General features: G+C 40.1%; 4 protein-coding genes across 6 annotated transcripts; all 4 read left to right on the top strand.

The window, feature by feature from the left end:
* Positions 1 to 1340: 1340 nt before the first annotated feature.
* LOC137274120 (protein jagged-1-like) lies at positions 1341 to 73727 on the top strand. 3 transcript variants are annotated; one of them, XM_067807128.1, is made up of 12 exons: positions 1525 to 1773; positions 22848 to 22901; positions 28463 to 28756; positions 45601 to 45661; positions 46529 to 46783; positions 47043 to 47103; positions 47278 to 47408; positions 48442 to 48605; positions 71832 to 71913; positions 72420 to 72569; positions 72955 to 73089; positions 73410 to 73727. In XM_067807128.1, exons 2-12 carry the CDS (start codon positions 22848 to 22850, stop codon positions 73559 to 73561), a joined length of 1539 nt encoding a protein of 512 aa, XP_067663229.1. In that variant the 5' UTR covers positions 1525 to 1773; the 3' UTR covers positions 73562 to 73727. The 3 variants fall into 3 exon arrangements, with proteins under 3 accessions (XP_067663227.1, XP_067663229.1, XP_067663228.1); XM_067807126.1 differs by lacking the exons at positions 71832 to 71913; positions 72420 to 72569; positions 72955 to 73089; positions 73410 to 73727 and adding exons at positions 49135 to 49348; positions 49624 to 52720 and having other exon boundaries at positions 1341 to 1773; XM_067807127.1 differs by lacking the exons at positions 1525 to 1773; positions 71832 to 71913; positions 72420 to 72569; positions 72955 to 73089; positions 73410 to 73727 and adding exons at positions 49135 to 49348; positions 49624 to 52720 and having other exon boundaries at positions 22627 to 22901.
* A 7509-nt stretch (positions 73728 to 81236) lies between these two features.
* LOC137271944 (uncharacterized) lies at positions 81237 to 82555 on the top strand. The gene is made up of 4 exons (XM_067804326.1): positions 81237 to 81312; positions 81490 to 81639; positions 82025 to 82164; positions 82409 to 82555. The coding sequence occupies exons 1-4, from the start codon at positions 81237 to 81239 to the stop codon at positions 82553 to 82555; spliced, it is 513 nt and encodes a 170-aa protein (XP_067660427.1).
* Positions 82556 to 88121: 5566 nt separating this feature from the next.
* Positions 88122 to 92904, top strand: LOC137272781 (uncharacterized). Its single transcript, XM_067805173.1, has 5 exons — positions 88122 to 88169; positions 89571 to 89676; positions 90402 to 90551; positions 91793 to 91936; positions 92795 to 92904. The coding sequence occupies exons 2-5, from the start codon at positions 89577 to 89579 to the stop codon at positions 92902 to 92904; spliced, it is 504 nt and encodes a 167-aa protein (XP_067661274.1). The 5' UTR covers positions 88122 to 88169; positions 89571 to 89576.
* A 24533-nt stretch (positions 92905 to 117437) lies between these two features.
* Positions 117438 to 134634, top strand: LOC137274116 (protocadherin-9-like). Its single transcript, XM_067807114.1, has 5 exons — positions 117438 to 117599; positions 130171 to 132942; positions 133239 to 133352; positions 133652 to 133762; positions 134019 to 134634. Exons 2-5 carry the CDS (start codon positions 130216 to 130218, stop codon positions 134028 to 134030), a joined length of 2964 nt encoding a protein of 987 aa, XP_067663215.1. The 5' UTR covers positions 117438 to 117599; positions 130171 to 130215; the 3' UTR covers positions 134031 to 134634.
* The last annotated feature ends 9545 nt before the right edge of the window (positions 134635 to 144179 follow it).

Below are 144179 nucleotides of genomic sequence, written 5' to 3' on the forward strand. Positions count from 1 at the left end.
TTGGTTAAATTAATTTAGTTATTACTGTTTAAACCTTAAATAGAGCATAAACTAACACAGATTGATATATACCTAGGTAATACCTGTATGTTAAGCCCTTTGGTGAACGGCGCCATTTTTTAACATTTTTGTTCTTGTTATTGGAGAGTACGTTCAAGTAAACAGGTAAATGGTATGTAGGTTCTTTGCAGTTTTGTATTTTTTCTTACTGGGCTCCAGCCATGCTCATGCACATGCCTGCTCGAGTTGGTTGATGAAACTTTTCAACACTCGTCTCTAAACAAAGCCACCAAATAATCACCGCTTGTTAACATGTGATTTAGGTTTCCCTGTGGTGATGAATTACCATATCACCATGGACATTGAACTACGGGGCATTAAAACCGGCCAGATGCTAGAAAAACGCGTGCATGGGTATTTCGTGATACGTGTTATCAACATGAGGATTTGAAGGGGGCTGATAATTGACTTTTAACTACTGGTTTCTTGACAAGTGTTTGGCTAAAGCCAACTGGTCAAACACCAACTGACCACAGTCCACTCCCACACTAGCCGGGGGTAAATCCGAGGTTATAATGATCGTAAATGTGGTTCTGAATAGACGTCTTCAACCCCTTCTTTTCCACCCTCGTTAAGTGAATAGTCCAAGATGGCCATCGTCAAACCGCCCCTTCAGATTTGAATAGTAATAATTATTGTTACGGCGCGTGCCCGGTCATGTGATCTGCACCGGTCAGTCGGATTCAGATAACAGAGTGGTCAGTTATAATACTGGCCTTTGAATGCATTGTGAGGCTGTTCGGTTGCACGGTGTCTTTAAAACTGTGTTTGATATTGAAATAATTAATGGATTTCACCTTTGTCACGCGCGGACAGGTGGTATCACGTGACCTTGCTCCTGGGGTGAGGCAGGTGGGCGGGAGGGGTGGCACAGTCTCGCTTATCCCAGTCCGTATGGGTAACGTGTATTCGTAAAGGGAAGCGGTTCAGAAGCGGGGATGAAAGCCTCTGCGCTTGCTTACGCGAGAACTATCATCTGTTTGTTTATGAAATCCCTGGGGTCGGGCTGTTGACACTGTCCCCTCAGGGCGGATGCTAAGCAAAATTCCCGGCTGGAGATTCTTCAAGAAAAACTTCCATTTAACTACCTGAAAGCATTTTCTGGTATTGACCGCTTACACACCAATTTTCCTAATCACAAGACGATCATTGTTTTAAAATTATTTCAAGTATCGCCTCGAAACTCCTGTCAAGAGAGAAAATAATCAACGTGAGCGTCGGGAGTATTTGCTGATCAGCGCGCCAAACAGTTGCAAGCAGCTCAGAGACCCGTCGTGTTTGACAATCAGCTCGGAAGCGCTCGGGCGAGGACGGAAAAAGACGGACAGTCTCAGCCTTCCAAACGAAAGAGTTCTCTTTGACAAGCGCTCCGTGGATAGCCACTGCTTGTCGGCAGGAATTGGAGGCGGGCCAACAAATCGAAACGTAATTTTTATTACGAAAACAGAGCTCGGCTTTAGTTTGAGAACCACTGGTTGACGGGCAGTTGGGAAAGACACAGTTCGTTGCGTCAGACTTCAGGAGGGAAATTCTTACTCGCCGTGTTGGAATGGAAATTCTCAAAGTTGGTTTGAGTTTAATGATGTAAGTTCAAAGCGGCTTGTTAAAGGACACAGAAGGAATTTGTGGAAATCTGAAGTTAGACGCGGTGTGTACTGTGATTGTTGTGGAGCTTGAGTACATCATCTGTTACTGTGGAGAGCAGTCATCACTGTAAGTAGATATATATTTATTTACCGAAGTACAGTTATACATTCATGCATTATATCTGATATTTTATAAACAGTGAGATGAACGCTGTGACACCACTTTGATGCTAAAGTATCTTTTTGTTTCCCCCATGAATCGGTTACTATAGGAAGGATCCTTTGCCGACTTGTCATTTAATAATATTTTGTGAGTGACTGTATTTATCAGCTGAACTGATAATCCAATGTCTGCTTTGAAATGCTAGCTTCTTTAATGAGAGTGTTGTGGAACTTTAGAGTTTAAAAGACGTTTACACTGGGTCTATGTATTTTATTTTCTGTGTGATCATATAAATGTTTTTAATACCATGAGAGAAAAGGATCTTTAAGCAGTATTCAGTGTCTTTGATGATAGTAAACAGTCAGTTGGGAGATATGGTATAAAGTGAGTGTAATGGATATGAATGAGGCTATAAAATGTCTTTTTATCGAGTCACATGTAAATATTTCTTTCCTGTAAACCCAAGAAAATACACCGCCATGATTCTGTATTTGAGACGACGTTAGAATTAGGTCATATAGATTTTAAACTTTAAGGAAATTTTCAAGTTCATTATCAATGGAAAATCGTTGAAAATATTTTAAAGGGAATGCTGCCTACAAGTGTTTATTACATTCTGTCTTGGGGAAAAGTCAATACCTAAATAGCGGGATTTGTCTCTGAGAATAAGTGAAATCTCTCCCCACCTGCACGAGCAGCACGATCAATCCTGTCACGTGACACTTTGACATGCGCTTACGGTAAAAACGTGATAAGCCGATCTCGTCCAGGAAGGTTTACGTTTTGGTTGACAAGCGATTATTAAGAACTGCTGAATTCAACAAGAGGAAAACGCGTTCAACTAAATTGAAACTGAGTGAAATTGAAACTGACAAAAAAAACCACACAACGATATTTCGGTCGACCTAGAACGTCATGATGACGTCATGATGACGTTTCATGATGACGTTAATGTGATATTTTTGTCTCTATTTAATGTTGCCTATGTTTCTTTACTTTGCACTATCGATGTGGCGTTGTTGTGCATACTTCTCTTGTGGTACCAACTCCCTTCCTAAAAAAAGAGATTAACAAAAAAATGAATGCATTAATCGTCGCAAAAAATCTTCTTACCGACTCCCTCATTTGGTATAGGCACGGTTCCTTATACTCGTGAAGAGCTGACCAACGGGATCGGGTGGTCAGACTTGTTAACTTGGTTGAACCAAGTCATCATATCCCTGTTGCCCATATCGATGCTCGTGCTATAGATCACTGGATTGTCTGGTACAGACTCGACTATTACAGATCACCACCACATCGCTGAAATATTGGCTAGTGCATCGTTAAGCAACAACAGCAACAACAAAACCAAAAAGCCCCGTGAAGCCCATTTTCTGGTGTCGACCGCCGTGATATTGCTGGAATATTGCTAAAAGCGGCGTAAAACTAAACTCACTCACTCACACCAAAAAGCCCCAAACCCCCAAACCTTATCAATATTACTGAACGTATGTTTTTCTGAACTAGTTAAGATCGGTGACCTCTTTTGTGTTTGCTGTTAAACGGCGCACTCAGCAGTGTTCTAGTTATATCTGTATATAATCAGGCTGGATCAGACAATCCAATGATTGACATCATGAGCACATCGACCTACTAGGATACGATGACATGCATCAATCATTTCAAGGAGCCTAATCGACAAGTATGGGTTCCTAATCGGATCTTCTCAGGTCAGTCATATTTTTGAAACAATGATCTTATTCATTGATACACCTTCTTTTGCTCATGTATAAATACATTAGAATCTCATAGAGATAGGAAATGAATGTTCCTGCTTGTTTGAATTACGAGGATATTCCAACATGAAAGGGTCCAGATTACTTTGAGTAAACGCATTTTAAACTATCAAAATCAAATAAAAATCAGTCGTTGAAGAGGAAGAAAAGAACCCTGAAAAGACTTCGCTCGTAAAGAATAATTTCATGGAAGGTCCCTTGGTAATATTATTGAAGCATATTCCAAACATTCACAGAAGAAGTGTCATGTTTCAAAGTGAGGTTAACGTTCGTCAACGAAGGCCAGGGTTGACAGCGTATGATGAAAGAACTTCAATTTTGTTAAAACGATAAGAAATGAAGTTGGTTCTCTTATCCGTCGCCAATGTGACGTCACGCAGGTTTTTGGCGGTGAAAATTATTAAGTTGCCCAAATCTAAGATGCAGGTTCACGACTATAGATACAAACTCCACGAGTGTTTTCGTAAGATCGTAATTGTAATTCGGTACAGATAACGAACTGAGATATTATTAATGGTTGTGTATAATGGTTTCCTCAACCTAATACTTCACTCATATTTGCTTGAATATGGAATTTAGCGACAAATTTATGACGCGGTCAAAATGGAGAACTTCGTCACGACTGATATGTAGTTAATTATGAATCAGACAAACCAGTGATTGATGCAGTGAACATCGTCAACGGTGAAAAATAGCGATACTCCTGTACATCTGCTTTGTGAGTATTGTAGGTGACATTCATATAACCAAACTGTGCAACTATGTATGTTCATTAGTATATAAGGTGTTGTGTATACTTGTGCAGTTCGCATAGTTCATGGATTCAGCTAGTGCCAATCGTTTCAATGTTTGTGATCTATTGGGCGATTTCACATAATTTCATCTTTTTTAACTCGATATCCCCAATTCACGTGTGTTTGTGGGGAGGCGGGGTATGGGGTGTGTGGATGAATGTAAGCACGTATGCAATAAAAGCACTGTCACTTTTTTGAAGATCTCACTCACGCACTCACTCACTGATTCAGTCAGGGATAGGCAGGCTTTTGGCTGCCATAACCTCGCCGTAAATGATGAAGGTCAACGGCTGTCAGTTTTCATTTAATTCCAGCATTTGAAACATGTGCTGTCGTTCCGTATCTTTTGAAATGAATGCATTTTTGATGCACCCGAGAAGAACCAGTGACGTTACAAATCAACGCCATCTAGCATGTCATTACATCCCGTTTGAAGTAACCGATTACCCCTATCGTCAAGATCTACCACACCAGATACGTTTTATCAGAACTCAGCTTTGATTTTAAGAACAATTACATTTGGCAACACCATTTTGTTCTTTTAACCATATGTACATTGTATTTTTTCCTTTCTTTGACGTTTGTCTGTGATGGGGTTTGGGAGAATTCTACCTACTCAGTACCCTCTTCACGTTAAGTGTATGTCAGAATATCCTCACATGTGGTTTATAGGATACTTCAAGACAGAAAATAATGATTGTTGAGTCGGCAGTTTTTCAAGAGTCGGACATAACAAGACAAGAATAGCGCGGTCGATATATATATGAATGAAAAACATACACTTACGGAGGTATCATTCTGGTGAAAGTTAGGCAAAAGGTTGAGACTGGATCGAGAAACTGCTTCAGCATGTTGGCAATATTTCTCGGCAACAGAGCCAGTATATGCATTGTATCCTGTTTAATCCGGTTCCCGTTTACACTGCTCAAGTAAACATGCGCTTGTTACTAGTCCTCGGCTTGTAATCCATGCTTCAGAGACGACTTACGGGATAGAGTGGTTAGCCTCGCTGATTTGGTTCACACATATCGTCGTATCCAAATAACGCTCATGAGGTCAGTCATTGGGTTTGAAGTCCAGACTCGAATATTACAACCCGGCAAGTAGCTGCAATATAGCTCAGTGGCATTAACACAATGTAGAAACAAATTAGAATATAGGAAGCCTCTAGTCCCTTACAAACACACCCGCGATAAATCTCAGCTATACCCTGGCTGCATCTACTATTCGACTCGATAATTTTATTACCTCCCTTGGCTGACTTTATATCCAATCAGGTGTCTACGCAGGGAGGTTGAACGCACCAATCACAACTCACGATTTTCAAATCATCTAACTGATTAAACTTGGCACCACAAGTCATGCAGAGGAACTCTGAATGAGGTGGAAGGAGGTTTGGATATATTTTTAAAAGTTTCAGATCTGGTTCAGACTTGATTGTTTACAGACCACGGCGACATACCCGTAATATTGCTTAGTGCGGCGTAAAACAACAAACCATCCATGTAGTCAGTGTACGTTGAAGGAGACACAGCACGTATACCTAAGTCCATGTGACTTTGTTGAATATTGGTTTACGTAGCTGTATGCAACATAACGTCTACAGTAGGAACGGTTATATGCACTTTCTTCTGGAAGAGTCAAACCAGTGGTTAATAGGGTGAGCAACGATTCGTCGATTAGTCCATATGACCCACCAGTTACTCACTTGTTACCCGGTTCTCATTTTCGTCACGTGTGGGCGAGCTGACTGTTGGCTGTTCGTCAGCTGTTAGTTGTGCTAGAAAACACCACGGGCGTGGGTTCGAATCCCAATTCGACCCCTTTCGCCATCAACATAGCCGTGGTCTTGTGTCCCACCAAAACATTGCGCGCCTTGGGGCCTCTCATCTTAGGTCAATCTATGACTCCTGGAATTTACTGCGTTAAACAAAATTCACTCGCTCCATTTCGCTCAAATGCACTTCACCGGAAGTCCAAGGTAGGCACTGATTCACTAGCTTCAAATTCACAGTATTCACAACTTCAGTTGAGTCTTCCCTTTTAAAACGCAACGACTGGAGACCGGAAATGAGTGCTAAAACAGTTGACAGTGACTACCGAAGGTAGTAAACAAAGATAACGTGAAGACAGATTTTCGACATAATCCGACACCACCCAACTCCATACGGAATATTGTGGTAAGTGTTACATTTATTACAGACAGTCCTTTTCCTGGGCCCGTTTTGCTCATACCGATGATAGCGCCCATCTGACGTGTGCGGTGAAGGACGTTGGAGAATGCGTTGCTCCATGGAAGGTCGTTGACATTAGCGCCTCGCACACTACGCCAAACTACTACCGCTGGTTTATCTATTGTGTGTCAAACGGATATCTTTCAAACACTTGTGGGTGCACGTCGGAACTGATGTGACGTTACGTTGAACCATTCATCTCTGACGTCACTCTCTGTCTGACGTCACATCAGTTCCTACGTGCGACCGTTTCGTGGACGATCATCTGGACTATCGGTCAACTGATGACGTTCGTGAAGCCTGTAGGTTGTGGAATGGTGGACACCAAACTCTGGAAACTTGATGTAGACAAATTACCACATCCATTTTTTACGGGTCTCAAGGCGCATTGTTTTGTCTGTTTAAAAATCTTAATTCGGTTTCGTGATATTGCAACATCTCCAAATATCTGTTTGGTTAATGCATACCTACTGTTCAAGTCTATTATCATTTCAACGGATATTTGTATCTCTGACAGTAACATATATCAAACTGTTAACATTTGTGTACCTCATGTGCTATGTTTTCTTTTTTTTATCAAATACACTTGACAGTAACACAACAGAAGTAATTGACAACGACAAGACCATTACAGACCCAGTCGACAGAAATAGCAGCATGTATATTTCAGCCAATCGATACGAACAGCAACCCTTAGCAGCGGTCAGGACTGATTGTTTTTAGAGATGCTCGTATCTCAGAATTCAATTTAAAGCTTTTAAATGAAATCCGTGAGCTGCGGGCGATGAAAGGGTGTAATTATCAAGGTAGGATGTACATTCGCGGATCCGTGGCAGTGATAGGAAGCGCTGGCTAATAGCTAATGACTGTACTAATAGACTGTAATCAGTTCGCTCGGATAACTGCGTCTGTGTAGAGGCAATTAACTCGGCGTTGAACTGCTACTGGTCGCTCTCGATATGAGAAAAGATTAAAAGAAATTTGGATGGCTAGATGACACTGTTTACGATTTGAGGGTGATAACTTGGTTGTGTGGCATAGCTCATGCAGACGCTGTTGTCGTCATTTCTCGCCGGTATTGATTTCATGGGGCTGATAGTACTTGCATAATCATAGTGTCCCTTTTGATGATGTTTTATGATGACCCGTGAGTGAGTGAGTGCTAATTATGCTTTTATCCCCAGACCACCTCGCTGTTTAGCGAACGACTCAGAGGTTGCCATGTTTCGAAGCGAACTCAGTTTCTTGCTTGCCGCAACCTAGTGCTCAGACTGTTCGCTCGTTACACCGAAGACCTGGGTTCGATTCCCCACACTAGTACAATGTGTGAAACCCATTTTCAGGTGTCCCCTTCGTGATATTTCCGGAATATTGCTAAAAACGGCGTAAAACCTTTCTCAATCTTGTGGTGGTCATGAACTATATCACACTGACTTGATGACTTAACCCCAAGCTCAGTGGTTAAATGTTCCGTTGATGAAGCGTTAGGTCTGTGGCAGAGATCAACTCTTTGTCCTTGATTTATGTGAATTACAAGACTTGATTCAGTCGATGTGATTTATACAGGGGTGATTCGTATGTAAATGCGAGTATCTGGTCGCCGTTGCATAAAAGGAGCGTGTTTTCTTTTGAAGTATGAAACGGAATATTAAAAAGGAAAAATCGTGCTTGTTCATTTGGAATAGATCGTTCAAAAGATAAGCGGGGGTTTACATGTGTAGGATAATATTTAACAAAAAGGTTTCGACTCTTTGTAGGCTTTTATGTGGCAAATGAGCCGAAATCGTAGACTGTTTGCGCAAACATCAATTGAATTTGAATGGACGAAAAACATCACCAAACTAAGTGATCAAAATGATTTATTGATCAACATGGATGAAATGGTGTTTAGGATGCTAAGTGCAGAAAGCACTACGTACACAAATGAGATTCTTTGATACAGCAAACTAAGGCTATAAATAACTCAAAGAGACCATTAATTTTAGTCCGTTATAATCATAGTTCTTTATAACCATTTTGACTAAAATATTCAGTAGGTAGTCGGAAGAAGAAAATTACCAAGTTCTTTACATCCGTCACTTCGTTAAAAGGGCCATCGTTACAAACGTAGAATACTGCACCAGTATGTGTAGACTTAGTAAGTAATAGAATGTGTATTTATGAGACATTCTTACGTGTCTTGTTTACGCCATTGAATTTACCATTATCCCGAGGCAGGGACGATAAGATAGCCTAGTGGCTAAAGTATCCCCTCTTCCTGGTTCTACTCACGGATACATTATGAGAATCCCATTTTGAGGTGTTCCCGCGACATTGCTGGAGTATTGCTAAAAGCGGCATAAAACTAAACTCACTCGTTTCGAAAAACATCCAAGTAAATGTAGGATGTTTGTTCGGTGTGAAACAGCGGCACTGGGTTGTGCAACTCCCCAGCAAACAGCAGTGTTGACTCATATTGATACTCCTAAAACAGGATTAGCATTCGGAGATGAAGGGAGATGTCTTGCAGATGATCTTTCCTTGCCCATGACTATGAGGAAGTTTAATGCTCTAAAGCAGTATGTGCAGTACGAGAGCAACCAGCAGTGCGTTATTACATGGAAACGTAAAGTTAAGAACTACTGGAACATGTTAAGCATAACTACTACTACTACTACTACTACTACTACTACTACTACTACTACTACTACTACTACTACTACTACTACTACTACTACTACTACTACTACTACTACTACTACTACTACTACTACTACCGATCACGACGATGACGACTACTTCAACTTCGACTATTGCTGCTGCTATTACAACTATCATTACAACTACTTCTACGACAACCACTACTGCCCTGCTAATGTTACTACCAGTACAGCTACTACTACGACAACTACGGTGAAGACAACTTCTAATACAAGTACTAATACGACGACGGGTGCTACTACTACTACTACTGATACAACATCTCAACTACATCTACAACTACTACTTCTACTAAAAGTACTAGTGCTATTACGTCTTCTCCTTGTACTACTACCACTACTACTACAACGACGACGACTCCTTCTACCACTTCTACGACGACGACTACTGCTAATGCTACTGCTGCTACTACTACTACAACTACTACAACCACAACTACTACTACTACTACTACGACTACGACAACCACAACAACAACTACTACTGTTGCTGCTGCTTCTACTACTACTACTACGACGACTACTGCTAATGCTACTGCTGCTACTACTACTACAACTACTACAACCACAACTACTACTACTACGACTACGACAACCACAACAACAACTACTACTGTTGCTGCTGCTTCTACTACTACTACGACTGCTACTTATACTTCTCCTCCCACTGCTGTTCCTATTACCACCACACTACAAGTGCAATAACTTCAAACACGACGTAACTATGAATACGTTTATACCAGAGGTCGAAATATCTGCTTGCCCGACCGCCCGGGACGGATTGTGTTTAACACGGATTGCCAGATTCTCAAAATCATCTACCCAACGGTCGGGTTAAAATGTAGACATGTACATGAAAATATTTTATGGGCAGGTACGTTTTGGTCAGGACCGGCAAGTGTTACATTTAACCATCCCAGAGCTTTTTTTCTTGAGTTTCATACCCTGTTAAACGTTTATGCTTGTATTCACCTTGAAGAAAATAGAGCATACGAGAATCCTTTAACCTGTCCAAGGAATTTCAAACCGGTAACCGCCTACACCACAGCAGTCAGCCCACAAACCCGACACTGCCTACTGTATTTGTGTTTAACATCAAAAGCAACATTAATGTCCCGTAACAAATAAATGTTCACATTACATCAAATTACATAATTACACAGTGGGGTTCAATTAACAGTAGACTAATGCGCGCTGTTGATACCACTTCTAAACGAATTCCCGCCATCTGCTCTCAGCTGAATTATTACCCCTATCAGATCCGCCACTACTAAAATAGTAATTGACACAAGATGTTAGATCTTTGTTTTATAGCGTGTAAGTAAAGTCTTTTATTACCCTGGGATACGTATCTTCATATCAATCTAAACATCTTCTCCAAGAGAAGACTTTTACAGACTATCGTGAATGTATGAATATTGACTATGACGTCATTGCTCTTCCAAACACATACATTTGCTTCAGCGTTAGGGGAATGAAAGATGAGCATAGCTTATTTCAAATTTAGATCGGATGTAAGCACATTTTTTTATATATATACAATCATTGTTATGAAGGAAGGGAAGGCTGTTACATTTAGTTGTCTCATAATCTCGTAACAAACAACTCTCGCACAAAACGGTGACGCTTATGCGTAGCCAACAGTTAACTTAAAGGGTCATACTACACATTTCTTGATTATGTGGTGATGTCGGAAATGAGCTTGAGAAATAAACTCTCCACGAGGACAGCTCGGAGTGCTGATTTCGGCCCGTTAGTCACGCCAGGATCTGCTTAGTTGTGGGTTCGAATCCATGGAACTGACCAGTGACCTGTCATTTCGTACCCATGTCTACATCCAGTGTAACTCTGGGGCTACCAAACGTAGGCCTAAACACTTCCATATTTAGTCAACTTCTGCAAACATGACGCTTATAATGAACTGATGCATATAACAAACTCTTTTTGGGCACCGCCCACTTGTGAACAATATTTGAAACGAACAGCAATTATAAAGAACTAATTTGTTTATTTCAGTTCGTTAGCTGACTTTACCTGACCTACTGATAACATATTTCACAGCTGAATCTACTACTATCCTTCGGGAATGCAGGGATAGAACAGGTCATTGGAAACCTTAGACAAACGCCTACTCTCTGAATATATATGGTTTTAATAGAAACAAATAATCCCATTTTACCGAAAAGAAGCCCCAGTGAGATGAGTGAATCTGCGGAAATCTAGACTTGCCTCACTTACAGCTATAGCAGGAGGGCTAGGCTGTAAGCAAATATTGTAGTTCAGAGACTGTGAGACCCATCTTCAGAAACCCATGCTTGCTGCCAGGGTCAACCAGCTGGATCGGATGGTCAGTCTTCGACACTTAATACATGTATTTACAGAATTAATGGATTACGTGGGTTATCAGTATATTCAGTTTAGGAATTTATACATGAGATCGTGAAATGATCATTAAAACGAAGCAATCTTGAATATTGCTTACTATCATACATGGGCAGCCTGAGGTATCAACATATCCCACGACTATTCTCCACTGTTTACACCCCGCTGTCATTTAGCCTGATTTCACTGAGTGCCACGACAAAAAACAAACAAGTCACATCTATGGCACAGCAGAATCTACATTCGAGAATTAAATTTTCGGAAATGGAATCCAGATATCATGTTTCCAAACGGAAATCCAATGTTTGAATCCAAAATGACATTCAGCGAAACCATCTGTGATAATATGAGGGACTGTTATCATATTTACTACTGTCTGTGTGAGGAGATCTTTTGACTTGTTCATGAACTATTAAAACCTTCAAAACAGTGGTTTATGCTTCAGAATACACCCCATATCTTTCAAGCGTCACTGTCGATCTCTTAAATATCGTATTCTTCAATGCACATAAATTTTTGCACGTGCGGCATGTATAGTATTTCATTGGCTGGTGAAGACAGCCAATCTTCGTGCTCGTTATTCTGAAACCTGAGCAGGTTTCGGTGAAACTGGATATATGTAAGCATGGTGGTTATCGTCGGCATTTGTGATTGGTTATATTCCATGTGGACCTTAAACATCAGTCTGTATGTTCATATCGATGGTATTGTCTGGAATCGGTCTCCACGTTGGATTTCCACGCGTTTCGTTTGAACTGAACACAAACGGTAAGTGTTAAACTTTGAATTTATTTACAGATTTAATTCCACGCCTACAAGAGCCAGTCCTATATATTAAGTACAATTTCCAGTGTTGGTAGTCACATGTCGGCTACATACTTATACATATGACTGACAGGAGTCCAGTTTTGAATTCTGCAAACTGGTTCTGTTGAAATAGTGCGCAGTCTCCGAAGACAGAGAGAACCGTGGACAGAAATCTTCTCTATGAACGATTACCCATCGGAGACAATGAAAGAGACATTAACTAGTTAATGTCCTATTCACGTGACCGTTAAGTGTTTTATTAAATGCCTTATCACATCTCGTACTTGTACCTCAAATAAATATAACATGATGCTGCACATTTAACCAGGTGTTCAGCTGTTCACATGACCTCCCTGTTCCAATCGGAATATACGTTGTGGCGATCGACGCTTACATTATCAACCATTAGTTGATGCTATGTCGTGTATGCGATCAAACTTCACCATTCGCATAGCCGGTTAAACGCTAATATCCATTTCCTTTATGACAACGGTGAATTAAATCTTGAACAGGGTTCAGTGTGATTTTAGTACAGAAGTGAATTCCTTTCACGGAGGTATATAACTTTCAAAGAGGAGATGATCTAACCTGTTCCATGCTGATTTTGAAAACATTTGTTCATAACCTATCCACCCAGTGACTCGTCTAATGCAAAGGGTTTGCCAAAATATACCATGCTATTTACATTGGTAGAGTGTGTGGAACTGAATGATACCTTTTCTTAAAACTGAATTCCTGGTTTCTCACAAACCAAAGAGTGTTTACCGTTATTATCAAATTTTATCCTTGTCTAATCTGGACCACACAAACCCATGACTGAACATGAGAAACGGTTCACGGTGACGCGTCGTGGGGCAAAAAAAAATAAAACATAATAAAATAAAATGCAACATAAAACTTATACCACGAACTTAAATGGCCCAGTATTTCTTTGCTCTCGTATTTTAGTTCATGACGACCGTGGCAGTGAGAGGTACCGTTCCTGGTGCAGTGTTAATGTAAAGCAGGGCGGGTGTTAGTAGTAATGAACTTTCTGATTGTCTGCCTCAGTCCTTGAACCACATTATTTTCCCCACAGCCTGGCACTCCCTTCAGTGCTAAGGCTCTAAATAAAGCAAGTCTAGATTTCCCTCGATTCAGGTTCTGAATCTCTGATCGGCCTGACCCGTGAACGTCCAGTGTAGAATAGGCATTCAGCAACCCATGCTTCCTATGCAAGGCGACAATTCTTGTCGTAAGAGGCAACTCACGGGATCGGGTGGTCAGGATTGCTGACTTGGTGGACACATGTCATCGGCTCCCGAATGCGCAGATCGATGCTCGTGCCGATGATCACTGGCTAGTCTGGTCCAGACTCGATTATTTACAGACCGCCACCATATAGCTGGAATATTGCTGAATGCGGCGTAAAACTAAACTCACTCACAATGGTCGGCCTTGGGCTCCTTTTCAATTTAAATAGGTTTGTTAGTTACTGTCAAAATTATATATTCAGACACTAAGTAAGGTCTCAATTTCTTACTACTGGCGTTGTTTTTCTCGAAACACCACCTGGAATGAAACTCAACAACTATTATAAAGGCTGATGATCAACATCGCCGTGGCCAAGTCGAAGTACGAATTTGTAAACGTCTTGATGGCTAGAGAATATACGGTCACGTGACCCGAGCCTGATAGGTGATATTGACAAAAATGTCACGCATGTGTTCCGCATCCGAACTGTTTATCATTGATCCATGAAGGTGGAAACGTGTGTAATAACGTGGCCCTGACGACGTCAGGAGATTGAGGTATTCAATGTTTTGTGACATGTCTGCGAGAAGGATAGCGCGCGGATATCACACATCACATCGCAAACTTTATTTATAGCGTTGTGTGGAGTCTTCTTGTTTTATGACGCCACTGTACATCATTAGTGCCGAGGTTCTGTGAGTGAGTGAGGATGGTTTTACACCACTCTTAGCACTTTTACAGCAATATGACGGAGAGAACACCAGAAGCTCAAACAACCAAAGACATTGACAGTTAGGGAGTGAACATTGTTTTGCATTGCTAGCAGCATTTGAGCCATTTCACATCACTTCGTCCATTGTAACCACATGGAGAATCGAACCCAAGTCTTCAGCGAGACAAGCGGCTACCCGACCGCTCCGACTGGGTACTGACCAACCAGTAATTAGCGTAGAAATCCCTCCCCCCCCCCCCCCGCCAAAAAAACAAAACAAAAACAAAACAAAAAAACCCCCAAAAAAACCAAACAAACAAAACCCAAAAAAAAAAATAAAATAAAATAAAACAAAAACAAAACTAACAAGCAAACAAAAAAAACAAAACAAAAAAAACAAAACAAGAAAGAGTCTCTTGTTAGCGATCTAAGACCCTTAACTAATTATTGAGTATTGCTATAGTCGCTATTGCATAACAAAAGGAATATCAGGAAGGGAAACACCCTCAGTGGGCTTGACCCGCCGTTACCGTCACTTACTAACGCTCTACCCACTTGACTATTTGTTATTTGTATTGTTAATTTGCATTGTATTGTTACTTTGTTGTCGGTTATAAAGCTTTAAGTTATACCACGGCAGGGAAGCAAGTCTAAGGAGATACAGATGTTGGTTTGAATATTTCCGGGTACCATTTTCATCCTAAAACATTCTTCACACGGAAAAGAAGCGTTGCAACAATGCAACTCAATGACACAAAACGCATACCGTTCGTTATAGTTGTGATCACTTTCTACACCAGTATAAGTGATATCCGAAATGAAAGGTCAAGAGTAACATCTTGGCGATTACGATTATTTTAAAATCCATGATGACAATAATACTACATAAGAAAATCTACGTAACAGCGTCGTTTGGTGTAACAGTAGTACTAATCTTTCAAAGATGTTGGACTCGACAATATTCAAGCCTCATGACTACCGTCTGAAATAATCTGGTCTGGACCACACAATCCAATGATTGACACGAGCATCGATCACCGCCGTTGGGTTACGATGTGTCAACCAAGTCAATCAGCCTGACCACCTGATCCTGTTAGTCGCCTCTACGACAAGCATGAGTTGCTAAAGACCAATTCTATCCCGGTTCTTCTCGGGTCCAACATGAATGCCTGCAGATATATTGCATCATGAACGGGAACATGTCTCCCATTTCTATTTTTTCATTAAAGTTTATGAGAAACGAACGTGTCGATTTATTAAATATAACGATGTGGAAACTGAAGTACACCACTATCGAGGAACCCGTACTCCACCAAACTTGAGATAGAGACGTTCTGGTTTCACGTGACCATTACATAATTGAATCTCTCCACTTGTACATTCATTTCGTCTAATTGATTCTCGTCTTATCTCCGAGTTTAAGAGGCACACAACACATACACTGACAAAGAGGCTCCTGTATGCCGCTACGAGATCTCGCTGCGGCACGCGACCAGACGAGATTAAGATTGACCAATCAGAGATAACGTCACGGTGACCTAATTTTTACTACTTCTGGCAAGATAGTAAGACAGGGAGTGATACTATCGGGAGATGTGTTTGTTTCAGACGCAGAGCCTCTCTGAATGAAAGGATTCTGGTGTGCAGCTGGTTGATAGATCATTGTGTACTGCTGCCAAAATATAGACAGATGAGAAATAAGTTCGGCCATCGGAGTGACCTTCAAGTGTCAAAGATATCTATCTGACAGGCATTTGCGCACTCGTCGGTTCACAACTGACGTACAGGACTGTAACTGAAGATGAAATGTATACTAACAAATATTCATCCGACATCGTTTTCACAGTTTGAAAAATTGAAAATGGGCTGGACGAGTTAGTTAGCTGAATTTGAGGAAACACCTTTTCGATTACGTGTCTTTAATTTTGTTTTTGATGTATTATGGCCGTTTCGAGTTGATTGAGGATTGACGACGTTGTTGGTAGGATGATGAAACAGTCAGTCAAGATTTGATGAGCAGGATTCGGAGGGTTTTCGACGTTGTTGTTTTGACGTTTTTAGGAAATGGACGGTGACGAATGACGACGTCCATGACAGGATATTGAGTCATCACCCTCTTCTTGGTGAGCAGGATTCGGAGCCAGCTGTGCAGAGGGTTTTCAATGAATGTTTTCGTTTGTAGTGACAGAACAGTAATGAATAACGACGGTCATGATAAAATAATGAGGTAGTCACCCCTTCCTGGTCTGAAGGATTCGGAGTCGATGTGGAGGATATTTGGTATTCACAATGCGGTCAGCTGGACACATAAAATCGTATTTTGTACGCACATTCAACTCCAAATGTTTTTATTAAATAATGCTGTACACACAACATGTTTACATTTCATTTTAAGAATATTTAAAAACGTTAAAACTTACATCTTTCTGTAGAGATTTGAATTTGGGGGTTAGCAATGAGGCCCACATGGAAATGGTATCATGCATTCAGTGGAATTTAGAAGTGGCAACCTCAATGATGTACAACACGATGGGAAAATAGACCGCCGTCATGTGGAAATAAGTATAGATGCCATACATGCAGTTGTAGTAATAGATGTGGATGTATACATGTAGTTATTTGGCTGATATACTGTGAGCTTAATGGTGTCAACGGACAGTGGGTAGCCCAGTGGTTAACGCGTTCGCTCGTCACGCCGACGGCCCGGGTTCTATTCCCCACATGGGTACAATGTGTGGATCCCATTTGTGGTGTCCTAAGCCGTGATGTTGGAAATAACTAAAACTAAACTCACTCACTAATAATGTCAGTATGCCGGTTCTACAAATCAGATTATATTTTAATTAGTTTCCCATGGATAACATCGCGTTGCCTACTTGTGTCAAATGAAAGGCAAATACCAATTTTGTTCAAAACATTAAATCAGGATAATGGCACAAGTAATGTGCGTACAATTCAATTCAGTCACCACGTGTGTTTTTCTACATAAGAATGCCATTTCGCATATTATCGTGAGTTTATTTTTCATCTCCTTTAGATAATTACACTCTCTCCACGAAAAAATATACGGATTATCCCCAATGCGCTTAACGGTTCGTGGGTCTCGCTAAAACAATCGGAGCATCCGCGCAGCATTCAACAGTCGCGGTGACCCGCGCGGCCTAGGTCACGATACACCTGCGATGTAGCGTGTGCAAGGTGCATATGCGCCACCGAGATTTACTCCTGCCTTCTTGGCATGCCGTGCACGTGCTCGGCATGTAATACATCAAAGGCGCCGCTGATGCTTGTTTGACATGTGGTATGCAAGTGTTACGCTGGTGGCAGGGCTGAATGGAGGGTATATTGCTGGCGTTGATTGAGTAGAGCTCATTGTTGAAGGAGAATCTCAAGTTTGTGCTGAGGTTGTGGTTATCGGAACCGTTCATCGTTTGTTCTCGAGGACATGTATTGCTCGAGACTACTTGTTCCGTTGGTTTTATTGTGCAAACGTAAGAATGTGAATCGTATGAATTCCATGATAGATGATACCCCTCTCGACATGGCGGCTTGCGTTCGTTCGTGCGTGCATGTTTGAGTGAGATATTGCGTGAGGGAGGTTTTTCTTAAATTTGTTTAGTTTAGGGTCATGTATATCAGGATAGCTGGCTAGCCAATGATTTTAATCATTATTCGGGTTCCAATATTAGAAGTACAGTGCTTATTTCCCACGTGTTCCTATGACGTGGAATAAAGCCTAAACGGCGTAAAATATACTCATACACCAATTCATCCTGTTAAGATTTGCCTTACCACGCTAACTTCTAATATGCCTTTGAAGAATTTCAGTATTGCAGCAGGGGACACCAAGAATGGGTTTCGCACATTGTTCCCGAATGGGAAAACGAACCCGCGTCATCGGCGTGACGAGCGAACGCTTTTAACTACTAGGCAACCCCAATGCTCCCCACCTGCAAGAGAAAATAGAATCCTGCAATGGGATTTACCAGAATGAAATAATTCAATCAGTGTTTGAAATTGTACTTCTTCTCATGGTGTGAAACCTTTTGCACACTTCAAACGTAAAGTATATTCTCTGTCAATATGGTTCCCCGCCGTGATATTGCTGAGATCTTGCAAAACTATACTCATTCATACGTCAGTGGTCGAGTGGATTCCCAAACCTTTAGCAAACATGTGTATCATATACTGTTAAATATTGAAATCATAAGCTGAAAACCCATGCAAGCGGAATTGTCCAGAAACACCATAACTATCAAAATTCACTGCGTCTGTGTTCGAACACATATGTCTCGTGAAAGAATATCGGTCTATCAATTATGTTTAACCCTGTGTCCTAACTAAGAGTGAGTGGGTTAGGTTTTACGCCGTACACAACAATGTTCCAGCTACATTGCTGCGTTCTGTACGTAATCTAGTCTGAACCAGACAATACAGTGATCAACAGCATGAGCATCGATCTACACAAATCGGTCAATCAAGTCAGCCGGCCTACCACCCAATCCTGTTAGTCGCCTCTTACGACAAGGTTGGGTTACTGAAGATCATTTGTACCCCGAATCTTCACGGGTCGTGTCCCAAACACGAAATCTTCCTTGACAGCACCACCGACGGATTTCAAAATAATTTGTGTTGCAGATGATTTTAATCCTGGAAACGTATAATAGTGCGCTGATTATCTCCAAGCATCAATATCCCCTTTAGTGGTCGAATTGACAGTACGTACATGTGGTTTATAGCATGAGTGGGTGAGTGTCCTTTCACGCAGCCTTTAGCAATATAACAATATCACGACGGGAATCGTGGGGATTAGGACCCTCATGGGCGTACGTGACGAGCGAGCACTTCAACCACTGCCCCACCCAGCCCATGATACCGTGAACATCGATTCATTTCGACCTACGGAGACTCTTGTCTGCCCCTATCATGATGCATGATATATACGTTTCTGTCATATACATGGAATAGCGTCGACTACGGCGACAAATAACATGTACTCACTGCTAACCGTGCGTGGGTAGACATTGCCAGTGGGCGTGTGCATGTTCGTTAATGCGCGTGGTCGACTATTTATCTCGCACCGTACGTGACCCTTCGTGATTTCAACCTTGTTTACGAAGCATGTATACCCCCCATCCGCGGGTGCACTTGCAATAAGCACACATAAACCAAGCATACGTTATAATCTTGATTTGTGAATTATTTTCTTTTCTTCCATTAAAATGACATTTGAATTTTCAGCTTTTTCTCGTTGCTCTAAACCCACGCGAACCCACACGTTTCATTTTTTCATTCGTTGATTCTTAAGATATACGGCAATATTTCAGCGAAATTAAAGATCAGGTTTCCGTTTAATGCATACAGCCCGCCCTTGTAAGTTTCTCAATTATATCTGTATGACTGGAGCTTTTTTGAAATAATCGGCCTTTCATCTATGACACAATTATATCACCACTTTGCGCTGTCGGCGAGTTCTGTAATCAAACCCCCATACACGCGCTGGAAAAACTAGGGAGGTGGAATGGTTTGTTGAAAAGTACTTATGATTTCTGAGAAGTGATTTCAAAGATACGATTTCTTTCAATAATCGTTGCATAGTAGCTGCGATAAAAAAAGTGTGTTAGTTGTATTTCGTTTTTGCTTGTCAAGGTTTTCAGTTACTATCGCTTGAGTTCACTCGTCCTTACCCTGTTATGTAAATAAACAGGATGTAGGAAAATTATTATTTTCTTGATGAAAACACTTCCCTTATTATTCATATCTCATGACCGCTTCCGTAGTGTTATGGGTGGAGGGTCTGCTCTGAGAGCTAACTTCAGGTTCAATTCGTCGGTTCAATGGTTCAATGGTCGCGTATGCCTAAATACGTTGAAAAATGTTGCTTGTTATTAACCTGCCTGGAGCTCTGTCTACTACGAAAAGAGGTTTGCTGTACGCGATTTATATACTAGTATTTAGTGAGTGAGTACGGTTTTACAATTTAGTGTTTAGCGATATTCAAGCAATTTCATAGCCGAGTTTTCTGCGTGACCAGCAAACGCTTTCATCACTGTGCTATCCCACCGCCCCAGGCGATGTAAATATGTCTTGGGCCATCTGTTTTTAAATAATTTTATACGCCCACTTGTGATGACATGTACAGATGTTGGTTGATTGACAAGGAATATTTAACCTTTAGGTCAACACGTGATCACACCCCTCAAAGATCTCAGTAGGGGTGCTGGGGGTTTTGACACCCGTCCTTCCCACTGAGAGTCGTAGGGTCGGGTTTCATATATACGATATGATGGGCGGAACATGGCAGAGCCTGTGTTGAAACATATGTCTAGATTTTATGTTGTGTTTTTGACATATATCATTCATATTAATGACGGGTGTCGTGCAAGGGGAACCATTAAAACGTGCACTTTCATCCATTGAAATTTAGATTTTGGACTAATTGAGAGATTTTCAAAAATACTAGGCCCTGAATCAAAACACTTACTGTGCGTGTGTGTGAACATGGGTGTAGGCTGCGCTGATCTAGCTGTGTAGAAGGGGTTTGTGGTTCTGAACATCACTGTACCCGTCCACAGTTACATCATGCACACAGCTCGACCGACAGATTTTCTTTTGGCACCTTGATGACAGCAGATGACAACTTCTGATACAGACGCTCTGATTTATGTGTCCTCAGAGTAAAGGCGTATATGTAATTGTGATGCATAGAATTAAGAAACTGCGCATTTGGAAAATAACATTTGTGGTGAAGTATATGCTACTATGCACTTGGATCATAGCATCTCCGCTATGGAATTTTCCCCTCCCTTTTCTCATCCTCCTACGAAACCCTTGGAGAATAGGTCTTCCGTAATCCAGGCTTGTAAGTGGCGACGAAAGGGTGATCAGGCTAGCTGACGTGGTTGACGCATCATCGTATTCCAGTTTCGTAGATCGGTTCTCATGCTGTTGATCACTGGGTTGTCTGGTCCAGACTTGAGTATTCACGGACAGCCGCCATATAGCTGGAATAGTGTTGAGCCCGGCCTTAAATAACAAACCAACTTGAAATCAGCCTCCTCATCGTCACTATAATAAAACTTAAAGTACATTTGTCATAGTAGTATTTGTAGCTGAAGAGTACAACTATACCGCCCAAGACCAGACTATGTTTTCATCGCCTTCTGCTATGCATCCCTATTGCAATCAGGGCACAGCCTGGATCAGTGCTCGTGCTATCAGCCTCTGGTTTGTTTGGTCCAGGTTCGATCATTTAAGGCCCATGCAATATTGCTGTATTAAGGAATGGATACATGGAAATAGTTTTACGCCACTTTTGGCAGCATTCAAACCATTTCAGGTCGGGTCGGTCTGGAAATGGGCTTCACACATTGTACCCTTGGTTGGTCGAACCTGAGTCTTAAACGTGGCAATGGAAGGTATTAAACGCTAAGCCTATAAATGCAAACAGTACTTTAAAGTAACATTTCACGTCGGTGGCTTGTGTTAGCTTGCTGCTTGCATAGGAATTGCCTCAGATTGGTAGCTCCTCGGCAGATTTTACAGCTTATTACAATATCAATATAATATTCAATATTTTTTAGAAAAAGCCACAACGAGATCAAAAGTGTATAACTTCCGTCATTTATGTTGGCTGATATTGTCAAGGGTATAATGATGTGATGGGTTGCAGATATTCATGATATTCAGTGCACAAAGATGGAATATTACATAATACCAGCCACCGTGGGAATAGAACCATTCTCTGGAACTTTCAGAACATCGGAATTACGTTTGCTTCAAGCGGAAGCGAAATGCTGATATTATATGTTATGTGCTGTTTACTGGCTTAATCAAGAGTAATTGCACTCTACTATCCAGTGAGATTTGGACGAAAGAAAATCAACAATTAGTCACGTGATTAGAGTTAGCGGGTAATCTTTTGTAACGCCAACGTCGCTAACATTGTTACGGGTTTTAACTAACTGTAATGTTTCTTAACATCCCTTTGTCTTTGAAACTTAATACAAATCATTCCCAAATCATGTTGTAATTAAATTCAATATTTTTCCCGATTTCGGTTGTTTCCCCAGTTCAGGCATTAACCTCTCGTCACGCGAATCGATTTACCATAACCGCCCCCCATAAAATGTTCTGATTGGCCTCTTCGCGGTCACGTGGTGCAAACACGAAATCCGTAGGTAATTTGCTCGTCTGTTCAACTTCGCAGACGACAATTACCTTTCAGAAAAACTGTGACTTGATTGGCTCACTGAAATCCCATAAAACGTATCATGGGTCCCAAGTCGCTTACTTACCCTTCGCCAAGTCTACAGAAACAACGATCGTCTGCTTATGAGTAGCAGACGACACTGCTTTCCTTTCACCTGTCTGATGAGTTTCTCATCTTGCCATTCCAGATGCTGGACATACCCATTGTTCTCTCGGCCCTTCTTGTGTTGTGCGCGAAACAGGTAAGGATGTTTACAATTCTCTATCTTAATTTTGACATGGTGTGGGTTTATTTATAGCGATTCATACATAACAGAGACGGAAGAACGTCACTAAGCCGATAGCGTTTGTAATTTGATTAACTGTCGGAGGAGTTTAACACGTGATATTATGTAGCGTGCATCTGCCGAGATCGTGCACTTAAGCAAGAATCGTTTGTGATGAAAGAACACGCATTTATTCACAGCCAAGCAGTTGTGCAAATAGAGAACTGGATTTGCATACATGCTAGACACATCAACCTGTGGTTGACTTTTCATGTACATGTACTAAATATGAGAGAATTTGTTGATACTTTCTATTTAAATATCTACCTGAAAAGTTGTCCGAAGAAACATTACCCAAAACAGTTTTCTCAGACAAATGTTTACAACAAAATAATATTTTAAATAAACTGTATCTAACCTAAGTCAGATTGCAAAAGTTCGTCTTAATTGCCGTCACAGTGTTGTGATGGAGATTGTGTTTTAACAAGTGTTTATGTTTGTTTTAACCATGTTGAATACCAAACGCGACATCTAAAATTCTGATGATAGAAGAATCATTTTAAATGTACATGCATTCTGTCATGATCTGCACATCAGGTCATTTGTCACCCATTATCGTTCGAATTTATCTGACACAAACCTGGCATAATAGTTTTTCAACGACCAATTTGTTAAAAAATATTATGTTTGGTTTTGTTTTGGAAACAGTTTACTCGACAAGAATCAATGGTAAATGGGCAGCCATCCAAGAGTTTAATGTATGAGGTGTATTTGCTCTTGGTATGAGCATGCCAGTTATGAAAATGGAATTGATACTTCCTTAAAATAAAACTCTTTGGCGAAGCAGAACCGGGACAATTTGGCACCATGTTTGAGAGTAATGTCAGGGCTCTTATAAAGATAGCGAGAATGAAGCAATCGTGGTGTGTTCACAGCTCGGCGACTTGAACGCTGGCCATAAACTGTAATACAGAACACTGAAGAAGTTACAGAAACATATTGCTGTGAGTTCCATGGGGAAACACTCTATGCTTTGTGATTAAGGGGCGATGTTTGGTATCAGTTCACGAAGAGACAGGATTTTGATTAATATCTACGGACCGTGTCGTCCAAACTCAAAGCACAACAAGAACCGTAACGGTCATAGTTATTTTCCCGTTATTCCACTATCATCATCATCATCATCATCATCATCATCATCATCACCGTCATCACCTGTGCGCACCCTTTTTGAAACATTTGGTTTCATGTGTGATCGTTCGTGTGTGGTAAAGTTAATCCAAAGCATCTATATGGCTATTTTGTTCCATACAAACTTACTTCTGCATCACTTGGCAACAGGAAGAATAGAGACCCAGGTCCCTTTAACACTTCACAGTGCAACACACGATCATAACGTAAAGGAAACGGTCTTTTTTCCTGTACAATAATGTGGTAGCATTCACTGGAACGAACTATCCTCCTCCCCGCCCCCTCCCCTCTCTATTTCCCACCCCCAGCACACATGTGGTCACAATGCACCTCATCATCCGCTATCAGTCGGTTGCTGCTACGCGTGCAGCTGTTTGTTACCATAGTTTTAAATTATTTCATTTGACCTTCACGTGCCATGCTCGCATCAATGGTAACAGCATCACTGTTTCCTGTCATAACTAATGAATGTTTAACCGGTGTTGTGTTCTACTACCCAACAGGTTGCCTGGCAGGTTGTTGTCGTGATCTGTCAGTGAGACCAGTTTACTAACATCACGTCAACGATTTAACGTACATTCGAGTTGGAAACATCACGTTTATCGTACACGTTCTTGGAATTTTCAGACTTGTTCCGAAAGCTAACAAGCTAACAAGCTGATAATTTGAACTTATTAATTCGAACCGACTGTCTCTAATTTATTTTTTCGTAAATTCAATAATAGTACACAATTTAACAGCATATGTGTTAGACAATACCGGTGTGTTATATCATATCACCGGTAGATAGTATCAAGACTGTTTATACATTTCCTGATTACAAAATCACGAGGACTGTTTTAGATTACATGCCAGTACGAAATGCACAGTCTCTCCCGAGAAGCTTTGGGTAACGTTTTATGCAATGTATCTTTCAGTCTTCACTCTGAAAGATGGACAGCTTGAAGGCTCTGAATCACGTACTACTTGTCAACATACTACAACAACCAACCAATCCAAACATCGTTGTATTTCCGGAATTAGGGTGTTCCCTAACAGTGTTTAACTCTTCGCGTAAACTAACGCTTAGTGTCTAGCATAATATTTAGTTTTAAAATATATAAATTTCACACAAAAAGATTTTACACCCAAAGTAGAGCAGCGCCTTTCTCAGATGGTAGATTTCGCACCCGAATCAAAAACACAACGTGGTTCGGGAAGGCTTGGGTTAGGGGTAAGGGCGGGAAGGGTGTGACTCGGAGACTGAGAACAATTACTTTATGTTCGATGATAATGCGTTACATTCCTGTTGTCATTTTCACTGGATGTTGTGTAAAACTGATTACGTTATAGACTGTGTGTTTAAACGGAGGGTTTGATGAAAGTTATAGCACAAGTCGTTCAACAGTGATGGATTTGATAGCTTAGTGGGTAATGTTGGCAGGTCAGTTTTGGGAATCAGGTTCGAATCTACATATTGTTACCTAACTGAAGCCAGTGTGTGACTTCATCGTTCCATATTACTTTATCTATCTGAGGGATGCATACAACTCACCTCCTCCTCTCTATGCGGGCGATATAAGCTTAAACATCAGCCGTTTGGGCCACACACGGCCTAAGTAGTCTCTAGACAACCATTTCTTCTCAACCCCATACAGATAACCCGACCTCCCTTAGAGCCTACACCCCCACCACACCACCACTGCTGTGTGGTTTAATCACATTATGATCAATTTACAAATTAGCATGTTTGCGTGGGACGTTGAGTAAATATATGTCTGGCGGGGGTTAATGCGATACGTAAGACAACACAAGATCACGCAAGAAGTGAAAGGACAGGAATTTATCACCTGTCGGGTTTTATCAGAGGTGTTAAAAGCCCTCTTGAAATGTCAGCTTGACGCTTACCATGTGTGAACTGTTCAGTCAAAATTAATGCGAACTGTATTCAGTTACAATTATATTGATGTTCTCAAGGTCAGTTGTTCAGCATGCATAGTTACATACAAGAAGCTGTTTGGGGCGAAAGTGAAATCCTGTTGAAACAGTCGAATGTTCAATTCCTTGGTTTCTTTTCAGATTCCATTGTCAGCCAAATTATAATTCCTGCTTTTGGTTGTTTTGTCTGTCGATCCTGGACCTGATAAAAAATGAACGATATCATATACAGCAAATCACGATTTCACATTACAATGGCTTGAAAGGTTCTCACGGTATGATTGTCTTTTCCACCTCACTCTGGCTGCAGCGCAAAAGACCCAAACTGAAGCAATTAGTCTAGATTTCGAATTATCTCTCAGCTAACTGGGTCTCAGTTTAAACTGAGTTAGCTGTTACATATATTCAGAGATGAATTGGTAGTTTGAGGCATACAATGTCAGAGACACTAATCAGGATTCTACGTGGATCTATAAACATATTACTATATATTTGTTATTCTGTATTGTAGAGTGACGGACATGTTTACACTGAAATAAATTACTGACCAATGTCACTTGAAATATCGAAGTTCTCTCCATAGAAAGATACAAACAGATCACAAACACTAAACAACATATTTTAACAGAACGGCTCAAATCTGTATTGCAATGTCCAACTTGATGTACTTCCGTCCAGTAACAAAGTTCAAGACAACCTAGCAGCCTGACACTTTGTTGTCGGCCGAACCGCATGAGTGATCAAAGAGGTGAATCAAACATTCTGTATCAGCCCCCTTACAATCTCGTTTTGTTTACGTAACCTCCCCGCGACACGGTGATCTCTCCCCAAACTACATCGTTTACACGCGTTTGTCGCGTGCTCAAATGAAAATCCTGTCGAGGGAAAATATTTCTTCCGAAACGTGAAACCACATGTAACGTCGGAATGTGCGGCACACGATGGCGGACTTGCAGCCTGCTGAAATGTCAAATGTAAATTTCATGTGAATTTAATTGACTCACAAATATTGAAAATACGCATTTTGTCAGGTTTGTTTGTTCTTTGGAATATTTCGGAAAATATCGCGCATATCTTTAAACAATGGCGTTGTGTGGCATCACCGGAAGTGCCGAAGAGGAAGCGACGACATTAACACACCTGTTGTTGTCTCCTAAACTTTAAAATTGATTGATATAAGAATTTTGCTGAAATGATTTCATTTTGTAACCCATAAAAGTTCAAGGCGATAGCTTGCTCTCACATCACATTCAATGAAATAATGTTAGAGAGATGACCTAACACGAATATTCAATGTATTTTATTACGTGAAATGGAGGACGCGTTATAACGCCAGTCTTTTGCTGTAGGATCTGATAGAAATATGTCTCAGAAATGAAGTCGTCGTATTCAAAATCATATATCTACAATAAGTAGCACAGATGATATTGGAAAAAGACCCAATGCAATTCTGTAGGTGTGTCGACCAAGGCTTGCTGAATCATTCGAGATTTTAATTTATATCCGATAGAGTTTGTAAGCTGATTGTGCCTTCCATTAAGTAATGGGAATACAGAAATAGAGAAACCTACACAACGCGGGACAAAAGCAAAGCATTCACTTTCATACAACGCAATGTTTAATAAAGAGAAGACTCTTGTCTTACTATCTGTTAGATGTTTTCTTCTCGGTTAATAAACACTATCGGGATTGGAAGAAGGGGGGAAATCATAGACTGAAAAAATGCTATCCGATTGCTTGGTCGATTGAACCTTTCGACTTCTATTATCCTTGGCCATGAAATGCGGAGACGGCGTTTTGTACAACAATGACCCCGATTCACGTACGTGGAGATGGCTCCATGTACAATATAAAGGACCCGCTTCACGAACACTACGGCTATGTATGTCGAGACGGCATCATGCGCAAAAACAGATAATAATGCTGAGACCTAGTTGCAAATCTCTTTAACGATATCGATTCCTATGATATGGGTACTAAATCGAATCTGTGTCATGATGTCTGGGAATATACAGACGTAAAATATGCTTTTGTCAACTAGGTCAACGTCGACTTACTCAAAGGTCAACATTTCTTCCCGACGGACCTTCCAGGCAATCCCGAATTTAAGAGTCGCTCTTGTGATGTGAGCTTTTGAAACTAACTCCTAGTGTACACGCGTTATTAGGAGACCATTACCAACTCGCATGAGACAAGCAAGGCAGGTTTCGACTGTTGCTATAATGGACTATATATTAAAACCTGGCATCCAGGAGTATACAGACATAAATCACACTTCTCATACACTTAACTTTCGTATCTGAAAGAAGCCATTCAGATAACAGTATTAGGTTTTCATACGCAATATATTGTTTGCTTTATCTAAATTCCACTCAGCCAGATGAACACCCTTACTGTTTTCCGACTGTCATTCTATATTTTCTTTCCAGACAACAGCAACTGGTGTATTCGAGGTGAAGATCAGAGCTCTTTACAACGACCGAGGTCAGACAGCCGACGGAAACTGCTGCTCTGGCACTCGGACAACTTCGTCATGTTCCGAGGAGTGTCGGATATTCGTGTCTGTGTGCTTGTTGCACTTCCAGAACCCCATCCCCCCGTCCCCTGCCTGCACGTACGGGAGTGAGGTTACTCCGGTGATAGGGGGTAACACTATCGGGGTGGGGAACGAGCTGGACGATGGACCGTACATCATCAGAGTGCCGCTGTCGTTTCTGTGGCCGGTTAGTATAGCCTAGTTATTTCAACTCATTACTACCGCTATCCTTTTATGACGCCTGATTTAAGACTGGTTATTTCTACACTTTTCTACTTGTCATAATTTGTTGACGTAATAGTATAGACTGGTTGTATCATCACTTTATGCCAAACGGGCATGAATCTTTCATTTCAATTTTCAGCCACCCATGAAAACCCGGGATAGAATTGGTCTTCATGCTTGACGTGAAAGTGACCACGGTATTGGGTGGTCAGACTCTCTGATTTGGTTGACACATGCCATCGTATCCCTGTTGCGTAGATCGATGCTCGTGTTGTTGATCACTGGGTTGTGTTTTCCACACTTATTTACAGACCGCTCCCATATACCTGGAATATTTCTGTTTGCTGCGTAAATATATACTCACTCACTGGAAGGTTTGGACACTGTTATTCAATAAAACTTGTGAGTGCAGACTGGGAATTACATCATTCTTTTGATGTTTTTTCTCTATATACCCGATGAGTTACACGTCCAGGTACGATATACTGTGATCCGTCTTTCATATGTCGGACAATGGACGAATCGGGGCCTCTTGTGGCGTTCTGCCAAAACAGTTCTCTATACATCGTTAATTGTACATTGGAAGCGCGGGACCAGTCTGGATACGATACTCGCAGAGAGATAGTCGAGTTGAAAACGACTCCTGTGAGAAATATACCAAATAAATAAAACCAAACGTAAATTTTCAATGTACACACGGAGCGAAGTTTCCAAGCACTCTGTATCGCTACATAATGCACGTCCTATCAGAACAATAATGAAACAGATACTACGTGAATTGACTACTCCCTTGTAAAATGTCACGTGTCATTCAAGGGAGATAAACGTGAAACACTAGATCCCAGAGGGCGCTTTGACGTGATGGAACTGGATAACAAACGTGGTATTGTTTAATATGTTGCTAAACTGTTTACACTGCGAGATATAATGATTATCACATGCATCGACAATCTCATGCATGGCTTCTTAGTATCAAGTACATTTGAAATATTTCTTAGGAAAATATTATTAAAGAAAGCGCCATTACTAACAAGGGTATGTCGGAAATAGATCAGAATAAGTGAGTCATTTTCAAAATAAAAACAACAACATAAAATTGTCTTTGAAAAGATATTGAATCTAAATATTATATTTCGGATTGATGTGTTTTCTGTATTTGTCCACTGGGTATAGATGACGTCATACAGATAAGAACTAATAAATACTAATTATTTAGAATGGTTTTCTGCAATCAGTAAATATGAAATGATATTTAATGCTGTCATGGGAATTATTTTGAATATTTTAGCTTCAACAGTAAGTGCTTTTTAAACATATTGCCATTCCCGCTGGACTGTATTTTCTGGTTACGTAATTTTGAGTTTTTTCTTTCCTCAAATTTGCACAGCCATTTTAGACGCACCGGTGAGTCTGTCGTATCTTAACTGATATGAATAATATTTCCTGCAATATTGGCTCCAATGTGACTAGTCTCAGAACTAGTTAGAAACCTCAAACGTTGAGACTTAGTGAAACTGGTTATTTCATTTTTACATGTTACGTGCACAGTTGAAAAGTTTACCTACTCACTGTTAAAGCGTTCGCTCGTTACGCCGAAGATCCGGGTTCTGTTCCCCTCATGAGTACAATGTGTGAAGCCCATTTTGGTATCCCCCGCCATAATGTTGCTGGAATATGGCTAATATTGGCGTAAAACCATACTCAGTCGTTTTGACAATGAAGTCATGATCGTATGTGTATTTGGGGTATATTCAAGCCACAGGTGGTTATCCTTGCAGTTATTTGATGCCACCGAATAACAATATAGTCACATTGTGGACAGTCGATATGTGACTGAGCCGGACAAACAAACCAAAAAATATGAGACAGGAGCTATGCACAGTTATTGTTAGTCGCGTTGCACGCTTTAATAGGCCAAAGCCCAGTTCGCTCTGTTCAAGCAGGGACATGTGGTAGGGTAGCCTAGTGGTTAAAGCGTTCGCTCGATCCGCCAAAGACCAGGATTACATTGACTACGTGGGTACAATGTGTGAAACCCATTTCTGGTATCCCCACTGTGTATGCTGGAAGACTGCTTAAAGGGGCGTACGACTAGACTCACACAAGCAGGGAAAGTAAGCGACTTTTGGGACCATGGGCTTCTTGCAGAATACATCAGGACATCGTTTGCTAGAAAACTTACTTCGGTTCATGATTCGTTAGACTGCCGTATTTGTCAAGGACTGTACAACAACCTGTTAGTACTTTGTACATATAACAACTCCTCTGGAGACAAGGTTTCGACGAGGGATTAATACAATGGATCAGAATTTAGTTTTGCTACCCTATATGTGTGCAAGGTGGGGAGATCTTCTTGTAGTTCCCTATTGTGATTCTGTTTCAACACAGCTAAAAGCGACGTTAAATCTAATAAAAAGACTACCGCATAAAATATTGAAGTATCTATTAAGACAACCCACGTTTCAAGAAGAATTGTACTTTCGAGATTATGCATTGACCTTTCGACTCCATCAGGAAAGCATTTTCCGTGACGTCATGGATGTGAATAACGTAAAAACCGACGGCTTCAATGACATTTTCAACGAATTGCCTAAAAACACTCCACGGATATTTAGGCACGTGTAATATGATCAAGTTTGACCTTCAGGTTAGATGATGTTTTCATCTGAGTACGTAGTCTTCAGCGGAACTGCGGAATCATAGATCCACTATTGGAGGTTTGTAGGCTTGGCCGTCTAATTACAATAACGTGTATTATATCACGCCAGACAACGCACGCCGCGCAAGCTGTTAGACCGCCACATAGCAGGCGTCACGATAACGCCGGGGAACGTTTGGAACCTGTGTACCAGACGGGTCAGACAATACACGACATTGTAAATACATTTAAGACAACCGAAACAGATCAGGCTAAGAATATACGGCTATTTACTGAATACTTTCTTAATGATTGAGTAAAAAACGACAAGTTTTCATTCAGTTGATTCAGCGGTGGCCGCTTCTCCGTCGCCAGTGCTATGACGGGTTAATGCCAGAGTGAACCCCAGCCTCTCCGCTGATGGCGTCGTACCATCAAAGTGTCATCAACGGCAGTGCACGGTAACTGGCAGACAAATAACGGTACCACTCAGGGAGGTACAGTGGAGGGTACTGTGTTGGAACACCTCTCAGTTGTCATGGGGAGGAAGGAAGTTTCTTAACTTCTTTTACGTCTTGACTTTGACACAAAGCGGACTGTTGAGTTGCATGATATATGGTTTGGTTTGTGATCGGTCTGTAAGTAATCGAGCGAGGACCAGACGGTCCAGTGATCAATCGATCTACGTAACTGGGATACAATGTTATGTGAGCGAATCTGACCACCTCGTCCGTTAGTCGCCTCTAACGACAAGCACGGATTATTGAAGACCAATTCTAACCCGGATCTTCAGGAGTGGCTGAACTATGACATAAAAGATTCACGTCAAACTTCACAGGTAGATACATGGGGGCGCATTACAACAGTGATACTATAGTAGCCCCCTGGCATTTATATTAGAAGCGTTCCTGGAGGTAACGCGTGTTTTAGTATGGTTATATTGATGAGGTTGAGGATGCTAATGCTGACGATATCTCCGGCTACCACGACACCAGCAGCAGCACCACCGGCGCCATTATCAGAACCACAGAGGAACTAAAGGCTAGATTTAGTGGTTCTATTCCCAAGCCATTCTCAACACGTCCATCGTCGTTGAAAGATGGTACTTGTTATTGCCCTTCCTGGTAATATAGGAATAAGGACTAGCAGGCTCAGTGTCAGTGTATTAATGTGTCTGACTTGGAGTATCCGTGGCATAGTAACCATCTCATCAGCTTATCGCTACAAAATCGGTATCTAGACTATCAGATTGCAAATTATATTATCGCCTTTGAGGCAGCCCTGTGGTTAAAGAGTTTGTTAGTAACGCCGAAGGCCCGGGTTTGGATCTCCACATTGATACAATGTATATAACTCACGTCTGGTGTTCCCTGTCGTGATATTTGCTAGAAAATGGCATAAAATCATTGTAACTTTTTCGTAGTTGACACCAACGAATTCCTTGTTTCATTCCGTAGAAGAAGGAGTTCCTGGAGCTCTGGCAGAATTCATTTTCCGCATTGTGAACTCGAAGATCCACGTAATCAATATAATCATTGTAGGGGTTACTATTTTAATCATTTCGACCATTTTCGTACAAATTTAGGAAACTTATCGTAATAGATTTTACATCAACGCGTAACTTGGTTGGGAATTAGGCTTATATGCTTACAAAATTTATTTCACACCAGCTCCCACATTTCCGATTATAACGAAATATGACGAGTTCGACCGACCGCATATCAGGACGCTTAATGTATTCCGATCACATCAAACATTTCTGTGATCCACGTGAAATCTCTATCAATCCCAGTGGCTAAGTCACCCACCGAGAAGGAACATGCGACATATTACGACGAACGTCACTTGATTTTTCTCTTTAACGCGACAAAACATTTTCTTTAAACCTTCCGGAAAAAGATTACGAGATAACCATATTTGTTCAGGTGTACTACTGAAATTAAATTTCATTTGGATTTGAAACAAATTCATTTTACAGGCCTTGAATTCGTGATAGTCCGCTCAGTTTATTTGTACACCTGCAGTTTCTAGATCTTACAACGGTGTCCATACATTCAAAGACATGTGGTTAAGAATTCACTAATCCCAGCGAATCACAGAAATCGGTTAGAGTTCGGGACGTTTTTTTAAGCAAGTCCTTGTTAAAAAGTGAAATTTGCAATGTCCCAGATCCATCTCTTGGAGCTAATATGTGAAAGAAGCTGAATACTGGGACCCCTTGTGTAAATATTTGAATATGATACGAACATCTTCTCGCGTGTCTCTGGATGCACTCGGGATACACACGCACGGAACGTTGAAGTCTTATATGCTGCACGTAGATGCAAATCTTATTTACCTATCCGTCCGCGCTTAACTTAATACCCCAACCCAAATTATCTCTTCTATCAATTACACGTCTCATTGAGCCTATCAACGTCGGGCTGGGCCAGAAGCAGCCACAAGGACGAAGAAGTGGGTCGGAATTAACGAGACAGGTCAGTTTGAATATTTTCTAAGGCGCACGTGGTGAGTGTCAGTTTTGGAAATGTCGACAGTGTCATCAGTCTCATATCAAAACGGCGGTCATTTTAAAATACACGTCATCATGACGTCATCTTATGTTCATTTTGTATTGAAAGATAGCTTGCTGGATCAAGATTGTTAACGACGGGGTCGAGTTAGGTAACCTAACATCACAGATACCCTTCATGTTGCCTTTGCCTAAAGATTGCCCTTATCCATTGCGATAGCGTAACATATACGTCAACGCACGTGTTAAAATACGAGATCTCGCGAGAATGCAAGTGTCTGATGTGCTGTGTACTGTGTGAGGAGTCATGTTTCGTCTTTGTGAGGGATCCAAGTTTATCATTGGTTATCCGGTCTTTGACTGCCAGGAATTTGCTACGCCGGTTTGGTTTGCATCAACACTCTAACGCCAGATCATTTTATCAATCTAAAGAAAACAATGACGAGTGATAGAATCCATTTTTCTAAACAAAATACTTGGGAAAAAGATGCCCGTGTCCCCAGGAGCAGCACACTACGTAGACTTGTACAACCTGTGAAGATCTGGGTCAGAATCGGTATTCAGCAATGCAACCCATACTTAGTGTAAGAGGCAACTAACTGGATCAGCTATAGGTGGTTAAACACACTGGCTTGGTATTTAGGTCACCGTATCCCAGTCAATCAGTTCTCAGTCACTGGTAATATGTGACTGTATTCACCAGGCAGTATGTTATTTTACTCACCAGATAATATGTCACGCGAATTATCATGTAGTAAGTCACTTAATTCACAACACAATATGTTACTGAGACATACCACGTAGCTAGCCCTGGGAATGTGTCACCTTTCTCACCAGGTAATAAACGTAAAACACAACTTTGCAGATTCTAGTACCTTTCGGTAATGCATGCGCAGTGAACAGGTTCGCGGAGCTTGAAACAGTATGCATGCCTAGCGCCTGAGGTCGTGAGCAGTAGTCTAATCTTGGTTGTGTACACAAATAAGTAAATGATCTACTCGTTACGTAAAACAACTTGTTGATTGTGGTAAGCAGTCTCTGTCACAGAGAAAGCTCAGTGTCTGGTTTATTCACACCTATATGTCTGTCTGCCTGTCTGCTAAAGACAACATGCAATACACAGCTTCAATCATCGACCACGTGCAATTTGAACTTAACACCTATCAGACTATACGACATAAAGAAAATAAGTTGATTTATGACTCGTGCACCCGAGTCCCGTCTCTGCCACATTACGTAATTAGGCATGTGTGATACACATGACATGTTTTTATGTCTGTGGGTTGCAAACAAACTACAATCATTTTTTTTCGGATGACTGGATCTGTCGGAAACTGGTGCAAACTCTTGTCAGTTTCAAGTCCTGCTTTGCTTTGACAGATTCCAGCCACGCAGTAGTTTACCATCTCTACTGAGATGATTTTTTATTGGATCGAGCGCCAATTCAGAGAACATGTTTTTTCCAAACCCAACATCTTTATATACCTTCTTCATGGATAACGACTTCTTTTAGTATATATGATTTTGTTTGACAACAGTATATGAATCCATACTGAAACGACGCATCAAGTATACAAAAAGAACTTGTTATCCATAAAGAATCTTACTTTTTGTGACTGGCTATACTTCTAAAATGCCCATCAAACAGATCATCTATCTGTACACACAATGAACCCTCAGCATATCAGCAAATGAAACAGCCAATCGGAAGCCGTCGTTACACTTGAGTGCATATCCACCCGCTATGACTGGGTTCGGTCTCCCGAGGGCTTCGTTTCGGGGGAAGTAAGCCCAAGTACAAAATATTGCACTTTTGAATCGTGATTGTACGCTTATAATTTTGTTTATTTGTTTTTTTAACAAGCAGCAATGTATATTATATGTCATGAATAAGTGATAAATGTGTTTCAATTATGTTTGATTTTTTGGTTGCATGTGACCTTTAACTCACCGGGTAATGTGTCACTAACTCACCGAGTAATATGTCATTGAACTAAAACGGCAATATGTCACGTACCTCACCTGGTATCATGTCACTTAGCACACCAGGTAATATTTCATTAAAGTAAAACGGCAATATGTCGCTTTGTACAGCGGGTAATATTTTCATTGAAGAAAAACGGCAATATGTCACTTAACTTACCAGGTAATATTTAGCGTAACCCATTAGGTAATATAGCGCTTAACTCGCCAGCTCATATATCACATAATACATCGGGTACTATTTCTCTGAACTCACCCGATAATATGTCACTTAACCTATCAGGTCAGTGTATGAAAAAAAGTCTGCCCGGCTTTCCCGCTGCGTGCTAGTTACATGGCGAGCTTACAACAACCTGTGGGCCAGTACATTTTCCATGGTTATATATTTTATCGTATCATTGACTACGAGTGATATTCCGAAAATAGTTTACACCCGCTATCTCGACGACGTATATATTTATAGGCAATGATCACAGATCAGCCTACCCTTTAATCTTACACTGAACGTGATTAGTCTAGAGAATGCTTTCAGTTGTATTTGTTAAATTTGCTGTTGCATATGTTTACTTTTCACAGGGTTACAAACAAATCTATTGTGGTCATTGCATGAAGAACATGGAGAGACCATTCTTACCAAAGATGCTGACCATTCTGACTATTCATGTGAATTCCATGATACGTCATTGCTGCAATAAAGCGCAATGTGGTTGCCATGCACACACTCGATTTCCGTTACGTAATACCATACACGTGTGCTGCACAGACGGAGGTCGTGCACTTGTGCGACCCCTTCATCAGGTGTATGTTTATTCACTGTTTATTCGAGTCAAATGTGCAATCTATATATTTACTTAACACTTTATGTTTATATTTTAGAAAAAAAACTTTTTATTTATGATTTGGAGGTTCAAGCTATTTGCACGTCGGTAATTGTGTTGTATTTTTTTGTTTCCGTGAAAAGATAAATTATGTTATTTCTTCTGAAATTGCATTGAGGAGCTTGTATAGAAAATTCACTTTTGTATATTTTCATAAGATACAAACATAACACCAGGTGTCAAAGTCACGATCCGGATCAGCTCAGGATCATTTCCATCTGTTTGTAAAACAACAGTCTTTGATATGTAATGCCAACCGTTTCATTAGCGACCCGTGAAGATCCGGGGTGGAATAGGTCTCCGGCAACCCATGCTTGCCCAAAGAGGCGACTAACGGGATCGGGTGCACAGGTTACCGGACTTCGCTGACACATGTCATCGGTTCCCAATTGTGCAGATAGATGCTCATGCTGTTGATCACGTGATTGTCTGGCCCAGACTCCTTTATGTACAGACCCATATATGTGGGATATTGCTGAGTGCTGCGTAAAACTAAACTCTCTCACTCTCATCATTAGCACTGTCTTGTACCTATTACGAGTGGTTATCGCAATTTTACAACGAAACGGAAATATTGACAAGATGTTTCAAGATTGTGATATTTGTCACTGGAGATTAGCATGACAGAATAGCGTGTTGGTGTAAACACTCACACCAAGGATCCAGGTTCGATGTCCAACATAGTCAGAGCTCAAAGCCATTCCATTCGATCATGTTGTCGCTGTCATGTTATTAGTAGGAATGACTTTTAGAGACGATCGCGAGTAACCTCGCCCTTCCGCCCACTCTTGGATACAAGATACTAGTCACGTACAACTCGTCAGCGCGCTTGTAACTGTATTCCAGTTTTATTACTTTATGTCGGCCAGAGTGAGCACTGCGTCAGCACCCAATGCTGGTCAAATGAGGCAAAACTAGAATCCAGTCGTCAGTTTGCTGGTTTAAGCGTTGAATGTCATCGTATCCTAATTGCTTAGATCAATGTTCACGATATGAATCACTGAATTGTCTGGTTTAGAGTCGATTATGTATTCCCTATCATGAAAATAAATAATAGCGTGAAAATAAATAAATAAATAAATAAATAAATAAATGTGGTTTATCACTTTGGTGTTGACAACCCTAGACCATCCAGATTCAAACTACACAATCATAAATTTCTAGTGGACCCTCTACACTGAACATAGAGCAAGAAAGCCTTCATCACATTTTGCTTCTCTGAGTTGTATGCTGATTGCAGCTGGACTCGCCTCTTCGTATGAACATGAATGTAGGTATTTCACAATTATAGGACAGAACAACAAAGATCCAACGACAATCTCTACATTTTCCGATGACGACACAGGCTGTTGTCCGTGGTAATATGGTCCGGTATACACAGACCCTGAAAGGAGTATGTCCTGTACAACCACATGAAAACAAGTCTAGATTATTGGAGTTTCAGGCTCGCGAACAAATGTCTTGTCTCCTGTTTATAATCCACCATTAAAGGCACAACGTTATTTTGGCCAATATTACATATCTACTAGGGCATATGCACTCACTTCAACTTCTTATTGGTGAAAGACTTGCTTTCCCTTATGAATTGCTTGAAATCCAAAAGTGAAACTTCAAGGCGAACAGCTTCCAAACAGAGAGTACCTGCCACATATGGACCGTAAACAATTGCGCTACACATCGAAAAGTGTCGCATGCGGTGTTGTCAGTGTTTGCCGAACTGTTTGTAATCACAAGATGTGTGAAGGATATTCGTGAAGGGCGCACCAGGGGGCATAACTCTATGGGCTTCGCTCGAAATAATGTTCTGCCGGTCGAAGCAACGTGGATTTGATTCATTTGAATTTTTAATATTGTGAATTGTCATCTGAATAGGTTTGTTATATGTACATATAGAGGAAGCATGTCATTTGATGAATTGTAAATAGATATTTAATAATATACGTAGTATAAAATACGTAATTTGAGAAAGGGGTGTTGGGTGTGGAGGGTTAATAAACTATATGGTAGCTTCCGTGAGGGTTGATCATGGTAGTTACCAGTACTGAGAGATAAGTATTATATAACTTATTTTTAGAGAAGTGTGGTGCGACATAGTGCCTTTAAGATAATGTAAACGTTCATTTCAAAGACTAGATGTTTGTCTCTTGACAAAATAACTTCAATGCTCGTGTCCATTTTATATGTCATTCATTTCAGTTTGTACTCTTTACGTGTCCTTGAATTGGATAGTATCAGACCAAGAGCGTTGTATATTTCATGTATGTTTCATATCACTGCCACTTCAGTGAGTTAAAATTTAAAGTCACTTTGGCAATATTTCAGCCACATCGTGACTAAAACAATATATAGAGTAACAATAATGAAAGATTGATTATATAATCCTGTCAACAAAGGACAGTAAAATCACTAGAATATCACAGATATATAAGTAAAACTAGAAATGAATTCTAAAATATTTAGCGATAGGGGATAACACAATATAAAAATAGGCTATAGATCGCCAACAACGGAAGGTAGATCACCACACTAGAGACCAAGGGGACTTACAGTACCTTTGCTACCTGCGTGGACCCTAGTTGGATTTACATCATCCCTTCAGCTGATGGCGATTGTAGGAAATTTTAGCCAAAATTAAAAGAACAAGAATACTACATTTAAAACACCTGGTACGTTTACACTGGCTTTGAACGATGTGGGACTTACGTACCCTCTCAGGAGGACAATAATTTTACAATACTTCAACCCCCTTCGAGGGTACAGCCACAAACAGCTCAACTTCCTAGTCTAGCTACCAAACATTAAAATACATCTATCTACAGAGCATATTGTTCAGAATTCAACTAATAAATCAATTTCCTTTAAAAATGCAATAATTAAATGAGAACTAACTGTGTTAAAAAGATCTTTAACTGTTTTAACAGTAAAATATTTCTCCCTTGTGATGGAGAATTCAACACAGTCAAGCAGTATATGCTTGACCGTAACTCTCTCATCACAAGGGATACAGAACGGAGGATCTTCACCTTTTAATAAGTATTTGTGAGTATATCTAGTATGGCCAATGCGACATCGTCGCATGATGACCTCTTCAGATCTGGACTGACAACCCAAGTAGGTGTAACCAATGTAGGGTTTTATTTCATGTAATTTATTGATACCTACTTGGGTGTCCCACCTCTTCTGCATCAGATCACGGATGTAAGTTCCAATGCTAGCTTTGTAATCCGAGTAAGGAACAAGAAGTGGTGTCACAGATTTGTTGAGTGCTGCCTTGGCAGCAAAATCGGCCATTGTGTTACCAGAAATGCCTACGTGGCTGGGTAACCAGCAGAGGACGATGTCGTATTGGCCAGTAGCAAGAACATTATATATTTCAATAATTTCTATTAAAAGTGGATGTTGACACGATAAGTTTTTAATAGCCTGAAGGCAAGAAAGAGAGTCTGAATAAATTATATACTGTTTATGTTTAGGGTGTCTTTCAATATGTTTAAGAGCCGTTAATATGGCATTTGCTTCCGCTGTGAAAATAGAGGCATTGTCCGGTATTCTAGACGATATTGTTGTAGAACCAATAACAGTGGCACAGGCCACAGCGCCACCGTCCTTGGACCCGTCTGTGAACAAGGATTTGTAATTGCCATATTTAGTTTTTAACTGATTATATCCTTGTTTGTATTGTAATTCATTTGTTTCGGATTTCTTAAACATTGTCAGGGTGAGGTCAACCTCTGGCCTAACCAATTGCCAAGGAGGAGACGAAAGAAGACGGGAAGGAGCAATATTTTGTAGCTTAATGCCAGCAGCAGAAAGGAAAGGTTTAATTCGTATTCCAAGAGGCGGAATAAGAGAAGTTTTTTTCCCATACAAATCCTCGTAGAGAGGATTAAAAACGCAGTTGTATGCAGGGTTGGATTCATTAGAAAACAGTTTTGTAACATACTGCAAAGAAAGCTTAATACGTCGATGGTTCAAAGAAGGCTCATCGGCTTCAACATAAAGACTGTCAAGGGGAGAAGTTCGAAAGGATCCAAGACAAAGTCTTAGACCGTGGTGATGAATAGAATCTAAAAGTTTCAGGTTGCTTTTGCAGGCTCCGCCATACACAACGGAGCCGTAATCAAGTTTGGATCGTATAAGAGCTCGGTATAGTTGGAGGAGGGTTTTCTGGTCTGCACCCCACTTTGTATTAGATACAACCTTTAGCAAATCGAGGGCCTTCAGGCACTTATTTTTTAAATATTTAATGTGTGGTCGAAATGTTAAATGTTCATCAAAAATTATGCCCAAGAATTTTGCTTCTTTAACAACTGTAATAGGTGTGTTATCTAGATACAGTTCGGGGTCTTTATGAGGTTTATACTTTCGGCAAAAGTGGATGCAGTTAGTTTTGGATTTTGAAAATTTAAATCCATTTTCCATACACCATTTATCAATCTTATTTAAACAAAGCTGGAGTTGTCTTTCAATTGTGTGCATGTTTTTGCCACGACAAGAAATATTAAAATCATCCACGAAAAGTGATCCATCAATTGAATCATTTAAAACCTTTGCTAAACTGTTGATTTTAATGCTAAATAAAGTTACAGACAAAATACTGCCTTGTGGGACACCCTGATCTTGAGCATAATAATCAGACAAGGTAGAACCCACGCGGACTTGAAATTGCCTGTCAGCTAAAAATTCGGATATAAATTGAGGCAGACGACCTCGCAATCCAAAGTCATGAATATCTTTTAAAATACCGTGCTTCCATGTAGTGTCATAAGCCTTTTCTAAATCGAAAAAGATTGACACTGCATGCTGTTTGGATACAATGGCATTCTTAACGAATGATTCCAATCGAACCAAATGGTCAATGGTACTTCGATTTTTGCGAAAACCACATTGAATATCTGTGATTAAGTTGTTTGATTCTAAGTACCATATCAATCTGTTATTGACCATGCGTTCCATGGTTTTGCAAACGCAGCTAGTCAGTGAAATAGGTCTATAATTAGATGGATCAGTATGATCACGTCCAGGTTTAGGTATGGGAATAACTATGGCATCACGCCAGGATGAAGGAAATTTACCTGACGTCCAAATTTCATCAAAGATATTCAACAGAGTCTCTAAACATGATCCTGGTAAGTGTTTCAGGAGTTGATAATGTATACCATCAGCTCCTGTAGCGGTATTATTAGCTTGTTCAAGAGCATTATAAAGCTCATGGATAGAAAAGAGTTCGTTATAATCTTCCCCGTTGTCCGAATGAAAATTGATGGGTTTCTTCTCCTGTTGTTCTTGGTATTTTTGAAATTTTGGAACATAATTAGACGAGGAAGAATGTTTGGCAAGCGTTTCACCCAGTTTATTTGCGATATCGGATCGATCAGTTAACAACTGATCTCCAGATTGTAGATGGTGGATGCTTGATTTGGTCCCCTTACCTTTTATTTTCTGGATCATGTTCCAAACCTTTGACATTGGCGTTCGTGAAGTTATCCTTGACACATAATTTTGCCAAGACTTGCGTTTATTTTGTTTAAAAATACGCCGGGCTTTAGCATTTAGTATCTTATATTTATTTAAGTTATGGACCATGGGATGGCGACGGAAATAATGTTCAGCCTTCTTCCGTGCTTTCCTAGCTTGTTTGCAATCAGTTGTAAACCATGGTTTACGTATGTGAGAATTTGGAGAGGACTTTGGAATACAATCTTCAGCTATTTTGAGAAGTTCAGCAGAGAAAGATTCTATAGGATCGGCAACATCTGTAAAAGCATCAGGTGTTAGTTTATTAGTACAAAGAGTTGCATACAAATTCCAGTCAGCCTTAGTGAAATTCCATCTGGACGATGGAGGAACATCAGATGGACACACAGCTGTGAGAGCAGTAGGAAAATGGTCACTTCCGCACAGGTCATCGTGAACCGACCACTCGAATTCACCCAGTAAATTGGAATCCACTATTGACAAGTCCAGACAAGAGTAACTGCCAGTTCCAGGATGAAGATAAGTGTAAGAACCATCATTAAAAATACATAAATCATTGTTTGAGAAAAACTCCTCTAAGATTTTACCGTTTGTATTGATGTTAGTACTACCCCAAAGAGGGTTATGACCATTTAAATCTCCCAGGATGACACAGGGCTTCGGTAGCTGGTCATATAATGCTTGAAGGTCAACCTGTTGGAGACAAAACGAAGGTGGAATATATAAAGAACAAAGAGTAAACACAATATTCAGGGTTACGCGTACAGCGACAGCCTGGAGAGGGGTATTAAGAGGAACAGGACTGTGAATAACACCCTGCCTCACCATAACAGAAGATCCTCCAGTAGCTTTATAACCTGGAGGGGAAAAGTGATGGTAAGAAGTATATGATCTCAAGTCAAAATTATCAGTAGCTTTAAGGAAAGTTTCCTGTAAGCAAAAGGCTGATGGTTTTAGATCTTGTATTAATAGCTGAAGATCATTAAAATTATTACGAAGTCCTCTACAATTCCATTGAAATAAAGTAGTGGAAGAAGTCATGGTGGTTCAATTGGAGATCGAGCACGTGGAGAAGGTCTTCGCTGATCTGATAGCGATGGCGTGACCTCCATGTCCAGAGGTTCAAAAGTGTTGTGAACCTCTACAGGAACAGTTAAAGGAAGAGACACTTCTATGTGCTTAAGTGCCCTAGTTTCTTTCTTTTTGAGTTGTTTCTGTTGTTTGTTCGTAAGACGTTTAGGTTTGTTTACCGATGCTGGCTGTACTTCGGGGTCTGAAAGAACTTCAGGTGCTGGCGGTGTAGTGGTGGTTAATGGTGTGGGAGACATGGCTGGAAGCATATGGTCAGCTTCAGTCTCTGTCTGAGTGGCAGCACCATTTCTGGCACCAGAAACACTGTACAAAACAGTTTGGTCATCGGAGACCCAGGTGATCGCAGTTTGACAGCCCTGATCAACCTTTGTACAAGGAGTAGAAACAGCTACTGCGTACGTTTTTGCAGACGACATGTGACTTGTAACTGGTAAAAGTTTCTTTGCTTCATTGAAGGATATATTGTTGGTGTGCTTCAATTTCAAAATTTGTGCTTGTCTTTCATATGCTGGACATGATTTGGAAAATGACATATGGTTACCATTGCAGTTCGCACATTTTATTTCATTTGCGCAGTTGACATTTTCATGTTTCCCACTACAACGGGAGCAAACTGGGGAGCTGTGACATGACTTAGCTCCATGTCCAAACTGTTGACATTTGAAACATCGAAGCGGATTGGGAATATACACTTCCACTTCAATGTTAAAATAACCAGCTTTTATTGATTTTGGTAAGGACGTGAGACAGAAAGTAAACAGGTATGTATTCGTCCCAATGATTTCATCACCTAGTTTCCTAGAGAATCTCTTGACAGAGGTGACACCTTGGGACTTCAGTTCAGAAGCAATTTCGCCTTCTGACATGTCAGCAAGACATTTTGCCCGATCACGTATGATGCCTCTGCACGAATTAAGAGTTTTATGAACGGAAACAGTAATCCCAGTATTCGCAAACTGGCGAGCTGCGAGCAAATTAACAGATTGCTGTCTCTTTGCACATTCAACTAACAGAGAACCTGTCCTGAGACGTGTTACATTTCTCACTTCACCACATATTCCAGCAATGGCTTTTGATATGACAAAGGGGTTAAGCTTCAAGGGTTGTCCATCAATTCCGTCCACAACTAAAAAGCGCGGCCAGGATTCACTACTGACTGCAGTAGAGTCATCATCAGAAGATGATAAACCATCTGTTTCAACATGTCGCCTTTTTGATTTTGATCGAGAACCAGTTAGATTGGGGGTAGCCATAATGAAGAAAGGATATTCGACAACCCTGCTCCCCACCCACCATGGAGTGTCAACAAGGACGGTGTCGAAGTGGAAACCGACTCCAAACCACCAGGGTTACAGGGTTGTTATACTCTAGCAGTACAGACACAGGTAGCTAAAATTGTCAAACAGAAGAAAAGTCAGGCTGGTTCCGCCCATGGCTATTATCTGAAGACACATAGAACCCGGAGGTCAGTATTGCCAGATTGGCCCATGAGCCACCGCCTTCTGGCATAGGACTCTAGGCATAGCAACAATTTTCAAACATGAGAGTATCACAAAAATATTTCGTGGAAAAGATACACAGATATACATAATCCACATTTGATGTTGACCATGCACAGGGCATGACATGACCAGCCGATTGGTAGAACCGGGCCAGTTCTACCTCCCGTCTAGGTGAAGTCAGGGCCAAAGTGGTGTGTTGAGCAATAGGTACACGGTTGCAGGCACCTATTGCCCTCAACCACCAGGATCCCTTCCTCCACCGACACAGGGTTGCAACCCACGGCAAACGGGTTGGTGGACCAAATATCCCCCCGGGTCCACAACGGGGGTGTCGGCGAGCTCTTGGCGTTACCCAGCACCCACCACGAGGAGGTGGCTCGCCACGGGTGCCACACTGCCACTTCAAGTGACTTTGACTGAACACAGACAACTCCACGTGCAGATATATCCGTTTCAACAGTGTTGTTCATTTTAATCTGCCAGTTTGTACCCCACTTATTACATAACCTCTCCTTTAAAACACGGAGGCTAATCCACGCTGAGATAAATTATTTCGTCAAGAGCATGTACATTTCATGCATGTTTCATGTCAGTGTGTACCACAGTTACTGCATGACCGCTCCTTTATAACGCGGAGGCAGATGCCCGTGGAGATAAATTATGTCGTCAGGAACATGTACATTTCATGCATGTTTCATGTCAATCACTGTTCACATGTTCCAGGAATCCTTCGCCGTGCTGGTTGAAGCCTGGCATGACGCCCATGGCAATGAAAGCAGAGCAGGTAGGTGTGTGTGTGCATCTAACAGCACCGTCATTACGTCAAGGAGGGAATAATTATTCCAGTAATTTGTAAAGAGCGATGCCACATCTAAGCCCTATCCGATTAAACAAATGGATTCTGCATACAAACAGACATACATGTACGCACTGGAAGCGCCACTTGAAGTTTGAAGTGCAAATGTATTTTGGGATAAAGTAGTTGAGTCATCATATTTGACATGATTTTTGTCGGTTTTATTAGGGTTTTATACAGTGAAACGTTGTTAATCCACAACCTTTCACCCGTGAAGATCCGGGCTAGCTTGTTTTCAGCAACCCATGCTTTTCGTTAGAGGCGACTTAGGGGATCGGATACTTGTAGTCAGGCTTGGTGTCTTGGATATCATCGTAACTTAGTTACGTGGATCGATGCTCATGATGTTGATCACTGTATTGTCTAATCGTTCAGTTAAAGCCAGTTAGCTGGAATATTGTGGAATGAGTACGGTTTTAGACAACAACGAAACAAATGCACCTCGGAATCACCATATTCCTGACAAGTTTATATATCGACAAGGACTTAATTCAATACCCATAATTCTTTAAATCGTCAAAAAGTATCAATCTGGACGAATTCCTAGGGAGTTAAACTTTCTTTTCTTGTGTAATCATGACGTTCTGTGCATCAGTGGGTACCCGTAAGCTCAATCACAGCTCAATTTTGTTTCTACCCTTATAGTTATACGATTTTATATAATTCGATATTTGTCAAAATGTATGCTTTTACATGCTGCATGCAGTGGCGGTTGAGGTGATATAGTCTTTACCAAAATGACGTCACCGACATGGAAACTGGCAACACAAACAATAAATAATTTATATGTTACAGATCCGAGGAATTTGGTGATACGTACAGGCAGAGCTGGGAAGATCAAACCCTCGACAGTCTGGAAGAACGAGTCTCAGATAACGATGACGGCAGACATCCGCTACAGCTACCGCGTCATCTGTGACCCACATTACTATGGCGACGGCTGTGACCGGCTCTGTCGTCCACGGGACAATACGTTCGGACATTATCACTGCGACAAGAACGGGAGCCGTATCTGCATGGACGGCTGGGTTGGCGAATTTTGCGATAAAGGTAGGCATTCATTTCTGTAAAGCCTAATATTTTTAATGGCTCTTCACATACATAACTGGATAATGAAGAACTATTGCGCCCGCATACTCATGCAGTTTGTGTATCGTTCTCTCGATATATCCCAAGATTGTCTTGTAGCTTGCATCTGTTATTGTCAAAAAATTATATACATGTGTAAAATTAGTTTCCATGCAGCGTTACGCAATACTCAGTCACTCCTCTGTGACTACTGATTAATATCTACCATGTTATCTTTCAGCGCGATGTACAGACGTTTGTTTGGAATCTCATGGCTTTTGTGACAGGCCATATGAATGCAAGTAAGTACACCAACTAATGGTTTGGACATATTGAAATCTATCATTTTTGCGATTCTGTTAACAGTGTATGTGGCTGATTTTATCAGCCATGGATTATCGCACAGTCGCTTGTAGTTGTTTTATTTGGATATCTGCTGAGAAGGAATATAAAGCAGTATTTTATTTCCCCGCCAGATGTCGGTTCGGATGGAGGGGAAGTAACTGCGACAAGTGTGTGACGTTCCGGGGATGCCTCCATGGGACTTGTCGCGAAGCGTGGCAGTGTCTGTGTGAAGATGGCTGGAGTGGGTCACTCTGTTCTATAGGTGAGTTCTGGCATGATAGAGTGAGTGAGTGAGTGCGTTTAGTTTTACGTCGCATTCAGCAATATTCCAGCTATATGGCGGCGGTCTGTAAATGATCGAGCCTGGACCAGACAATCCAGTGACCAACAGCATGATCATCGATCTGCGCAGTTGTAAACCGATGACATGTGTCAACCATGTCAGCGAGCCTGGGCCTAGATTTTCGGAGCTTTCTTAGCGCTAAGATGGTCGTAAGTTAATGGTCATGTATGGCACTTACGACAATTTTAGCGCTAAGAGAGCTTCGAAAATCAAGGCCCTGACCACCTGATCCCGTTAGTCGTCTCTTACGACAAGCATAGTCACCTTTTATGGCGCGCATGGGGTGCTACAGGCCTATTCTACCCCGGACCTTCACGGGTCTCTGGCTTGATAGGACGGATATTGACAGACATTGAATGACAGACAGATATTGATTGTGATCTGAACGATTGCAATACGCGAGTGAATGTTGCAGCAGTATTCGAGAAACATCACGGTCTGGTAAACTGTCGAATCTTTGTCATACCCGTGATTAATATCATGATCAACTTGAATGACGCAGAGAAGAGCTTGAATTGACGCTGCTATAATTAAGTTACTGTAGAATTTCAACTTCCACGACGTGGAGCACCAGCGATAGGTTTCACAGGTTGTACCCATGTAGGGCATCGAACGCGGGTGTTCGGCGTGATGAACGACTGGTTTAACCACTAGGCTACCCCACCACATTAAAATTATAGATAGGTCGGTTCGGAGGCAGAGTACCCATCTTAAAACTGCGGAGCGGTCTCAACGTTATCAGTATGTAATCCGTAGACAGGCTAGAAGAAATGTTGTACTTACTCTCACATTTCCCTTGAAGACTACGCTAAACGTCTCACCATTTCCTCGTGACGGAAGTGTGAAATAAGATACTCTCTTACTTTGGATTCTTCCCAGAAAACCTGCTAATTCGGTGTATGTATTTGAATCTGACTATATATCAAGCTATGAATGCGTGTTTTCCTTTCAGACAACAACTACTGCGCCTCCTATCAGCCCTGTCTCCATGGCGGCACGTGCAACTATGATTCTGTCAGCAACTTCACGTGTACGTGTCCTTCCGGTTATACCGGAAACCGATGTCAGTTTGAAACCTGTTTCCGTGGTTACTGCCTGAATGGCGGTGCTTGCGAGGTACGTTACACGACTTTATAGAAAAATGCATGAATGAAAGTGTTGATCATACAAACTGTGCAATATGTCGGTAGCTGATGATCCGTCAGGACTGATTAAGAAACATATCCCAATATTTTGAGTTGACTCTAATTATGCTATAAATATTTAAATGATATTCACAGATAAAACCTAAACGCTTTCAAAGCATGTAACGTTAATAAAGGAGTACCTGTGCGTCTGCGCGTGTGTTTGCGTGCGCATAAGTGGTGGATGAGAGACTGAGGTTTTGTTTTGAGACATTATCAGTTATTAAACAACACCTCCAAATATTTTTGGGGGGATCCAAACAATGTATTTTCTGACCATTAAAAACTTTTCAGAGGGGCAAAACTATTTTGGTGGAGCACAAAAAATATTTTTCGGAAAGAAATATTCGCTTTGGGTAAAAGCCTAAGAATTCAGTTCCTCTGCTCCGATAAGCATGAGGTGCCTTTACAGTTACACAAACTGGATGGTTTCACGTACATGGTAATCTTTGAATCTCAAGGAGAGCGCCGAGGGTCGGACTTGTAGATGCAGACGAGGCTTCCAAGGTAGGCGGTGTCAACACAAGGAAGTGACCTGTGGAGAACTATCCTGCCGGAACAACGGCACGTGCATGAGGGAATCACGTCACTGGCGCTGTCTCTGTCCTCCCGGTTTTACCGGCCTAAGGTGTGAAGTCGAAATAAACGAGTGCGAGTCTTCACCGTGCAGAAACGGTAAGTACCTTCATTAGTTTGGTTCCGGTTTCTTCTCGCGATTTATATTGTATGGGCAACGAAGTCTTGGGTCCTTGCCTTTCAGTGAGTGTATTTCAGTGAGTGAGTTCAGTTATACGCCGCACGCGGCAAAATTCCAACTATATAGCGCTATATTTCAGTCAACCCAGGTTAGCAAAGTATTCCATTTTACCTTGGACAACAAAACATTTCACGACACGTTATGAAACCTATGCATAGTAATAATTTGATAAATTGCAATATATTACCCACAGGCGGACTTTGTCGGGACCGAGTGAACGGCTACCACTGCGAGTGCCCGGACGGCTATGCCGGCAAGGTCTGTGACTACGTCTTCAACGCATGCCAAGGCTTCGAGTGCTTCAATGGCGGAACTTGTCGAATCTTAGGGAAATACACTCCAAAATGTTTCTGTCGGGAAGAGTTCACGGGTTACCGCTGCGAGACCCCCCTTAATCCATGCTACGGGATAACCTGCCTACATGGAGGAACTTGCAAGAAAATCAACGAGTTGACATTTGAGTGCGCATGCGCACCGGGATATACCGGAAGTCTCTGTCAGAGACGAGACACGGAGACCTTTTGTGAGAATTCACCATGTCGGAATGGCGGTACATGTAAATCCTACACGGATTCATTTCTGTGTATATGTGAACCCGGCTTTGAGGGGGAACTTTGTGAAACGTCACTAGCATCCGACGAACCCTGGGGTAACTCAATAACGGATGGAAAAACCCCAAATAATGTACAAGCTCTAGAAAATAGTGCCTCGAGACATTCAACAAGTGTTCCTATCTTACTGTCTATGGTGGTTTTGAGGACATTCTTTCTGGTTTCCAGTAGGTAGGGGAAGAAGGATATTAGGATTATAAATTGACTTGAGAAAATGTTCGTGAAGGGTGTTTTTCATTTCTGATTAACAAACATTCTTGCAAGCACATGTACAGGACAGACCAAAAGCAAGTACCCACCAGGACCCCGACTCTGATGAACGTCGACAAGAACAAAAATTACTGAAGATACATAAGAAAATACAGATTAAATATTTGTATTTATTGCATGAGGATATGAGGGTATGGAATTCATCCCAGCGTCTGTCAGTGATGTAGCATTTACATCGAAACTGACATCTGCGCTTGGTTCCAAATGACAAATATCTGTGAGAGATTATATATCAGTAATTTGAATGTTAGACCGAATTGGTAGTCTTCAAATTTCATTTGAAACCGAACGCGAAATCCAAATTGATAGTAACTAGTTTTATTGATTGTTCAATCGCATTCGAGCACGTGTATTTCATACAGGCAAAACCAATACCGATGTTTGTGTTCGATCTGATCGGGGAAACGGTATCTACAGCCTGTGTAGTGGGGCCTGCGTGTGTTATCCATGAATACATTCAGATAAGTTATGTCACCTTTCTTTTTGAAAGTTTGTATGAATTGAAAATACCATACAGTAAAATTCCAGTGACGTTTTCTAGTTTATGGTTGGTTGGTCAACACTGTTGCAGCAATACGGCGTCGGTCTGTAAATAGTCGAGTATGGACCAGATAATCCAGTGATCAACAGCATTATCATCAATCTACGTAACTGGGACACCCGACCCGTTAGTCGCCTCTTACGACATGCGCGGGTTGCTGAAGGCAATTTTAACCCGGATCTTCACGGGTGCACTAGTTAATGACGTTATGTGGCTTGATCGTTTTCTGTGACTGGCTGGTAGAATTATCAAACGCGCATTACGTTACCAATTCATTAAGTTTAAAAACAATATCCTAGTTATTATAACTTGCGTGGTTGTGAGAGAATTATTAAGTGTTGCGAATGTTTCCTTTGTAATATTTGGTGTTTTATCATGTTATTAATTTCATTTGAGAGATTCATTGTTGTCTCCCATTTCAGATGACGTCATCATTACGTCATAATACACTCATTTCATTGTTGACTATGACGTAGGCATGCGTCATAATACTTATGTAATTTGTACAGTGATTAACGTATACTCATTAGCCAGGTGTACATTTACCATGTATATACTGTTGTTTTTCACATTTAACCTTGTAGTATTTATTTGATATGGCCCTAAAGGAACATAAAATATCAATAAATTCAGATCGAAGTTTATGCGAAACGGTCAACGTGAAATATGTGACACTCAAACGTTGACTGCTATATTGAAGATTTTCGAAGCTTTCATAGTCGTTAGTGCCATACGTTAACATAAACTTACGACTATATTAGCGTTAAGGGAGCTTCGAAAATCTAGGCCCAGGAACCTACTTCATCATAGTATTTTTGAAGAATCTGGCACATGCTCTGCGAATGTGTTGTAAATATTCTTTAGTCGACCAAATACCATACTAATAGGCAGTTAACTATCATTTAAGAGGAAGAAAAACTGTAAAATTGGTTTATATATAAAATTAAGAACGATAGCTATTGTTTGATCGAACGTCGTATGTTTTGCTGTTTGCATGGAAAACCGGTTTAATTCATATGTACCAGTGACAAGAGGCATGCGCAGAACGCTTCGTGGTGGTTCTGGTATACCTCGGAGTGCTCAATTGTACCATAAACCACAAGTCAACTATGAACCACTGTGAACCGTTCCTGAAAGCGATCATAGCGGTACGACAGTCGTAAATCGACGGTAAAGTGTGGTAGTTAAGGTCATCATAGAGTTACGATCACTTTGGGGAACGAGGCCCAGGATGTTGTTCTCAGTTGACACTTATCCACTGGATAAGACTGTTGGTAGGTTCTTATGGCTAAGCATCGATTTGTGTGGGTTCAGTATATCTTTCGCATACAAAACATTTCATGAGTAAATACATCGAGTAAAGACACCTTGCTCAGTAGACTCTCGCGTGGTCTGTGAAGCAAGTCGGTACACCCTGAGGCCCCTCCGCTCACAGTGGTAAGCGCCAGTGGGCGGCACTCTTGCGCTAATGCTGGTCAGTTGTCAACTTATCCTTGTTTGCCAGTAAGAACTGGCAGTAACACCTCAGTCAATCATCCAGTCAGGTGCGAATTTCTAGGGTAATACCCCCAAAATGGTCATGTCGACTGGGACATATACTTTTTTCTAGACAGTTTAGATTAATCGCTATGAATATATTTTGCTATCTCTACCTAGATAATTTTGCAAGACCTTACATTCACAAGAAACACAATGAATGATATAAGATCGTTCCCATAACATGGGGATTGTAGTCCATTAATGTAGTGAAGATGCCGAACTGAGACATGATATGTGACGTTTTCAGTACATGAAAATATTGACTTTGTTAGTTTTGTACGTATTTGTAAATAATGATGGTATTTTCAATAAATGTTATGTATGAGTTATCACTGAGTATGTTCTTTATTCAACTGTAGTGAATATATGAATGTGTTTTTCCTTGTGATAGTGCGAACTTTAGTAGTATGACACAATAATGCAGTTTTGGACAGGTAATTCGCTGGTCAAGGTATGAACGACAATGAAGATGAAATCGGTCACAGCATGATGACCCCCAGCAGCCTGATCACCATGGAAACCATCCAGTATATATATTAGTCGTGGCTTAGTGGCAGGGGACATAAGGTAAAGGGACGTTCATTGTAATTTATATGATCTCTAAAGGGTCGGTTCAGGAGCTCAGTCTGATTTAGTAGTTATCACCCTTTCTGTTGATAATGGGTACGAATCCCAGATGTAGAGCTGTCAGGACACACTCGTATTCGTCTTTTGTGAAATGAGCTTACTTTGGGTGTAAATTAGTGCAGACACCAGGTGTCAGAAGGGTGAGCATGTCCTGTTCTATCGGGTCATCTGTTTATCGTACTATACGCCTTCCATAGGACAGCGGCCAGTACTCAAATCTTCAACTCAGTCCAGTGAACTACGTGTAATACGAACACGTTTTAACTACGTTTAATACGAACACGTTTTAAACTAACTGACGGATATAGCGAATTGCTCTTTTGGTCCAGGTCACCTGCTTCACATTCTAGTCCAAATCCTTATGATGAACTGACGGATATAACGAACTGTTCTTTTGGTCCAGGCCATTTGCTTCCAGTCCAAATGCATATAATGAAATATCCCGGTTATAATGGTTCCTTTGAATTCGTCTTAACCATAGTTACAGTTAGGTCCAGAACTTTCCAGACACTCACTATACATCGGTGTTCCTAAGAGGATCGCTCAGAGTCCGTTCAAACAGGGTGCGGACTAATGAGTTTACGGTGTAGAAAAAAATCTGTTTTCACGGAACAAAATACCATTTTGTGAAGGTGGACAGATTCTCAAACACTTATCAGATACGTGTCCATGGCTCGTTATATACTCTTAGAAAAAGTAGGGGATAATGAACTTTCTATTTGGATAGGAAGTGTAAACGTTAACAAACGTTTCAAAGACAGACATCTTATGAACGCACCACCATTTCACTCTATTACCACACCTAAACGCAACGCATGATATGCACGTGCATAACGCGGTAGCCCCATACACGTACATGGGGTCCCATACTTGATTTTGACGTTTTTTCAAGAGGGTCGAGAAATCGCTTAGAACATTAATTTTGACACCTGTCTTGCGTCGTATATTTGTTCGTGTTTGTTTCTAGTCTGTTTGCTTTAAAATGAAAAAGGTATACATGCAAATTGCATGCCATACACCAATCATCTTTCAAAGGCGACTACGTTCCAAATAATTATAGATATAAGGAAGTGCAAATGGTGATGCACTCTCAAAACATTCAATAATTATATCATGTCAACATTGACTGACTCCGATAAATCTCCTAAATGTATTTAATCGTAAACAAAAAATGAAGATCCCCTACTTTTTTTTGAAGAGTATATATCTGACTGAGATCGGTCGCGGCCGGTCGTGGCGACTCGGAATATGGATAAACAACATGGATTGACCCCGGTGAGTAGGTGATGCGCCCAGACGCAGCTGAGGAAACTGTGGCATGGGGTTCAACAAAATGTCGCTCATTCAGACATATTTGACGGGATGTAATGACAGCACATTCATAACTGACGTCAGCTGAAAAGGAAAGCGTCGGAGAAGGTCATGCTGACCTAAGTCCCGGCCTGTTTCCTGACACTGGGGTAAGTGACTTGATTAAGCGCTTCCCGTAACAAGCTCCTCGCAGGGATATCCCTGTCGGAGCTCTCTGAACTATCCTTGCTACCAGTCACAAAGATTTCTCTCTCCTCTGCAAGGGTCTGTCTTAACTTAAACCTGCAATCCCCTGGCAGGTATACTACCGACAAGAAATAAGGGAACTAATGAAATAATAGCGAATTTGAAACTGCTTTAAATATCCACTAAATCAATTTTAGGCGTCAAGTTCAATATCTGGTGTGTCCACCATGTTGGGCAACACATTCACGGCACCTTGATGGCATGCTGTTAATCAATTTCCGGATGGTTGCCCGTGGTATTGCCCGCCATTCCTCTTGGAGAGCTGCACCAAGTTGGGCCAGGTTGGCGGGTCCTGGGTCCCTGGCGTACACCCTTCGACCACGAACATCCCAGAGATGTTCAATTGGGGACAGGTCTGGGGACTTAGAGGGCCAGTCCAGTGTCTGGATACCTTCTTGTCGGAGATAAGCGGAGACAATTCGGGCCCGATGTGGTCTGGCATTATCATCTTGGAATACAAAATTTCGACCGATAACTCTAGCCAATGGAGCCACAACAGGACGCAATATTTGGTCAACGTATCGCTGACCAGTCATGGCTCCGTTAATGATGACCAAATCTGATCGTCTGTCATGTGTAATCCCACCCCACACCATGACATTACCACCTCCATATCGATCATGGTCAAGAATTGCTGCTCTGGCATATCGCTCCCCGCTGCGACGCCAACAACGTTTTCTGCCATCTGTGAATCGTAGGCAAAACCTTGACTCAACAGAGAACATGGTGTCACGCCAGTAGCGCATAGCCCGTCCCTGATGCTGCCTAGCCCATGCCAATCTTTGGCGCTTTTGGTGACACCCTTAAAAGGCCGTCTTGCTTTCAGACGAGCTTGATAGAGTCGGTTTTCAACGGCTGAGGTTGAAATGCGTCTTCCAGTGAGTGTGCGGAATTCTCTATTGATGGCAGGAGCCGATTTAAACCTATCGCGTAGAGCAATTAACGTAATGAGACGATCCTGTCGTGGTGTCGTTGATTTTGGTCTACCACGCCCAGGTCTCGTTGCAACCCCACCCGTTTGACGGTACTTATCCCACAGGCGTGAAATTACACATTTTGATTTACCCATCTGCCGGGCAACTTCACATAATGATGTACCCCTCTATCATCCCCACAATTCTCCATTTTGTTGCTTCACCGAGATACTGCCTCGGAGGCATTTCTGTCAGTAAGTGTCAATCTCTATTGCATTAGTGATTGCGACTTCTCCAGTACATTTACAGGAGTTAACTTCTGTATGCACGTGTAGCACGTGCTGGGCATGCATTGTGCGAAATTCCATTGTCATTGGATGTTGCGTTTGGGAGATACGCCACCCTGTCACAGTCAAAGTCATCTACATTAAATTTCTTGGTTCCCTTATTTTCTGTCGGTAGTATATTTTAACAAACAAGTGCTGACAATGCCCTTAACGTAACTAAAGTTACTGGTGTATTTTGACAAGCTGAATTTCATTTCGACAGCGATGTAGTCCTTGTGGGTGTAGTTTTCAGAAACAAATCAAAATTAATATATCCCACTGACATCTATAGTAACGCGCGCGCGCGCGCGCGCGCGCGCGCGTGTGTGTGTGTGTGTGTGTGTGAGAGAGAGAGAGAGAACGTAAGCCCACTTCGTACAACGAGCAATTGGAAACATAAACGTAAATTTGCTTCGTAGTGTGAGTATACCTCGACATGAACGTAAATACCTACTTCGTACAATGAACATATGAAAAAAAGAACGCAATCCTGATTTTGTACAATACGAATATGAAAAGTAAGATAAACGCAACCTATTTCGTACAGCTAGTGAATCTACGGCGACATGAACGTAAACGACTTCATTGAATGTACAGGACTTGAGCTCAAACGCATATCACATGTGTGTCTCCTTATATTCGCGTTAATTAAGGTTTTAATAATTGAAATTTGTTGGCAGGCATTACTCTTGCGTTCTCGAACTAATCCTTAGACAATCACCATAACACCCGCTATTCACTGTTAATCCCACATTGTGCTGAATACGATGGCTTCAGGTATCCCTTGTAGGAGGATCGGTTGCACAAGCTATATTTTACATATACACACAGCAAAAATAAATAAATGCAATAAAGACATACAGAATGAAAGAATTAGCCAACTGTTTTTGTGCTCACGATACATGTTGTCAGGGCATATTCACACAGTTCATTTAACATTTCTTTTCAAAATATTTTTCATTTTTACAGCATTTTTATGTGAAATGATGTCTTCAGAACTTAAAACATTTCAATCTAATATAAACATCAAGCAGCCATGGTCTTGAATGAATTCGACTGAATCAGGATTTGATGGCACGAGCATTGAAAGATTTATAGGCTATAAATGCATTCAAGCCATATCAGATAACTAAACTGAATACACTGACGTGCAGCATGTCGGCATGTTTACCGTTAATCCGTGCAGCAGATGTTCCAGTGTTGTGCATGTATGGTTTACCCATTACAGCCATCCCAGCGTCCTCTGTATGAATGTTGTTTACACTCGTCAAGCAATCTACATGTATCGACCTGAAATAAATTCAAGAATAAAGTGGAACCGTTTCTTATTATATCACTGATGATGTACAATCCTGCATGTTTTCGAATTCATTGTTAAGGAAAACTATTCAAAGAGGAGACAACTCTCCACATAACCCCACTGCACAATATGTTCAGAAGTTGTAACTGGCGTATTGGGTTAGCCTTCTTTTGCCAGTGCTATTGCTGCTGCTACTGAAGTAGCGATTTCTTCTTCTTTTCTTCTTCTTCTTCAGTCTTCTTCTTCTTCTTCTTCTGTTACTACTACTGCTGCTGCTGCTGCTGCTATTATTACCGACCCGTGAAGGTCCTTGCTGGAATAGGCCTTCAGGAACTCATGCATGCCATACAAGGCGACTATGCTTGTCGTTAGTGGCGACTAAAGGGATCGGGTGGACAGGCACGATGACTTGGTTGACACATGTTATTGGTTCTCAATTGCCCAGATTGATGCTAATGTTGTTGAGCACTGGATTGTCTGCCCAGTCTGTATTATTTACAGATCGCCGCCATACAGCTGAATGCGGCGTAAAACTAAACTCACTCACTCACTACCACCACTACTACTACAATTACTGCTGCACTTGCGACTACTACTACTACTACTACTACTACTACTGCTGCTGCTGCTGCTGCTGCTGCTGTTGTTGTTGTTGCTGCTACTGCTGCTACTACTCCTACGACGACCACCACTACTACTGACACTACGTTGACTACGGTTACGGCCACATGTTCGACTGCTGCAACTACTACTACATAACTTAACAGCCTAGTATAATGATTATATAGTATAATACGGCAGTACCTCAAGTTGAAGTCCCCGGTTTACAAAATATCTGAATTGACAGCAGCTTGCTCTAGATCTCCTTCAACTATGTGTGTCTGTCTCACCACAGTAGTCATCTTATGACACTTTATCGTGAACATACTCATACAATGAATATATGGGGGTATGAACACAATCCTCCTTCGTACGCCACACTATGGACGAAAGTAGAAGCAGCAAAGTTCACTAACAATATTAATATGCTTGTCCTAACTTAAGCATTAATTGCAACACCAATTAAACGATTTGCTGGTTGGTCTACCATATAGTATTTACAGTTACAAATACTGTTTTGTCGAAGTTGAAGGACCAGCGTAAACACTTCCAGTTGTCCGAGGCCCACACAGCAGATGCTGATAAATAAAGATTTAATACGCAATGACCAAACATTACTTCAGGACAACTGCAAGTTCGAGACACAAACGTTCGAGACAACGGTGCAGATGCTTTCTCTCACTATTCACCCAGACACCATGTGAATAGTCATCTCTACAACCTATTCATCGTCTCAGTAGGAAAAGGTAAAGATTCGATCGTCTCCCTGTGAATGCAATTATGCTTACATATGTTTAAACACAGTATCAGACATATCAAAGAGTTGAAAATAACCTTCACGGGTTTTGGTAGAGGGAGGGGTGGGCGATTCGAAGTGTTATACAATGTATATTTATTACATAATTATCGACGCCATCTCGATTTAATGTCTCGTTTTTCGTTCATCTAACAGAAAACACAGCCACTAAGAACAGGACATGCACCTCTAAACCTCTGGTAAACCCATCGTCAATCTAGACATGTATTTATTTGCATTGAAACAATAAAACGGAAAATGATGGACAATTTCACGATAAACCTTATCGCAAAGGAAATGTACATCATTCTCCTAGATATAGGCGTTAAATGAGCCTTCATTATTATTGCAGGTGTAAGAACAAACCCCCTTCTTCCTCATTTGCGTTTTTTTAACCAAACGAGTATAAAACAAATGTTTTGCTGAATGAAAAAAACAAAAGAGTATTTCATTCACAAGAGCCTGGCACGTTTCTTACCGTATCTCCTTAAGACAGAATATGTGCGTGTTTTTGTATGTAGATCTGCAAGCAGGGAGATTTGTGTCTGAGTTGTCCAACTTGTCATGTCATTCTTGGTAGATCTCTGTCTGACTTAATGTTGTGAAAACGTCAAGATTTTGGTCAAGACTACGACACAGTGTGTGTTTGAGTGTATTCAAAATAAACGTGTTTTTTATATTATTCATGCAGGAAATGGCATGTAGCCTTAGCTAAATATTTTACAATATGGCAGGATTTAACAGGATTTTCATTTACGTAAAGTCGTATGGAAAAGTGGGTGAAGACATATGGGAATGAAAACATATCAGTGACAGATTTCACTTCAAAATCTTCAATACTGATTGTGTATATACCTGTGAAGATCCAGGTTAGAACTGGTTTTCAGCAACCCACGATCTGTCATAAGAGGCACGGCGTAAACAACAAACCAACTGATTGTGTATGAGGGCAACATGGGTTATGTTGGCGCATTAAAAGGCCAATATTGCGGTTCACAAAATGTTGTACATGTAGTGTGACGCCGACATGCACTATCTAATGTATTTTACATTTCAACTGTCAAAGTGACGTGTCTATTCTACTGAACTTGAACTGTTACGTGGAGGTGTCTCTATATACTAAACGCGGATACTGTCTGTTGAAATAATTAAGCTTGGGGCATGGCGAAGATTGGGATGAAGATATTACGCTTCAGTTGAAATAACTCAGAAAAAAAGACTGAAGCTTAAAAGAGTTCAGTTTATAACTTTAGAAACTACAAGCAATGCACAACTGTTAACTTGTTAAAAACTTTCTTATATACACTCTCATTTTTTTTTCGAAACACATTGCCAGCCCGTCTACAGTGAACAGATGTATTCATGTACAAAATCACAATGTATTTAACTTAAACAGTCGGACCGAGTGGTTACAGCCAGGGAAAGTCACAGTTTTTTTTTAAAAAAGTGTTGAAAATCTTAACCGACAATGGGAATGATTGAGTGATCCTGTGAATGTGGCTCTCCATCCAGGCAATGGGCATGGTTGATTGATCCTGTGAATATGGCTCTCCCGGCATGCAATGGGCATGGTTGAGTGATCCTGTGAATGTGGCTCAACCGGCAATGGGCATGGTTGAGTGATCCTGTGAATATGGTTCTCCTGGCAATGGGCATGGTTGAGTGATTCTGTGAAATTTTCCAGGTGAAAATTAAACAAAGTTGAAGGTGTAACGTCACAACAAATTTCATATATATATATTTCTTTTTAAAACGTTTCTGCCACATTCACAGGATCACTCAACCATGCCCATTGCCGGTTGAGCCACATTCACAGGATCACTCAACCATGCCCATTGCCGGTTGAGCCACATTCACAGGATCACTCAACCATGACCATGTCCATTATGTTCAAATCATATAAACCAAAGAAATTTACATGAACACACACACACACACACATATATATATATATATAAATACGAATAAAACTGTCTTAAGAGCAAAAGCTGAAGTTGCCACTTTCCTCACATTGACTTATTACCTTGTATCGTTGTATTTGGAAACAGATTAGGAAGTAAGAAAATAAAATCTGCCATTAAAAAAGAATAATAAACATGAAAGAGATTAATGTTAGCAAGAAACTTCAACGTGAATAAAGAAGTCAACAAAACAAAGGACAAATTACTAAAACAATTTTAACTCATTGTTGTCGATGGTTGAGGCTTATATGAAAATGGTGATGATGTCTTTATCCATTGTGGCTTTCACGATGTTTGTATACTAGTATACTTGAAATATGGCTTAAGCGGCTTAGAGTGTTGGATCGAGGTGTCACTCTGTATTGAAACTGAGCTGTTGCATCCAGGTGTCACCATGTATAGACATTCATCTGTCATACCAAGGTGTCCGTATATATTAAACTATGGCACCGAATCACAGCGTATCGTACAGCGCTGCGATTCACAAGACGATCATATCTCTTTAAGGTAAAGTTGAGACAGTCGTAGCGTGAAAATCACTCTGTGAAACAGGGCCCAAACCTGTGAATTATAGCAGGCAGTATGAGTGCAAATTAGTGCATAAAACATAACAGCGCGCAGGACGTAAAACACTGTGACAACGGAGATGTGTGTAGTTGTAGTTTTTGCGACTCGCACTTGTTTTCATTTCATTTTGATAAGCGGTGAATTTTAATTTTTTAAATTTAAATTTTCGTTTTTCTCAACAGCTTTTTCAGCAAACTTGTTATCTGCCAAGTTGCATGTTCAGACATATTTAATTCAAATCTGTGTATTTGTATGTTTGTTTAAAAAACGATGTGGAGACACTTATGTCTTTTCCTCCCCAAAGTAACAGCGTAAATCATATCATATTTCTAAATTTTCCAATGCAGTTGTGTTTATTATTGCAACTCAGCTTCCAACACAATAACACAACGACGTGGCAGGCACCGGAAACAGTCTGCAATAATTCCTGGCTACAATGGGCATCCGATATCATGCTGTCACGTGGACATAAACATCCATGGCGGATGTGATTCATTCAGGAGGAATACATGTATTTCATATTTCCAAGCATGTTGACAAAAGTGGTAAAATGTCCAATTGTTTTTGTGACGATTAACGCTGCACTCAGCAGAATTCCGACTTCAGAATGGCGGTCTGTAAATATTGTAGTCTGGATCGGATAAACCAGTGATTGACATCATGGATGTCGCTCTTCTCAATGGTGAAAAGGTGACACCAACAACGGAATTCTCAATTCTGACCACCCGATCACCTCGTAAGGTTAAATATCTAAAAACAAAAAGGAAAAAAAAGTAACAACAAACAAACAAACAAAAAACTCAATTGCAAAGAACAAAACAAGTGATGAGACTGAGAAGTTTCCGATACGACCGTATCATGAATTAGTTCCGAGGTTCCAGTGTTAGCCTGGCTTCTGTTGTCAGCATGTATACAAAAGGTGAATCCCATTCATGCCGTCCCTTGTTTTTCTTGATCATTGCTAACTGTATTTCTGGTCATGAGTAGCTGCAGATGCTGATGCGGCTCAATCAGTCGCTCACTGAAAGCGTCTTGTTAACACAACTATCCTCACTATGTGTGATATTTAGTTGGGGACTGTTGAGGGGACAGTGGAGTAGCCCGGTGGTTAGAGCGTTCGCTCGTCACACCAAAGGCCCGGGTTCGATTCCTCACATGGATACAATGTGTGACGTCCATTTCTGGAGTGTTGGTAAACGCGGTGTAAAGCCCAACTCACTCACTCACTTGCGGAAGGTTGACGAGGCTAGCTGAGTTGAGTGTAGAACGTGACTCTGCTTACATTGACACACACCTGACTAGCCATTGTAAACTGTGTGAGATATCCTCTGTCACACACCTTTAAGGTTGATAAAGACGTATTAGGTTTCCTGAACACTCACTCTAACAGTATTCCTTTGATGTCAGTCTACTTCAACAGGAAAAACTTCATATCCGTCTAACTGTGTGTGGCATCACGGGAAACTAAATTCCCCTGACATCTTTGCTTCATAATAAACAATTACTGTTCCCTTTAATCACGTGTGCACGTGATATTACACAGACGACAATGTCGTCTGCTTCTTGTCAAGAGGCGTTCCGTTTTTTTAGTTTAGGTACAACATACCTCTGTTAAACAACCCCAGGGGCTGTTTTAAAAATAATATTATGGTGTTGGTCTGTTTTAAATTATTGTATTTGCAGATGAGAGCGATTAAAGTAGCAACAGTTTTCACACTAACCAGGCCGGGATGTAGAGCTGGTTTGCTGAAGCCGTGCGAGTTATAATGGAGTAGTCAGGATATTAGCTTTCATCATGACATTGCGCAAGAGGCCGAACAAACATTTCAGTGAATTCCACAGAACTGCAGATCTTAATCAGACATGATTTTACAAGTATTGGTGTCATGTGTGAGAGCCAGCAACAGCATATTGCAAGTTAAACTGTCCAAAACAAAATTGATAGCCAACAGGTAGAAAGAACTGTTTCGAATTCGGAACACATTACACTCGCACCTAACGCCCTGACGCCCCATTACACTGAGTGTAGATACTGGTTCAATAAATACGTTCTAGTGAGGTACATGTGTATCAAGGCTTTGCTATTCCTCTGTCATCGTGAGTTAGGGGTTATTTGTTATTTTGGCACATCACTGAAATGTCGTAAAATCGATTTGACTCATTAGTATTGCTGATGTATATTATCCTGAGTAATAGTAACCATCTCATGACTGGATGCAGTATTTTGGACCAGATTAAGAAACCACTGTCTTCTACGTGGCGTATATCCACGGGCATCGCCCATTCTTGAAAATGGTGGAACTCAGATGTTCCCATTATACTCAATGTGTATCGATCTGTGATTTGCAGACTTCGGTGCAGGTTTCTGAGGACAGAAAATATTAATGAGACTCCGCAGTTCGGCTCGAAACTAGAATGATATCACGCCCAAGGAAATATAAAAACCCAAACCGGAAACCAGGCTGAAGAAAACTGGCCGAAACCAGCAATATCGTTGAAGGAAACTGGTCGGAACCAGATTGTGGGTAAACTAATCGAAACCAGTATCCAAGCTGAAAGAAACTGGTCGAACCCACATACCAGCTAGGCTGAAGGAAACCAGAAACCAGGCCGAAGGAAGCTGGTCGAAACCAGCATCCAGACAACAGGAAATCGAGCCAAATCATTCAGGTGCAATTGCTGTTCCCTTACTGCGCCAGACCACAGCAGTTTTAAGTTGTGGACTAGGCGATAAGAAATGTGCTTGCACGACGACCATATGCTGTACCATCTTTACATTATAGATATATTCAGGACAGCCGACAATGCCATTCAGAGTGGTCCGCTGACGGACCACTGCACATTGTCCATATAAAAAGTGTCCTTTGTCAGTGCACCCTAAACAACCTATCGAGCATGTCACGAGTAACTACAACAGAAAGCAGTCAGGCCCATGACCAGGCCAACGTTGAATACATGATCGGTAGAGGTGTATGCACACTCCTAAAATTGTCATTGGAAATCTGGGTGGTTGTCAAGAGATGATTCTTGCACTCTTCAGTAAGGTCATTGCCGACTGTCTTGGGGAGTTGTCGGAAGGAAAGGTGGCCGTTAAAGGGTTGTTTACAGCTTTTTCCATATCTGTTCGAACAAGTTAAGGTCTGGTATGCGAGGTGGGTAAGCCCACTCTTGACAGTCGCCAACGACCCTGAAGTCGTGTCTGGTCGTCCATGAGGATGATGTCTGGTCAGATTGCACCAGCACCAGTCTCTCGTACACTGCCAGACAATCATCCATGAAGTGCACACCTGTCATCGTGCTCCACTGTAGGGCACTGAGATAAGTTTTCCCAGCTCTTCTGATCCCAATCCGAACCACTATCGAGTCCGCAACACAATGGTCATGTTCGGCTACGGTTTAATTCTGAAATCTTTGTCTCAGTCACGACGATCTATGAAGTTTAGCCAAAATCTCTACTCATTAGTGGCAATTTCCAGAGCCTATTCCTCGTCTGTATATTGACGTGATCCGTTCGAATGCTGTTGCTAGGTAACTGATCCAAGCGCCTGGAATAAATTTGCGGCCCTGAGGGTCACAATTTGGCTGACGCCAAAGACGTTTTTAGAGTACCATTGTGTTGGCCCATTTTCCGGCATGCCTCTGTATCTTCAATAGTCTTCGGACGTCAAATAACGACTTAGATCCGTTTAAGTGTGCACAGCTGCTGCCATCTTCAGTCGCAAATCACATCGTTCTCGTTAATCGTGACATGCACCAATTCTTTTACGATACTTGCAAAAGTTCGCTCTCTCTCTCTCTCTCTCTCTCTCTCTCTCTCTCTCTCTCTCTCTATATATATATATATATATATATATATATATATTGGTACACAAACTGCCCATGATTTCATGCTTTTATTAGTTCATCGTGGCTGATTACAGTGTCTTAAGAAAGCTGTCGAATCGTTGTGAACCGGCACAAATAAATCACTACATGCCGCTTTGATGTCATCAAAACGTGTCTCCTAGAACAATGTGAAATGGATTATTGCCATGAAATTATGACATAAAGTATGCTGTGGTGCCGGTGAAATCACTTGTACATGAAATAATAATGATCTGATAAATTCGGAAAATCGATGTCGTGATGCGTGTATTAATTTTATTTAATCCATTCCATTCCTAATATCGAAATGTCCCCTTGGGACTGAATGTTCGTGACTTTGCAGGAGAAATCTAAAGGTACAAAAAACTGAGTTTACTTGAATGCAAAAGGGAATTATTTTGAGTGCTTTCATAAAATCTTAAAATGTTCATTTGTATCGGTCTGTAAATATCCGTAGAGTCATGACATTACCTTTAATTGCATATTTTCTCTCTGCTGCACTAATACATCAGTATGGGATGGAATATACTGAACATTTCAAACATAATTTTCCGATAACAGTAAGGAAACATATATGCTTCCCTTTGACCTAAGTACAATCAAAACTAAAGAGTACAAATAACAAATGGCGTTTGTAGTAAATTCAATAATTTCAACAAATATACAAATTTAAAAGTTTGTAGATATAAGGCCCTGTACAAAATCCGCGGAATCATCAATTCGTTGTAATAATTCAGCACGATTGTAGGCCTAAAGATGGAGATAACAGCGTGTTTGTTTAATGAATGTATAATTGACATGACAGGTTGGTCAATGAGTGAAGACAGCAAACTGGAAACTTGGGCACTGATGGTGAGAAGAGTTACCTACCTTGTTTGAATGGTCTCAAGTGGATTTCGGCTTCAAGGCTTGACATCATGTACTTGTAATAGCTTTGCGTGATACCATTGTTTCTTGGGACATAATCTGAAGGTGAACTCATTAACTCACTAGGGAGCAAGGTCGACAGTTTATAATTACCAGGTTTCACATGACTCAAACCTGCTCTTCCTCCCACTTCGACATAGGCTTTGTTATTCTTTCAATATCTGGGTGACATCACTGGAAATCGGGTTCATGTTTCACAGAAATCCAACCTGCCGCTAGTACTATGATAACAGTAAAGAATATGTATGTGATAACGAATATGTTTACAACAACGTACAAGATGGATTTATCGAACGTTTGTTGAGCCCTGATCTCATGATTTACACTCGAGCTGAAACGTGTGTAACGAGCGACGGTTCTAACGAACTGAAACTAAGTGTCCCTTTTAGTTCGAATTAACCGTCGTTTAGTGTAGTCAGATATCGAATGAATAATGAATGATAATCTCTGAATGTGGGAAAAAGCAAACTAACCTAGACCACCGTCTATCAGAAGCGAATGAGTGAGTGAGCGTGTTTTGCGCCATTCTAGCATAATGCGGAAGATACTAGAAATTCACTTCATTCATTGTGCCCATGTGTTGAATCGAACATGACGAGCGAACGCTTTAACCACAAGGTGGTCAGACTCGCCGACTTGGCTGACACATGTCATCGGTTCCCAGATGTGTAAATCGACGCTCATGCTGTTGATCACTGGATTGTCTGGTCCAGACTCGATTATTTACAGACCACCGCCTTATAACTGGAATATTGCTGAGTGCGGCGTAAAACTCTCTCACTCACTCCTAACTCAATAATTTATTGAATCGGAGGCCGCTACGGACTAACATTTCATTTCATTTCTCGGCGGTTACATAAAGCTGTACACAAGGTACCCACGGGGGACAAAAGTTACTAATGGAACAGTAAGGTAACAGTACTATTATTGCAACAGTTTGCAATACAAATACAAGTTGTGTTGACAAAGTCTAAAACGTTCTCCAAAACAACAAGAGTCGCTTGCAGTGTAATTTAAAGTGTAACATATTCTTTTGAACAAAACAGCATTTCTTACAGACGAAATACTTCCATATTCATGTTACATATACATGTATAAATTAAATTAAAATATAAAGGTAACTATTCTTTCGCGGAATCAAAAGAAGATATGAAAATTTGACACGAACGTGGTGAACTATAACATACCGATCAAGAGTTGTCTCCCTTTGACCACACGCTGAACCATGTAAAGATAACTATTCTTTTGTAGAAGCAAGGAAGATGATGCAAATTTTTACACGACGCCGGTGAATTAAAACATACCGGCAAGAGTTGTCCCCCTTTGACGTTTGACCTCAACCAGTGATCAGTCTTAACTCAACAAGTAATACTATCACCACGATTGCTGCTACAAGGTCTAACACTTCTGAACTGGGTCACAGTCGGCAAAGCTATGATAGCGACACGACCTGTCAACATCGTTACTTTTTGTTTATCAGTTAATTACAAACACTGAAGTGCTTTCAATAATATTTATGAATATTTTTCTCTGGTTTTCAAATGATGGGTATGTCAATATATGCCGAACAACTGCCAGGGTGGACATTTTCTTGTAAGTTAATAGCATTTCCCTCTGCCTACCCGTTTTAACCGGCAAAATGTGATTGGGTGTTCTAAATCACAGTTTTAAACATTTATACTGTCACAATCTCATAAGTCTATACGTCGAATCTTCACATGGGTACAATGTTTGAGGCCTATTTCTGGTCTCCCCTGCCATGTTATTGCCAAATACCAAAAACCAAACTCTGGTAAAACCTTGAATCTGGTGTGAGTTGGAATTTTCAGGACTAAGCTCACAGTTACATTCCCTCACTCTCCCAGTTAATTTTAAATCGTTCATTGAACTTGTAAATACACTCGGAGGATACGGCCTATTATGATGTCAGATCAGTGGTCGATGACATTAAACATAATCCAGTGCTAGTGAACACAATAGTGAATTCCACTACTGAATATACTCCGATCACCACGGTATCCCTAATGATTGCAAATAAGCAATATGTCTTCTATGGAATATGCAACCTTGAACTGTCAGTGACCTGTACATAATTAACAACAGCGGATTTATTTATCAGTATTATGCACGACCATGTATACATTCGATGAAATATCAATTTCATGCATACGGTTATCGAGATAGATGATTTAGTGACGACACCATGCTCATGTCTACGTCGAGTGCAACCCCAACGTGTTGGCGGTCTTGTCTTTTTGGCTGCCATGCTTCTTCCGCGGCCATCTTGGAGGTCGACGCACCATCTGATTTGAATTTTAGTTGTCATGGGTAATGTTTGATACAGTTTGATTTTTCGCATTCTATGGATCTCGTATGAATGCTGCAGTTCGACATTGAGTGTCAAGGTAGTGGTCGACCCTTCCGGTAGAGACCTCCCAGGTGGTTTGTATGCTGGTGGTACATCATCCATTACACTGAAAAAAAATATTTGCCATTAAGAGTGCATGCATGTCTTGGTATTCGCTTTTTGTACTCATATATGAAATATATTCATATTTGTAGTCACTAATTATTAGTTAAGGACCATGACCCTCAGCTGTTTCCCATGCATAAAATCATAGTTTTACCGTTATGTCATTGACAAACATCGTTGTCACACACGGAGTACATTTTGCATTCATTACTTGTTCACAACAAATAATTCACACCCTCGCCCACTTACTACGTTGATCCTCCGTCGATCAAGCTGAACCGATATACCTACAAGTTATGTTCCTAGGTAGCCTTTGCGACTATTTCAGTGAGTTAAGGACCTATTTCAGTGAGTTAAGGACCTATTTCAGTGAGTTAAGGACCTATTTAAGTGAGTTAAGGACCTATTTCAGTGAGTTGAGTTCTCACCTTGAACAACAGGATCTACTGAAACTTCTATCTTTTTCTTTAAAAAATACTTTTGTGTAACTAGTTATGTGTGAATAGTGTCTGTTATCGATTCGGATCCAATGCTGGTAAATATACGTGGCACATGTTAATCGCACGCTCCCGGTATCATGTGAACAGCTGTCTGTTTTGTTGTGAGTTAACACAATAACTGAATTTAATAAATGAATGTGTGGTGAGTTATTACAGCATGATCACGACTGGGGACACCAGAAATTCTTGGGAATCGAACACGGACCTTTGTCGTGAAGAGCGAACGCGGCTACTCTACCACAACGGAACATGCCTGCGTCAAGGCAATTTAGGGAAACAAAGATTCAGTTGTTAGTTGCAAAATAATATACAGTTTGGAACGCAGGCATGATCATATTATGTAATACGTTTATATGAAAACAAACTATGAAGAACTGTCTTTGATCTCTTTGGTCGCTCAAATGGGAACATACAATAAAGGGTCTTCACGACATTAGCGCATTCTGGTTACATGAAATACAATTACATCTTTTACATCTTCTCTTATCTTTTAAGGGATGTAGATTGGGTGGCCCATAAGAATGAATAATCGGTCACTGTATCAAAACGTAAAATGTACATAGTATTGAAAATATTTTCATGAAAAGAATTACTTCCCGAAGGCATGCAATTGGCACTACGTCTATGAGGTCCAATCCCCAAATCACCGGTTTTTCCGAGGTTTGCTGGCACATCGCCTTGATGTGTTCGCGGTTGTCACTAAAGCGGTGAATCACGTCATTGCGATTCTCAAACACACACCTGAAAATCTTTTCATAACTCACTTGCTTACGTATAACAGACGCGTGGACCTGACATGGGCAAATAGTTGCTTCCTGAATAATTCAATGGATATATAGGCGGCAGATTATTTCTAAAATGTATTTTCTGAATAACAACTGAGTTTAGAAGAATGGGTGCTTTGATGACTATCTTCCTAATAGTAATAACCTATCGCAAGACTATTGTGACCGCATTCTTGTTGGTGATAAGGCGACGGTACATATGCACAAATCAAATGCATGTACAGGAACAGAACCTTTCCGTTAGAATAATCAAATGTTTTGAAACAAGCATAAATGCCGCTTTTAGCAGAGTGGTCAATCCTCTCCGCTGCTGGTAGTTTCTGTCAGCTCGGACACACAGACCAGATGAACAGACATTTCTTGACAGTGTGAATTTCTCTAAACTATGTTTTTAACTAACTGTTGTTTTCGTTCCGACTACTTGTGGGATATTTGAGCGGAAACCTTGAAACTAATTTATTGGTGGCTTTGAGTTCGCCACAACCGTTGTGTGCTGGACTTTCCGCATTAATTCATAATTACATGTAGCATCATATACACTGAGAATCGAAAGTCCTTAATATTTCGCCGGGATTATCATTTCTCTAACTACATTAATGTAGTTTTCATTGTATACCCGAAGAGCCGGTTAAAAGAGTTTGAGCAAGAAGAAATATCTGGGCTCATCTTTTTAAAATATATTTATTGTTTATACAACTTCAGAAACACACACCTCACACATAAAATGTCGTTTTCTGATTAGCTGAGTGCTCTTCTATGATTTTCAATAGACCTGACTTAAAGCCAGGTACATGTCATTATACCCCGCTGCCAATGGCAGCTCAATCGGTACTTCGTGGTATACTTCTTTACTTCGAATAACATTGAATCATGCATGGACATTACCGATGTTTTGCGAATGGAAGGGAGATAACTGTAAACTGTTTCTTGTGTCGTCTCCAAAATCTGGCAACGAAAAGTTTTGCCTCGCATTCCAGTTAAGATAATTTGACAAAACGCTGAAATGTACTCCCTGGGAATATCAAGAAAGGGAATTACATCGCGGCGACTTTACTAAGACAATGCTTGTTGGAAAAAAGACCCAGCAGGGTGATGTTCGGACTCAGGGAACAAACATCGAGGGTACATTCACCCAAGCCCCCTCGTGATCATTGAACAAATTATAATGTGTGCTAATGTGCAAACTGTAGTCCTGGGGGTCCTTTCACGAAGCAGCCTTTACTAAGGTTAACCTTAAGTACAATTCTTTAACATTACACTAAGGTTACCTTAGTGACTTACGATCACCTTAGTGCTTCGTGAAAGGATCCCCTGACCTCTCAGTGACCTTAAACAGATTAGTAGCAGGTGGTTTGTTTATCAGTATCAATTATGTTAATGTCTACATTCATATATATACATCTGTGGTAGCAAATTACTTACTAACGAGTCCATCTCATGTTAAATGACCAATACAGTGTGAGTTATAACTACCGTTAGTTTGATATTATTTCAGGCTACACAGTTTATGATGTCTTCCATTGAAAGTGTAAATCATTATGTTATGCTTTAATGCTTAATCTGTAGAGTTTAATAAACTTAATAACCATATGCTGTATAAAAGCCAGACTACCACAGTGAGACCGACATCAGGCATCGCATCCACGGTTCCAGGAAGACAGGAATTGGTAGGTCATATTCATATGGACATGTGGGTAATATGGATATGTAGGTGATATGGACATGTGGGTAATATGGGCATCTAGGAAATATAGATATAGAGGTGATATGAGTAGGATGGTTATATGGACATGTAGGTGATATGGTCACGTGGGTAATATGGACAGGAAATATGGATATATAGGTGATAAGAGTAGGATGGTTATGTGGACATGTAGGTGTCATGGACACGTGGGTAATAACGACATCCACGCAATATGGACATGAAGGTGATATGATCGTGTTGTGATAAGGACTTGCAGGTAACATGGACATGTGGATGATATTGGCATCCAGATAATATGGACTTGTAGCTGATATGGACATGTAGGTGATATGGACATTCAGGTGATACGGACAAGTGGGTAATATGGACTTGTAGGTGATTTTAGATATGTGAAAGTATGCAGAACGACGTAGCTTCGTACCACGTAAAGGTATGGTACATGCTTGCGTAAAATGACAATACCTTGAAAGTGTCCAGGTCTCTGACCGTATAAAACACCTCGATTTTAACAATCTGACCTGTATTCTTCATGTTGCAGCTCAAAATGTCAGCCATCACTTTGCTGTTGGTTCTCTCCGTGGCAGCACTGGGGTATGCCCTCACCCCCGGGGTGACGACATGTACGTATGTGTTAAAGAACAAGAATCATTGATACAACAAACAGAGTGAATATTTGTCCAACCACATGCAAGGTAAAAGAACCAAGGGGAAACAATTAATTTCTGATAGCATATAGCATTAACATTCACAGACACACCCAAGCCTCGATTAGAGGAAATGTCCTTTCAATAGGAAAATTCTACCTTCTTCTACCGTTGTCCATAATAATTCAGATACCCCCACCCCTACCCCTAAGACAAACACAAACAGAAACAAAAAATAAACACACCAAGAAATAAAAAAACCCCTCAAAACCACCACCCACCCCCCTTCAAAAACAAACCAAAAAACCCAACAAACAAACAAATAAGTAAGAAAAAGAACAAAACAAAACAAAAAAAGACAGGATCATGCTGTATAGCATATGGTTTTCTGATCTAGAAACAATTATTTATCCGTTGCCGCTGTATTCCGGATAGCTGTGACCTGAAGACGTTCAGTTCAATGTTGGTCTGTTGACGCTCAGTTACCCTTGACTACGAGATGAAGGAGAACGGCTGTATGGTGGATGGGGTTCTGAGACAGGTGGATGAAACCTTCACCGTTGCCGGGTCCGGTCCGTGCATCACCTACAAGTGTCGGGGGTCAAAGGTTCGGATGGTAACAGGGTCATCATGTAAGTGATTGTTCAGTTTCCACTTCATGTTGAAACCTATGTATAGGGTTTACAGCGCTGACCAATTCTATCTAATTCATGCATGGTACAATCATGGCTTTCTGTCGACATATCTCGATGTAAAAGCATGGCCACAGCAGTTTCCTTATTTTAGTCATTATTTTGCGGCTGTGTCGAACTTCGGATAATTCGAAGCACTTAGGTTGATCCTTTCAGCTTCGACACAATGATGCTGACTGTGTTTCAGATCTCTACAGTACAGTACAGTTCGCGAAGATCCCATATTCGGATCAAAGAATTGAAATGTTTCTGTTTTCATGAAAATCATTTTTCGGAACCTGTTGGCGGCTAAGTTTTGATTGTTCAAGATGACCTTGTTTTCCAGCCTGCAAGGATGGCGTCACATGCAAATCTGGAGAGTTTCTGTCCGGTTGTAGCAGGTACAACTGTGCTGTGTCCGCTCAGACTAAGAAAAATGATGAACAGGTTATCGTCACACAGACTATCACCCTTGTTGAAGGTACAGTACACGTGTTACGTCTGTGGCCTATGTTGAAAAAGCCATTGATTCTGTTTTGTACAGTCTTTCTAACTATCTAGCTATGTATCTACATATCTAGCTAACTGTCTAACTATTTATCTAACTATTTATCTACCTACCTACCTACCTATCATCCATCTATCCATCCATCTTTAGGAGGTCAGTTTAGTGCAATAGCTTATCTTTGGCCATGGGTTTTATTACTAACGTTCAGACATTGTCTTATTATTCTATGAACACGGGGTGTATTTTAGTGCCTTTACCAGTAACGTGCTTGATTTATCCATGGTCTCTTCCAGAGAAGTGCAACGTGAGAGGTGACTGCTACCCTCTAAACACTGACATACCGACGTCAGCAGGGACATGTGTATGTTCCAGCTCCACCGACATCGATTGTAAGCCAAACTTAGTTGTCGATCCTTCCAATCCTGGCCAACTTGGACGTCGTTAAAGAGGCGAATGACCAGTCTTCTGTCAGACATCCAGTCTTCTGACCAGTCTTCTGTCAGTCATCCAGTTTACGTCTTTTCCGTTTACGACCATCCAGAAATGTCTGTTTGATCAGTAGAGGTGGCATCTTTTCTAAGTAGAGTCTGAAATAAAGCAAAGCAAACATGTTTCTTCACTTGTCATTTATCAGCGATGGGCTTCTGCGGAAGGACCTCTCAGTGACTTCCCCTCGTCATTTGTTTTGTCAGTTGGGAAGTACAATCTAGACAAACTTCATGGATAACGTCTTTATTTTGTGAATCTGAACCGCAACGTGACACTCACGAAATAGAAGAGCATAAACCTTGTCTATACAGGACTCCTTGGTGTCTTGTAAGGTATAAATACACAGGGCAGTTTACAAAGTTTTCAAACGTAACACGATATGTTTTGGGCAACACTTCCTCAATAAGGCAGCCATAGTCTCAATGCGAGGCACGTAATCGAACAAAACGGAAACAGTGAGAAAGTATGTAATACAGGTTACACTTGGCCACTTTCAAAAGGGCACCGTGTATTCATAGCATTCGGCTACGAGAGCCGAGCCAGTTCACACTTGTCAGAAGGATACACAAAGTATGAGATGTCAACTTCTAGTTGGACAGATTTGGGGTGAAGCCGCGGTGGCTGACTGGATCAGATTGCTGTCTTTGTGAGCTGGCAATGAAGTGCGTCACTCTGAACCTGCTAGTCTTGATCATGGATGTGATATAATATATTAGAATTTGTCCTCAGATCTGTATTTTCCTGAAAACATGAAATCGTGTCTGTGTAGTGTATATTCATGTCACACTGGGTGTATTCATGTCACACTGGGTGTACACAGGTTGGTCAGGTCCAGAGCAAGGATTTTCAACTTGTCAAAGATTTAAGCTCCATTCAAGCTCAGTTGGTGAGGAAATCAGGTTTTTTCTCTGTTCTTAATCACAGGGTTGTGTTTCTGTTGTTTAACGCCGGAGGCCTCAGTATCAAAGCTATATGACGGATAAATATAATAATGAAATCAGCTGATTGACGTCATGAAAATCGGTCTACTTTAGGTGAACAGGGTGATATTTGCACCAATCCAATCAGCTTGATAGACCACTGACAGATCCCGTCCGTGGACACGTAGGAGTTGCTGAAGATCAATTCTGAAATGGATCTTCAAAGAAAGAAAAAAAACAGTTCTGGGGTACACGTTTTACCACTGCATATGAAAGACTTCTGATTAGTCATAAACGGAACACCATTTTTTTGTTTGTATTTTAAAAAAAACCCCAAACTTGTGGTTAATTAATACCAAGCGCTCAAAAGTTGCTAAAAAGCTGTCTGCTTCTCTCTCGCCCGCAAACGAAACTACAGATAGGTTACGTAACTCTGTCGCCAGAGCCCTGCAGTGACGTCATAGGTGGAACGATTTTCAGTTAGTTGTATAGAACATGTGTAGGAAGCTCGTCATTTTGTCATTTTGCTGATTTCTCGACGTCACCAAAGGCATGCCAAATTCTTATGTTGCCGTCAATTGCTCCATGGGGTCGGGTGACGGCGTCACTATGCACAGATTTCCACCGGACCCCGTAGTTTGTGCTTAAATTGGTTGTTTGTGTGCGCGAAGCGAGTCTTGTTGAAGCCTGTGGTATACTAAATCGGATGGTTCGCCCCCTACCACACTTCCAGGATAGAAAATGGAGTTCAAGTTTCATTGAGTTTATAAAATCAAGACTGCTTACTACACATTGCTGACCAAAAGGATTTTGCGTGAACATAACGCTTTCTTCCTCGGAAGCGAGGTTGTGGTCGAAGTGACAATATCATCGTAAGTAATATTATATTGACCCCCGCCTCACTTCCGAGAGGGAAATTGTTATGTCATAAGCCATGTCAGGTAAAATCCTAACCCGTGAAGGTCCCGGGGTAGAATAGGCCTTCAGCAACCCATGCTTGCCATAAAAGGCGACTCTGCTTGTCGTAAGAGGCGACTAACGGGATCGGGTGGTCAGGCTCGCTGACTTGGTTGACACATGTCATCGGTTCCCAGTTACGCAGATCGATGTTCTTGCTGTTGATCACTGGATTGTCTGGTCCAGACTAGATTATTTACAGACCGCCGCCATATAGCTGGAATATTGCTGAGTGCGGCGTAAAACTAAACTCACTCACTCACTCAGGTAAAGCCCTAATGTCCATCAATAAAATACACAGTGAAAAGTAATTTTGCTTATGTAAGTCGGTGAAAACAAAACTAAATTATAGCATTTATCCTCAGACAGGGCGCCGCCATTTTTTTAAAATGGTGAAGTTACGGGCTAACGGCCGTTAGAATTATTGAGATTGTGGTTTGTTCTTATCAAGTTAGAAAATCAAAACTACTTTTTACTAGTAGTTAAATATGCATTTCATGGCCAAAAGGATTTTGCATGACATGACTTGTAACATAACGACTTCTTTCACGGAAGCACGGTGGGGGTCGAAGTAACATTAATATTGCAAGCAATATTATATTGACCTCCACCTCCTCTTCCAAGAGTGAAATTGCTATGTTATAAACAGTGTCATGCAAAATCCTATTGATCATCAATAAAATACATATTTTACTACTGGTAGAAAGTAATTTTGCTTTTGTAAGTCGGAAAACAAACTTAAATAGCATTCATCCTCAGACAGGGCGCGGCCATTTTTGAAAATCGTCACGGACTAAAGTCCATTTGAGAATATGGTTTGTTTTCATCAAGCTGAAAAATTCAGACTACTTTCTACTATTAGTTAAATAGGTACTTAAATCAAAACCAAAAGGAGTTTGCATAACACAGCCTGTAACATAACATAAGCGAGGTCGGATTCGAAATGAAAATACTGCGCTATAAATTTCTTCACTTGAGAAATTTACTTGGTTTGTAAAGGTTCACTCACCAGAATGTAGACACTTATCAATATACGTCAGACTCTTTATATTTGGTCTCATAATCCTAATTACTTTATGTTCATACTTGTCTGCATTTTGAAACTTAATAAAAAGAGCAATCTGCGAATGTATAACAGGAATATAATATCTAGACATTTTATAGTTCGCCTATATGAATCATAAGTCTCACGCACACCCTAGTGTATGTCGTCCGTCTGCATCATTACACTTCACGACGAAAACAAAGATTCTGTTGAAAGCTACGACAACTAAATAAAAACAAAAATGCAAATATTAAAATTAAAGTTTTAGGAGCAATGTCAAGCTATAACCTTGTTCGAGGAATGTATCCATCAATATTCACAAAAACGAGTGACATATAATTCATCTGCAGATTTCCTAAGCGATTTGTCTTTTAACAGTCTAATATATGAAAACGTGATGTATCGTTTCAGGTTTTTCACATTGTTGTAGAGTCTCATTGCCACCCAAGATAGCACACCTGACAACTAATTGCATAATGAGCGTCATTCTTTTAAAAAAGTAATTTAGTTAGTCAATAACGAGCAATCAATCAATGTATTGGCGGTTAATCCTTTGAAAGAAGGGTGTTGTTTTCACATAGACACAGACACGACAGAAATTTTTTACAGTATAGATTAGTAAATGTACATACACAAAACTCCACCTTTTGACAAATCTCCCATTTAAATCCACATAAAAGTAATTAATCAATCAGCGTGTTATCGGTTAATCCTTTGATCGAACCAGACACAAGAAATCCGAAATGGGGACCTTTGTCGGGTAATCCAAGTGGCGTTACCACTATTTATACCTTTTATAAATTCATTAACTGAGCATCAAGTGAATGATGACAAATAACGTGTGGTTAATGCCACCTATCACGAATTACAACTTAGCGACACCAAGTGATTTGGCAGAATCGTCTATGAAAACAAGGGTTGTAACTCGGAAACTAGGCAAAACAGGAGACAAAACTAAACGATAGTCGATTGTGAGAACATGTAGTTTTCATTTTTCACAACAATTGTTTCGAATTTAGGTTTTTACAGATAGTTTACCCCCTGAAATGTAGATGAATTCTGATAGACCTTCATATCTATACCTACTATTACGTCACGGAGACGCGCCGCTCTGATTGGTTGAAATTTCGTTTGCAGTTGAGAATTGTGTGTTGTTGTCAAAAAGGTCGGTTTAAGGTACTTAAAGATCGAAATTAGCAGTTTTAATGACGGGGTTTCGTTTATAACGATGTCAGTGAGTGGTTTATGCATTTGCATCTCCTAGAGTATATGTGATCTTTAAGGATGGCAAGTATATAAACTGGTCATAATGAAAATGCTTTTGTATGCGTCTTATCAATAAAACATGACAGTATTCAATGAAAACTGGTGAAAGAGTCCAAACAGAACACGGTTTTCGTGTCCGTGAGACTATTCTGCCTAAACGCCACGATATATGGAGCGCACATCCACAAAAAGGTGATTGATACGAGTCATTTTGGGTTGCGGATTTTAACGTCTACTGTATGAATGCAACCACGGACGAGTCCGATTAAGTAACTGTTGTCAACTGCTCACTTAGCTAATTTGTTTAACTTCAGTCAATTCAGTTTGGTGCTAAATGTTTAAACGGCATCCCTTTGATAAATATGCCTACTGTTCTGAAACGGATAATTCGAAAAAGCTAGGACAAGCAGTCGGGCTAAAGAAAGTGAAAACCAAAGGTAGATAGATGATGGCGATAATAAAACAAATGAGAAAGGGTTATAATATTTTGTGTTTTTGACATTAAGTTTCACGAGCGTCAGCGACTGTCTCTGTAACAGTAATCAAATTTCGTTAGAACCTCTTTTCAAGGGTACACTTCTGTGCTCAACAGCTTGGATAGGTTTAGTAGTTTGGGCTATTCAGAACGTGAACCGATGGTAAGTAATCTCCTTTTGTGTGTATTTGGAAGCAATGGCATATATGTGTATGTACCACATAAAATAAGTTCACTGTAGTGTCATTAATCGATCCCAGATATCATTAGATGACTATGATTCTGTGACAGATATCTAATTCATTTGAATGCAGCAATATGTCGATTCCGTGATATCAATACGAAATGTGCCACGAACTAACAGCTGAAGTGGGAGAAAGAGTAACTGGGATGGTACAGATGGGGTCGACATACAATGATGTTGCCACCGTCCTCGGATAGCACTGTATTAGAGTTATAAGACTTATGAAAGAAGAATGGCGAATATATATGAAGCATGCAACACAACCGTTATATGGAAACATACAGAGCTAACCACAGCTCGCTTCTGATTACAATATTCTGAAAATAGTCCTGGTGCTTGGCTGACTGTCAGGTTTATCATGGTATAGCAAAAGACACTACACCGATGGCACATGACATTTTCTCTCCCTTATGCAGCAAATTCAGTCTGAGCTGAACTGTGTTAGGCCAATGTTTAACAGTGCCTTTTTGACAGGTTTTAACGTTGAACTGAGTACAACCTGACTGAAGGATGAACTGACATTTGATTTTTGTTGTCGTTTTATTAGTTACCTAATCCAGTAGCTGTACAATATTTCTTCTCAAAACCTAAAGGTTTTTTAACGAACGCCAGTGGTATTTGACAGATTATATATTTCTTGATTGATTGCTCATAGGGAATAGTTTATGGGCTAAGGTATTCTTGACGAAACATTGTTTTGGTGACCACCTACTGGCCACCTCTACAGTGTGGTCGTATGATGATGTGAACGATACCGCTGCTGTATAGCCACAGAGTATGACTCAGTAGCTTGTTGGCTGTGAAGGTGATATGTGTTAAATTGCTTGCCAGCTCGAGTCTGGTATGTTTGCGAGAGATTATCAGTGTAAAGTACAATGACAACATAGATACCTGTCTGCCATGTTTCTTGACTACGAAATGTTAGCCCCAAAAATTTACACAAACGTATCAATGTGAAGTCCAGCATTATTAATGTTGTTCTCACATTAAAGTTTAAATGACATTTGCTTTCTTAAAAACTGTCCGAACCTTTGGCTATAGATGTAATCTTTGTTCACAACGTTTGTGGATCAAGGAATGAAATTATCATGAACTTTGTCATCTACTAGTGTACCAAGTGGAGCAATGGAATGTTGTGACAGAGTTAAATGCCGGTCCGTTTCTGAGGTTGTATTAATTTAACAAATCCCTTGAGTTTTGGAAATTTATAATGCATTAATTCCGCTGGTCTCCTGCACATTCTTCGAATGCAAAGAAAGTCCTTCCTTGACAGTATTCAGGATTGAGGTTTATTTTTCAGTTATTGGTTTGGATATAATTTTGCTCGACTCAACAACATACCTCTCTTTGTATGGATTTCTATGGCGTTTTGCAAGAGTGATAGGCATGTCTTCGGGTTTTAGAGTCATTCAATATATTGTTGAATGGGCCTTTCCTCGGTTAACACACTGACCTTATATGTGGCAATATTTGAATTGTCACCTTTACCTTGCTCCTTGATCAAGTACTTTATGTAGTGATGTTTACATAATTATGATGGTTTTGTTACTCTATAATGGTTTCATTACTCTATAATGGTTTTGTTACTCTATAATAGTTTTGTCCGATGAAAACAACTACAGGGCAGCCGAACATTTGATGACGGCTGGCTGAGACAGAATGAATGCATTTCAGTTCTGTTTCATACTTTTGAGTGTGTGCATCCTACAACTAAAACACTAATTTAACACACTCGGAAAGACATTCTACAGGGTCCTCTTCACTTGTGGTTAAACACCAAGGCGTATGCCCATTCTCTACTTCAAACGGACTGTTTTAACATGCACATATTTACCACCATATATGCTGTTATATACGCAGATCTCACATCTCCATGTAATTGGCTGTTAACATACATCCATTAGTACACTACTCCGATATATGAAATATATGCCTCGAATCTGTTTTGATACTACTTCTGTCGAGCCCCTACCATGGATATATATGTCAAGACGGCTGTCATGTTTCCTTTGTATCCAAGCTACCAATATATAATGTGCTTCCAATAACCCTGTCCTCTCAGTGATCTGTGACTGATTAACATCTAAGTTGTGCATCAGTATCAACGGGGCAATCATATCTACATTCAAATAGATATCAATTTACTTTAAACATTTATGGTAGTAAATTACTTAATATTGATGAACGGTATGCTGTATGAGCAATAAAAGTGAGTTATAACTGCCGTTAGCTTGATATTATTTTATGCTACACAGTTCCTAATGTTTTCCACTGAAAGTGAAAATGATTTTGTTGTAATTTGATGTTTAACATATAGGGTTTAATGCGCTTAATTGGATTAATCGTACACAGTATAAAACCCAGACCCTACCGCATTTACACATACCTCAGGCATCGCAACCAAGTTTTCAGGAACTCAGGAATTGGTAAGTCACATTCATATGGACATGTAGATGATACGGACAAGTAAATGTTACTTACAAGTCATGTAAATATGTAGGCGATGTGGACATGTAGTTACTATGGGTATGCAAATGCATAAAATGGACCTTTGGCGAAAGTATTAAGAGCCTTGTATCGAGTAATACAATGTTCCCATGTACGATGTAAGATGACAATACCCCAGTCTCTAACAGAATGAGACACCCGGATAGCAACATGACTCGTCAACACAGAGTGATGTTCTTGATGATCTGACCTGTATTCCTCATGTTGCAGGTCAAAATGTCAGCCATCACTTTGCTGTTTGTTCTCTCCATGGCAGCACTGGGGTCTGCCCTCACCCTCGGGGTGACGACATGTACGTATGTGTTACAGGACATGTATCATTGACACCACACACGGATTTATCCTTTGAAAACCACATTACAGGTTAACGTATCCCATCCTCTACCCATTACAGAGTTGTTTAATTTTCCCCACTGTCGTCGACTGTTTGGGCAAATATTAATTTGAATGTTGGTCTGTTGACGCTCAGTTACCCTTGACTACGAGATGAAGGAGAACGGCTGTATGGTGGACGGGGTTCTGAGACAGGTGGATGAAACCTTCACCGTTGCCGGGTCCGGTCCGTGCATCACCTACAAGTGTCGGGGGTCAAAGGTTCGGATGGTAACAGGGTCATCATGTAAGTGATTGTTCAGTTTCCACCCTATTTTGAAACTTAAGTTTGGGCTTAAAGATGCATATGAATTTGTTTTCTTCATGTCAGTTGCAGTCGGATTCTTCTTTTTTCTGTCGACCTTTAACGTGTCTAACTTATCTTTGTCTCGAAGTAAAAGCTTGGGGCTGTATTTGCGGCTGTGTCGAAGCTCGGATAACTAGAAGTATTTAGTTGATCCTATCAGCTTCGACACAACGGTGTTGACTGTGTTTCAGATCTCGTCAGTAGAGTACGGTTCGCGAAGATCCCATATCCGGGTCAGAGAACTGAAATGTTCCTGTGTTCACGAAATCGTTTTTCGAAAACCTATTGATGGCTATGTTTTGTTCAAGCTCACCTTGTTTTGTAGCATGCAATGATGACGACATATGCAAATCTGGGGAGTTTCTGTCCGGTTGTAGCACGTACAACTGTGCTGTGTCCGGTCAGACCAAGAAAAATGATGAACAGGTTATCGTCACACAGACTATTACCCTTGTTGAAGGTACAGTACACGCGTTACGTCTATGGCTGAGCCCATTGATTTATCTGTCTGTCTATCTGTCTGTCTGTCTTTCTTCTGTATGGAGTTGTAACAACCTGCTGATTTAAGGCCACTGTAGTGTAATAGCTTATCTTTGACCATGGGTTTTTTACGAACGTTCAGACATTGTGTTATGATTCTATGAACACGGGGTGTATTTTAGTGTCCTTACCAGTAACGTGCTTGATTTATCCATGGTCTCTTCCAGAGAAGTGCAACGTGAGAGGTGACTGCTACCCTCTAAACACTGACATACCGACGTCAGCAGGGACATGTGTATGTTCCAGCTCCACCGATATCGATTGTAAGCCAAACTTAGTTGTCGACCCATCCAATCCTGGCCAACTTGGAAAATAAGGAAGCGGATGAGCAGGCTTCTGTCAACCATCCAGTTACGACTCTACAACCATCTGGGCCATCCTGAAGTGATCATTGACTAACTGATTTGTGTCTGAAATAAAGTAAAGCAAGCAGTCTAGACGCGTTTTGTCATTTATCATTCATCCAACATGTTGGTGTACACTTCCGTTGCGGGACGTTTTGGTGGTTCGTAAGGTATGAATACACAATGCATTTAAGAACTAGTCGCCATCACACGACCGTGATAGTGAGAAAGAATGTAAAATAGGTTACCTTTTAAGCGATTGGAGTCATACCAATTTACATTTATCACGGAATACATGAGCTCGACTTCCAGTTTTCGGTGGAGGCCAAAGTGACTGAGCGGATCCCAATTTATGTGCAAATTGTGTGGTTGGCGATTAGTCACTTCACTCGAGGACTGCGAATTCGAACTCTGAAAGTGACTTCAACCCTCCACGTGTACAAGAATCTGTACGTTCTTGAAAACGTGCCATCCCAAACAGTATACTGTATCTGAGAGAGTAATTGTGTTACTCTGCAGCTTGCAGCTCAGGTTCTGAACAAGGGTTTGTAATGCAATGTTAACCCCCATGTCACATCACTTCATTAAAGAATGCTGATCATGTCTATTTTGTTTCTTTTGTATAACGACGCAATCAGCAATGCCTAGGCTATATGACAGAGGTCTGTCAATAATTACGTTTGGACCTGATAGTCAACTGACTGACATCTTGTATATTGATCTACTCAATTCGGATGCGATGACACGTGTCGACCAAGTCAGCGAGACAGACCAAAGAATCCCATTTGTCGACAAGCAAGAATTGGATGAGATGAACTTTAAACTGAATCTTGACATGTGAAACAATTTGTGAAAACGGACGAAGCTGGTAATGCTCACAGAATGCTCTCGTTCGGGGGTTACCACTAAAACATAGCAGATCTCAATGGCCAAAGAGAAAAGAGTTGATAACATCGTGTCTGTGTGATCATTATGATCAAACTCTATGACATGTGGCACATGTATCCTCACACCGCTGAATGATACAAATACCCTTGTTTAGTTGGTATAACCGTTCACTGTCGTTATTAAACCGGCCACAGATGTATCCAATTAGTGTCTACCGAGTACCGTTGTCAACTGCTTACTCAGCTGATTTGTCATTGTGTAAATTCAATTAGGCAGGTGTCTGATGCCTGTTGGAACCTCCCCTACTGGTACAGCTTTACACCATGGTGTTGCGTGACCTTAAAATAGAACATCGTTATGTATTAGAGTAAATGAAAACGTATGTACATATATAAAGAAAACCTCTACAAATGTATGAGAAAAGGTCCACTTAATTGATTATAATGAACAGTCTATTAATAAACAATCTCCTAGTTTGTGTATTTACCACATTAAATCGGGTCTCAATAACATCCTAAATAATTAAATACCAATGCTTCTTTAACTGGGTGCGTTAGTGAGTGACTTTTAGCAATATTCCAGCAATATTACAGCAGGTTACTCCAGAAATAGGCTTCATATAGAGCACCGAGAGGAATGGATGTCGGGTCTAAGGCGTGACGAGCGAACACTTTAACCACTGGGCTACCCCACCACCCCGACACATCTTTTGTGAGATCCTTACATATTTGACATTATCATATGAAATAATAACAGAATATCTTGTACAAAGAAACTATATGCAGCATACAGCATACCGTTATGTCGATATTTGTGGGGATAACCACAGGTCACTTCCAATTTCAAATTTCTGAACAACTATGATGAACCCTGAGTGAGCAAGATATAGCCAAAGACACATAACTGATTTTATACGATATAGAGTCTATGGTATGGACCAATGTAATTTTAAGTGAATAGTGTTATTTTAACTAGAGAACCTTTACGTAACTCGATCAATGGCGAGTCATTGACTGGGAGTTGAGAGTTGGATTTCGATAGAAGTCATCTTGCCTACATTGCCTAAAGTGTGAAAACGACAGGCATTTTGGTCGTTGCGTTGAACTAAATTAGACATGACTTACGGAGAGGCTGCCATTTGTTTTTTGGTTTTTTTGGGTTTTTTTTTGTCTTTTTGGTGCATTGGCAGCTATTATCTGTCACCCAAACCAGTTGCTGTACGATTACATTTCCAAAACCATAATTCTTTCTGTTCTTTTTGTATATGGTTGTGTTTTAAAAGATTTTGCATTTGTTTATGAATTCGAGTCTTCTTTGTTTAATATCATGTTAACACCATGTTTTGGTGATCACCTGCTTGTCAATTCTACTATGATAGTATGAACAATAACGTGTCTGCTGCTGATGGCGACAGTGAGTCGGTCATTGGGTTTACAGGTTGTGGTGACGCTATGAGTTGAATGAATTACCTGCCTAGTCTACTAGCCCTGCGTCTCTATAGGGGATTGTAAGACCACAGACATGTACATGCCATGTTTTCTAAACCTGCCTGCCATGATGATGGCTTGTCAACCGTTGTGTCACTTCCTGCTGTAACAACACCAATAGGATGCACAATTCCATACGCCCCCATGTTAAAGGTGTTCACAGCACTGCACGTATGCTGATAAAATTGTTGCCAATCGAGAAATAAGCGACGGAAAATTAAACAGAAATTACGTGATTGTAGATAAAATGATTCCTCACAAATGTGAAAAACTTGGCTTGGCTCTTACGAAAATGTAATTCATGAAACATATATGCTTCCCTGAAATAGCATATAATTCTATGGAAATTACGCCAAGTGGCACAGTATAACTGGCACGGACCTATGTACTTGAGACTTGCCTCTTGGAGGCTGGAACGTTTGCTGAGAACAAAAAACAATTCTCAAAAGTGGTCAAAACACCAAATATATCCAGTTTGGCGTATACCTGCCGAAACAGATTACATACAATCCATGGAAACATAACTAGAGATGCATAATAAAATATAATATAACTTAAGCACAGATAACTGAAAAAGATTAATCATTGTTTTTTTCTGGAAAGGCGTTATCATGTTATACCTAAAGGACGTTCGCTTATGAATTGTTCCTTAAAAGGTTATTGAGTGTTTTTGGCCAAAGCACAATCGTGATAATAATAATAACAACCAAGATTTTGTTGCCTAAAGATAATTCCACCCACGTGTTTGTGTGGAATGTAGTCATTGAGTAGCAATGGCTGGTCGTTATGATCCTTCAGCTATTGTTGTGTGGCGACATATGTTCGTGAGTGTGAATTGATACGCCTATTTCACGGCACATTGACTAATGTATCAACACAAGAGATACATGAATGACGTGCGATCAATTCACAAGCGTCATAGCTGACTTTATCCGTAACCTATATATCAGCCAATGAATACTTTCAGCTCCTAAGATATTTCTCAAGTGTTGTAGTTCTATTTGTAATGAGACTGGCTTACCTATACAATGAAAGCATTTGTCCAGGAAATCAATCTTCATGCACCTTTCCGAAATTACAGAAATTGATAAAATTGTTGTCGATTGTTTATGATTCCTGTAAGATTTTTTGAAGGCCCGGGATAGAATAGGCCTTAAGCAATCCATGCTTTCCATAAAAGGCTACTATGCTTGTCGGGATCGGGTGGTCAGGCTCGCTGACTTGTTTGGCACATGTCATCGGTTCTCAGGGGGTGCAGATCGATGCGCATATTGTTGATCACTGGATTTTCTGGTCCAGACTTGATTAGCATATAACTGGAATATTGCTGAGTGCGGCTTAAAACTAAACTAAACTCACTCACTCACGGGCAGAAACTACACCTTGATCATATTGTTTAAACTCATTTGTACGGATTAAGCCAGAGTGACAATTACAGGACATTTCCAGCTGATTAGGGCAAATGGAGACTTTCTTCAAACTTGAGTTTTACGTCTTCATTTCCTGAATGAATAATCTTACACAAGCATGTCTATATATTTTTCTGTAAGATAAAGTATCCTCTAAATTCAGTATGATTCTAAAATGGAGGAGATCCGTAAACGAATTCGTTGATGAACTGGAGAGATTCATCAGTTGTGTATTAATCTGTAATCTCATGAATAAAACCTTGTGATGAAGATACCGATAAAAAGAGGACGATTTACCAATTTTGTGTCAACGATTTCATTATTTTATGGCCGTGAAGATATTTAAATTTATAATCTTTTAAATATGTATCATTTGTAATCTATCTGTATCTAAATGAGACATTCCCCGTTTAAAATTCCAGTCACCATTTCCTGTGAAAAACAAATTTCAGTCACTCATGAACATAAATATTGCTTAATTACCAACAAACACACAGTCGGATGATATCTTTGTAGGCCAGGAGGGGACACCATTACAGTCACACCATCTTACAGGAATTTCATAAGGTGTAACATCGTCAATTACACGACTATTAAATACTGAGGTGATAGAAAACAAGTAACGTTATTTCTCTCTTTATTACTCGCCCATTGAAGATACCGCAGTGTGATATTTTAACGGAAATATTGCACTAGTGTAATAACGCTTGACGTATGACGTCAAAATGGTTAAAGTTGTGACGTCACAATGCGATTATCGCTATGGCAATTTTACTAGGCTTTGCTTGACTCACGGAAAGCTTGGAGTCCTCACACTGTACGGCAATTTCGCCGCAGGTCCTATCAATTTATGTTGGCGAGTAATAAACAGAATGCTGAACTCGCTTCCGTGAAATACCATTTTTAGTAAACACACACACACACACACACACACACACACACACACACATACATACATACATACATACTGGAATATTCCTAAAGCCATTGTATTGTGCTTGTAAATACTCCATATACTCAGAAGTTATTTCTTTAAGAACACTATGTGTAATGTGTAGATGGAGAAATGATACAATTACTAATAGTATACATCAGTGGTGAAAACTGGTGGGTTCCTGAATTACATCAAACGTCTTCACCTAGGAATCTAAAGAAGCGACATTATCGCATTGCCTGTCTATGCTTAGTTTTGGCTTTTTCCGCGGTTTCTTACGGGCGACACCGGAAAAATGCGACAACGTCCCAAAATGTAAATTAGCAGATGCATTGTTGTAAAGACAAACTAGGTTTCACATAGTCAAATCAATATTGAATAAATGCTACTTTAGGCCCATGACTCTTACCGAGCTTAATAAATGTAATGTTAATGAGCTGTCAGTTTCTCTGACGGTAGGCATACTGTATACCACTAGTATATCCTAGTACAGGGAGGTTGTATAGTCAATCCCATATAACCTTTAATCGATTAATTTTATTAATCGATGACACACACAACTAAATTTTGATAGAGCTCAAGGACATATTAACGCCATTATGGGATCACGTGGCATAGGATGCCAATTATTTGCCGTTTATGAACACCTCCATGTATAGCACAAACTCATTTAATGAGTTAGGATTTGGGTAAGGTCAAATATTTCCGGAGCGATCGCCCACAGTAACACCTGCAGACGCTGGTTTGTGTAGGGTTATTCAGCGGAATTGATTAGGTATAAAAGGAACGGTTTGGGAGTAAACTGTCATTGGTTCACTTATCTCAGCGATTGGAAACATCAGAAAAAACCGGTCCTAGTTCTTACAAGGTAGGCTGGATATTCGAGTGTGTGTCTGTCCGTCTGTGTGTGTGTGGCCCTGATTCTTTTAGTGCCTGTGTGTATGTGTGTCTTTCAGTGTGTGGCTGAGGTTACTGTTTGACTAGCAAGCATTTAACTAAACACGCTGAAAAATTTGCATCTGATAGGTTATGTCGGAGGGGATGGAGGTAGTGGTGCTGTCTTATGTTTTGAATTGCTCTTCACTATGAAGCGCTGGGCTCGATTCCGACATGTGTACAATGTGTGAAGCCTATTTCTGGTGTCACGATATTTCTGGAATATTGCTAAACCGATAAACCGGCGTAAACCTCTCTCACCTACTCACAGGGTATATCTGAGTCTTTCATTGTGTGATTTATCCATCTGACTCGCTTCCTGCCCTGTCGATCTGACTGCTTCTGACTACTTGTCCATCTGACTCTTGAATGTGTCACTTTGTCTGACTAATGTTATTGTTAGTTTGTCACAATATAACAGTTTGTTCGCATGCCCGTCTGACTGTATCTTATGTGAACTAACTGTCTTGCTGTTTATGTCTATATCTGCCTCTTAGACAGCTAGGCTAACTGTGAATTTTGTTTCCTCAGGCATCTCTCTGATAGTCTCTTAAACAGTATGACTCTCTTCCTCTTTTTCTCTCTCTGCAACCGTTTTCTGTTCCAGTAATTCTTCCTGTCAGTACAATCCAATCAGCTCTGGACGTAAAATACACAATTGACTCATAAAGATGTAAAAGGTTTAGAACGAATACTCATTTTGAAATAGTCTCCTACGACATGCCCATCTTGGTTAATGTCATCTCGCCTCGGTAACTACGAAATACCTTCAAATCGATGGCTTCTTTAACAAAGCCGTCAAAGGTGTGAACTCAAATACTCCCGCATCAATAGCACATCTCTTATTCCGTCAATAAGTGGATATTTATAGTTCATTCTTGTTATGTGAATGACAAATAAATCTACTTTCTATGACTACTTGCTGTTACGCCGCTGCAGAAGTGTTGTCTATCACAAACCTCATAAACTTTACACAGTACAAGGGAGTGTCTTCTCTTGCACATCTGTTTATTTAGTGCAGTTAATTTACAATGTCACCGTGCTCTCAAAGCCAATCGATCACAAGCTTTGAAACTGAACAGTTCGAATTTCCTTCTAAATTAACAACGTTATATTGGAGGCAGCTCTCAGATTTGTCCGACTTGAATACGAAAGAACGTATGAACAATAACTGATTATTCAAAACCTGTAAATTTCATGATCGAAAACTTATACAGGTCACGGCAACTGATTGCAGTATTGCGCAATGCTGAACTATTATTCTTTTATGTCAAAAATGTTTCGGTGCGTCCCGTCTTGAATATTCTTTATTCTCCACCTCTTTGGTTTTCAGGTAATCATGTATCACACGTATCTGTCTATAGCGACCACCTGTCTAATCTGGGCGGCGGTAGAAAGCACCGTGGGACCTCCAATTGCCGCTCCAGGAACGTACTCATGTAAGTGTTTAAAGCCAGTTGATCCGCTCTGTTTTATGCCGTGGGTTAAAATTTGTTTCAGGGGCGTGTGGGGGAAACAGCTAGCTTAGTAAGTGATATTCGGAACCAATTACTGACCGTAGCTGCTACCATTCCACTTCAGCGTGATGTTATGTTAGCTGCAAGCGAGATGGTATGTGACAATATATATGCAAACTGTCCTCTTTTCTATCTTAGATATGTTTGTTTCTAAATCAGAATATACAACGAAACTCTCGTTGTGTCAGCGTAAAGGACTAAGTAACACAATGTCTAAAGTTATATCATTCAAACCACAATGACAACAACTTTATGACTGCATGTATTAAACACATGTACATGAAAATGCAAGGCAAGTGTATTAGTATAAGAAGTTTTAAAACTATGAGATATATATATAAAACTATATCAATATAACGATCAAATCATTTCTGTGTTCGACCCGTTAAGATCCGAATTCAGATAGATCATCAGCAACCCATGGTTTTCGTAAGAGGTCGCTAACAGTATCGGGTGGTAAGGCTCGCGGACTTCATTGAAGCACGTTAACGTATCTCGTTTACTTTGATCGATGATAATGGTGGGAATTGTCTGATCCATTTCAACACCAGTCTGAGTGGGGCGTTAAACAAATGTCATATTTTCACACATGGAGTATCAGAGTATATATGTAACATTCCTAAATTCTGTATTCTTTGCATCTTCAGATACCGTTCCTTACTCTATTGCGAACGGAGGCTGTCAGGTAGGCGGTTCCCAACATGCCGTCGGAACAGTCTTCACGCATGCCGACTCAGGAACGTGTATCAAGTACCGATGTGAGGCCGACAAAGTCGTCGTGGATATAGCTCAGTCGGGTAAGACATAATTACTCAAGGTTATCCAAGGGGTAGGAGTAGGGTTAGGGTTAGGGTTAGGGGTAGCCAAGTAGTTCGTCACGCCAAATCCCCGCACCGTTCCACAGATCGATCGCAGTGCTGAGGTGACCGTAAGTCACATGCTATAACATAGACTTACGACACTGTCGTGGCGCTGAGGTGATCGTAACTCACATGCTATAACATAGACTTACGACACTGTCGTGGCGCTGAGGTGATCGTAACTCACATGCTATAACATAGACTTACGACACTGTCGTGGCGCTGAGGTGACCGTAAGTCACATGTTATAACATAGACTTACGACACTGTCGTGGCGCTGAGGTGATCGTAACTCACATGCTATAACATAGACTTACAACACTGTCGTGGCACTGAGGTGATCGTAACTCACATGCTATAACATAGACTTACGACACTGTCGTGACGCTGAGGTGATCGTAACACACATGCTGTAACGTAGACTTACGACACTGTCGTGGCGCTGAGGTGATCGTAACACACATGCTGTAACGTAGACTTACGACACTGTCGGGGCACTGAGGTGATCGTAACTCACATGCTATAACATAGACTTACGACACTGTCGTGGCGCTGAGGTGATCGTAACACACATGCTGTAACGTAGACTTACGACACTGTCGTGGCGCTGAGGTGATCGTAACACACATGCTGTAACGTAGACTTACGACACTGTCGTGGCGCTGAGGTGATCGTAACACACATGCTGTAACGTAGACTTACGACACTGTCGTGGCACTGAGGTGATCGTAACACACATGCTGTAACGTAGACTTACGACTGTCGCAGCGCTGAGGTGTTCGTAAGTCACAAACTATAACACAGACTTACGACTGTCGTAGCGCTACAATCGCCTTCTGGAACGGGTCCCAGGGCATAGGTTTTCGAAGCTCTCTTAGAGGTAAGACAGTCGTAACTTAATGCCAATGAATGGTACTTACGACAATCTTAGCGATAAAAGAAGTTAGAAAATCTAGGTCCTAGTTCGGTTCCGCACGAGTAGGAAATATGTGACGCCCTTGTCTTGTAAATATACGAGCTTCAAGAAACATGTTTTCAGAGAAATGCACAACTATGAAATTAGAATGTTAACATGATTTTCATAGATGATCTTTAAGACCAAACTGTCAACTGAAATCCAGAATACATTTGGAGAATGATATTTTCTGATCCAGTAATTAGGACTGTATATTTGACAGGATGTCAAGACGAATCCCACTGCCGGTCTGTTGGAGAATTTACATCTGTATGTGATAACAAGTTTAGTTGTGCACTAGCCGATGTGTCAGTTCCCGGGTCAAATGAAGTCAAAGTTCAGAAGACGGTAACAATTGTTGAAGAAAGTAAGTATTTACATAAGAGTGATGGCTGATGGCTTTATCGCAACAACATCTTGTTTTGGCATGGTTCCTTGTGTATCCGTTGATGGACAATTCATGAAACTGTTAAGAGAGGATAGAGATTGTAAACCACTAACACATATCCACTTACAAAAACAGCACTGGCTGAAAGTGACCAAAATGACAAAAAGTGAGATGGTGGCAGTATTCAAGACAGCTTATGTTGTAAGAGCTCTTGCTGATGTGCCCATCAGTCTTGAGGACGCCACCTCTTGAGACTACCGACTGTTTGTCACGATACAATGATACCAACGTTATTATTAAACTACAACTTCATTTTCACTGTGCACTACGTCTTTGATACTAAGCTTGTAACATGAAAATGCCCACCTGCTGTCTCATCTGTATATGGGTCGGGGACCACAAATGCTGGATAAACATTTGAACTGAATTAAACTGAAAATGTACTTATAAGCACAATACATTCGTTTAAAGATAAATCTTTATACTATCAAAATCATATTTATTTTTATATGTATACTACACAAAAGACGAAGTTTTTAACACGAGAGCTGAAGTATATCATCGAATTCGAAGATCGGTATTGCTAAACTTCTTTTGAGTAATATATACTATTTATAAGACCACAATGTTTGTTTCCGTTAGCTTCATGCATGATCTGCGGGCTGTTGGGTGGCCTATCGGGTAAAGCGTTCGCTCGAGGGCCCGGGTACGATTTCCCACATGGGTACTATGTGTGAAGCCGAATTTTTGTATCCCCCCATGAACATATTGTGGGATTGTTGCTAAATTCGGCGTAAAACTAAACTCACTCACTCAAACATGATACATCTTTTACAGAGGGGTGCCAAGTACTGGGTAAGTGTCGCCTACCCATGGATAAGATTCGCATGGGCATCATGAAGTGTCACTGCAGGGGAGCCGGTCACACCGAGGAGTGTACATTCTAGAGATCAACTCGTTGCAGTCGATCTATATCGCCCATTTATGTCGGCTCTAGGAAACATTCCTTTTGCAAAATATACAAAACAAACATCACAAGAACTTTTGCAATCTATTTGTTCGTTACTGGTGAAACCTGCATATTTCCCAGGTTCGTCGTATCGACTCGTTCTACCTCTTTAGGGAGTGTGGGTAGTCAGAACTTACAGGACCGAGTATAATCATCAGATAATGTTTCGTCATACTGAAACACGAAACTACCGATTCCTGCCAGATCATTGTCTTATCGATACAATATGAGGTAGCTTCTTGACCTGCCCTATACACTTGTGTTTGGAAAGGGAAACATTGTCGTCAAACTTTTATGTCCTGTTTAATAAATACTTTTAAAACGACGTGTTTATCAATTGTTGGTTGTTGTAATTATTCATAATATACAGTAAAGGTCACATGCAACCAAAAGATAATTAAAAACACAGTTATCACTTATTCATGATACATACTAAACACAGTAGTTCTATTTGTGTACATATACATCGATAACAAAGAGAGCATGCCTTGTGATACTGGCGCATGCATCATCAGTCCTCCAGCGGGATTAATATCAACCTGTGGTGGAATATGACGAAACAATAAGCTATCCATGTTTATTGCGCTTGGTTGGTGCAATATTCAAGTTAACACGTACATGATAATATATATACATACCAGGCCGTAATTAGCGTGAATCATGATGTAAAGTAAGGGGTAGTTTGAAATGGCAAGAGAAATTGTTCTCTGTTGTTAATATGTATTGCATGTTGCATAAAAGTATTTCTAGAGTGAGTGAGTGAGTGAGTGAGTGAGTGAGCGGACAATGTATTAACTTCTGAAAGAAAGACCCGCCGAAATGGACGGAGGCAGTGACCCTCTCCAGTTTTCACCTATACTCCAGTTATACGAGAACCTACTAGCATAAATACATTTATGTGGGTGAAATGTCAGCGCTTTGAGCATGCAGTGTACATGGATAAATGGTCAGTATAAATGGACGATCATGATCTTTTTTAATGTGACAACTGACCAGTCTCACCAAGGAGCAAAGTCTTCGATTCCCCGATCTAGATCTTGTCCACAGTTACCTTCCGCTACCCCACCCAACATCCCCAGCTTTGGGACTTGAAAGTCACCGAGACAGGGACGTGTCTTCTTGGAGGTTACGGAAAGGGGCGAGTAGTGACGAATGTTGTGAACATACATTAAGTTTATTTGCCGCCACTCACCTCATCCCGAACACGAAGTCCTGTTCGGATTCTGCCACAATAATTCTCCATTTCGTGTTCATCTTAAGCTTATTTTGCGTATCTGTTTTTGGAGTTGCAACAGCTGAAATAAACTACATGTATTATTTTAACTGCCTAATGAAAAAAGTCGTATTTGCGGTATCGAAACCGTGTTTAGAAGTATATGTTTACATTTCGAAATATATGGTGAGCAGCTGGTAATATTTACTTTAGGATGTTTTCAACAAATCGTGATCACCATTATATTTGTTTTAAGAAAACAGAAACTTTCGAGCGCCTCGGTAATGTCCAGTACTGCTGGAAGTAAACAGAATGAGAGTTAATGGTCATCGTTAAAGTTGTGTTCACATGCCAGAATAAAATCTTTCCATGTGGTCACGTAGATATTCGGCTTTTCTCGGAATAACACGAGCTAGTCTTTGAAGCCTGGTTGGGCTCGTTCAAGGGAGGTAACTCCAAATGACTTAATTGAAACTGGAAAATGAATATTTTGCATTTAATGAAATCATATCATTCAGATATTCCGATTCCAGACATTTCTATAGACAATGAAATGATAACATGTAACAGAAAACATGAGTCTGTGACCATCTGAGTGATGTGTGTTCATGTACTTTTGGCACTGGATCAGTCATGATAAATATACATCTCGAATGATCTGATGTGATACAAGTAATTTGTAGGCGATGTCAGAAAGCCAAAAATATGTCTGAACTAAACACCAGGCACAAAACAGTTAACAGCTGTTCATTTAACAGCTATTACCAGCGAGTCTACAGCAGCTGATACCCTATACCTTGGAGACTTAAATTCTCCTTGCAGTTATTGTAGACGTCATGCTCAAGGTTGCCAGTTGGCGAATCGTTGTTCGAGGTGCCATTTAGACACGTGTTTAATCGTGGAAGAGAGTGACATTCGTTTTACGCCGCACTCAGCAATATTCCAGTTCCAGTGTTCCACTCAGTAAATAATCGAGTCTGGACCAGACAATACTGTGATCAGCAACATACACACCGATCTACGCCACTGGGGTACGATGACATCGCTGAACGGAACTAAACCAGGATCAGATGGTTCTGCTATAAGTGTATCCTATAATATAATCATTGATCCACCGACATTTATCAGACTAGTAACAGCATAGACAGGTGAATAATTATTAAAACTATCTCATCTTGGATGCTAATGATAATAAAAAAGTCACGTCACCGGTGATTTATCACTTGCATAAATGTTGCAATGAACTGACAATATTCAGTCTCTGAGGAATAGAACTGGACAAGAGGCCTTACTGAAAGAAGCGTCCATAAAATAACACTAGGCTTACAACGCGAGCCTCTTCCCGAGCATTATTGAATCACAGAAGGGTACATTCTCGTGAGTGTGTGGGTCTAATCCACTTTAGCAATATTTCAGAAATATCACAGTGGAAAGTGGAAAACGCTAGAAATGGTCACGATTGAGAGATGAGGTAAATGGAGTATATTCCTTAAAAATATCAGTTTTGTTTTAAAAGAACAAAAGTTATGAGTCACAGGTGCAAGTACGCTTTTATTAACCCAATCATAACTTATCTAACAGTGGACAATTCCCATTAGATTGTCTGTGTAGATGACTGCATTTAGTAACAATGCTTCAATGGACACTCGGTATGCACGTTATATTTTAATATCATTTCGATTTCTAACCAAATTCACATTTGTACCGAAAACGCTATTAAATTGCTTAAAAATAATATTTACTGATTTCCTTCAGGTTACATTAAGAGTAACAAAATGAAAAATATCACTTTAAACGCTAAACCGGAGACGGCAGGCAAAATGTAATCGGGCCATTGTGTGAAGCCTGTGCTGTGAAACTAGATGTATCTGATCTGTCTGGACGAGAGAAATTATTCACAGATCCATTGTCGTGTGAAACATTAACCGAAAGGTGACGAAAATAGATAGACCATTCCGTGTTTAACACAATGCCCCCAAACTGCAATGAACAAGCTGAAATGCATTCTCGACGTGTATTGCAGCCTTCAGAAACAGCTAAAGTGCCTTTTGACAGTTACCTGAAATACTGACAAGTGGATATTCCCGCTCTCTTGACATTATCTGTGGAATATATACCATCTACAAATAATATACTGTCCTACTGTAGGCGAGGACATTCCACACAGCCTTTAAAAATGGAAATGAAACACAATTTTATTGTAAGGCAACAATGCCGCGTGCCCTTGAAGAGATAAGAAATAGACACAATAATCATGAAATCTATAACCATCAATTTCACCTTTTACTGCGATAAAATCGTAACAATTTTTCAAAAGAAGAACCTTCGTCACTTCATGATCCAACTCACCGAGACCGAGATTGAATCTCGTTGACTCTACGAATACATCAATCTTACACCGACATTGCAAAGCCCTCTTTTTGATATTTACAAGAAGCCTCGCCAGGAGCTACACAATTGACAGCAGGTGAAATAGACACAATATTCGTTTGAAATATGACCCCCATGTCTATTATACATCGCTACTGTTGTCACCATCGCTGCGCCCTCCATCAGCTATATAATACACTCCGAGTCATAGATAGCCCTATGTGTCGGTAGTTTTGTTGATCATAGGATAAAGGGAACAACCACTATGTGGTGTTAACATTAATAAATGACGTCCGACTCGTTTTCAAACACATCGTATGTGATATTAAAGATATTACCTGACATAAACAGAATATATGGAGTCACCTGGTCCTGGGGTGATGAATTGTTTCAGATGAGACTAAGTACACATACAAGGTACAATATGTTTCTATAGATGTTTTCGTTTCCATGATACGACGTCCATATGCGATTTCAGGCATGTTGTTCCAACTGTTCGTCCCGCATTGCACCACGGGATCTCCGTGTACAGCGCCAGAAAAAGAACAAAACATTAGAATCGCCATAAATGTCAGTATTTCCTTTTACAATCATGTATTTCTACAAGATTTTGATAATTGTTTGATAAACCACTGTGGCAACGTCACCACCCGTTAACACTTTGAGTACTGGAGAGGTGGGACATATACTGTACGACGATAGACTATAATCTTTGATTTCTCTGATGACAATACCTGAAGCTTTAAGGGACAAAAAGATTAACGACATTCAACCATGAGATTTGTTCAGAAACTAAAGGGTTATGGAAGATGTGAGATATAAATACCGGAAAAGGCGCCCCTTTCAACAGTAGATGAAAGGAGGCAAGTGGATATATAGTCATACTTTAACTATTACAACTAAATGAATAGTTATGCAATCCTTTGGAGACTATCATTTGTGTCTGCCAGTGAATTCAGTTGATTACATGTGAAAGGTGCGGGTTGATAAAAGACTCAAAACTCAAAACAGGACAGACAAACCTATTAATATATTTATAGACAAAGAGGAGATACACCGGATTTGGTACCAAACCTTAGCGACTTTTTAAATTAAACTTTTAAAAGAAAACGATGCTCTGCAGAAAACTGTTCCAACTCAGGTAAGTTAATCACGAAAAACATAAAAATGTCAAAACGTGAATGTGATATAACAACAGCTTGCATCATCTAGAATATCGTTTTGTAATAGATACTACACGCTGTCTGCGTCTCATGTAGCAGGTACCCTCACACATGCATAATCATTATGCTGCCTAATGGTATATTGCAACAGCCAACGTATACTTTCACATGGGTAGTGCCGATGATGAATACACGCAGCTGACCACTTTCCTAACAAAATTGCCACGTCATGTTTTAACACTTCTATTTTCCACTCAATTGCCGCGTTGTGGCCTTGAACTTGTCCAGGAACGTTGGTAAATATATTCATTAAGTGACTAAGAGTTTTACGAATTTTGTTTAAGGGTTTCCTTTTCATAAGAGCCATAAATCTCGCTCTGTTAAGCCCTCCACGTTGACTCTATCATCAAGGCTTCAGGTTATCCTGCCCTTAACCGCCTCTACAATTATCAGACAATTTCGCGATTTCTTTTTGGTTTACAAAGTCGCCCTATTATGTCGAGCATACAATTGCAAAACACATTATATGTCATTAGACACTACCCCTCGACTGAAAGTTTTCCAGTGAGATTAGTGCCTACTGATTCTTGAATATGACGTCACAATGAGATGTTCAGGTTTATTAATGTTGATTGGTGCAATATTCGACTTATCACGTACATGATAATGCATGTATTACACTTAGTGATTAACACGAATGATTGTAAACTATAGAACGGGTCTTCCGAAATGACATGCCAAATTGTTTTTTGATTAATTCTACGCATGATAAAATTATCTGATGAATGAGTGAGTAGGTCTTCACAAATCTAAAGACTTTCTTTGTTCAACTTCCACTGAAGCTTCCAATGCGTGCAAGTATGAAATGAGCATTATAAGATAATGGGACAAATACACATTGTACCTTCGAAGTAATTATCTTCTACCCAAGCATGTTGATGAATAAAATATGAAAACTGTCTTCCTAAACAAATTAACAATACGCATGAACAAACTGACGTTCACAATGCTTGACGTATGCCAACGAGCTAAGTTCTTCTATGTCTACTATCGGCAGTATTTGCACAACGAATGAGGGGTAGGTGAGTGAGTGGGCGACTGTACGGTTTTTGAGTGGCTTGCTTATTTTTCGCTGAGGACACATAAATTTGTTTCCCGCTCATAAATTGCGAATATCCCCTAGTCTGCTACGGCAGGCATGCGAGAAACGACCTTGACCCAAAACCAGCCAATCAGCATGCTCCCTGCCAGTTCAGCCATTTCTACTACACGTCGTCTCCTCACTTACAAAAGAACCGATTAGCATGACGCGACGCGAAAGGGCAATGGTTAGTGAGGTGTTAAATGACCACTGTTGCGTCACAGTGTCCAGTCGCGTGACCATGTGATTGACTTCTGGCTGACCAGATCTCACCTGTATGTCCTCAGGCACGAGATGTCAGTGATGACCGGGCTGATAAAGTTGCCTCCCGCAGCTATTACGCTGACTCTGTCTGGAAGAGTTTGATCAAGGAAAAATAGGTGGAAACGCACAGCTGCGAAATAGATCCTCATTGATCGAATGTTTGAAACTAGCGCTTTGATATACGATCATTCAGAAAATGTCGAGGGACGTACAGGGGTAGCCCGGTGGTTCAAGAAAAGGTCCGGGTTCGTTCCCTGCATGGATATATTGACCGTATCTGGTATATATACCCCTGTCATGAATATATCTGCCATTAAAATATAATACCAACACGATTACTTTGAAGCGTTGTCGTCGAGGCAATTTCGGACAAACTCACCTGCCACATGCACCACATGTGGCTCAAGTGGAAACGTGTTGTTACCGTGTTGGTCCTGGACCTAATGAAATTCTTACCTGATACCTGTTCCACTTACCACGTGGACATCTGGTACCAGTGAAACTGCATAGGAAATCAACATTAAAACACTAACAGACAAAACAAGATCAGTGGTCATGGTTGACCGATTGTATCAACGCAACAGTGATCCGGCGGACTGTGTCCAGTTATGACCTCGCAATGTATTCGCATGCTTTTATCTGTTATATGTTCATAACACATCTACACATTTTCATTACTTTACGATGTTAATTTCATCACAGTATCCTGTGCAGCCATGTGTATCATCATCTGTACTAGCCTGCGTTTGATCATCTGTTCGATCCTCTATCCTGCCCTATGCACAATGTCCGTATTATCCTTTGTGCGATCTCCGATTGTTAACAAGTTGCATTCACTTTTTCAGCAAACTACAGGGTGTAGTACTTTTGTTGGACTGAGTCCCATCCGGAATTCCAAAACCACAATCTCAGAGCACAATCCCAGGTACTTAATCACCAGCACACAAAGTCAATCCTAAAAAACACCATTCTCAGTATGATTCTCTATATGATTCTCTGGTCGATCCTGAAAACTCCTTTTACATATAATTTCTGTCTATGGAGAGCAATCTGACAAAATGGAAGCAATATCAGAACCTTGAACTACTATCATGTAACCCAATGCCCATGCAGGGACAGCTGACCTCAACCTGTAATACGGGGCGTGCTTTTTGCAAGCATTTCCAGTGTCAGGTGTCGGGGTTTTGACCGACTTATTTCGTTTGGCCGTGTCCGTAAAATTAACATTCAACAGACGGTGGCTCATTATAGTTAGGATTATTAGTTTAGCAATATTCCAGCAATAACACAGTGGGGAACATCAGAAGTGGGCTTCACACATTGTTCTCAGGTGGTAACAGTGAATGTTTTAACGCACATTACAGATGACGAATAATAATGTACATCGGCTCTGTAATAAATGTACTTCAGGAACACGTATTGTATCATTTCTCAAGTACCGAGGAGGTTGTAATGCATAACTTCATTTTGGCAAGAGTGTCAAACGGAAGTAGAGATATATAATTTGCCACACTTTCCTTCTTTGAAGTGATTATAGATATATATTTTATCTAAAGGATCTCCTCCTCACCATTCCTGCCACAAATGGGGAGCGACTCGCAGGTGTATGGAGGCAGATCCTATCAAACATCACAGTATCCAACAGCTATTTAGAACCCGGAAGGTCTAAACACAGGTCAAGCTGTTCATAGGCCACAATCAAAATGGTAACATCGCTCTGGAATTAAATGGCCAATCAGAAATGGTGTGGCAAAACGTTTTACCAAGCTAATTATTAACAGTCTCTATTCTTGTGAATCTTGATAATTGTTTTTTGCATTCTACTGAAAATAAAAGATAATTTTCCGTTAAGACAATATAAAATATATATGACGTCATCAGTGCTACTCGTTTTTGGCGGCACGGCTGTGATTGATGCCGAAGAGGTAGTGTTGTCATGGCTCCAGTCATATATCCTTCTCGACTGGACAGCACCCATCCGATACTCTCGTCATTATTCATGCAGACGGTGAATCAAGACCAACCTGGAATGTACCATGTCTATCTATTCTTTTAAGGATCCGTGAAGGTCCCGGGGTAGAATAGCCTTCAGCAACCAATGCTTACCATAAAAGGCGACTATGCTTGTCGTAAGAGGAGACTAACGGGCTCGGGTGGTCAGGTTCGCTGACTTGGTTAACACATGTCATCGGTTCCCAATTGCGCAGATCGATGCTCATGTTGTTGATCATTGGATTGTCTGGTCCAGACTCCATTATTTACAGACCGCCGCCATATAGCTGGAATATTGCTGAGTGCGGCGTAAAACTAAACTCACTCACTCACTATTCTTTTAAGGAAATGTTATCATAATTCCAGTTTCATCATGTTTTACAGAGTCATGATGAAAAGCAAAGATCGTTTTCATAGGTGAAAATGTAAAGCCTCAGCGTATTCAGGAGGTCACCCCGTGACGTTGTACACAGTTGTACACCCCAGTCACAAATAGTTTTGTTGCATTAGATGTGCAGATATCAGCATGGTTAAAGTAAACTAGTGGTTGACTGCATGAACAAGATCACATCGGTGAAGCTTGTGAAACTATCAGCCCGATCACATACAACCAATACCTTGTGAACTGAAGACCCTCGCGCCAAGCACGACTGTTCTGTAGGAAAAGAAATGGACTTCTTGTTAGTCAGAATGATTAAAAACACTCTCTCTATGGACAAAACGAACCTCAGTTCGAACTTCGTATCATCATCTTGAAGGCCGATTTGCAAGTACACACGTGTCGTTTTGTTGTCATGTGTCTTACCGTGAATACTCAATGCTTTTAGTATGTCTTCAAATATAGCATGTTATATTTGGGATTACAATTTCGCGGTAGAGCATATATACAAGTTCTTTTCTTAACGTCTTTTAAAGATACAGAACATTCTACCTGGCGGTATTCTGCTTTGCAAATATTTCTAAAATATCTCTGAAATTTATATTATTGGTACCATAATATCACCAACAGATTCGAACTATCCTATCTGTTATGCTACTGAAATCGGTTTCTTTGTGGAAATACTAGTCGTGACATGCACTACTTCATAATCGCCTTGTAAACCAAGCCCGTACTTCAGATATGTGACTTGTAAAATGTTCCCATTGCCGGAACATCAGAGAGGTGACAAATAAAGGCCTGTACTCATGTCGTAAATTTTCACCAGGGAAATAAATTCTTTCTTTTTTCTTTTTTTTAATTCAACCATAAAAAACACAGTCCTTTGGTCTTTGAAATTAAAAACGCCAATCACTGCTATTTCATACCGTCAGTTTCTGACAATACCCATATTGTCGAATTTGTGTTAATGTGTTTCTACAAACTGATTAAGTGGTAGATAAAGAGACACTATAAATTCACCTTTGTCGCGAGTTCCCACTGAAATTGGTGTCAAGAATTGAGGTCAACAGCACAATCGTGTGAATTTAACGCCAGGATGCTTTCAATAAATGCGTACACTCTCCTCCGTCCATCTTGACAAAAGTAGACGATTAGCCGCGATGTCCCAGTGGAACAGTGAACGTCTTTGAAGTCCCCGCGAACATTTTCAAAAACAATATAACTTCTTGGAAGTAATTTTCCCTTTCCGCTTGTAGTCTGTTTCACCTGAGGTGTTTAGAGATAGCATCATCGTCCTTGTTAATTTCATGGCCCGTGTTTGCGAAGATGTAACCCCTGTGGTCATAACTGAAGATCAAAGGTCATGTGAGATTCGGCGATGTTGAAAATCGAGGTACCCCTAATTTTATGGCTCCATCAACGCTCCCATCAATCAGCACACACGGTTAAGGTGAATGGCTTTTATGGGCCCACTTTTGTTTCGGTCACGGTGCCCCCGGATATTAATTATCAAATTTCGGAATGGAAGATTATTAACTCTTAGATAATAGCCCTTGTACTGCCGTGGTAATAGCTTGCTCTAAAAGCGGAAGCTTTGATCACGTGGAAAGCATACGGATTTGCGCCAACGGGCGTGGGTTAATTCTGTAGTTGTCCGGTTTTCGATCAGCAAGGGGCAAAACGGTTCTAAAGCCACGTATGGATAATTTGACTAACGGTGCAGCGTCAATTGTCATCGTTTCGTGCGGTATACAGTGATGTTCATTTCAAGTTGATGTAATAACGGCATCAGCTGGGGTGTAAATTGCACATAAACAACACCTGAAGCGAGATGTACATTGCATCAATTATCACCTCACATGAAATTGACTACTGTCGATTGCAAAGTCTGAGTGGAGAAAGTATTTAACTCCGCGGGTCGCCTCGTGTTATGATGTTCGTTAAGAGCCCTCCCGGGTGACAGACTGGAATATGTTTCTGTAAATTTGTACTAAAAATTCATGAAATGTGTACCCCCTTGTTACTTGCATTGTTTCACACCCTACCCACACCAGGTCCAATCACAGGTGACACAATGGCGACCTGTAACACCTGACACGTTTGTGTGATGTGTCACTGGTTCATTAAAGTGTCCCAGTTAGAACACGGATGAACATGACGTCATGTATCATAGTATTGAAAACCCGTTTCAGAACTGAATATCTTGATTTACTTTATACTTTTAATTCAAATTTTATGAATATATATATTTTTCTCGTTGTACAAAGAAGACCCTCGGGAGACAGGCTACTGGCATGAAATGATTCAAACAAGACTACATTAAAGTTTCTGGTAGTGTCGAGAACTGGTTGAAATCTCTCAGTTGATGAATGCTTCATTACCAACGAACAATCAACGAAAAAAATGGTTAGCGTCATGTTTTGGATTTTTCTAATTCTGGTTGTTATTGCAGATAAGTAAAACATGATGCAAGGTGTTACTCTAAAGTGAAGATTATTAATGATACTAATATACCAGGAGCATAAACCTCCTGGAGTCCACGAAATATTCAGTGATTACTTTTCAGTTTTCTAGGATTTAAACAAGTTATCGGGCCATGACGACTTCGAAGATATGTGTTTCAAAGATTAAACCAGCAGTTACAAACGCGTTTGCGTTCGACTATTAGAAATTGTGATGGATTGCTTGGCCGTTTGGTCAGTTAATCTAGAGTGTCTTCGAACAAGCAGAATTTGCAATTCCTGTATACCTACATGTTATCATCCACTATGTGACATGAGAAATACAACTTGCAAGGGACTACGCCAGGATAATGTATACATCATAATGGCCTATGATGTGTCGTTATATAGCGTGTGAGTGAGTGAGTGAGTTAGCTTTACGACGCACCCAGCAATATTCCAGCTATATTTACGGTCTGTAGATAATCGAGTCTGGACCAGACCACCCAGTGACCAACAACATGAACACCGATCTGCGCAACTGGGAACCGATGACATGTGTCAACCAAGTCAGCGACTCTGACCACCCGATCCCGTTAGTCGCCTCTTACGACAATCATAGTCGCCTTTTATGGCACGCATGGGTTGCTGAAGGCCTATTCTACCCCGGACCTTCATGGGTCAGACCATTCCTATTAATATTGTAGAAAAGGGAGTTGCAATAGCCCAGACGAGATATCACAAGTGTTCGAAGGAGAGTCTTGGTTGTATGGGTATCCAACTAGGAATGGATATCGCTGGAATATTGCTGTGTGCTTCGTAAAACTTAACTCAATCATTCACTCAGTATTAGAGGATCACTTCTTTCCTAACTTCAAAACTCCAAAACTCAGCTGCTTGAGTCGTTTCAAGAACTTATAGAAGTGAACATATCACACCAATTTTCTATTCCATTCATTGGCTTCCAGTTCAGTATAGGATCCAATATAAGATACTTCTCCTGGGAGACAACTGCATCTACAGCTCAGCCATTCCAGACTACCTGAGAAATCTTATCAGCCAACACGTTCCAGTTCGCCCTTCGATCCATTGACAGCCTCAGTCTGACATAACCAAGCCCATGAACTAACATGGGACAGAGAGCCTTTGATGCAACAGCCCCAAGCCTTTGGAATAAACTGCCAGTTCGTTATCTTGAGATTATCAGAGTCTGCATTCAAAATAGCACCAAATCTCATCTTTTCCACATTGCCTTCGCAACGTTTCTCTAATACTACTGTGTACAGTGCTATTATTTCTAGTTCTGTGTGTTTTCTAATCTTCAACACTGTCTTACAGCGCCTTTGAGAGTGGAAACCAGGCGCTATATAAATCCATTATTATGTTTTACAGATTTCAATGAAACATACATAAAAAGCAGCAGAGAGGGTTCGGGCGATCCTGGCACAGTCAGGTTGGTAAAGCTCATCATCAGCTCAGGGTCCTTGCCCCTTCTACACGCAGCCCAGACAACGAATGTGACTTCTCCCAGAACCGATGCCTAATCGAACCCACCAAGAACGTTCCGGAGAATATGAAGGCTCCCCAACACAGCAGTCTTCTGCATTACCCAGATTGTCAGAACGACTGTGCTCCTGGTGGAGAACCCGGGAACTGTCTTGATCTCTTGGCACAGGTCAGAAGTGAGTGAGTGAGTGAATGAGTGAATGAGAGTGAGAGTGAGAGTGAGAGTGAGAGTGAGAGTGAGAGTGAGTGAGTTAATATTTAACGTCACATCCGCAATATGACAGGCATGTTGTGACGAAAACAATTTATATGAGAAAATTGAAAACATTTTGAAGAATATAACCTGTCACGATGGACAGTAAAAATACTAGGGTATCACAGATATGGGTATAAAACTAGCATGGAAAAGTAAAACATTCTAGTAATTAAAGCAGGCATTACAGTATAGAACACGGGCTAAAGATCGCCAACAGATGAAGACAGATCACCATACTAAGGACCATGGGGACTTACAATACCTTTGCTACCTGCATGGACCCTAACTGGATGGCGGGTGTACGAAATGCTAGCCAAAATAAAAACAACTAGAATACTACGAATAAAAACTCGGTAGACTTAAATTTACATCGAATATTTTGGGAATTACGTACCCTCTCAGGACAGGATGTACTAAACCAAGGGCACCGAGAACAATGGGGAGTCTGACGACGGTGTACTTGGCATGCAAGCGAGACATTTCAAAGGCGAGCTCTACATACTTCTAATGCTTTTCCTGAATCTAGCCAGTCACCTTGCTGTAAAAAAGGGACAGAAAGTTCAATGACAAAAATATGTTCATTGGCTATATCAAAAAGGACAAGATCAGGTTTGTTGGCAGGAATTCGTCTCAGGCTGTATATGGACCTGTTCCAGTGAAGTTTGAAAGAATCATTTCTCATGACGCCCTGGACATGTTCAGGGTCGTGCCATGGATGGCATAACGGAGACGGTAGTAAAAGCAGAGAGCCATGCCATCATCTCGTTTAAAATATGCTGTTTGTGCCTAGGAATGGCATCCACTGACAAGGTGTTGGGCAGTCTCCGTAAATTCATTACACAGTCGACATTTCATGTAAATATTTTCTGTTAGAATAACTGTATGTACGCACGATGCAATGGCTTCTCAGAAGCTTCTCCACAAAGGACCAACTCTGAGCAGACTTGGTGAAGGAGTTCACCTGGTTTACTCCCATTGTTGTGCCGTCCAGCAGTACATCACTACTAACAAACCCAATCTCAAATTTCACATCATCATGATATATGATCTAAAATCTTTGTTATATATAGTTGACAAATATGATTCCATACCAAACGCACTGTTGACGCATTAATAGAACACTAAATTGGAATGCTCATTTAACATAGAAAATGTACATTGGATGTTACAATCTTTAACCCGTTGAGAAAACGGTTCAACAAATAAATCAATGTTAACAATATTTTGAAAATCCCACGCGGGGCTGAAACCATAAATATAAATCTATTTCCACACTTGAGTAACCCATGAAGTTATTACCGTCCATTTTTGAAACAGAATATAGGTTTGGTTCTGATATCTAGTTTCTTCCATAATCAGTAATTTACACCAGTGCTTAACACATCTTATAGCATAACAACAAACATGATAACGCCCGTATTAAAAAAACCCCCATCATTTTATATTTGTTGTGTTAATACGAACACCAAGAACGTATTTAAGTTTTATACATGAAATCTTTCTAGAATTAGCCACCTCTTGAAAACCCCATATTTCTTTCTTACCAATATAATAAGATAGGCTTAGTTTGTGTTTCAAACATTTAAAATAAGACAGTGTGAGAAAGATTTTGTAATGTATGATGAAGCTGTTTAATTGGAAGAAGGGCTTTATCAGCTTCATGGGTCATAGATACATATAAAAGCGTGAACTAACATCGGACATGTGTTATTCCGGGCTATATTACACACAAATAATGGAATCCAAACATCGATCAAAAGAGTAAAAATATAATGCTTACACATCTTTTGATAGTCATATTTTTGTGGCAATTGCCATTTGAAAAATATGTTACATCGAAAGGATTCATGATCACAGTTTGCTTAAGATTTATAACAGCACTTGTACACAGTGTAATCACATTATACTGCCTCTCTGTCGTCTCTCAACATACATGCACAATTGTCCTTCTCATATAGCTCGCGGCTATTTGATCACACTTCTTTCAATCCGAACAAATATCGCGAGTTAACATTGACACTTAATCCGTGTACATGACTTTCGTGAAATAAACAAACGATTGCATTGTTAAAAAAATCCAGTCATTTCAATTAGACAACAATCAAAAGTACATCCTTCAGCCTGTCACGGTGGCACGAGCCCCACGAGGTGCAGTCGTGGCCCTACCCCCAGGGAAGGTAGTGTCCGTCCCTTGTACATTTCACCTCCTGTCATCATGTGACAAGCACCAGAGGCGGGAGGCTACATTAGCAATTGAAATGTACAATTGTCGATTGCAAGTTGGTGCCAGCTGTTACGAAATTGATGTATGTACCTGTCTGGGAGAGTATTTTATTCGACTTAGTGTGTCGGAGTATGGTACACGACATGGATTAATGGACTGTTAAGTGTATGAAGAGTTCGTTTAATTTAAAAGCATTCATATTCAATTACCCTGACAAATGTAGATGTAAAATGCTGACTTATATCTATAGATTTGTGTATTCATGACAGTTTTCACCAACAATATGCAATACAGATTTGATCGAAATAATACGGATTGTTTTGAAAAAGTGAAATGTTCCCTTTCAACAGATGAATTTGTAAATACATATTCAATTTTGTAAATTTCGGCGATTTGTGTCAAGTGAAAATGAAAATATGTCAGTGTTGTGTTGCAAACAATGTTTTCAAATAAGACAAATATTCGGTCTGTATATGCATTTTCTTTAGTTGTTAATAATTGACTTGTGAAATATTACCGTATATACTGCATGAATACTACCCCATGAGTCCTTTGCATGGACATGAATCGTGCTGAAGAAATTAAAACATTCGCTTTATTTTTTAATCATTAGGACACAACATTTTCTACCCATTGCAAAGGTTTATATCTCTCTACCTCTCGATGTAAAAACAGCTATATAAAGCGAAGGTTTTAAAAGTTTAACACATCTTTTCAAGCGCTCTCTCGGATATTCATTTCATCTTCACTGTGTTCGGGTTTACCCAATTTTTACACATATTTGTAATTGTTTTGCGCATTGAGCATGTGCCTAGCATGCCTAGCATGTAAAACATGTAAAACATGCGCTTTACAAGCACTCGTCTTCTTATTATTATGTATCTGTTTAGCCTGTACCCAAAGAACCACGAACGCTGGGCCGAGCGTATAACTGAACTATGTGCTTTTAAATCTAATAGTATTTTTTTAAAAAATATGATAGGTTTTTGGAATATATGTTATCGGCCAAATTTATCTTTCTCGCAACCTGTTAAACGTAATACTCAATCTTTGACATTTTGGAATGCGTAAAAGTATTTGGCTTTTGCGATGAAAAAGTTGTAGTGCAATTGACATCCAAGCTTATTTGTAATAAATCACAATCTAAATATTCGCTCAGTGGGGAAATATATTCGTCATTCTATACACTGGTATAACGAATATTGCTAGTATCTAGCCGATCCACTGTGAAGTTCTTTTTGTGAGAAAAAGAAATGCTCCCCCACAAAGGTAAACAAACTCAATCATGTTACAGCCTCAGGCGAAATTTACCTTTTCAAAATGTATCAATACGGAATCAAATGAGACTCAATCTAATCTAGAAGGTCGCAAATTGAAATGTTCCCGATTCCAGCCGCATTGACTAAATTACATAAACCCCATTGTGTGTGATAGGCGGGATATTGGTCATAACGCTCTATTTCTGAGATGAACACAGATCTACTGCCCTGTAATCTATAGGGTATTAGGACATTGTTGTGGTAATATTGGACTTTTTATTTCCTTGTATTCATACAGACAAACTCTACAATAATGTCTTGTCTCGAATACAAGCCAGAAGTTCGTATTGTTTCGTGGCCATAGAGGTTTGGGAAAATCTGGGTAAAATCGAAGATCTGTGTCAGACTCCCCACTCAAAGGATATGTGTCAACATGGTATATACACTCTTTCTTCATTTCTCTTAGGCAAGGGACAGCGGGTTAGCCTGGGGGTTAAAGCGTCCGTTCGCCACGCCGAAGACCCATGTTCCCTACTTGGGTACAATGTGTGAAGTTCATTCCTGGTGTCCCCTGCCGTGATATTGCTGGAATATTTCTGAAAACGGCGTGAAACTAAACACATTCACTCTCATCCCTCTGTACTGTTCTGATTATCTCATTTCCCTGTTCTTATTTTTTGTCTCTGTTCTCAGTAGTTGTATATATTCCTGATGAATGAACAGGGATAAGCTGTCAGCATACCGACACACTGAATTACGCGTCCCATAGGACGACGCATGAAATAAACTACGATACGACGTGGCCCTCAAAAGTAAAATGTTAACTATTAAAGTACCAACAAAATATATCTTAATGCATGACAAAATATATCTTAATACACTGGACTAAGTTTCCTTGAGTGAACCAATGTTGTCTGCAGTCGGCGATGTTACAGCGTTGTCGCTGTTGCCTGAAAAAGATTCAGACTCTTGTTAGAAGAACACGTGCATGGTACAAACTGACTGTCGAATGAGTCCACCATGTTGTGAAATTGATAAGATTTGTTTGTTGTTCAATCCACTGTTTGAAATCGACACTTGGAATACGATGATATGTAAGCGATCAGGTTGTCAAGCCTAGCAGGATAAGATAGTCTACTTGGGACATATACAATTGCCTGGAATCTTCGCCAAGGAACGATAAGAATATGTGACTGTCATGATCTCGACCACCAGTTTACGCGGGCGATACTCGATTAATAGGACGTCGCTATGCGTTTGCTTATAGCGGACAAAATCCTTGCCTTATATTCAGATAAAATACTGCTTGACACGAGGATGATCCAGTTGCATTATTTGAGACAATTTGGCTTAAATTTGGGTTCAGATTCTCGATATTGGTACAACATGTAAATTCCATAGAGACGTTTGTTGTAATGTACAAACAATAAAGCTGCTTAAAACAATCCCGTACATTCACACATTACGAGATTTGAGACCCAAGACTGATAACCCAAGTGAACTTCCGTTCGTCAATGACCTTGCTTGCGTGATATTACCTATTCGACCCTGCATCAATCGCCACTTCATTGTGTGTAGATATGACATTGTTATGACAGTGTTACGTAACATCATATCGTGCATCTCCAGCTGGGATGTGGACAAACACGTGCTCTTAACTATACAGCCTTACGTAGTCTTCAAGTGGATTCTCTGTCGGTTGCCATGGTGATCCAGCTTTTACAACACAACCGACATAACATTACGGACTTGGAGCATCTACAAGTTCATCATGTGTCATACATGTTTCATACACTCTTAATAACAAACCCAACCGTACTTGATTATCCATGACCAACATATTGAACGTTCCTTTGTTCATGGATGAATAGAGAGGGCGAATGGTTGTGTTATGGAACGACTGAGGCATTGATAAACACGAAAGACCATAATTAATTACCAACTGATCATTGGGTGTAGCTTATTTTCATGGATCAGTGTATAAAAATGTTTAATTTAACGTTAATATGTATAATCTGTTTAAAGACGTTTTTGGTTCAGTGTGTTTCTTAGGAATACCATGCATTCCAAACATTACTCGGTGGCGTTAGGTTTAATGGTTTTATGAATTTGTCGATAGCCACCAAATATTTAACCTTATAGGAAGTTTAGTTCTTAGTGCATAAACTATCCCGGGAAACTAAAGGTTCTGAAAAGGATGCATTTCTGAACTAATATAAAGAATGTTTTTTTTTCTGTTTATTTCAAAACCTAGAAGGCGCATATCTTGCATAATAAAAACGAACAGCATCACTAAGGTAATGATATTACACGTATGTGAGCTATATAGAGCTGAGTTATATCATCATATTCCATTTGTAAACGTGCCCATGTTCAGCTGTAGTTTGTAAGCGACACTGATACACATACACGTGTTCAGAGCTTAGGAATAGACACTCATATTCTCCCAAGGTATTTACCTGGCAATCAAAATTAATCATCCTGCACATGCAGTGAACGAATATATGCATTGTTCTTTACCTAAGCAATGAGATCCTGGGGGCAAATTTTTATTTTAAAGTTTTCAAAAATAAATGAAACGATTTTGGAGGTCAGGGTCTAACACTTCTCGTACCGTACACATGCGTTTCATGCTCTTTTTCGCAGATGTCGTGAGTGAGCTTCACCCAGCTTTGGGCAATATTCCAGTAATATCACGGCGGGGGACACCAGAAATGGGCCTCACACACTGCACCCATGTGGGGAATCGAACCCTGGCTTCCGGCGTGACGAGCAAATGCATTAGCCATCGAGCTACCCCACGGCCCCTCTTTGTAGCACCATGCATGGAAGTGGTTTCTCAATCAGACACACGATTGGGTTTGGTTCTCTACAGGCAAACAACACTCAGAGCTAATATTTGTTGTCACCATTTCGGGGTGTTGTTGCATGATTGCTAGAAGTGCATACCCTCGCTTGAAGATTAATATCTTGCAAGCACAATTTGTTCACCAGTAATTCATAAACATACACAACAGACAGGACAGTGGGTAAGACAAACAGCTTATCTTTCATTAAGGACACCTGGCCTTCGTAAATTTCATAAACGTGTTGACAAGAGATAAGCCTTATGTATGCCCTATCTGAGTTCGAGATAGGCATCATGCTAAAACAATCGTATTATCTTCGGAGCACGTGCACGATTGCTTCCGAGAGATTCTCAGTGTTTGCGAGCGGCTTAAGATACCCTGTTAAGGGGATTAAATAAGGACCGCTCGCCGACCTTCCCAGACTTATCTTGTGACTTTAACGTCATCAACGGATTGTGTGGAATTCATGTGATATTCATTCGAGGGTACATAACGTTTAGATGGCGGTTTGACTACCAGCTTAATGGTCTCGATTTACTAAGCGTGGATTTGCGCGCATTGTGGTGAATTTCAAGTGTCTTCCTACCATTTTAATGCTGGTCAGTGTCGTGGTCAGATTTGTTTGCTGTTTGCTGTCATGAGATGTTTGTTCTGCTTGACCTACCGTTTTGTAGGTGAATGCTGGTTTGTCTGTATGCAGACACTGATATTCATATACGTATAAATGAAAATTAATGTACAACCGTGGGCATTTTATCATTCTCATTGTCGTAATAATGGTCTTGTTGACCTGTCTGACTGGTGGTTTAGAAGTTGTGAGAAACGATGAATGCAACATACTTTATGGATGAAAAGTTCGTTATTGCATTACACTCGGCATGGATTCTGATGTCGTTGTGCAGCAAGACGTATACAGTAATAAAAAGAGCTATATGGTTTTTATTGTAATAACGATTGTGACTGTCATTACCATCATCATCAGCATCATCAGCAGCAGGATCTGTGTGAGTTTGCATTTAGGTAGTCCTTCATATTAAAATACAACATTTTAAGATTTGTCATCTGTGTGTACCTACGATATTACGCTGACCCCAACATTAAAAAGGTACAGCGTAAATACAAAAAGGGCCCTCTCCATGATATTTTGATCAGTCTCGGTTATTTCTACTTGTAAGACAAAAAAAGTCATCCCTATTTCACACACATTATCAAATGCAAGTTTCCCCTGACATAGATGATGCCCATTGTCCCTATTTGAATTGTAGATTAGATTTGTCATTCGTAACTTTGGCACGTCTTTTCTTGTCTTCTGGTAGGGAGTTTTGTCAGGGACAAAATGTGTTGATGTATTTCAACCCACCACGTACCACACACATACAGAATACTACGATCATACCGAACCTTGAACAACCACTACTTTCAATTCGTTACAAACTTGTTACATGTATATGTGCCCTGAGCTGAATATGCAGTTCGTTTTATCAGTCAGTTCATCATTGTAGTGATCTTAGTAGTGTGCGTTCATCTTTGCCGTGGCCTTAAAGTACTGGCCACAACGCTATATGGTTGGTTATCTTTGGACTTCTTGAAGCCATCTGTATCCTGGCGAAAGCAATAAAGCCTTGTTATGCCTAGCTTAGTGGCGACGCTAAACTATCAGCGTCACTGAACGCAGAAAATCTGGAAGGCGAAATACATTTGTATCAGTGGACACTTTATTTTTTGTGTTGACAGTCCGTGTGGTTGGATAGAGTTCCAGTATCACATTCTGGTTGTATGCTTATGTTTGTATAAACTGTGTTTGTGTCTTCTTCAACGCCCTTCTCTGCCACCCAGTTAGCTACATGTATATCAGGATGGCTTGGTCACTGGGTACGTCGTCTTGTATTCAAACCAGTTTCTTGCCTTAACAAGAACAAGAAAATATATAATTAGAATATATAATTTTATGTCCTAAATATATAATTAGGACATCTCAAGTTACGAAGGAAAATATCACGTTCTAACTCTTCAGACTCTTTATACAGGGGGATTTATCCGTTACCATGTCCGTTCTCTGAATACAACAAAATACAAAACGATGACGAATAGACAGAAACAAGATACAAAATTAATGCAGCTGATTGAAACTGACATGGCTTAGTTTTGACAAGCGCAATATACAGGATCATCTGAGTGAAAACGACAAGGGGGATTATACAAATCTCCTCAAACACATGGACTACAGGATCAACGGCATTAACGTGAAATTTCCGTGACGCACAAAAATCAATTACTGTGAATTAACTTAGTGTGAGTCCAATTACTCATTTTAGCCACAAGTATTTACTTTAACAAATTGATCAAGAAATATTTTATTGTCACTTTTGATCAAAAGCAACATAGCGGCGATATAACCCATATGTTGCACGAACAATCGTCTTCATCTCGCGTTCATTACAACAATAACTTGAACATATATCTTTCATGGGAACATCACGATAACCATCTTACTAAGTGCGCATCAAATTTAGACATTAATATCACGAAATTTCTAATATTTGACCACAAAGCGGGGAGTAATTGGCTGCAGTTATCTCATCATGTGGTGGTCGAGATCTGCTGGCAGGTCGCGTAGAGATGCACAAAGGACAACTATAATGATATGTTTTAGTATTTATAGACCAAAAGTGACCAAATATTTGTCCTTTTTGTCCCCTCTCACAGTCGGACAATCCTCACCTGCCCCTGTGTCCGGTCTCACCCCGGGGGACGTGTGTACAAAAACTCGCCCCAAGCCAGGGGTCACCGGTTGTATTCTCGGGGACAACCGATTATCGTTTTCCAGATGGGTTTTAGATGTCTTGCCGAGAACGAACCCCGAGCACCGACGAAGCGTGATGACTCGCTTGCTCTGATTTCGTCCACTTTTTTGTTCGGGCTAAAGTCCCCTGAGATGCTTTTGGTAGATAAACCGTGTGCGCATGTCCACATCGACTCAAATATCGCGAGATCTCGTGTTACGTTTTGACAACTTTCGTGACTTTGGTGAACGAATGACTTGACACAATACGTAGATTAAACCATCTTACCCTTATATGACCATTGGCGATAAATTACCGGAAAAGCAAATATCAACTCGGAGTGTTAATATCGCTTTTACCCGTGTGGACTCTGCCTGGACATATTTATTTCAAGATATCCGTGCAAGGCGTAAAGAGCAAAGTTAGTCTGAGATGTTATGGAAACTGTCTTGTGTGGCAAGATGAGTCACTACAGTGTGGCATAACGCATCCCCATTGTCTGTCCAGGTACACTGTAGGATAGAGAAGGGTCATGAAATGTAATGGGTTGTCTAATTGTTGAAAAGTCGGTTTTGAGAGAGTTTGGGAGAATGACTTTTCGAATCGTTATGATTTTGAAACGAACTGGAAATGAAAGGCAACGATGTTTTGCACTAAAGACATGGTTACTAGACATGAGAGTGAAGAACTAATTAGTAACCGTGGAATGAATTACGATTGCAGTAATGTTCACTGTACTACTGGCAACTGTAGTAGCTGGGTGCAGTGTCTGTTACTTGCAGGAGCAGTTGCATAAGACTGTGAAAATGACAGCAGTAGCAGTAGCAGTAGCTTCATTAACGTCTCCATACTATGTTATTGTTTTTCATGCCGGAAGATTATCTCTCAGGATGGGTGTCTTAGCGGTAACTGCAAAACAGTCCCAACATGCATACAATGATATCGTGCTTGAACGTTTGCGGAGTTCAAGTTAACAGTTCGATTAACATATATACCAAATGTTTGAAAGGCTATAAAATGTCCATAAATTGCTTAAAATCGTGCACGCTGAATCTGTGCTTCCCAATCCTCTTAAATATGATGGTGCGCCTTCAGCAATAAGAAAGGAATGAATTTCAATGCCGACCATAAATATAGAGGTCTACATTATTCGCGCCTTCCAGGCTAGTTCAACTGTACGTAATGCATTTACTGTTATAAATCCAGCTGTTATAAAGAATATTGCTTTTATGTATAAGGCATATTGTACTCACTTCATATCAATGTATACACCCATTCAGTGTCAGTGTAAATAATCGGACAACCTATGACTTTATAAATATAAATTCTTTTTGATAGGCTAAAAGGTTACTGTCTCTCTAAGTAAAAATTCGGCTGAATATTAAAAATGCTTTTTATTCCAATAATCGCTTTTACCTGTGTATGTTTGCCATTTAAATAATATCTGTAATTCTGTCAATATTGTACATGGTCAGACAAAGTGTGCAACTTTAGATGAAATAGATTCATTCGTTTGAAGCGGAAAACTGTTGTGGATTTTTAAGATTTTTATTCTTTTGAATAACACGTGTGAATGCTATTCCCTGCGTGAAAAATGTGTGCAGTGGGTTGGTTTCAACGCGTTAATCACCTCAACTACAGGAAATATTTCACTTATTTTTCTACCAAAGAAAACGAAAAAATGAATAAATAAAAAATGAATAAATAATAAATAAAATAATAATTTTTAAGTATGAATGTGTTTGGTGGGTTATAGTAATTTTTCGTGGTTTCGTTGTATGGTACTCCTTTCATATTTTCTACAAATGTTAAGTAGCATTTTGTGTTCATTAAAGTTGGGTTAAGTAGAATAAAACACCGTTTTGTCACGCCGGCAAGATCAAACTTCAAACAAATTTTCTCAGACATGTTTTAATAGACTTCATTAACTGTTTATCAGCCTACAATCTGACTTCAATTTAAAGCAAAAATCAAGATAATAAACTAAGATTGAGTGACCTGTGGTCACCTGAATAGAAATGGGCGTCGTCAAATTTCATCCCTTCGCACTTCAAAGGAAAAGTCAAATCCAAATAGGTCAAATCTTAAAGATCTCTAATTTCGTGGCATTAACGGTTCATTAAATAAACATTGAGTGAGTCTTCCTACAGAACGAGTCTTCTGTTTTCCTCGAAACTGCTTTCATTTCAATCTCAAACCCGCTAAAAGTCGTATTTTCGTGACAACTACTTTAATTATCGGGTCCGACATCGGACAAGTCGAGAGGAAGCCGATCCTATATGCAGACATTATCAGTCAGGATCTTCCCTATGGCTTTAGCGTCTTAAAGAACACCCCTTAACTCGAGGGTACATCTCTCGACCCTCGTTATCAGTTGTCCACCCCAAGGCTATTGTAACCGGCTTTTCGGACCTACCGAGGTATGATATGTTAAATGGAAGGAAAACAAAAGAAGAGGCAATGCTCGCAGGCCCTTGGCCTTTTACAGCCAATATCCAGAGAATTAAATTCAGTATAGTAGATTCCGTACCGATATGGCTTCTGTGATTTGATTGGCTGAGCGCGGAAGCCATGTTTACCCGGCCATGACATTGTACGCGGGATATTTGCGTTCAGTCGCCTCGCTATATCGTCAATTGGAGCAGGGGTGATGTTCGAGTGAGTAGGGTTGTGTTAAACGGTGAAAGGAGTTCGGAATACGCTAACTGTTGTTACACCTTGCTGCTGATGAGCGAAGAGTGATTTATTGTGTGTGATTCTCACCTGCATTTTCGGCGCTCTTTGATGTTACAGGTAAGACAACACAGGGTGATGATAAGGATTGTGATGTATGGTACAGTGTGAAAAATATGACTGTTGTTTTAGAGTGATGACATATCACACGTGGTTGTGACAAGCATGCATCGTAATGATTGGTTCAATGCAAGCGGTAGTTATTTGACGTTCGGATTTTCGATATTTCTTTAGCCGAGACTTTTAGACAGCGCTAGTGTCAATATACACAACCATGATATTGTCAAGGCATATACACAGAAATGTAAACGGTTTTAGACTGGGAACTCACGAGACACTGCTGAACTGCACCGACTGTTTAGTAAAGATTCAACTGTAAATTACGTTTTAGAGTATTTAACAAATTTATGGAAAACAACTACTCTTGATGAGTGCGACGTTTTGATACACGCTGTTCAAGAATCTTTATCGAAACGTCATACTCGCCAAATAAAAGGCGTTGGGTTCTATACAGTTCGTTCACTATTGTGCGTGTAGACTTCTAGAATGCCAGTAAGGAAATTATGTGTAAAGCAGGTTTGTTTCAGAAAACCATTTACGTCAATTTTGTTGAGTACAGGCAAGACAAAAAAGAAAGATGTTGAAATCTTCCTTGTCTTCCATAAATCAAATCGTTTTGAAAACCCTCATCTTTAGTTAGGTGAGAACGATACCTCCAGTTCGTTTGTCGAAAAAACTGTAAAATCCCGCAAAGGTAATGAACGCCCGGAAATTCAACATGCCATTGCGAGTAATTGAGGTTATTCCACGTACAGTCTGCATTAACAGTAGCACGTTGCGGAAGGCAACACACGCCTACACTATGTCCACATACTTTGTGTGGAGACTGAACTTGCATCCTGTCACCTAAACCAAAACCCTTTAAAAGACATTTTTTCCCAAACACTCCCTCTTTCGTGCAACGATTCATCTCGTTGGCTCATTTTCACTTCCCAGTTAAATACCTTACAGCATAACCAAATACTCAGCATTACAAAAACTAGGCTAATTAATCTATTTGCTTAACCAGGTAATCCACTTAACCTTTTTAATTATCCGATTATTGTTAATCCGGATAATCCCCAAATCGTAGCCTCATAAACTAACACAACACTCCACACCAAAAATGTTTGCATTGGATTAACAGCGATAAGATGGAGATGGAATGTGGATGTGTGCTAATCTCACGAATGTTTATGTTTCGGTTTATAATTCCCCCGGGTATGGGATTCACCATTGGAATAGGATCTTCTTTTAATTATTTTTTACCATTGTCTGTTTTGCCTAACCTGTGGAGCGGGATAACGATAATACCATTGAATTAATGTGGATCAAATCGGCGTCCTTTGATGCAACTTTGTAACAAACATATTTATCTGCTCTCAATGCAATATAACCAATATTAGGTTAAAAGCAATGCGTTTATTTGTTCTACAAAATGTGTATACATTCGGACATGGTAAATTACATGTTCTTGTTTATCCTTGTTTTAAGTAATATAAATGTAGGTATCCGTAACCATTTGAAGGTTACCGCATCCCTTAACCACTGATCTATTTCATTTGGTTCAGATCACGATTATATTAAATCAGACTCTGAAAATATATTTATATTCATTCAGATATTGATTATATTAATTCAGACTTTGAAATATATTTATATTCATACATCGTAAGTTGTTATGTAGATCTAAATCGTAATTACCTACCAATACATTTATTCGTGGTACTCAAACAAACATTTATAGGTTTGAAAATTCAATGCAGATGAATTAAATGTTAAAATCACACTTCGGTTGACAGCTCCCAATTGGCTTGATAATTTCACTCATCCACATTAGCAAAATCAACGTACGAAATACAATTCCCCCACACTGGTTATAACACGTTGAATACACTCTACTATTACACTCTTAACACGTTCACACCTATACAACCCCAGTATTAACTATTTACACACAGTACTAGTGTTTACAAGTTGACAGGTGATATACATGACTCAGAGGTTAGAATCGGAACGACCTTTATGAAAAACTACAATCTAAACTGATGAATCACAAAATTGCATATTGCTTTAGCACTACGCCAATAAACATGCATTAAACCCTCTGAACTACTGGGAAGGTCGAGCATGTTACAATCACAAGTGTAATCGACAAGTACAAGGTATATATTAGTGTATAATACTCTTCAATGTTTCGGTTTTTTATCTAATGCTCTAGACGCAGGTGGTGTTGGTATATCGTGAATAAGCAGTTATTCGAGTATATTGTGCTGTCTGACAAGGTTCAGTAGATTTATAAACCGGTGTGGGAAATATTTCTCAATAGTCTGTCGTTAATGTGAGTCTTACCAAACCTAAGTGTAAGTATATGTACATATCTACACGTTGACAAAGGTGTAAAAATGTGAGATATGTCTATTAAGAGCAGTGCTCGCATATATTACTGGCTTAATGTAGACAGAAACATTTGAAATGAGTCTAAAGCTGGTCACTTAAGAAACTGATGCATGGGCTTACAGAGAAAACTTTTTTTGTTACAGGGCAATGAAAGGTCAAATACAAACGCTAATGACTAACTCTAAAACATAGAATAGCAAAACATTATAATTACCATACAGACACCAGGTGTTGAGGAGAAACACGTGTTTGTCCTATTATCATAATATGTCGAGCTTGGAGGTGACAAAATATTCAATATATCCTGGTCTATATCTGTCAAAGCATTCAAATATTGTCAATGGTAGCTCAAAGTTCATGCGATTGCGTTTACGGATCCATCCGTTTTTCCTTCAATAAAGTATAACTAAATTTCACATGGGTTTTGTAAGTGAAAACGAGAACTTGCGAAACAGCTTTTAAAACAGAAATTGTATATTTTTCAGTTATAGTCAGCTAATTAAGCTAGTTTGGTTGTTGTTGTTGTTGTTGTTGTTGTTGTTGTTGTTGTTTAACGCCACATTCAACAATGTTCCAGCTGTATGGCAGTGATTTGTAAATTATCGAGTCTAGACCAGATAATTCAGTGATCAACAGAATGAGCATCAATCTACACAGCTGGGATACGATGATGCTTTAGGTTACAGAAATATGTTAACGACTCGGGTAACATTGAGTTAACTTTTCGTATGTTTACAATTTGACTGTGATTCATAGACGGAGGCTTTTGTTTGCAATTGGTTTTCACGCATAAGAAAAACGTGTGTCACTTGAGCTTTCTCTAACACGAAATAAAGCCAAAGTGATATAGTGACCTTAACCATGAAGTCATCGGATCCTTCGAATGCACCATTTCATATGCAATCCTCGGATTAACGCGTGTCGTCGGTTTCCACATATTAGCGCTGTAAGAGAAGCCATCTATTGTGCTCTCCACGTTAACCCTCTGTCATCACGTCTGGCCAAGTATATAGTACATACCCAGAAACTATGCCAGACATCTTCTCAACCAAACACACAAGCGGAACCATGCAAGACAATCACGTCTTTGTGAGCATGCAGACGCCTGCGTCATGAACGGTTAGAGCAACAGGTGATATTATAAAAGAAATTGTGGCATGCGTTCAAAATATGAATGACAGTTTTGTGTGTAATCCACGTGGATGAAGTACGAATGAATCCGTGGAAGGCATTTAAGGTAAAATTTACGATGCGTAGTTTAATTTAAACAGTAAACCTTTTTCTGCGTGTAGGAACTCATCCTCATTGAACATGGAATTATAGCCACATCTGGAGCATCACATATTCGCTTCGATACACTTCTTCCGCTTCATGTCGGAGTAATAATGTGACTACACAATCGACATAGCTTATGTATGAGTTGTACATTCGCATCTGCTTGAAAGGTATTTAAGATGTCAGCGTGTAAATATCAAAACACGTCGTTAAGGATGACAGATTCTGATTTATTACAATACGCCAGAAGTTGTCATTCATAAACTGTTGTTTCCTATTCTGATATTTGTGTTAAAACCTTCCTTGAAGTTTGAGCTCATCAAAAGAAATGTAACATATTGCAATGTATTTATAAACCATACTAAGTCATTTACAAGTAGTAATCGTGTCGTTTGCAAATGACCCTTGTATATTTCATTGATGAAATGAACACTGACATCGGAGATTGTGTGTTTCAATAAAGAAGAAGGTAATAATGATTGTATATGTGTACTTTCGAAGTTGACCTCTGTAATACGCGCTGTAGTTGAAATCTGCAATAAAAAGTATAACGACTGTCCAATATAGTTGTCAAGACGTATGTAGTCCTCACTAGACAAATAGCGATAGAAAGCCCTTTGCATTCTTTATGACACAACCACTGCACCCGGGTACTTCATTTGTTGTCTAATTTTACGACTGGTTGCTTCTCGAGATTGACTTTTTCAAAGAGGCTCCTTTCATTGAAATTTATTATGTGTAACGAAATGTGGTGATTTGATGTACTGACTGACGTCTGAGGCGACTGGGGTGGGTGTTGGGGTAGGGGAGGGGTGGACTGCCATTAGATTACAGCCCCACAGGGGAGGGGAGTGACTGCGGAAATTAGGGGGTTGGGGTTAGGGATGGTTGCGATGAATATCTGGTGGAAATAGCTGGTGAGAGTTCTTCTGATTGGGATCTTTTCAGTTTATCTCTTTTTCAATTAACGCGCTGGATCCTGCTGATAGATTAAGAATTTAGTGAAACAGTCAATTATTACAGAATAAGTGGTTTCCGTTGTGAAAGGAATAGCAGGAGATTACAGTGTATGTAAATTGTGTGTAGTCAAAACGCCATATGGTAAAGTGTGTCAAGAGGTTTGTTTTTATTTTGTAGAACTACAATACACATTACCACTAAACCCTGCCACGCCCCGCCACGCCTATGCCTACGTGGGTGACACCTGTTATACGAGTACCAAGGTGGTGGGTAGTCTTGTCGGATCAATGTTCCTACAACTGGTCTACACGCATTCATAATAAGTAGTAAGATTGTTTATTACACTGAAGACATATACCATCGAACAAACTCAACTGCCCTCCCCTTCTTACACCCGTGCCCTCCCACAAGCTCTCGTCAGTCACACATTTTCACAAGCATGCATTTCTTCATACAGAGTATGAAATGAAAATAATATGCTTTTCACTTAGACAGCAAATCCGTACTCGATGTATCATTTTGATATTTAATAACCCCTTTTGTACATTGAGCATGCTATCAAATCACTTTGTCGTCGTGATGCGTTGTCGATTTCATATGACACTTCCTCTTGTAACCAAAACAAACCCACCATTCCGTAATTAATGTCCATATACAACCTGTCAATCATCTGACAACCAAGCATGTATTCGCTTATTCTATAATATAGCTTGTTAATTGATTCCGTGGTCGACTTCTTTGTCCTTTGTTTTCCCGAGCAGAATCTTATACTGAAATATGATCTGAAAATGATTATCTATTTAAGGTACATGCACGGACATGGAGAGATGTTTGTTTCAAAACAAGTGGCCATTTCGTACCTTTGACATTGGTTTTCGAATGACCATGTTCATTGTAAGTGGACTTTATATTCCTATTGTGGTGAAAAAGAGCATTTGTCACGTTAAACTTCATCTGTGTTTTCCCCAAAATATCGGTATGAGTATATGTAATGTTTATCATGATACCGACTTATTCCTTAATTGTGTCAAACTTTAACCTATCGGAGATACCGCATTTGACGAAAAAGGGTAATCCTCCAGATTTCTTTTAAAAACAGCCAACAATTTACAAACACGGTTGTCAGTTGCAGTGTTTCAGAAGGCAAACTTTAGAATTACAAAATTAGTAATCAGACCGAAAATAACCAAATGGAAATTCCAACTTTAAAATCAAAATGAATGGAAGAATAAAGTTAGCCATTTTCCAATTAAATCGTTAAAAACAAATATTTCTCAGAATCATTCCTCTTTGAAATATCATATTCCTCTACGCAATATCCCCAGGTGATGCTGCCTCAGAACACACAGCCAGAGTGCAGACATCTGTCTTGTGTCTGGGGCAGACGCCCGGACGCCGAAAGGAAAATACGCCAAAGTCGCCTTTGTCACCTGCCGTCAATTGCATCAACATGTTTACAATGACGGTTACTAGTTTCTATCCTCGTCACACATTCCATGTTTATGTTTCGGACTTTAAACAAAAGGGGCCAGTTTAATTCGTTTGTATTTGAATGATTGTCTTGAGTTTATTTATGTATGAAATCATGGAAAGTGGCATCCTGTTTAAATGCGATACAGACACCAGGTGAAATTGACATCGCCATGTCTGAAATGCACGTCATTTCATTTTCACTGACGCGATGTTTGTGTTTTGCATTTGTCCGTATTACGTTTGTTGATACATTGTTTATAGTTTACTTACAAACTGGTGAACATTTCACGAAATATGATGCTCTTTATTGCAAGGCATTATCAATATGAAATATGAGCTGCTTTTGATGGACTGTAACTATCCGAATCCCATGCATGTGCAGTGACCCACTGAAATGGAGATAAAAGCATGTCAATCACGAGAGTACAGCTTCTGATGTCCACTGAACCGGAAATCTCATAACTGGATGACAAATCAATAACCCTAAATATATTTGAAATTAAGTGCATGTGAATATATCACAGCCTTGCATGCTAATATGATCATATTCGTACGAGCATCAATTTGCATCTATATATACGAATAATGAATATGGAATATGGAACACTTATGTATTTTATTCATCTATGTGGGGATGTCAAAAACGTTCATACTTAAAATAGAGGGTCATAGGAAAATTCAGTCTGAACTGATGGTCATCTCGTCATGTGATTTTGTTTATGCGTAAAAGTAAACAAAGAGGACGATTACGTACATACCTAACAGATTTGTGTATAATTTAAGGCGGATTATAATAGGATAGTCTGTCTGTTTATGTTTCGGCGTCTGCCTGTCTGGGACGATGCAGTTTAGATGACTGCAGATTGTCTGCATACACCGAGACACTGACCCTTGGGGGATAGCTTACGCCAGGGATGACGGTTCGATGTTTGACCCAGCAACACAAAATAACGAGTTAAATTAATCCATGTGATGGAAAGTTTGGGAAAAGGCAGTAGGGTACCGAGTTTACATTTGTGGGGATAATAATAACTACAAATCATGATGACGGTGTGGTCAGTTTGACGATGACGATGACGATGACGATGACGATGATATTTCAAAATTCAATCGGTTCTTGTTATTGTCAGAAACAGTCAGATATTAATCCTAATGCTGCCAATGATAATAAAAACACAGCCAAACTCAGAGCATACACAGTGGTTGGAAACACCATACACTCAGAGCCAGTTCACACAGTTTCCCAACATCGTGTTTAAACTAAGTCCCCATAACCCACCATGGCACGAGGCTGTTCAGTAGTCACCACGTGTACAGTAACTGCTACTTTAACAGCCGAATCACGGACATGACCCGCTGTTTATGGACATATGAATTTATGTTCAGTGCCGAGCATCGGGAATGCGAACTCCATCTGTCATGTATTTAAAACACCACCACATACCCCCACTCTACAGTTATAGATTTTAAACTGACTACTGTAGGTCTTGACCGGCAAGTTTACATTTCAGTCACGTACAATGACTTATACATATAAGTATTAGTATTCCACAAGCTGAATGACACATAGCCACTATGATGAATTAATGTGACGCTCTTTGTTTCTGGATAATTTGGTTATGAATACCGTGACACTCTAATACGATGGGTTTTACATTATTCAAGGAGGTTCTCATATTAAATTCATGGCTAAACTGGCCTGTCGTCACCTGCATCATAAAAGTGTGAGAAGTCATCAATAATAGGTCTGTATTCGTGTATATTGCCCCCCTGCTCAATGTCTAGCCGACAGGCTGTTAACTTTATGATATAGACAACTTTACTGTTATACAGGCATTGTACATCTTCACAATTAGAGTGTCTATTTCAATCAATCATTGAGAGTGAAACTGACAATACAATTATTCATTTTAACATATCACATATTGCAAGCACTCTATAAAACTTAGGAAGGTAACGTATTTCAGAAACATATATCTTTTAGTTTGTTAATTATGTTCGCATTTCCAAACAATAATTCTTAAATGACAAGTACTCTTTGAAGAACTTTAGGTTTAACACCACTCTTCCATCACTTATAAGTTTTAACCAAGAATGAATGAGTATTGTTTTACATCGCTTTTAAAATTAGTTCGTCAAAAGCACGGAGGAGGCAGATAGGGACTTCACACAATATAGGTCAGTGGAGAATCAAACCCGTGACGAGCGAACGCTGTAACAATGAGACTACCCAAACATGCCTACAAGTCGGGAAGTATATCTCTCAATGACTTATGACATCGAAAATGTCTTGTTTCGCTTTGGAGATATATCAAATTAAACTCTTATAGTAGTTACCTGTTTTCGTATAACTAACAATTCACATCCCCAGACAGCATATGCTGCAAGAAAATTGCGGTAGGCCGTGTAGGATTCACCATTAGTCACGTTTACTGAAACGTCTCTCGATCCCTTCAACAGACCTTTAACAAAACATCGGTCTAGCAAATCAGGTCAAAGGGCTATTCTTTCCGTCCTTGCTGTCAATTTCGCGTGACCTAGTCTCATTCCTAACGTACAAGTCAGGGACTGTTTCACAACCTAATGTATTTAGACATGAAATACAAACCACCTTCAATACACATCTATGGGAAAAGAGCAAAGACGTCGACGATCAGAGTAAGATAGGTGCATGTAGATAGCTATGAAAACAAAGGGTTTCTGGCCACACACGTCCGACGATGTTACAATATGATATAGCTGTCAGTGAGATGCTTATCAGTTTTGTAAAGTATATGATTGACACTTGTGGTGTAGTGTGCATGCTTATTTCAATGATGTCGATTTCAGACATCTCGACGACGTCCGATTGACAGTGAGACTGACGTGTATCCTGTTAATTAAGATAAATCGTATTATTTTTGAGTCATCGGTATGAGACGAACATAAATAAGTGACATTTTGATGGATAAAGTTGAAAGAACTAAAAAAATTGTATGCTTTTCACTGAATGCACATGATTACGTGACCGGTTGATGGATGTGTATAATAAATTTCTTTAGTGTCTAGAATAATTTATAAATTTAAAAATACAACGTTCATGTAAACGTAACTGAATCTAATCTGAAAAACGTGAAAACCTTTGATGTTTATTTAGCTACAATACGTGCAATTGACAAGATCAAGGACTTGCATATTTTGAAATAGACTTCACAGCGGTTTGCACATAATGGATAATTACTTAATATAAGTCATCATGTTCATGTCAATTAATGACAATAGACAGAACATATGTCGGGGCACATCTTGACATGTCTGTCATATTTAGCAAGTCAGTTTCAAACCGAACCACGTCAATTACAAAGATGCGTCTTTGCCTACAATTAAGATAATTATTTCGGATCAAAGTCGGCGGGTCCGATGTAGATGTGTGAAAACGTCTGTTGACGATAACCTGTCAAGTTGCAATTTGGGACAAATACCCGCGGGTCTTGAAGAACCCCAGACAACATTTGGCCATCAAATGGATGTGATTTTGTCAATCGCACCTTCGGTTGTATCTTCAGGGTGTTAATTCTTTTACGGCCAACTAGACCAGCCGATTCATCAAATGGGATTAAGTCCGTTGAGCAAACAATTAAACATTACGAAACAATAGAGGGGAACATGGGTGGCCAATTACTTGAGTCTGGCAACAGGCTTCAGCCAATCGGCAGTGGTCAAGACAATAGGACCGCTAGCCAAACAATAGGAGGTATTTCGGACATGTCCTCAGAGCCCGTCGGCCCATTATAAACAGCGATTACCCTGGCTGGGAGATTGTCTTGTATTTTGATTTGCTTTGAGCCAATGGGGATGCCCAAAGGTGCCTACTGGTATTAAGTAGGGTGCAGATCGCAGATAGATTACTTGTGTCTGTGACTGTGATGAGCAAGGTTCATTCCAGAGACAGTTTGGATAACAGTTAGTGTGATTGAACATAGCCAACTGGATACCATTACTGGAGTTGTCTCTACTGTAATGTGAGTAGACGTAATGTGATCATCTTTAATCGGTATTTGATTTGAAGTGGATGTACTTTGAAAAGTCCCTGATTGTTAGACGACCTGAATGAATCAATGCTTGTGTAATGAAGTTTTAGATAGTACTAGCGAGTTGAATATTAAAGGTGAAAATTAGTTTAGATGATATATATCAGTGAATTTGATTAATGTGGCAGAATTTGTATCTGACATCTAAGTCGTTACCTGAGACATACATTTTTCCTGTTGCGTTAATACTCTCTTCTACTATTACACTTAAGATGCACTAGTTGTGAGATGCTGTCACTTGTTGTAGCAATAGATGAAATATGACAGCATCATGGTGTCATAATTCTAATATATCGCTACATAATCAACCAGCAGTATTTAATAATCTAATGAAACAATAGTTGGTTTAGCTGACACTAGAATTACTTTTCTAAACGAGCAATACTTCTTTATCCTAAGATGTGGAGCATCTATACATACACATTCTCCGTCTATAAAATACTGTTTGTATTTAAAGACGTGTAGGTCTTCTCTGTGTGATGATCTACCGGTATGTTTAACATCCTAATCCAGTGGAGTCCGGCTGTCGTGATGAAGACTGTCTTCATCTTAACGCTAATGTTATCAGGGGTACATCTTGTAATTCTGTCCTGCGTCGAAAGGACTGTGATTACGTTCTCCTCTCATCTGTTTACATAAAGCGCCACAAAGCCTCCTCGACAATTCGCAATGTAAACGTCACAGGCTAGAGTCGCCCCCTGCCCTCACATCGTTAGACCCTGCCCTGTTGTATTGTACAGGTTAAGTACTTGGCGGTTATTGACTGAGATGCCCTTTCTAAAGATAAAAAGAAGAGCTTTGACAAAATGATTCAATTTGATTTGATTCAATTTTATTGTGTAATTCATTGTCACTCATCAATTGAACATATTACGTCAGAATTGACCCGTGCCTCCTTAATAAAGTGGAGAAAGTTTAAGAAGTTCTCACACCTGTGACACCGTGACGAGAATCTGTTTGGAACCGGTGTAGGGACATTTTGTAAACCATTGTTATTTGACCACGGCGCTCCTACGCTTATTTCAGTGCCTTTGAGAGCCCTTAATGGATTTTCTGTGTGGCAAACAAACGGGCAATTTTAGGGTAGGGCTTTTGCCTCCAGCTAAGATGGTCAGATATGAAAATGAATCATGTGATTCTCCGAAACGATAAAACTGAAATTATGTGCCCTCGTGGCTCGGCTTTGTTAAACGTGATCTGCGACTGTTTTCCAAAGAGAGATTTTTGTCCCATAAACCAGGTTTGCACGTCACTCAGCACTGGTGCGATTTAAGTCTTTATTGAGGCACTGACAGTGTTTGTGTCCACAAAATTTATTTCATTAGTTTTCATTTGCACTCTTATCGCGTTTGTCCCATTTATCAGCCGAGAGACACCCATAAGATTATGTGACTCTAAAAGGTGATAGTATGCCCTTTTCATGAATTTATTTTATCTGTAAGTTTACTTCATAAGCTTCATATACACACCATTAGCACGTAAGTCGCATTTTCACTTTGAATGTTGGATTTTGTTTATACACTGGGATTAGCCTCCGACAGTTTATATTTACCTGTGGCAGATTTATGTCAACTATTACGATTTTATGTGGCTTAATTCTCTTGCACGTTAGTGATTTTGACAGGCTATCGAATAAAAGGTAATTCCAACGTTGTGTTATCTTTCAAACATTACTGGACGTTTCCATTAACGATTATCATTGAGTTTGGGGTTAAGATAAAACAAAACCGTAAGTGTATATGTCACGTCAGTCTCCCTAAACCGTGCATACACAACCACCTGTTAATATAATAAATTGTGTCTCTTTCATTTGAGCGGTAAGTCGTCTTGTCACTAATAGAGTAATAAATTTAGAAATCCAATTTCAAGAATTTGGGTGTCCGTATGCTCATATTCGCGTTGAGCAACAAAGACTCTTTTGGGACGGCATGGAGGTAAGACTGTTTATTTCATGTATATTTCAACCCCGAGTCAGTCAGGCGTACATAACGTGTTATTGAAAACACAGTCTCATCATTCGTCGTGAGCCTCACAGAGAGTCTCACAAGTGACATGTGTCGGTGGAGCGACTCGCGGCCTCCAATATTTGCTTGTCCTCAATGAGGAAGCGTGTCTAGAATACAATCGTCATTGTCACAAACATTCTTGTATATTTCACACTTTGTATACGATGGACGAACGGGGACGCACGTCAATTTCACCATTATATTAGTCAATTTCATTCCGATAGGTTCCCGTGTATATCACAATAAAACAGGATCAACATTGTAGCCGGGATGAGTATGTTTATTTTGGACACGGTGGTCCTATATGTCCATTATCTTTTTGACATGCTTAGGTGAAACTGAAGCTAGTGTATTTCACGTTGGTGATTCGTAGTGACACGGTGTTAATATCTCTCTTGTATATTTCAGACGAACCAATGCTGTAACGGACACTGAGGATAGGAAGGTTTCAAAATGACGATGCTAATTTCAGCACTAATGGCCCTGGTTTCAACGACGCTCGTCAGTTGTCAGAATATCACTTTTGAGATCTCGGAAGGACAAGAAGCCCCCGTTCTGGTTGGGAATGTGGCCAGCGGATCTAATCTTCAACAACAGGTTGGCGAGACTGAGTTTCGGGCCCTGAGGTACAGCATTGTCTCTCAGGAGAGCAAGGTGGATACCTTCTTCAGCGTTGATGAAACATCGGGCGAAATATTCACAACTGACGTGTTGGACCGTGAAAGTTTTTGTGAACATGTGTCAGTGTGTTTGTTGTCGCTGGATATAGCAGCGCAGTCATCTAGAAGCGCCTTTTTCAGAAAAATCACAGTCAGTATCAACGTGAAAGACATTAATGATAACCCACCACGTTTCGGTAATTCAGAATTTCGATACAATCTGTCTGAAGGCGCATCATTGGGAACAAAGATTTCCCTCCCGCTTGCAACGGATAAAGACTCGAATGAACAAAACCTTGTGCAGAATTATAAACTTTCACCCAGTTCTCTGACATTCGCTCTTGATTCTGTTACAACGGATGGTAAAATTTCAAGCTTGTCATTATCTTTGACAGGTGATATTGACAGAGAATCTCAAGATGAATATGCATTTATTCTAACAGCTACTGACGGTGGGAGTCCTACAAGGACAGGTTCTCTCTCCATAATTATTAACATAATCGACGAAAATGACAATGAACCTGTTTTCCAGCGTGGTATCTACGAAGCCACTCTTCCGGAGAGCGCCGATATTGACTCCACCGTGGTGCAAGTGTCAGCTGTTGACATCGACATGGAGGAAAACGCCAAAATATCCTATTTTTTCTCAATACCAACTCAAGAACGCGTTTTGAAGCATTTTTCGATTGAGGAATCCACTGGGCTTATCAGCGTAAAATCTACTTTGAACTCAGAAGGTGGTTCAGTCTTTGATTTCCATGTTAAAGCAGTTGATCACGGAAACCCTCAACTGTTTGCCGAGGCTCAAGTCATCGTTGCTGTCACCGACAACGTTAATGACCCCCCTTTGATTGACGTTAAGTTGTTGTTCGCTGAAGATGGTGCTGCTGCCGTTCCTGAGTCGTCTACTATTGGTAGAACTGCAGCGTTGATTTCTGTAAAGGATTCCGATTCAGGAAGAAATGGATTGGTTGCTTGTCAAATCACTGGCCAGTATTTCCAACTCCAGAAACTTGAACTAACGGAATACAGAGTGATTGTCGCTCGGTCGTTAGATCGGGAAGGAATGCACGTGCATAATGTGACTGTCACGTGTCAGGATCAGGGCACGCCCCCTTTGTCTTCCTACCAAGAGTTCCTGATCCGTGTTACCGACGATAATGACAACGCCCCGCTGTTTTCTCAAGAAAAGTACTTCAAAAGTATTGACGAAAACAACGCTTTTCCGGTATCGTTAGGCGAGGTCAAAGCCAGCGATAAAGACTTTGGTGAAAATGGTGAAATCGTGTACAAGCTTGATACTGCTGCCTCTCTATCTTTCGACATTGACGAATCCACAGGTGAAATTTCCGCCATTAGGACTTTCGACAGGGAGGCGGTTCCGAAATATACATTTAAAGTGTTTGCAATTGACAAGGGCGAGGTACCGTTGACCGGAACGACCACTGTTGTTGTCAACATCGGCGACAAGAACGACCTGAGCCCCACCTTCTCTAACGTGTCGTACGTGTTCTCTGTGAAGGAGAATTCTCCCGTTGGCTCTTTCGTTGGTAAAGTTAGAGCAACAGATGCAGATGTTGGTAAAGGAGGTGAAGTGCAATACACACTACGTGGATCCCCTGTCAACGGTGTTATTCCTTTCACCGTGAACGCAAAAGGTGAAATCAGCACTGCAGCTGAAATTGACTACGAATCCATGGAAACTTACAATTTCGACATTCTGGCGTCCGACCTTGGCACCCCGCCACAGATAACATCGGTGCCGATCAAAATCCGTATCCTTGACGACAATGACAACCATCCCGAAATCAATTTCCCTGTGCCAAGTAACGACTCAATAACCATCCCCCACAATATGGAACCTGGCACTGAAATTGCAATTGTGCAAGCGTATGACCTCGACTCTGGACTCAATGGATGGCTCACGTACTCAATCGTCACAGCTAATCAAACCGGCTTGTTTCAAATCAGCGCCAGCAGCGGTGTCATCAGACTCGGCCGGGCAGTCACGGACAAGGATGTGAAGAAGTACAACATCAACATCAGCGTGCACGACGACGGGACCCCCCAGAGAGCCACCTACGCCGTTCTTAACGTTGAAATCGTTCACGCAGACGCTTATACAGCAACGTCCAGTGACACTAACATGAAAATCGTCATTGTCCTCGTCTGTATAACAGCTGTATTGGCTATTGTAGTCCTCGGAACTCTATTCACTATTCGATACGTGGACAATAGGCGCAAATACAAAGACTACACTGATAGCGAGAAGAACCAATATTCCTCATCCAAATCTTCTTCCAAGGGCAGTAAAAAGGAATTTAACGAATTAAAGCCTGGTATTATACTAGTCACCGAGGGTAACAAGCTCACGAAGAAGACTGTGACTTTTAAAAATGACACTAAGGACAATAAAAGTGACGTTTTCGCTACAGAGGAATCTCAATACAATCAACTGAGGCACTTGAGTGAAAGTTCCAATAAAAGCAATGCAGCGTCACCAGCTAAAAACAATAAAAAGGTAGGTATTTCACATGAAAATATGAAGTTTATACCAATTCAATTAATTGTGATTTATAAATACACGATTTAATCATATGTCAGCGTCATTTGGTACAGGTCAGTCAGTACATTGCAATATATAAATGCCAAATTTAATCATATGCCCGTAATGAACTCATTTATATTTCATTTGATTTAACGATATATTGTTTAGATAATCACTGACTCGGTTGTTTATGATTCAGTGGTAGCTGACATTATGATATGGACATCACTAATGTATTTCATCACTAATATATTTCATGTCTATTTCAGTCACGTGTGCCATCTTCATCCACCTCGATAGAGGGAGAAGTCAGTGTGGTAGACATCCTTCATCAACACAAGGCATTAGTGCAGTCTCTCCGGTTAAAGAAGAACCATAATAATGTAAGTATATCTTCAGCTGAAATCACACTGGTATATGTCATGTCCATATCACATGTCCATATTCTGACGACCATGGGTTACTGAAGATCAGTTCTAAACCGGATCTTGTCGGGTGTGCCATGTACCGACAACGGCTGTTGCACAAGAGAACGAAATGCCATATTGTTTGGATTGGTATTTACTACAATTCACCAGATATATTCAACGTAACTTGTTGTTATTGAAATAGATGGATAATTAAAACAGAACCCGAATTATTTAATAATTTACCATAATGATCACGTTATGTGTTATTACAGGCAAAAGATGGAGAGAAGGACCCGGATGTTTGGAGTGACACGTCAGGGGAGACAATAGGAACTGATAGCGGCCATGGCGGAAGTGACCTTGACATGAACAATAGTCTCAAGGTAAAGCTTTGTCCTTCGTGTTTTTATTAGATTCATATGTCGCAACTCTAAAATGTCTTCATATTCAAAGAAAACCTACACACTTGCATTAAAGGCCTGTTTTTCGCTATTTCGTTGTGCAAAACGTCACACATGATATCACAACATTCATGCATTTCTTCACATGAACGTTTGTTAATATGTAATGTTGACGGTTTTTTGCATAAATAACAGTGTGAGCTTATTTTTTTAAAAATGTATGTTTTTCATCTTTCAGATGTCCGTTTGATGCTAAAGCTTCCAGACACCTGTTCAGCTTTAACCTTGAGCCAGCATTACCACGCGTCACATCCCAGTGACTACATGTTCATTTCATATCCTGATTGGCACTGCCAAGGTCATTAATCCGCGCAGATGAAACTGACATGTGAATCACAAGTCCATCGAAATGTCTACCAAATGTGTTTTATAAATCAACTGTGAAAAACTCAAAGGTGTCATTTTTCTAACAGATATATGTTCATCCCTTAAAAATTGTAAAAATATTCAAATTGACTGATCTATTTTATACATAATATATACACCAATGTGTCAAAACATAATATATGAAAAGATGTCAAAATATGGGTAAAAATGTACATTATGATTTGGCATAAATTCTCGAAGTGTCCGAAGTGCATAATCAGTTTCTTTGGCCGAGAACATACCGTATTGTACATTACATGGATATTATGTTCATTTCGTGTGTCCATCATAGTTAACATCATTGGTCCACTTGCTCACTCTTGTTCATTGCCGTTATACAGATGTATATTTCTTCATTGTTTGTAAATAGCACTTGTTAATTTTGTACGTTTACATTGTTATTGTTAATAAATTGACTACTGAACTGACATAGCTGTCTGTGTTGTTCTGAAAAGAGGATCACATAGTGCCAATGGAATGAAGTCTGTTGTAAGCTTGGATGGGGAATAAGGTGATAAGGGAATAAATAATAGGCGCCCTTATCATTCATATAGGCCATAAGCACTCAACTTATCATATGGCCAATTCACATTAAACAGCCTTGGTAAAATGCTAGTGTTATAACTCATGGCTTACCTGTAACAAATACCTACTGGCCCCGAACTAGGACAAAGATATTATCATATTTTATAATTGATTCTTTGGTCTTTGTTCTGAAACCCTTCACAAGCGACAGCTGTAGTCGTGTTGGGGATAAATCGTAAATTGTTAGAACAGTATTTTTACTAGTTTTTACATCAAGAACACCTTCCCAGGAAAACCTTTTAAGTCAATTAAACACAACGAGGGAAATTTATTTAGGTTTATTCGAATAAACATAAACACGTAAAACATGTACTTTAATGACCTTCCCCATCCCGCATCACAGTGAATTGTCCCATATATTAACCTTCTGATGCTGTACCTGCAATAATTATGGATATTCGATACCAACGATATTATTCAATTGATTGAATAGTATTACTATGAAAGCCATGACATGTTATTGATAAATATATTGCACTGGGTGGACGGTGATATGCTTGGTTGTTTCCAATGGATATTCGTCACGTGACACGATACTAGTGAATATTCAGTCGCTCACTCAATGACATAGTCAGTACTACTCAAATCACATTGATAAACAATTGTTTTAGATTCCATAACATTTTATATCACGATACATGGGTAAATTTAAATGACCGTATTTGGTCATTTTTTATTCTAGTTCCACTGGATTGTCAATATTTCGAGTGCGACCATGAAAAAAGCCAAGGAGAGGGAAATCATTTCGTACATCTCTGCAATGTGTACTAAGACACTGGACTTGAATGTGAGGGTGTCCAGTAATACGAAACAGTGGTTAATAGCATGAGCATCGATATATATATATATATATATATATATATATATATATAGATCAGGATTTAGTGCAAACACATATATACATACGCTGTTGGTGTTGGTGGTATATATATATATATATATATATATATATATGGATCTATTGCTCCATCTCAACAGCATATGTTTAGGATATATATATGCTGTTGATGGCGATGGAGCTAAAGATCAGGATTTCGTGCAAACACACATATATATGCTGTTGATGGCGATGGAGCTAAAGATCAGGATTTAGTGCAAACACACACGGGGAATGATAGAGTGATGCTCAAACTACCGTGACAAAACTGAGATATCCGTGTTTTCAGTAAGTACATGTATCACATACTTCGTAGTCAGACAACACTCTTATATAAAAGTAGGGGAACGTGAATTTTCAAGTTGGCTAGGAAGTACAAGTGTTAACAAACCTTTCAAAGACAGGTATGGTATGAACGCCCCACCATTTGTCTTTATCACAACTCCTAAACACAACGCATGGGATACACGTGCATAACGCAGTAGTCCCACACACGCGCATGGGGGTGTCATTCTTGATTTTGACGGTTTCCATACTGGTCGATAAATCAATGTAGACCATTCATTTTAATATTCATCTTGCATCACACGGTTGTTAGTGTTTGTTTCTAGCCGTTTTGGGTTTGAAAGTGAAAATCGTAGTCTCGCAAATTTGACGGCATACGCCAGTCATCTTTCCAGAGCCGTTATTGTACAAACACGTATGGTCCTGGGGAAGTGCATGTGGTGATGCACTGTCAAAACATTCCTTATTATCATATCAATATTGATCGACTCCGACTCATCTCCCACATTTTCAATGGTAAATTAACAATTATCTCCCCTACTTCTACGTGAAGAGTATGTCATCAAAGCGTACAACGTGAAAGAAAAAAATCTTTATATGAAATATTTATATGTAATGTAACACAAGGTTCATTTGAGACATACCGTAAAGCACAAACGCACTCTGACATCACTATGGTGGCCATAGTTTAATTGTGTTTTTAATTGTGTTATTGAAGTGTTGAGCGTCTATTTTCAAAGTGGATGTGGGATAGACGTGGATTAACTAACACACATCACATATTTCACAGGCTTTAGCCCAACACGGGCGATTACTTTTCACATTCTTTGACGATCTTTCAAGAACGGGATGATATAATGAGTACTTACAAGACGAGCTTTATGAAAGTGACATTGAAGCTACGGACAAAGAGAAGTATGCTGCTTTATAAATGATAACAATAAGAAAGAGGAGTGATTTTCTAAAGGCGCACAATTCCTACAACAACCTTAAACAACCCTCGACGGCTTGACATGCCTCATGAATTTCAATCGCTTTTAAAAAAAATATCATAAACCCCATTTTCATTCCAGTGAATAAGGAGAAGACGGTTGTTGCACGACGATAGCATTATCGTTAATATAAATCAGAATAAAAGTCGTTTATGTCTTTTGTCGTTAATGTCTCCGCTCAATGTGAAGACGTTGTTTTGAAGTATTGAACGTAAGACTCATTTAAAGAGGGGTGGCTTTCTGTAGAAACCAGGAACGTCGGGTTAAGATTCCAGTGGAAGTGTACAAGCGTTTTCGACATTGATGGTTCAATTAACTCCATAAAGTGTTGGAGGGAACAAGAGCGCAACCATTACAGTGTAGTAGACTATTTTGTCAAGTTGTTTATAGTTATCACGAAAATTACACTTTATCCATTAATACGAGCGTCTTCAGTGCGGGGAACCAGTTAAAACCATCAACATTCAGAGCTTTCCCGCAAACCCGACGTAAACGGTCGAAAACTGTCATTAAATATCCTACATTATCCATGCGGGTCAGGGTGAATGGGCAGATACCGTGACGGACCGCAGGTCAACAATGGTCACTTCCACAAGGGTCAGAGGAATCCATGGGAGGCCAGCCGTTTTAGTTTCATGGGCACTATCTGAAAACTACAAAAGTTTTATACTCGGCAACACGTCGGGTTATTCCTCCTGATATTAAATCTGCTTGAACAACCTCTTTGGAAACCCTGTGACGAGCTTCACCAGGTATAAGGGCTCAAGCTGCGCCTGTGGGTGGTTTAGAAAAGAGGTAGTTTTAAATTTCGGTTTTATCGCGATTGATATGAAAGGGAGGGGATGGTTTGGGTTTTTTTAAAACGCGAAATTGTGATCAATATCCCCTATAAACGTGAACACTCGCAACAGTCGTGGTATGTGCTACAGTTGTCTAGTGTGGCGTGGTTTAAGCTCAACAGGAGACAGGATGGCGATGTATCTACTGTTCGGTCGAAGGTCAAACTATTTTAGTTTGGTCATGAAGGTTGCATTGTGTTAAAACATAGCCTCAAGAAAGAATTGTTTTCGCTTGTCCAAATTAGGAACAGAGACTCATGCACTTGCGATATTGATATGTTATTTAGGCCTACGAGTGAGTGAGTGAGTGAGTGAGTGAGTGAAAGCATTACTGTTGTTGAAATATATGGAAATAACATGAACATATATGAAATACCACGGACTCTCGTCTTGATGCCGCCAAGACTGATCATCAGTGATATCCATGAACTTAAGACAATAACATATCAAATAACATTTTCTTTGCTACTCTCTGACTGTGACTTTTCAGACAAGTACTGAAATGTTTGCATATAACGAAATAGCAAGAAATGCCATTGCTGCGTTTGTAAGTTCTTGAGAAAACGGGATGGTGTAGTAGGTGGGTGGTTCTCTTCTCGACATGGATGCAGTGTGTGAAGCCAGTTAATAATATTAGTTAGCATATTACTAAAAACCATACTCAGCCACACGATCACATGTTGATATTTATTGTAATACACTAGATACGACAGTGAGAACATTATCTGAGAAATGATTTGGATCCCTACTGTCTCCATCTGCCTTTAGGGTAATATGGCCTCTGGAGCGATATCGTGTCGGAATCTGATCAAAGACTTTTAAGCATTTTAGCACCTTGAACCAAACATGTCTGCATGTCCATCATTTGCAATACGTTAAGAATATAGCCAAACAAATTCACAATTAAACACCCTTTAAATCATTATCAAATGTAGACTTGTCATAGATTCTCAGAAACACATAAAAGTGCGATGGTTATTTTTTCCACTGATGGCCACTTCGCAAGAAACCTCGACATTTGTGGTACTCAGATGACACCGACATGTTTCATGTGTGAAGTATCGATGTCGGTTTCATAGACATGTTAATGTAATGTAATTGACAGGAATCGATTCTATAGCAGATGTTTCAGCTGACATGTGTCATATGCGAAATATACATTGATGATAGTGAAATGTACGCATTAAACCCTTGTTACTTAGTGGAGAGAGCAACAAGTGAACCATGTAAGTTTGGTGCTTTGGAAGTCAGATTGGAACCTATTGTAGTAGTAGTGACTGTGGTACGAGTATCAGCTCCATGACATTTACAGATAATTGGATCGGTACCGAAAGCGAAAAAGGTAACACATGAAAAAAAACTTTAATAATGTTGTGTTGAAAAATAATGAAATCATTATAAAATAGTGATTAGATAATGATATAAAATGATTCATTCACGAAAAAAAGAACGACTTAAGGGGCGACTAAGGTGATTGGGTGGTCAGACTCGCTGACTTGGTTGACCTAATTGTGCAGATCGATGCTCTTGTTGTTGATTACTGGATTGTCTGGTCCAGACTCGATTATTTACAGACCGCCGCCATATAGCTGGAATATTAGTGAGTGTGTAAAATTAAATTCACTCACTCACTCACTCACTCACTCACTCACTCACTCACTCACTCACTCACTCAAGGAAACCATAAAAGGTTATCAAAACTCTGGAAGATTTGGGTCACTCCTTCACAGCAGCAGGGTTAAAAGTGAAACTTAGAAGATTCGTCCTAAAATATTGATTTGAAACTTCGTTTAGAATTGGGCAGCTGAGATTAGAATCCAATGGTCACCTCTGGTGGATTATCCCATGTATACTAAACTAAATGGACCAGTAGAGACCCGGGTTTGAATGATCTTGCATGTCGTAGGACTCGACTATCGGAATCGGGTGACCAGGGTCGCTGACTTTGTTGATGCATGTCATTGTATCCTAGTTGCGTAGATCGATGCACATAATGTTAATCACTGGTTTGTCTGGTCCAGATTCAATTATTTATAGACCGAAGTCATACAGCTGGACTATTACTGAACGCAGAGTTAAACAACAAATAAAGAACAAAAGAAACGAAATTAAACAAAAGCAGTTAGATATCGTGCATACGTTGGGGATATATTTTTCTATAATATTATGTTCTCGTTGGCCAGTAAAAAACATCAATATGTACAACCATGATACCTATGTTTGTTTCTGTATAACAGGCCTTATTAATATCATGCTTAATAAGCGGGTATCTGTGCACAACCCGGCCCACGCCTGTGGTTTGCTGAAACATATCGCGTGCATGCATTTGTCATATTTAAGCCTCTACTAGACGTGTGCTTGTCATTTGAATGTAAGATTCACCTCATGTTGTCTATTTCCGCACACATCACTGAAGCTGTATATTTATTTCTCACGCCTATTTCAATTTGAAAACCCTTCCATGACAGTTCTGATAAGCCGGGTAGGATCTCACCACAGACAAGCACGCCAGGTGGGTCTGCCTGAAATCTACAACCCGAATAGATAGGCATCAGCTGACATCGTGTCAATCAGCTTGTCCATTTCACCATTGATATGAGCAAGCCCTTGTCCCCCTTGTTGAATGGGATGTTACAAAAGCGGGCACAGGACGACAGAACGGTGTAATGGAGTCGAGAGGTTGCGTGATTTGGAATCATTAGATCATCAGACCTCGGTCTGTAATCTTCATCTGATGACAGCCCTTGTAGATTTCAGTGCCGATGTCTGTAAGCGACACTGACCGGATATTGATAACGGTGGCTGAAATTGACACCTCCGAGTAAGAATACTGGCTGTGTTAGTTCTGCTTTGTGGAATTACAGAATACATGTTGCAATTTGTGTTGTGTTCAGTTCCACGCCGATGGGTAGTTTCCGTGGGTGGGATTGAAATTGACATACCTTGTGGCTGCATGATTTATTTAATTACTTATGGCATTGTGTCAGTCGGTGATAAAGTACATTTGTTTAGTTATAGCCATAATATGAACGCTCGGGTTCAGGCATATCACCTATATGAATATATAGGATTTCGAATCACGAAGAATGAAATAGAGAGAAAATTACATTGGAAATTGAGCTTAATAGATGGATGCCTCCGTGAAAATTCTGGTTTGAATTTGTCTTCAGCAACCCGTTGTTGTCGTACGAGAGGTCAAACCAGATCGGGTGGTCAGGCTGGCTGACTTGGTTGATACATGTCATCGTATCCCAGTTGCATAGATCGAGGCTGATGATATTTATCACTGGATTGTCTGGTTCAGACTTGATTACCTAAGGCTGGAATTAAAGAACCATACAAAACATGTCTAATGCTATGATTACGCATACCGTTTAACCTAGTACCTCTGTGCGAGCAATACAGGTAAACTGACAGCAAAATGTAACAAATAGCAGTGAAAGCCATTCACAGTGCAATACATAAAGCCATTCACAGTGCAATACATCTAAGCATTGACTATAATCTATACAATAAGACTATAATGTTGTAGATTATCCCCGATCTTTGTATGAGGGTGGTCCCTTTTTCTCAAAATTACGAAGCTCATTTAATTCCAGTTGACAGCACATTTACGTATAGAGATAATGTTTATTACTGACGTTTTCTTGTGAATTGTAAGAGACGGACTGAATCATTTCAGATTATCATCTTCATTATTATTAGCATTATTTGTGAATAAGGAATAAAAACCAGCGTGACGCTGCGACATCTTTCCTGCAACACGGACAGGCGCCATTTTCCTCATCTAAATTCCGCCCAAGTAACGCTGCAATGTAAATCAGCACTCGGAGCAGCCGGTCTGATGGCATCATGTCTGAAGGCCACAGCATTAAACCTGATCCAGTGAGATAAGCACAGGAATATCGACATGAAATCTACTCAAAGCCTTAAAATCCTGCATTTTCAGAGATGTCTGCTGTAAGCCTGCATCAAATTTTGCATACGTTACTGGGGGCGGATTTCAGTTATTTCAATGATTAATGCGGTGTTGGAGTTATAGGAATGAGATTTAAGTTAAGCTAGGGCTAAACTCTTTACGAGAAAATTTACGAATAGTGATTATCGCATGTGTCTCCAACGACTTCCGCTCACGGGGTAAATTAGGTGGTATCAATTCGATACTACAACAAACAAAAATAAACTGCTGTTGTTATGTGTTGTTTACAACGATTCCAATTGCTGTTCCACAAAGTGATCTTGACACAAAGGTGATCGTAGTTTCCCTACTTCAACACAGAATTACCGTGTAGCCTGGGATCGCTTCGTCCAACGGGGTCCTGGTTTCCACGTAAAGGATGCACTGAGCGACTCAACAAAATAGTTTTCTAAAGTGCGATATAAATTAAAAAAGGCGAACAACTTGACATTTGCCTTCCTTCTTTAACTTCAGGGAATCATTCGTGTTAATCACAGTCGGCTACATAATATTTTGTTGTGTAACTGAATAAAGAATAAAGGTATAAAGTTCTTTTTACCCTATGATAATCATCCATACAAAACATGCCAGTGTAGCCAGGTTTCCGTGTTATCGGCGTCCTGGTTGATTCCGGTCTGACATATACAGATCCTGAAACAAATATATCTAAAATTGTTCATGCAAGTCTGGCATATGTGGCAAGTCAAGGTTACCACGGTTTCAGAAAAAAACGTTTCCAGGCTCCTTTTCATTATGTTTCATTATTAGTTTTTATTCAGGAGCCCTTTTTCTGTAGAATATGTTAATTTCAGAAGCAATATATATTCCTGGTCTGATTCCTGCGTTGCTTGTTTCGTTTGATGTAATTTTCTCAAAGTAATTTCATGAAACAGTGGATGAACACATTTGGATATTTATCATAAATCCACGAAAAACAACGTAAGAAACCCTGAAGAGGTGAAATTAATTACTGTTGCTGGGCGTCGTTATCGTATGTTTCAATATGTTTACCTATCTCTATCAATTCATTGTTTGATGTCAAAATAAAACATTGAAATACGTACAGCGAAAGAACAACTTGACACAATAAGTGAAATTTAATCAATGTTTCACGCAACAGGGGAGTGCACGTGCGCGGAAAAATGGTATGAACATTGTTCGCCATTGGTCCGTACAGGGTTGGATACATGCACGGGCAGATTAGTGCAATATTCCGCAGGTGCAATATTCTCCGTCATACGATGCTCGACCATTGGAAACTAATCAAGCCAATCTACAGCCAGTCTTTGTTATGGAAACATAATGATAATAATATTCCACAATGTGATAAGATGATTGGATTAATTACAGCGGATGCGTTAAGTGCGACGATCCTTCTTAGTCACAAAATACGGCAATCGATAACTTATCGATATAATCTTTTCATACATTTCATGTAGCGCGAAGAATATTAGATTTGCGGTTCGAGTTATTAAACCCTGTACTCGTCAGTGCTTAGACCACGAGGTCAGAGACGATGAACTTGTAGTAAAGAGACCTAGCTCAAATGCTTCATTGAATTCCCGACTATTTATCAAGATTAAGAATGTCAGCGTGATGAATAACGACGTTACAAATGTAGCCATTTTGTTTCAGAGTGTAAGAAATTTAACACTTTTTTGTTCTTTAACTCGTCATGCCCTAAAGAATTGGAACTATATTTTGGAATTAGTGACGCCACGACGTATCATCACATTTGCACGATCGTTTGTTGTGTTACGTTTGTAGATTAAGTGACTGAAACTCGAGCACTCAAATTTTAACAGCAGGCACATATCTCACACGTTAGGGTATACCAAGTTACACCACTGACTCTAAAGTAGGTTTAGTGAGTGCGGGAAAGAGCTGAGTTATACCTTGCTTTGAACAATATTTCAGATGTCTAAAATCTTGTCGGGATAATTTGGAAGGAATTAAGCGGTGCAAATATTTACGACTTGAGAACCTGACGATCATGGATTTGTTGTATACAGAGGGGAAATATGTGTTTGTGAATCTAAAACGTTGTTATCATCACATTTTTGTGAATATTTTGCATTACTGACTTAACTGTAATCGTACATCGAACAACGATGATAATAAACTTGGTTTAATGGAGAATACTTTTTGGCATTCTGGAAACTAAAAATGAGATTCGTGATGTTGTGTGTACATCATTTGATGATAGTAAATCTGATCACACACTAGCAACACGAGGCCAATACTTAACTCATTGTGCAAAGGATAACTCCTTATTCTATTATAATTAGTGTTGTCATAGATTAAAGGACGTGTTACGTCATTGATTGTATGAGGCTGAATGACATAAGAGAGTGGTTGCGGTAAGACTGAACGAATCTGGACTGTACTGTACAACAGCAGTTGTCTGTACACTGATGTCCTTACACGCAACTGCATG

The sequence above is a fragment of the Haliotis asinina genome, chromosome 2 (assembly GCF_037392515.1).
Source record: "Haliotis asinina isolate JCU_RB_2024 chromosome 2, JCU_Hal_asi_v2, whole genome shotgun sequence".
Taxonomy (NCBI): domain Eukaryota; kingdom Metazoa; phylum Mollusca; class Gastropoda; order Lepetellida; family Haliotidae; genus Haliotis; species Haliotis asinina.

Excerpts from the sequence above, each read along its gene's own strand:
- LOC137274120 (XM_067807126.1), top strand. The coding sequence starts at position 22,848 with ATGCTGGACATACCCATTGTTCTCTCGGCCCTTCTTGTGTTGTGCGCG. Across the intron at positions 45,662-46,528 it reads TGGCAATGAAAGCAGAGCAG|ATCCGAGGAATTTGGTGATA; the intron begins GTAGGTGTGTGT and ends TATATGTTACAG. Across the intron at positions 49,349-49,623 it reads GTCTTCACCGTGCAGAAACG|GCGGACTTTGTCGGGACCGA; the intron begins GTAAGTACCTTC and ends TATTACCCACAG.
- LOC137271944 (XM_067804326.1), top strand. The coding sequence starts at position 81,237 with ATGTCAGCCATCACTTTGCTGTTTGTTCTCTCCATGGCAGCACTGGGG. Across the intron at positions 81,313-81,489 it reads CACCCTCGGGGTGACGACAT|TTACCCTTGACTACGAGATG; the intron begins GTACGTATGTGT and ends GTTGACGCTCAG. Across the intron at positions 81,640-82,024 it reads GATGGTAACAGGGTCATCAT|CATGCAATGATGACGACATA; the intron begins GTAAGTGATTGT and ends CTTGTTTTGTAG.
- LOC137272781 (XM_067805173.1), top strand. The coding sequence starts at position 89,577 with ATGTATCACACGTATCTGTCTATAGCGACCACCTGTCTAATCTGGGCG. Across the intron at positions 90,552-91,792 it reads CGTGGATATAGCTCAGTCGG|GATGTCAAGACGAATCCCAC; the intron begins GTAAGACATAAT and ends TATATTTGACAG. Across the intron at positions 91,937-92,794 it reads GGTAACAATTGTTGAAGAAA|AGGGGTGCCAAGTACTGGGT; the intron begins GTAAGTATTTAC and ends CATCTTTTACAG.
- LOC137274116 (XM_067807114.1), top strand. The coding sequence starts at position 130,216 with ATGACGATGCTAATTTCAGCACTAATGGCCCTGGTTTCAACGACGCTC. Across the intron at positions 132,943-133,238 it reads CAGCTAAAAACAATAAAAAG|TCACGTGTGCCATCTTCATC; the intron begins GTAGGTATTTCA and ends TGTCTATTTCAG. Across the intron at positions 133,353-133,651 it reads TAAAGAAGAACCATAATAAT|GCAAAAGATGGAGAGAAGGA; the intron begins GTAAGTATATCT and ends GTGTTATTACAG.